At 45.8% G+C, this 144179-nt stretch overlaps 1 protein-coding gene across 2 annotated transcripts; it reads right to left on the bottom strand.

Moving 5' to 3' along the window:
• Positions 1-46179: 46179 nt before the first annotated feature.
• Positions 46180-112482, bottom strand: LOC119164279 (ras-related and estrogen-regulated growth inhibitor-like protein). 2 transcript variants are annotated; one of them, XM_075871314.1, is made up of 6 exons: positions 112078-112482; positions 107436-108781; positions 53152-53208; positions 52238-52314; positions 50590-50823; positions 46180-48951 (listed from the first exon to the last, which is right to left on the bottom strand). In XM_075871314.1, the coding sequence occupies exons 2-6, from the start codon at positions 107497-107499 to the stop codon at positions 48736-48738; spliced, it is 648 nt and encodes a 215-aa protein (XP_075727429.1). In that variant the 5' UTR covers positions 107500-108781; positions 112078-112482; the 3' UTR covers positions 46180-48735. The 2 variants fall into 2 exon arrangements, with proteins under 2 accessions (XP_075727429.1, XP_037272322.1); XM_037416425.2 differs by having other exon boundaries at positions 107436-108778.
• Between the last annotated feature and the right edge of the window lie 31697 nt (positions 112483-144179).

Here is a 144179-nt window from a genome sequence, read left to right as displayed (position 1 = left end):
GTGCATACAGAGGTGTTGCGTTAGTTTACAGGGCCTTTTGAGGGCCCCGTGATTCGAGGTTTTTCTTTTTTGGCGCGCTCTAAGGAGTTGCGCTTATCCTTCGGCGTCTGAGGCGCCGGAGGAGTGGGACTTGTATCCATCACCTCTTGTGAGGTGGTGGATGGTGCCTGCTGGGCAGGCACATTCACTGAACTTTTGGACCTAACTGCGCCTGCAGTGGTCCCAGGTTCGGCAGACACCGGGGTCTGCCGGCCCTGTTTGTCAGGTGGCGGAGCAGTACAGGCTGCTCCAGCCGAGGGCGCTGGCGGCACGACCGCGGCCACACACTGTGTGACATTCGCGGGTGCCGAGGCATGTGGCGCGGCGCCCCGGCGCGTCACATCTGCAAAGGAGGGATAAGATGGGTTGTGTATTGCGAAACGTTGGCGTGCTTCTTGGAATGTGAGATTGAATTTAACCTTGAGTTCTACTATTTGTTTTTCTTTTTTCCATGCGGGGCATGATCGTGAGTAGGCAGCGTGATCTCCTTCACAGTTCGAACAATGAGATGTTTCTGAGGTGCAGTTGTCTGATATGTGTTGAATGGATGCGCACTTTGCGCAAGTGGCACGCCCTCTGCAACTCTGCGATCCATGACCGAAACGTTGGCACTTGAAACATCGACGAGGGTTGGGAATGTATGGTCTTACACGAAGCTTACAATAGCCGGTTTCGATTGATTCTGGTAGGTCACTTGTTCCGAAGGTAATTATTACGTGTTTTGTAGGGGTCAGTTTGTTGTTGCACCTTATTGTTATTCGTTGGACTTTGACCACGTTCTGGTCCTGCCAACCTTCGAGCAGCTCACTTTCAGAAAGCTCAGTAAGGTCATCATCAGAAACTACGCCACGGACAGTGTTCATGGACCTGTGTGGGCCCACCGAAACAGGGGTTTCCCCAAAGGCTACAAGCTTAGACAGCTTTTCATACTGGGCTTTGTCACGTACCTCCAAAAGAAGATCGCCACTTCCCATCTTTGTCACTTTATAACCTGGGCCTATTGCTTCTGTGAGAGTTTTAGAAACGAGGAAAGGTGAAATAGCTCGGACTGTCTTGTTTTCGTTTTGACTGTGGATTACATGGTACTTTGGGAATGTCGGCTTTGGTGTGTTTAGCAGGAAAGTATCATCGGTGCGCCACCTTTTTAGGGAGCGATCAGGAAGGAGGGGAAAAGCTTTTGCCATAAAAATACTATAAAGTTCGGCGGCGATGGTGGCCACCCACCACCGAGCCCAACAAGGGGACGCTACAAGGTTGACTAGTGAACACTTGGAGACGCCAGCCATGCATCGCCGCTATAACCGAATATAACTACCCAAGGTTGGGTAACTACACAGGGTTAACCCTCGCCGCCAGGAAATTCGGAAGTAAACGGAAAAGAGAAGATGACAGGACAGATAAAAAGAGAGAGATAAAGACGAAGATGTAGGAAGAGAGTGATAGGAAAAGGCGACTGCCGATTTCCCCTGGGTGGGTCAGCCCAGGGGTGCCGTCTACGTGAAGCCGGGGCCAAAGGGGTGTGTTACCTCTGCCGGGGGGCCTTAACGGTCCAATCACCCAGCGTCGGCTCAACCCCCAGGATCCCCTTTTCCCCGGACACGGCAAAGCCACGCACGGCTAGGCGTGGGAGGGAGTATAAACTCCCCCGTTAGCTCGGGTCCGTGGTGTCGCTACACACCAAACGCCTACTTGTGCAGGCGCCCCTGCGGGCCAACGAGTAATATGAGTCCAACAACTAGTTGTTGCAGTTTGCTGTGTGTGTTCTTTTTTTTAGCTACATTCAGTTGTGAACAGCTTCAAGTTGTCTGAAGGTTTCTTATGAGAACACATCAGTGAGTGTGTAGGCAAAAATAATGCGTATAAGCGTATATTGCATACGAAAATCCGGAAACAAGTGTAAACTTTAAGGCTCTTTTTCTTTGTCAGAAACAGTTGAGTGGAGTAGTAACCACCACATTGCGCCACCTTCGGATAACACGTCCGATGCTCCACCGATGATCTAACTGGTAGAGCCTCAGATGCGTTATTCCAAGGTCGCAAGTTCGGTTCCAACTAGGGGGCATGCTATCTTTTCGTCCACTTTTGCTACTTCACCTCGAGACTAGAATTACTTCGAATAACACCCCCTATACAATTCTTGGCATCGTTGCCTGGTGACTCTCATTATTATAAAAATCGGAGCATGCTAGAGTTACCTCCCGTTGGTTGCAATCACTGCAGTCGTTGTTATCTGAACAATAAACTTAAGTGGTGCACCACGATACTCGCCTTCTATTTATCACTCAAAGTAATCATTCAACTACATTCAACGACCACACTACAACGCTAAGCTGGGGCCCTTTCTCCGCATTCTAACATGGCACGCTCAATTTTAATAAATACCCTATTAACAAACGACACTTATGTGTAGCTGCATGAATTCTGCTCGTCCCTGTTGAATATTCATTCCTGCTTCTAGTACTATATTACATAAATAAGCATCACAGCCGGAAACCACCGAGACAGAAGCGTATGCACATATCAGCAAAACACTATAATACCAGTAGCAAAACAAAGGTTTGTGCTGTCTAAAGTGACTGAGTACCCAAACCATCACTAACGCAGTGGCTTGTTCAAGGGCGATTAGTGAGACGTTGAAGGACCCGATTAAGGTTCCTACACGACACCAGGATACTGTGGGTCTGGACTTTGTTGCCGTTTGACGTGATCGTGATAAGGTGTCGACGACACAGGTGATACGGTGTACACTTCCTCGTAGCCTGGTAGTCGGCGTGAGTTTTCTCAGTGGTGACCTCAGAGCTGAATCTCTCTATTGGAGTCGTTGTATCGCACAAGGACTGTGACGAAGAATGAGAAATGCAAAAAAACAGCACTTGTGTTTTGGCAGAGAGCCCAATCTAAAAACTGTCGTAAGCTTTACTCTGCTTGCTACATTGCGGTATGCACATACATCTTTCCGACGATATGAGCGACCACAAAGAACACCGACAGAGAACCAAGAGCATATTTAGTGAAAGAAACTTACACTGAAACAAAACTTTGGCGCCCACGAGGAAGAGCTGTTAATAGATATTGCGAAGAAGGTAGACAAAATTCGGAAGTATACCCAAGTACTCTAGGAGCCTCGTCACGGTGGTCTAGTGGCTGAGGTACTCGGCTGCCGACCCGCAGGTCGCAGGATCAAATCCCGGCTGCAGCGGCTGCATTTCCAATGGAGGCGGAAACTGTAGGCCCGTGTGCTCCGATTTGGGTGCACATTAAATAACCCCAGGTGGTCGAAATTTTCGGAGCTCTACACTACGTCTTCCGTAGTGATAGCTTTGTTTTGAAGCAATAAACTTCATTATACTATTATTAATATTAATATTTTAGTAGTAGTAGTAGTAGTAGTAGTAGTAGTAGTAGTAGTAGTAGTAGTAGTAGTAGTAGTAGTAGTAGTAGTAGTAGTTGTTGTTGTTGTTGTTGTTGTTGTTGTTGTTGTTGTTGTTGCTGCTGTCGTTGTAGTAGCAATGTTAGTATTATGAAGGACACCTCACATCGTGGTTAAACCACTACAGCATGACACGTGCGTCTAACAATTTGTGGCTCTAGCTCTTTTGAATTAGTTGGCCGCATTTTCTTTTTATTGTAGATTATACTAAACACTGATCCAATTAAAACACATCTATCAATCGTGCCGTGTCCTTGGCTCATTGATTTATTGCAGTTAGGTGGCAGATAATATTATATATTGAGATACCAGTCCTCTTTTTCCATAGCTTGCTACGCAGTCTCTCCACCAAAATCAGATCTTCCCAGACCAAAATTGGACTTTCATCTCCAGCATTCCTGAAATGTTTAGTGTATGACAGCAATGACTTTGTATGTTTATGTAACATTCTTACAGGAATATGTGACCTCTGTATAAATTCAGTAATCATTCATCTGTGGGGTTTAACGTCCCAAAGCCACCATATGGTTATGAGAGACGCCGTAGAGGAAAGCTCCGGAAATTTTGACCACCTGTGGTTCTTTAACGTGCACCCAAATCTGAGCACACGGGCCTACAACATTTCCGCCTCCATCGGAAATGCAGCCGCCGCAGCCGGGATTCGATCCCGCGACCTGCGGGTCAGCAGCCGAGCGGGGCTATAAATTCAGTAAGGAAACATGAAAATATTGAAATAGCGTATTGGAATGTTACCATATTGGAATTTGAAATATTGGAATGTTTCAGTAAGATGAGAAAAAAAAACACTCGGTTATCTTCCTATAAACGAGACAACGGAAGGGCTATATATATATATTCTGAAATGGTAAGCCTCCAGTCGTTGCCATGACTACAGAAGAATCGGTTGTGGTCTCGCACTTTCGGGAAAGTTTGTTGTCACGCGTCCGTGGAGGCAGTCTCGTGTGTATATACGGCCCACCAAGGGCAAAGCTCAGAAAACGTGCGCACATCTTTCTCTCATGAAAGAACACAGATTACCGACGACGAAGCGTTGCACAAGAGATAGATGGCGGCGGAAATTTCGGTACTGCCGTACCACGCTGAGCAAGGCTACGACGTTTATGGCAGAACCGCGAATGGCAAGTTAATCGGTCTCGCCAAAAGAACGAGCCGGGCCCGGTGAAAGGGCGCTCGATCATAGCGCTTTGATCTGACTTCCGGGTTTTCCAAATAGCATCCCACTGCCAGATGATGAGGTCTCGTTGTAACTGTTCTAGTGTTCCACAGGCCCGGATGGAAGGAGCCAGCCACCAAGTGAAGCACCCTTATGGTGCGTTCATAGCAATGCTCGTTCGCATGCGCTTTTGTTTAGAGTAGTACTATTTTAGTACCTCTTTTGTTCAAGTATAAACCAAGGTGTTCCATTTGGTATGGTTCCCTGCTACTGGCGCTATTTTAACGGGATCGCATCCTCACCGCATTTTGATGGAGGCGAAATGTTAATGGCACGTGTACTTATATATAGATGTGTTCTGGCCAAACAACCCAATGTGGTCGAAATTCCTGAAGCTCTGCTGTGCGGCTACTGTTATAAAAGTATTGTGGTTATTTGATTTAACACCCCAATAGTTCTTAGTACTTCAACCTGTCGCAGAAGCGTGCCAAGGCTCCTCTTCAGAATGGGTAGGACAGGGTGGGACGAAGGCTCATTGGAATGCCCCCCTCTTTATTAAGTCAATTTATGGGGCCGACATGCCCCCCCCCCCCTCTCTTAGAAGGCAAAAGGTGTGCACCACCCAGGCCTTATGCCCCTTTCGGGCGCACCCTAAGCGCTGTCTCTTGGGCTGGAAGGCGCTAGCATTAAAACCTCTTCTATCAGATCTCCGCATAATCATTTTCATTATATAGCACGCAAAGATGGCACATGGAATACTACTATACTACAGCACTTCCTTTGTCCGAATGTGTAGGAACGAGCCAGGAAATACTGTTGTCGCACTTTTATAGCGTTGTTCGTGCGCATGTTTAGGTGACACCAACAGCAATACTACTACAGCACTTCTTTTGTCCTGGTACACGCTCGTACGGGAGTAATCCCCCACCAATCCAACTTCAGCCTTGCTTGGTCGTACTTTTGGTGGCCTCGCAATGTGAACCATAACCTCATCCCTTATTACGTAGTATCAGTTGTCAAGAACCAGCTGCTTATAGCACACACCTCCTCCCCCAGAAAGAAAGTTCATTCGAAGCTTTGAACGCACCCTCAGGTAAAGCTTGTTGTACAGTACTTTCTACGACGCTGTCTGAGGCTTTTATAAAAGAAGTTATGACCTTCCAAAATGAAAATCTAGCCAATTCGCATTCTTTGAAGTGATTCACAATTGCGACGTAATAAGATCGGCCTTGTCTCAATATGGCTAATTCGAAATAGCCCATCTTCTAGAACACCCTCGCGTACTATTCATAAAAGAATGCTCATGGGCTGTTGCGGAAAGCTGGGTAATATATATCTTCATCAACCACATCAGTCTACGTGATCAAGACTCTCATCGATACCGGGCACAAATTAAGTGAACCAGCACCATTATATGCCATCTGTAGTATAACTGCCGTTTCCACAGGTTAGATTTCAATCGACCAGTAGGTATATTGCTGCAAGTCTTACCTTTTATAATAAAACTAAGCAGCCTATTTTAGTGAGGATATAACAGTACAAGCACTACACCAAAAAAACGAAGATATATTACAGTGGCTTAACAATTTGTCCACATGATGAGCTTGCTGTTACGACATGCAGAAGTTGCTTAACATTAAACGTAAAAGAAATAGGGCAGCATTCTCGGGACTCTCACTCTGTATGCCTTCTTCAGCTCTGTTGTCTTCCGAAATAAGATCTGAGGTTAATGACCCCACAGCTTCTAATTACATAGGAAAATAATACTGAATTCCGAGCCACATCTCACTCTGTTCATTACCGTGGCTCGCTTCCTTTAGAGGAGCGTCCACGACGGTGATCACTGCCGGGAGTGTGACAAGTGCGTTTTCCTGAAATCGTGCAGCATCTGGAGCGGCTTGCCATACCACGCTTCATCGCCTGTTCCCATTAGCTTTGGTGTTTTTTTTTTCAATATTAACACTTTCAGTCGCCACTGCTCTTCAGACCAGTATTTCTCGGGATCTTCCGCAAAGTGGAGAGTGAAAGTATGGTAATCACTTCTAGGTAGGACATGGCACTCGGTACTTATATCGATATCTTATAAATATCTCTGCTTTGCAGAGACTGCGTGATCCCTCTTATACTTATACTGTCCCCTCTCTTATACTTTACATGCCAAGGTGGGAGAAGATTTATTGCCCGCTACGTAGAAGGTATGTAAGCAGTGACTTCCGGGTGAGTCATGCTGTTAAGACGCGCTGTTCAATTTTCACATCATTATGGTTCTGCAGCTGCCGGATCAATGTAATGGGGAGGCTGAACGGGGTGAGTTGGAAGTCATTGGCGGAGGCCTTTCCCCATTGTGGAAGTAAGATAGGCAGTTGAAGATGACTGTGATGGTGCTGGTGGTGCTGACGACTATGATTATGATATTGATGATACAACGCAAATGCGCGCACTAGCATCAGGGAAAGCACAGCTTGGATATTTCAGTGTGAGCTGCACATGGAGTACCTGATTGCTTCCTCTGAGCCTTACGCTCAGGTCCAATTCTCTGGATGACTACATCATCGAATAAAGAGCAGAGTGATGCGAATACTGAATTAGGAACAGAATGAAAAGTATTCTTGCAGAAAAAGCTTGGTGTATTTGCGTCTACTCAGTTTCGTATCTTGAAAACGCATCGCACTAATGGTCCGCCGTTTCCCAGTCTTATACGATGATGAAAAGGAAGAACTCATCCTTGATTGGTCACCGACAAAGTCTGTTGTTGCATTTTTCATTGTTGATCTATGCTAACTTCCGCGACGTGGAACGACTGGATACTGGTCTGTTCGTTCCGCCATTGTGGTGATACAGGCGTTACAGTACTCAGCTGCTAACCCGAAAAGCATGTGGCTTCAATCCCGGTTGCACCGGTGAAATTTCGACGAAGCCGAAGTTTTATAGGCTTGGGTTTTAAGTTAAATAACTTCTATTTTCGAGCCCACGTGCACAGGGTTATTGTGCGCAATTAGCTGTTTCGAATTTCAATGAAATCTTTTCTTCTACATTCGGTGTGAATGGCAATAAATGGCCGAACCCGGTAGTTGCTGTTACGTGCGTGACTGTAGTGCATTGCATAAAAATTATAGACTTGTTTATTATATGCGGGCCTGCATGGATGCATGCAGGCATTTTATAGGTACGAAATATTATTGTATGATAAATTTTTGAACTACTCGTCGTTTCCACACGCAGTCTCACCTTCTTCTTGACATTGGCTGCTGTGACCAGCCCTTCCAAGGGTTTCTCATTTCTTGAAAGCCCATACTTTTCTGAACGTCTGAATGGTTAAAATGGCTTGCGATCGCTTTTAGTCTGTCGATGTACATGAACACATTCCTCTTGTGGCGTAACATTAAATGTAACGCCTAACGTGCACTTTCGCTTTCGCGAAGCTGAGGAGGCAACACAGCAAGCAACACAGTAGCTGCGCAACTAAGTCAGATCCACTGCGGCAGGTGGTTTCTTTTGGTTTTTTATCCATGCCATACTAGAACATAGCATAATAAAACAGTGACGGCACGCTTACGTAACAAGGTGTAGTGAGCTGCCGATAACATCGCCTGGTGTCACGACACCCCGCCGTGAAACGTGTCTCACGAGCCAGTAAACAAAGATCGAGTGTTTCTACTGACCCAGTCACGCGAGCGAAGTAGTAAAAACGGTGCATCGAATCGCCAACACTCATCTCACCTACCTCTATCGATTTGTAACGTGATTCGCCCTTTAACGCTGTCGCGTGGATGTGACAAACGTTTCGGTTCGAGAACAGGGGATTAGAACCGCATCATTTGCATATTTCCGCTAAGAAGGCCACCCACGATTCGATCGGATAGCGATTCGAGTTTATCGTCGTCACCTGGGTTTCCCTCTAATACGACATCGGGGAAACTGAAGGTGGCATAACAGGACAGTGAAACCACCGTTTAGGTATGCGATCGCCGAGTACATTGCTCTACAAGTTTTCTCTCCTGCAGCGATCTCGATGATGATTCAGTGAAGTGCGCTGCACTATACGTGACTTGACTTCTATAGATCGGCGTCTTAACAGCAAAGCTGGTTGAAAGGGTCTAGCATCTTGGACTATTTCGTTAGCGACTGGCCGTGTCCCTTCCGCAATGGGCTATTGCCAAAGCCTGTTCACTAAGCTGTTTCTTTCCGTGCCACGCCTTCGTGGGAACCGGTGTGGAGCATAGGAAGTCAGCCGTTATTGAAAAGGCACAGACCTCTTAGGAAGGGGCGGGGGGAGCTCGACAGTGGTGTATGTGCGTACAGAGTGTCTGTCCGGGACAAGTGTAGTAAGAGGAAAGCACTCATTCGTCACTTCCACTGTTGCACACAAAAGAGCTAGCCGCATTTCCACGTAAACGCCCTCCGCCATTGTTGATCTGTGCCGAGACTACCTCCGAGGCCGTGATGTTATGAGTCCGGCTTCACCAGCCCACGCATAGCAGGGGGTCACTACTATGCAAGTGAACGGTGTTTAATTGAAACACTTCTATACTTCTGTGTGTGGAGAGCTCAAGCCTCGAAATATCGCGTCGGGTCTTCGTTAAACCAGTCGCCATTCTCTCATAGGTTTTTACACGTTGTACGCGCTTTCAGCGTAGTAGTTATTTAAATACAGTCATTACCATCCGTGCGCTTATTCAAACTCTTGCTTGGGAACGTGCCTGAAGAATCGAAGGGCCTGGAAGCATTGTCTGAGCATAGTAGTGTCGCAATATGTTAAATTCAGATTACTTATTTCGAGTAAAGACGCTGTTACGGTGAGTACCACTACAACCGAAAGGTTCTTGCATTTTGCATGTTCTATGGAGATAGCCACGGCCAAACCCCGATGTATTAAATTTCCCTAGCTGTCAGAAGGTGCGTAAGTAACGAGCCCAGATTCAACTTTTCGGCAAAGAAACATCGTCTCGCCTAAACATTTCTCCCTCGCTTTTATGTCTCCCTTCAGGTTATTTAAAAGTGTACGGGGGTTATTTCTTCATGAACATGTGCAAGAAAACGAAACTATTACCCAGAAGAGAGAGGAGCGGAAATAGATGAAAAGGAAAATGCAGGGAGGTTAACCTGGTAGAAGCAAGCGGTTTTCTATCATGCGTATGGGTGGGGAAATAAATGTTGTAAAGAAGACGGAGAGATACATCAATAAATAAAAATAATAAAACACACACACACACACACACAGACACACACACACACACATACATACATACATACATACATACATACATACATACATACATACATACATACATACATACATACATACATACATACATACATACATACATACATACATACATACATACATACATACATACATACATACATACATACATACATACATACATACATACATACATACATACATACATACATACATACATACATACATACATACATACATACATACATACATACATACATACATACATACATACATACATACATACATACATACATACATACATACATACATACATATGCGCACCCTGTCGGGACGTTCAAGTCAATGCGAGAGCCTTACCGCGGCAAATTAGAAGTATTGCGCGCTGGTCTACAGGATCATGTGGTGCGAACTACAACATCTTCATGCGAAATACTGCAAAAAAAAACCGAGAGCCTTATTCAGATTGCATGCCGTCATTGAGAGAAAGATTCAAACTGAAAAAAAAATCTACTGATCATTATAATACTGACTAATGTGAATTCTGAGCCAGCCAAATCTTAATTAACCTCCCTGCATTCATCTTCGCTTTTCTCTCTCTCTATCTCTCTCTCTCTCCCATTTGAGCAGCTTCCTATTGGGCTGCGACAACTGCAATAAAATTTTTGGCTATCAGCGGTTCTAGCAACGCCAGATTCATTACATATTACGACATAAACCGCCAGCGCTCGACAACTACGCACACCACTCTGTACGTTGCCGGTGACGCGAACCGTGTGAAAGGACGACAGCCTCGCTACGACAAGCCCCTTCGCGGTGGTCTAGTGGCTAAAGTACTCGACTGCTGACCCCCAGGTCGCGGGATCGAATCCAGGCTGCGGCGGCTGTATTTTTAATGGAGGCGTTAATGTTGTTGTTCCGTGCGCTAAGATTTGGGTGTATGTTAAAGAAGCCCAGGTGGTCGAAAACTCCGGAGCCCTCTACCATGGCGTCTCTCGTAATCATATGCTGATTTTGGCACGTTATACCCCACATATCAACCAATCAATGAATCAATCGTGATCAATCAATCAATCAATCAATCAATGAATCGTGACAAGCGAAGCCAGCAACACCACACGTGCCAACCCTGCGTGCGCAAAAAAAATGAGGTGAGAAGCGAAGAGCTCTAGTGATATCGACAGGCTTCGCGTTCGCCCTCTTTCGTCCTCGTTCTCTCTATCGGTTACACTGATTTCAACTGTGACGCTGCTCAACGCTGGTACGGGGTGCCCATACCACCTGCGATAACAGACACTTCGCCTTCATGTGCACTGAACACGTCGATTTATGTTTCTCGCGCTCCTGTACAAGAACAATCATGGGCCTCCCACTGAAAAACAACCACCTACGAACCTGAACTCTCGTTAAGTGCCGAGGCCGTGGCGGCTGCATTCAGTTGAAGGCGAAATGGAGGAGGTTCCTGTACTGTGCGATTTCAGTGCTTTCCGGATCGATATGGGTCATTAAACCCTCAGAATTATTATTATGTATTGAGCCAAACTAATGGCACTGTCTACTTGCGCCATGGCGAGAGAAACGTGAACCCAATTCTCTTAATATAAACACGCGTAATAGGCAAGCTCCAGCCGGTGATAATTAGAACTTGCCTCCGTTGAAACATGGCAGCTGCCTCCATTATAAGGACACAAATGCAGCGCAGGCGAGCGCACTTGTTCATTAAGAAAAGGATATGTCATATTTTTATAACCATAAATTCAGCTATGATGCAATTCTATCTTTTCATCTATATCAAGCTTCATTAGTCATTAGTTATGCAAAATGGTTTCTTAATAGGCTGTTACACTATTCTACATGTCAAACTCCTGCTATTATTATTAGTTACTTGTTCTTCTCCGGCATCGATAGCACGCTTTATGAACAATTAAGCTCAGAGGCGAACAATGAAGGTGCGGCCGGTAGTACGAAATACGGCATTGTCTCGCTTTTGCCTTGACGGGCAAGTGCTTTTCTGTATAGAAAAATGCGTAACAGATCAGTGAAGTAATTTGCCATAAGGTTTTCTCATCGAGTCTTCTTATGTCGCATAAAACAATGCTCTAGTGGTGCTTTAACAATGTACGTTACCATAGCGTTACCTTGAGCTGAAACAAAACTTCGCGTCGACCCCACACGGGGGCGTTGCTGCATGCATTATTCAGATGAGGAGACACCCCTACGCACAGCTCAACGCTACCGAGGGCGACGGAACAAAGACTTTTCTTTTATTCGAACTGCAGAATTAATCTGGCAACCGCATAGGCGGTTCCGAAAACACCAGCTGTGATCTGCCATTCACGGGGTCTGCAGCTGACACTGCACAGCTGAACGCGGGTGAGCGAGTGCTCGATATTAAATGAGAGGTTGACCATTGTTAAACGTATGCCTTTAAATGCACGTCATTTTGATAAACAGAAAGCCATCACCTGATTTCTTTCGTTGCCGTCTCTAAAGTTCTATGTTTAATACACGTAAGGCGCGCAGGATGACCGTTTAGAACGCCAGCGTGCTTATTCGGAGTACCGTACTGAACTCTGCGCCGTTAACATGCCAAGTTGTTCACAGACACATCTTCACTTTTTAAAATTTGCATGCTCTGAAGTCTATTCCCTTTTTTGCAATCGGTAGCATGACAGTTTTAGTGAGTAATTTCCACATTCTCCAACTTCGTCGTAATCGTGGTCCTGTGTAGAAGAAAAGTCCAGCTGCTGTGCTCTATTTCCATGAAGTTTGCCGTTTATCGTAAATTGTGTGTAAGTGTTTGGACAATTTGCTTTCAACAATAAACCTCACGCAGTATTTTCATTGCGCACCCAAGAAAGTACACAGCCTTACTGAAAATCAAGTTGACAGAAACGTTTTAATTGCAATTTTCGAAATTAACATCGTCCTCAGCCAATTGCACTTTCGCGTACAAATTTCATTTTGTGAAATTAATACCATATCATCAGTAAACTATATATTCGCCTACGAACGTCTCCGTAACAGCGCCACATTCGCAAATATGATTTGAATGCCTGCGTAAGTGAAATACACACAGACACACACAGCTGCAAGACTTGTCTAAGTCAGAAGGTGTTTACAAGAAAGGCAAAATACTGCATTCGATGCCGTATTCTTTCCTTGGCGAGTTATTTTGACCATTATCTGATTTGTAGTCCTTTTTAGCCATTTGTACGTTCAAGCTTCCTTTATTGCCCTAATTAAACGCTCTTTAAGTTATCGTACGCCCTTTAAATAAAATCGCACCGCAAGCACAAACAGCCACGCGTAATTCTTGCACTGATCTATGCATCTAGTGCGTAACACCACAAAATCTGTCGACCTACATATCATAGATACTGATAGCAAAGGCATTAGCGAAACGTGTACCTTTATGGTCTCTGTCGTTTGTCGGCAACACTGGATAGGTATAAAGAATGATATCATTCAATCATCCGGCAAGGAATCCTTTTTATCCTTTACTTCTCCGTGCAGAGCGTGCACCTCGGCCGAGGGAACCACAGCGAATAGTGTCAACGCGCAAATTGCAAGAACGTGATTCCACGAAGTCCGACCTTATCGACGCGTCCGGTCGGCGTTTTACGCCTTCTTTAGATAAGCTAATGAGATAAGAACAGTGGAGATGGGAGGGGGAATGTAGAATAGTCGTATCCGGTAAGGGAAACAACACCGGTCCATCACAGCCACCTTCCTCATAACTTTAAACACCCTACTCGCGGCCGCATTATATTTCCTTTAGTGGCTTCACACTTGACAAATTGTGGCCGCTGCCGCAGCACTTCTTCTTCTTCCCGTTGAAAATGTTGCGCATATGTAGGCTTCCCGGGCCGGAAAATCTAGGTCCCGGTCTATTGCGATTGCCATCTGAAACCGGACCAGTGCTTCAGGAGGAAAGGTCCCTTGTTCTTGTTTCCTTCTTGCCTTTAAACAGATCGAGCACTCAGCGTGTTGGAATCAATTGAAGAAGCGATGAGCTCCGCGCGCTTCTTCGCTCTTGTTCTGTGTTTCAGCTACTACGCGTGTCTGGCATCGATGCATTGGCGTCATTCCTGGAATCCAGTGATGCGTGAAAACGGGTACATCTTAATATCAAAGGAAGGCCTTCTCAAATATCTGGTCGGCTGGCGGCCTGATGAAAACGCTGACGGCGGGTTACCTCAGACAGAAATGGCGTGAAATGTCGCAGTTGGGGTTGCCATCTTCGAATATGCAGTACAAGAGCCTCACTACGTGGAGGCAAATTTGCCAGATCACTAACTCATGTCGTCTTTACGGAATCGTTTGTTAGGCAGGTGGGATGAGTGTCTTCGGTGCGTGATGTCTCGGCAACGGTTTACCTGTTTATTTGCAAAAGCAACCTCCACGGCAGTCTAGGGACTATGGTGCTCGGCTGTAGACCTGAAAGTAACAAGACCGAACAAAAGCCGTGGCTGAAGCACTTCGAAGGAGGCAGAATGTCTGAGGCACACGTGCTTAGATTCAAATGCGTGATAAATAATCCCAGGAGGCCTCTGAGGAACCCCATTAAGGCACCTATCATAGACATATCATGGTTTTGAAATATAAACCCCAAAAATATTTTCATAGGGCTGGTATTGTAGACCTGGCATTACCTGGGACCGTCACTCAATACGTGCAATAGTTTTTCACATATTTTTTCTTTGCCTGGGACTGCCATTTGCTAGAGCAAGAGCGCCCACTGAATGGTGACGCGCCCAGGCTTCAGTATGCGTGTGGCTTGGTTAAGTTACATCGCACTGCGCGCTAAATAATGATCGTACTCACCAACCAGTGTTGAAACATCATTCATTTATTCATTCATTCAATTTTATTTCCTTAAGGACGCCACGGGGGGGGGGGGGGGGGGGGGTATTACATAAGGGGTGGATACACAGTAAAAGAGAACATTAGAACACGTTAATTTTAGCAGCAGAGGTAATTTGTAACATTTGTCGCGAAGGATGATGGGCAGGTGGTTAAAGCAATAGAGCAGGGAAGGTCGTTCCAATCTTTGACGGCGCGGGGAAAAAAAGGAAGCGGAAAATGTGGCAGTTCTGTTACGATAACATTAGTTATGAAAAAGGCACTGCTGCACTTGATCGAGTGCAGGTGGTTTTCATCATCATCCGATTCAAGCCAAGAGCACAGTGCTCTTCCTCGATGACTGTGCAATCGCCCTCCCCCCCCCCCCCCCCAAAAAAAAAAACAAGCTCGCGGGTTTGATACCTTATTTTAGTGACCGCATGCGCCGTCGCATCTTGCATAAGGATTCTTCGTAATCAGTGGCCTGCTTTGGTTTTCTGCGGTCACTAGATACACTAATCAGCGCTGATGAAAGAAGCACATCGCGTAACTATTCTTGTCTATTCTTGTATAGTCTACTCACTGTGGGAAGATTGAAATATAGAGCCGCTTGGCAGCTGTGCTGCTTTTATTTATGCAGCAAAAAAACAGAAAAGCATGTTTCCGCTATCATATAACAACTAGTAGAGAAATGAAAGAGCCTGCAGAAATAAGGAGAGAAACTATCATGTATATGGAGACCACACAATCAAGAGTTCCCTTTCCAGCAGAACATTCTCAGGCACACATCTATTTATAATGATCCTTTCTATCACAACACTACAAAACAGTAAGGGTTCTTTGGGCAAAATAACTGAATATAATGGAAAGTAAAAGAAACTTTGCCCTGTCTTCTATACTAGAGTATTGCAGGCTAGCGAATCAAATAAACAAAATAAGTATATAAGTCAACAAATGAACATATTGAAAAGATAGTTTTACTTTTTTTCGAAAAGGGGGTGGCAATACTCTCACTATAAAAGAAAGAACATCGAAGGAAACAACTCGGCAAATCAGCAGACACAAGCCGTATGCGATAACACATTGTATTTGTTCATCGGTCTCCTTGACTTTCAAATTCCTGACCCTCAAAGTACACTAGCCTTTGATATTTTCTCTTCAATAGACACTGTTTGTTGAGTCACTTTGTTCCTATGGGCTGTTTGATGACTCTGCTAGTGAATCTATTTTCGCCGTCAGCACTGGTGGTCCTTTTTCTGGATATTGTGCAAGGATGCCGAAGGAGGATTGAGGTCGAGGCATGATTTTCTTTGAACGTTTTTTTTTTCTTTTTCTGCCCCTTTTGTTTTTACGCTTGTTCCCGTTATATATTTCGAATGAATGAATTCAGATTTTTTTCTGCTTGAATTTACAGTTCAAGTGATTACGATAGTTATAGTGCGAGAACAAAACGACGACACAGAGACAAAAAGGACACGAAGGACACTTGTCTCTGTGTCGTCGTTTTGTTCTGCCATACCAACTAGCCCAAGCTGCCACACTTCAGTGAATACTTTACAATTTATGATGACTATGGCCGCAAAGCTGTTGTAGCTTACCGTAGTCTTATTGTTGCAAAAAACACCCGCAGGTGCGTATGCACTGCAGGAATCGGACAAACCACACGGCCGAATACAGCAGGTGTGAGCAGTTATTGAAAACTCCTCTTGGGGAAGTGGAACACGTGGAATCAGTGAAAAAGAAAGGAAGGGAAGGTGAAAATGGAGAATAAAAAGAGAGAAAAGAAGATACAAAAATAACCAATGAAAGAGAAACTTGATGAAAATGGGATAAAAAATGAAAAAAACACAAAAAGAGGGCCAACAAAGAAAAAAACAGAAATAAAGAAGGGAAAAGGAAAGAAACCGAAAGTGAGAAAAAGATGGCAAGCAAACGAAAAAAGAGAAAGAGAATAGAGAATAGAGAAGGGAGAGAAAATAATAAGAAACAAGATCAGTAAAGTTAGAAAGAGAGCAAAATAAAAACACAGATGAAATAGAATAATCATGAACTCGAAAGAGAGAAATAGAAACAGATGCAAAAAAATGATATGCAACAAACAGAGAGAAACAAAAAACACGCCAAGCCTGTGCGGAACGCAAAGCAGTCACAGCGAAAGCTGAACGAGCGGCCTTTCAGAGCCTTTTCTAAACACTCTTTGGGTAACTGCCACAAGCACACTGCTGGGTACCTGCTACGTCATAAGAAATCATAAAGTTTGTGTAGTAAGCCTATATTCACTATGCTATCTTTCGTCATTCTTTGGAGAAGCGTGGTATCCACTACACACTTGTTGGAAACTTTGTGCATTTCGTTTATGAAGTGGCCGACAACGATTAAGAAAAATCCGTGAAGTGGGTATGCTCCGCAGTTAATAGTTGACCAAGAAGAAGTTTTCTAATTTGTTGGAGCAATTGGACGACCCAGTCGTTACGCCATTTGCATTGTGTTACGCCTAGCTGTCCCTTTGATATTCTAAGACGTTTTATTAATAATATTAACGCGAATCCTTTCCCGACATCAAACATACCTAAGACGCGTTTAGAAACAAGTTCACAGCTCAGGCGTGGCTCAGTGGTAGAATACTGGGCTGCCACGTAGCGAACCCGGGTTCCGAATCCCATTATGTCATTATATTTTTTTATTTATTTAGTGTTTTTTTCTTTTCGTTCAATACTGGTAACGAACACCAGCTGCGGTGGCGGTGGTGGACAACTACGGCGCGGCGCGTGGCCCATGTTCTGATCTCATATAACACTTTCCACTGTAATAAACAAAAAAAGAAAGCTCGGAAGGCCACCCAGCTTCACTATTTCTTCAGGATTGTTCCCGCTAGTGCGAAGCTGCCATAGCTTGTCTACAGGTTAGCAAAATAACAAAAGCGTATGAGGCGGCTCATTCAGTTGAGACCCGTTCGGCAGCCTCTGTCTCCCGTAAACATCAGCTTGTGCGTGAAAGTAGAGGTCATGGGGTTCATTTGCCGAGCTTAAAGTAGCGGGATTGACTCGAGCGTATGGACAGTCACATCTTTTAAGGAGCTCGTTTTACTTACGCAGCCGTACGTACATTTAAGTGCGTCATAAATATCACTAACAGGTTGAAAGTATATGATATTTCTTTACCATACAGGGCTGTTTACTGAAGTTAAAGTGTAAAGATACAGAAGCTCAAATTTTCGCCACTGCACCTTTGGTTTTAAACCATGCTCTCCTGCTGCATCAGCCGAAGCATGCTTATGTATTCGCCCTTCGTGAATTGACACCTCAATCTGTAATCTCTGGGTGTCTTCAATCACGCTTTTCTTTCGTTGATTCGCAATTACGCAATCCGTTCGTTGCACCGACTGGCCACACATCATCATGCACAAGAAAAAGATCCCTCAGCAGCAAGCACTAGAGGTAAGCGACAAAAACAAAACATTTGCATAGCACCTTTTACCGTGTACAATCATTCTGCATTTTATAGTAATAACACATCACGTGTGTTAAGGTCCGGCAACGCACATGACATACACGATCGTCCACTATTGATGTGAATACCTGATCAATCATGCCATCCGTCTACACAGCTCAATTTCTACATCATTGTAACAAAACTCATCTCTACTCATCGCAGCTGTAAAGCACCTCGTGAACCAGATTTTTCCCATATCGTGTCACAAACGCCATAGTGGTACTATGATTTCTAATATTTCTATGAGCACGCGTTCATGCACACATTGAGCAGTCCTATGCAAGGAGGTATGCGTACCGTCCAATGAACGTCGTGCCGGATCTGCAACTCTGTGTATACGGTAAAGTAAGAAGTCCCAGCAAAACACGCGCATGGCAAAGGTGTTCTGCACATTTACGTGACACGTGCGGTAGCGATGTGCGTCAACAGCGGTCTCAGCGCGACAATCAGTACAATGTACAGGAGACACAACGTGTACAACCCCATCGCGGCCAGAACTAAAGTTACCTTAGATGAACTGCCAATCACTCCTCACGCAAGCAGCTATCGCCACGTCTTCTGGCTTTGCCACTCTTCTCAGATTGATAAGTACTTCTTCTTCTGCACCTTCTTCGTTATGTTTATTTCTGTCGCATCGCCTGTGGCTTGAGCTCTCTTTCGCGGCCACCCAGTGTCTCATCGATGCGCAGCAGCCTTGAGGGGTTCAGAAAGAGGGGAGACGTGACTTTCCGGCTGCCCGCCTGCTCGACTTACGACCGCTGCTCGGCCGCCGCCTTCGCTCGTCCCAGATTCGTTCGTTTACGGCGTCCGATTTTCGTAAGTACGTCGTCTCCCCGTGTGAAACCTTGTGGCATCTTCCAAAGCGGTTCGTTATATTGATTCTCTCCGCTAAAACTCCCCCCCCCCCCCCTTGCTTGGATTCCAATCGCTCGGAGAAGAGTACCACGGACTGTAGGAGCACGTTCTTCTCGTGAAACGCATTGATGGAAAAGGGTCAGAACCTCGGAAGGCCTTGTTCTCCGGCTATGGGAAGAGTTACCGCACGTGCTTGTCCTCACGACGTTTCTTTCGTCTTGCTTCGCTTTCTGGTCCATCGTGGATTTCGTACCGGTGCTTGTCTAATCTTCGTCTCCTTTACGACTTTTCCAAGCCAATCCTCGATTCTGTGGTAGAGGGCTCGAGGTCAAGGCTGAAACGACAGCTAAGAGAGGGTAAAAAGGAGTCAGAACTTCGAAGCCTCGTTCTCGGGCAAAAGGAAGAGGAAGAGTAGCCTCGCGTCCTTTCCTCGCGTTCTTGATTCGTTCCTCCAGTTATCGCTTAGGATCTTGTATTGGCGTTTGTCTAATCTGCAGCTATTTTACGACCTTTTGTAGACCAGCCTTACTGTCAGAGGCCCAGAGCTGAAGGTCGAAAATGAGATGTGCCACATCCGCCGACACCACGGTGTTGTGCGGGGGGAGTGCCGCGTCATAAGAAAAGCGGTCACACGGGACGATTGCAGTGTTAGGGGTTCTAGCAAGAGGTACCCAGAGGGCCAATCCAATGGGCAAGTATATAAGTAAACACTAAAATGGCGCGCTCGGCATCGATCGAACAAAGTAAACAGTGAGCGACAAAGCCGGTGGATGTGGCTTTGGGTGTTGCCGAAGACAGAGGTATCGGAGTCCTGGATCACGCGCACGGCTTTTAAGTGGCGAACCGGCCTATCTTTATACCAACAGGGGGCGTCCGAATATAAGGCTACAAGTAATCACCCCGTACCCGAAATTGAGGCTGCCGTTCCTTCTATGACAGGTATCAATGGTCACCTCGAATGGGGCTCAATTTAGAGCGCTAAGGGGTAGTTAAGATAAGTACAGAGACATGGAAGTGTTTTTGGCAGGATGCTATGAATGACCTGACATTTTCTTCAGTGGCAGTGACGTAGCTTCAACTGTTGCATGTTTGTATACACTATAGAAACGAAATGATTATGTGTTGATGTGTTCGGTCAGTGCAGACTTGTCACGTCCATGACTATCTTTAAATAACTAAATAGACTCGTTCGTCTGTGTTCTCTGTTAGGGTACACGATTGTCCAACACGAGCATGATCTCCAAACAGCTTTCATGTTTGGAGATCTTTCAGAAGAGTCACATGCTTTCCAAGCCAAGACTAGAAAGATTGTCAAAGGGCTCTTTTTTTTTCTTGAAGTGCACCTCTTAGTTAACCGTGCGCTCGTTCTTTGGGCGAAGTGTTGCCACCTGTTTGTCCCATGAAACATGTCTCTACATGCGCCAACGTCACTCAAGTGTCTAGTCGAGCATTTATAAGCTTCCCACATTCGAAAGACCGAAAGGTGAGAAAGCGATCAAATCACCATTATTGTTTCTTTTGCTGATTTCGTAGACACAACCTTAAGAACAATCAGACCTTGAAAAGATATCATTTTCTTTTTCTGTATAGTCTGTTAATGTCAACGAGGTCACTGTGTAATATCTCCAAGTGTTCAAGCAATCTCCGTAAACTTAAGCTGTTCAAGCTAGTGATCCTAAAATATTCACCGCGACTTATCAGTAAAAATATAATGAAATCACATATACATTTTGCTACCCATGCGAGTGGCATCCTTAGCATGAAATGGCACAAAATGAGTGGAACTCTCTGACAATTTTTGTTACATTTTCTGTTGATTTGTATTTGTGATATTTTTGTTGAAACAAGTCGCAGAGAATCTTTTCGAATCTTTCAGCTCACCCGGCTTTTAGAACACTTATGCGCCTTCAAGTAAGTTGGCACACTTCCGCCTCGCTTGAATAACTCGAAAACTCGCGCAACGTTCATATTTCGCTCGTAATCGCTACCCCAATCATCTGTTTGCCTTCTCTAAACATGTAAATCGTAATACCCCAGACTTGACGTCGCCAATGAAAGCACACATGACAAAGAGCGGTAAGCTATTTAACAGCTATTAACGTGTGTCAGCCACTGTCATGCTCAATAACGCCTTGCAATGTTCGTATGTGTTCCTCCTACAGAATCAATATTACGGTAGTGTTTGATCGATTCGGTATTAGTAAACGTTTTCTTTTCTGCAACGAATCAATGGCTTTCACTTAAACCTTTGTTCTCCGTCTTGATCCTATCAAGAAGGGGGAGGGCGCTGTTGTCTCTTTTGTTTCGTGATGCACGGTACATTGCTGGATTACGCACTGAAGGAGGTATCAACGTGGTTTGTGCGATTCCCTCGAGCTTGTTTGTAGAAGGCTAGGTGTCACCATTGGCCTCTCTTGTCAGCAAAGTAACACTAGACGACCGCTCAGCCGTAGACGCCTTTATTCGCTGCAGCATATTTATCAGTCCCCTCCTTTAAACCTATGTTTTCACGCAGTGGTGTTAACCACAAAAGGCCCATGTAATCCTAATGGCACGTGTAAATCATTCTTAGCAGGTCAGTATCCTGGGGGCGGAGGGCATACCACAGAGCCCAGACCTCCCTTCCCTGAAAGTTTTTCGTGGAGAAGGCTTTTTTGCCGGAAAACCAACATGAACATAAAGATAATAGGTGTTTTTTTTTCAATTTTTCAAAGTTTAGGGCAAGTGGGCACACCCCTGAAAGCTTTCAGGGTACGGGCCTGCTTCTCAGTGATTATAGTCATATTCAGCAGCAAGATAATTTGCCCTGAGACCCAACGAGACACAGAACTGCGAACTTGTCGACTTCAGTTCAAGGCAGTCAATTTCGCAAAGCCAGTAGCGCTGATTTTCTTGAGCAAATGACAGCTCGAACCGGCGTACTAAATAAACCACTGAATATAATTTAGCAAGATGCATTTTAAGTGATGCGAAAAAGTTCAAGAGGTAAGCAAGGCACTAGGACAAAAAATCATGAGCCTTCAAAACAGCACCCACGCTGCCCAATTCGATGTGGTTGAAAACAATACGGTGAAAGCCGTGAATGTTTCATCCAACGTGAGAGGGGAGCGTGTGCGTCTACATGAATGACGGAAAATATCACCATTGCGCGATGACGTCATAGTAACGTCGCAGATTACCAGTACTGCTGACATCACATGACGACGTAGCTATATGACGCCATTGCTTGGTCAAAAAGTTAATAAGTGATCCCAGAGGCTCTGGAAAACCACATGAGGTCTAATTAGCTAGCAATGCTTCCGGTCTAGGTGGCAGATCACAACCTCGTTAAGCAAAATCAAGAAATCAGGAGTTCTATGAAAGTTTTTAGAAGGAGGATTCAGTACAATCTACTGAGAGGAAAATCAACAAGAAAAATAAGAGCACGACTTGTGCCTTCGAGTTTGCTTTGAAGAATGCAAAAGAGGCCATGTGGCTTTTCCGCAAGAAGGGACAATGAATTTAGTTTGTAGCGATTGATCTTACTTAAACAAGTGACAGTGGAGAAGCAAGCCAAAGAAGAGTAGGTTATCGAGGTACGTAAATAACTATTTTTTGAGAAGAAAGAACAGCACCAAGAACACAGAACAAACAAAGCATACAAACCATGGCGCCAAAGCTACCACTCATGCACAAGCCCACGTACGTATACACTGTCGTATTGCACGTGCCAGAATGGATACAATATAAAGCCCCTCAATCCTGTACCAAGAGTTTTCCATGTGGCACAAAGGGCTCTAAAGCATGCCTAAAACACTTTTGACAAAAAATAAGAGGCAAATGAATCGTTGGACGTCCCACTGCCATGATATGAGCCTAAGTAGAAGACTTTCGGCTGTTTGAGAAAATACATGCCACTAGTACATATTTTCAGGGCAACACACTTTAGCCGATCAATCTGTATTATTGCATTCAGTACTCGTCTTTCTAATGTACCCTCATTATTTTGGACACATGAGATTTTGTCTGCTTTTACCCGCTTGTTATACTTGCTCGTAAAACGAACAAGTATAACGATGGCAAGAACTTGCTTCAAACAATCTATGCTATACGCTTCCTTCTCCTCACCCTCGTCACCCGTTGATACGATCTACTATAAATGCCTTCGATGGTTCGTGGAGGCCCTGGCGCTCAAACGGTAAAGGTTGAGGTGCACACACAAAAGAGACTTGCATAATAACATGAAAATCGCTACAAATACATCAGTAAACTAATGTACAGAGCGTGATAAACCACTTTAGGTCCTGAAGTATGCGCTACGATATTAGTGGCACCGACGCAGGGTATCCAGTTCACGCACCACTCAACGCTGATCACTCACACGTTGTTGTTGTTGTTGTTGTTGTTGTTGTTGTTGTTGTTGTTGTTGTTGTTGTTGTTGTTGTTGTTGTTGTTGTTGTTGTTGTTGTTGTTGTTGTTGTTGTTGTTGTTGTTGTTGTTGTTGTTGTTGTTGTTGTTGGAAACGTCGATGCGCATGATGATGCAACGATGCTCAGTGGTAGCCGCGACAACCACGGACATTCGATGCGATGGCTGCGTCTCCTCTCGGGCGCATGCCCAGACTGCGTGCAGCGCTTGAAAACGCCAGCAGGCCGTTTTATCTTGTAGCAGCTTCTCAGGGCTCAGCGGACCACACGCACCCACCGGCTCGGAGTCATGGCCAACACAGAAGCCCCGACATCAGGTTTATCAGATTTTCAATAACTAACGGCCCCCGCTTGTCACAATGGCCATGTCTTTAGCAATGTACCTTGATTCTTGCCCCCATCACGCCTAGTCTCACTCTCGAGTCAATTTCGCGCTTCCTTGCAGCAGTGTTCTATTCATGGCTACCCTATTTTTTCCCTCCTTCACACCCTGACTTTACTAATACAGAGAGCTGTTTCCTTTTTTCTTCGATATTGGAGATAAAAAAAAAAAAAACTGGCTATATGTTTCCCTCGTACACCAGATAGCTTTCATTGGAGCTTTGTACCGTTTTTTTATGAAAGGCTTGCCTAAGCTCGCCAGACGTGAAAGTGCTTGAGAAATTGTACGAAAATTATTCTCCTGGAGAGCATGCCAGGAGCGACCAGCTGTTTCGCTCTTTTCATTTTCGTAAGTGACACCCCCCCCCCCGCCCCATCACACACCCCTCTCTAGTAATGAGGTATGTGCCAAGGGCATAGCGTGTCTTTAAATGCTCGTTTCATTTATTCTATCCCGTCATCTCCGCTCGACCGTCTAATTCTGGTGTGCGAAAAACGCTTTCCGTTACCGCCTGGCAATCTACTGTGCCACAGGTGCAAAGAACGTGCGAACCACCCAGGTGCTGAGGGGGGGTCGCTGCAAATGTTGGCGGTGTTAACGATCTCCCGAAGATTCCGCGTGCCACCCTTGACGAAGGGGGTCATTGCCACGCCCCCTGTTTGCCTGGGTGTGCGAGCTGGCGTGGCACTGATGGCCAAGGAGGGAAAGGGGTGAGAGAGGGCAGCGGCATAGTTCGCGTGCCATCGAAGCTCGTGCTCATACCTCCATGCCTTCTTCTTGAGTTGGGATCTAGAGAGAAAGAGAAGGGGCTGAAAGTGAATAGGAATGCATAGAGGTTCGACAGTGCTGGACACGTATTTTAGCGCATGTCAAAGCGCTATCTGGAGTTTTAAAAAGCGTGAAAGAACGACACTTGGGCAGACTGAAGATGAGAAAAAAGTGTTGCCTCAGTGTGGTACTTGGTCTCGAAATTACGGATCTGACTTGGCCGACATTACGTTAAATTCACGTCGCAGAAAGAGTTATGATTATTAGGAAAGCTTTGCTACTTTGAAAGAGTTTAAGATTATGGGCTTCCCGATCCCTGTAAAAAATTCAGATATTATCTGAGAGAGCTACCTGAGAAAGGTCGCCGTTATGCAGAACGATTTAGAGAAATTAGAACATAGAGCAAGAAGTATACACCTGAAATTATTGACGTCGGCCAAACAAAAATTCACTGAGATCGTGCCTTATTTTTTGGTATATTAGACTCCTGGGACAGAAGACACAAAGGTTCAATAACCTCCACAATGGTATTGCATTTCTTTGTGCAGCAAGGAAGGCCTGGCTTGTTTTAGAGTAGCTCAAAGAAAAGTCGCGGTGTGTTGAGAGCAATCCAGCATGTCAGAGTTCTCCCGAAATTTCGCATTTATGAAAGATGCGTGGTGTAGCAGAACATGTTTGCTGAAAGAAGAGGAGGAGAAGGGGCGAAGAGGAAAAAAAACACTAATAGGCTACACGTTGCGGACACTGATGGACCAGCAAAGCTGGCGGCATTCCCTTCACCAGGCTATCACATTTTAATGCTTTACAAGTCTTTCAGGTATGTTGTATCCCTGCTCTTTCTGAAAATTTAATGTGGCAGTATATCAAGCAAATTCATGACCTCAAAGTATAATATACCAGTGGTGTACCTGTGGTGACGTGCATTCCAAATGTTTGGCTAACTCCTGCCTTCTTTTTTTTTTACCGGATGTTTCGTGTAGTATGATTTAGTATCTAATTTTTGCGGCGCATGCCCGCTGATGGTGCCCAGAGTTGTCACGGTTTTGATTGACTGATTGATTGATTTGTGGGGTTTAACGTCCTAAAACCACCATTTGATTATGAAAGACGCCGTAATGGAGGGCTCCGGAAATTTTGACCACCTGGGGTTCTTTAACGTGCACCCAAATCTGAGTACACGGGCCTACAACATTTTCGCCTCCATCGGAAATGCAGCCGCCGCAGCCGGGAATCGAACCCGTGACCTGCGGGTCAGCAGCCGAGTACCTTAGCCACTAGACCACCGCGGCGGGGCCAGAGTTGTCACGGATCCCTCGATTAAGAACGGCTGCGACTCCTAAAACAAAATTACGGGGATCTTAGCCAGTTCTCAGACCGACTTGATGCCTGTGCTGTAGAATTAGCCTAAAAAGCATCAACAATAATATAGGTGAAAAATAAAGAGGAAAATAAAAAATAGAAAGTAAATAAAAAAGCTAACGTAAACGTGGCACTGTTTGACGTGTTTAATAAAGACCAGCTCTTCACGAAGGCGCTTTGAAAGCCTTCCAGGCCGAGGACTGTCTCCGCCAGTGGCTAAGGGGCAGGCTATTTTTGCTGACCCTTATCGCTCTGGCCTCAGACATATCGAAAACGGTTAGCAACAATAGCAGTCGTTCAGTGCCAGTCGTTCTAGTATGTGCGCCCCACGAATCTTCATTGACGTCGCCCTTAACCGCTTTACCCGTGGAACGTCACATGGGGTCTTGGTCTACGTCTAACCAGGTGAACTCAGAAGAGCAGTTGAGCTTACATTAAAACCAAGTTGAAACACTTTAAGGCAGACGTTTTACCACTGATAATCGGTCAGAGGTACCCACATATACCGGACAATCAAAGAACCCAAACAACTCGAGGTTTCAGTTTAGTTGTCAGGGGTTCTTTATAATTTTTTCTTGAGAGCTTCTCGAAGACACATATTCTTCCCATATCATAAGACTTACCAACCATAACAGTCGGCGTTAAATGTTCACAGAATGCACGCTTGTACAGTGTACGAAAAAATACGCGTGTAACGCCTTTTTTGGGGGAAGCGCAGCCGGACTCGTTCATCCCTCTAGTAGTCCCCCTACCGGCGCACGCAAACTGACATAGCTGATTCCGGGCTTTGTAGAGCCCATTCGAACGAGCAAGCGCCGTTAGTTCACACACAAGGGTGCGCCGAACCATTATAGCAATCTCCGTCGACCAGCTGGACGAACCAGCTTGGAAATCGGAATTCCAACATCGTTGTTGTTGCTGGTTTTCTTCTTATAAGGCTTTCGCCTTCAGCTCGTTTCCTGGTCTTCGCGTCGACTGCCCCCTCCCCCTTCCAACTTTATCGTGCAAGGCCACATTCCCGAACGGGGCAATTTCGATTCGGCGAAAGCCGTTGGTGGGCTGACCCGTCTTCCTCTCCTGGAAGCTCGAGCAACAACAACTTCCGGCTAACGGTGCACTCCTCCACGGGATTCTTCGATACCTCAACACTCCAGCAGCGCGCAAGCCGACAATGTGTCTGTGTAGCTTTTTAAAGCGATAGAAAGTCAGAGCTGGTTTTCGCTTTCTCTGAACGTTGCCTCCACCGATGAAAGTTGGGCAATAAGTGTCGATCGTGGAGGCCGGGGAGAGAGGACGCGAGGTACTGAAGCGAGATTAAACGGACATAAAAGCTGGCGGGCAGAATCTCATCCACGTGCCACAGCGCTGCTTCGATCTTCAGTTGGGTTTTGACGGCGCAGCCACCACTGTAAAGAAAAAAAAATCAAATCCGCAGTGGCGAGTATAGTTCAGACTCCATATTTGCCACTTGCTTCCGCATTGAACATGTCGTGAAAATATCATATATTTCCTGGCTCCAGAATCCCTTCGAGCGACTCCGGAGGCAGGATTGTGTGCTGCGGTTCGGTCAGCGATTGTCTTCTCGCTTTGATTGCCCTACGTCTGAAGGGAGGTGGCTTTTTAGAGCTGGCAGTGGCCTCCTGCCCACTGGGTGGTGATGATACTAGTGTAAGGCTTAACGGCGGGGCGCCGATAGCACCGCACCAAGCTCGCCGTCCAGCAGTGTTCAGCCATGAATGCGTGGCCGCGCTTTTACACTCACCCTTTCCCGACGACTCTTTTCCTCTCTTTATTACATGTCTCTCTCAGACTCGTCGCCGCTTGCATGCTACCTAGCGGCTCGTAGTTTTTCTTTCCTTTCTTGGTGTTCTGAGTGGCGCTGCTAACTCCTCGCGCTCCGTCGGTTAACGCCACGAGCCATCGTAAGTTTCAAACGCTCAAACGGGTTTGGCCGATCGAACCCCAAACTCGCCTTGGAAGCGCGCCTTCGCCTTTACACCACCGAAGCGCGTAGGTGCGGAATTGCCCGCACAGTGGTGTTATTGCCCCAGGAAATATAGTTAACTCTTTTCCTTCGCTCAAAAGTAACCGGTTTTTTTTTTTTTCGCCTATTGGTGTTCAAATGTGCGCACCTCTGTCGATAAAATAGAGGGTGGTGACCTTGAGAACTTGTTTTTATAGCCGACATTGGGTGTGACGTGCAGCGATGCTCGAGTTCAGAGGAAATAAATGCGGAATTAGACTTGAGGTGTGGCGCGACTTTTCAGAGTTACTACCATTTCTTCGTGGGTTTGTCCATGACGCATGGTTAGACGCTTTCTTAGACTTGCCTTCAACAGTTAGAGATAGAAAAAAACGGCAGTTCGGTTCCTTACATTGGCAGCGGAGAAACAAATATGGCACTATTATTCTCTGAACGTCGTGTGCTCGAAAGCTATCTATCCTATGTTTCTCGGGAATTCATAGATCATCATTTCGATACAGGCGAAAATGTTCGGGGCTCGTATAGTTAGATTGTATGAAAGGGCCCCAGGAGGTCTAAATATCCGGAGCCCTTTACTACGGTATCTATCATAATTATATTTTGGTTTAAGGAAGTTAAACCGAAGCAACCATGAACAGATTGAACAGACATTACTCTTACTTCTTCTCGCCTATGATCACTCCTCCTGGACAACCATATGGCCATTGACTTGGAGTCTACCTGAAACGGCAAGTCACGTTTCCCAACAAGGCAGAAGTTTAGGTGAATATGGAGGCTAAAAGCGATATACATACGGGAACAAAGCATGTCATTAAATGTCATGTTTCCTCAAGTGAGCTTGTCTTCGTCAAAGCAGCGGCCGACCAGTGTGGTAATGCCATACGCATGCCCGTCAGCGATTCAAAATCTTGAATTCGCAAAACAAAAACTAGAATGAAGAGCACTGGCAAGATAACTGGGAGGTAGCGTCAGGCTCACCAGCGCTTTGTTTCCCTTCATCTGGTTGGCTGGTTCAAATTGCTGGAGTCACCAATGAACCACCCTCAAATCACACCAAAAGCACAGACGCACCACTCTTACCATGTTCAGACCACATCAAATGCCACTGGCTATTCGAGTTAAGAATGAATTACTGCAAACAGTGAAATACTTGCGCCTGCTTTAGAAATAGATCATTCTCTAGTCGCTCAAAACAGGGACAGTTTGATATAGCAACAGTCCTTTTCACGTCCTCTCAGGAAGCATCAATTACTGCCAGATTTACCCATGCCCGTAATGCCACCGTACTCTCCTCTTATTCCGCCATGGAGATGTTCTCAAGAAGCCTATGTTGGGGGGATAGGTGGTGATACATTGAAAATCTAAAACTACGTCTAAATGCACGACAGGAAGAAGGATGTTAATCTGCGCTGGTCCCATCGACATCTTTCTACTTGTGCCCAGTATGTAGGCATAGGTTTATGTTTTCCTTGGACATTTTCTCTAGTTTTCTTGAAGGAACTAAATGTACCATAGAGCAGTATGCTGTGAAAACTGCATTTTCAATATCGATGCTGTTCTAGCAAAAAGTAAGATATGGAGACATTAGGTTATGTATACACTGCAGGGCGAGCATGTTCTCTCTTCGCCCTCTTCTTTGATTTCATGTTCTGCCAGAGTCATAAAAAGTGGAGAGTCACGAATAGATAGGCAAGGAATGCAAAGAAAGACAAAATAATAAAAAGAGAGCGAAGTAAACAGAAGAGTTAAAGACAAAAAAGACATGAAAACAGAGTAGAGTGAAAAAGAAAGAGCGAAAGAAATACAATGCTAATTAGAAGCAAAGAAGGGTGCCCATCTCTGCATAGTAAAAGGCTCCTAAGCCTGTATAGTTTCCCCAGCTGCAGGCGATGGATTCGTGCGTCAATGTGCCAAAAAGCTTCGCGTGACTTGATTTGCCGCTTTCGTTTCTTTTTCTTACGTATGCCTCTCAGTTGCTCCCAAACGAATGCGCCCGCGTCAACATCTACGCAACAGCATTTCAGTTTGCATTTCAGTCTAATTTGCAATTAATCAAGCGTATGAGACGGTTGGGATCGGTTCAGATGAAAACTGAGTCAGATTTCCGTCACTTTGAATTCAAACGCTTGAATACACATGCACACTTCGCCTTTGTAATTTATTACAAATCCTGTCTGATTTCACGTAGTGAACATTGGAACAGTGAAGCGCCCGGAAGAAATCAGTAGTAAGCATATTGTCACGGGGTTATGACGTCGACGAAGGTAGCCAGCCGGCTGGATGCTCAGATAAAAACTGTTTATTGGGCCGAACTCGAACTTGTGGCCGGTAAACTAAAAGTCAGATTAATAGCGGTGAACAGAGCGTCGGCCATCGATCAACTGACCAGTGGTCGTCATCATATATACATGTGCCGTCGCGTCATTATATATACATGTGCCGTCGAATATTCCAGCATTGTCACTAGTGGTCACGTAGGTTTCAGAATAATCTGCATTATTCGTGAAATGGACGTCAGAACAATCCAGTACAGTCCTGAAGCTTCTAGATCACTACAGGGGCGCCTTGCACTGAGAGTTACTGACAGTGTGATAGACCGGCCACACAACTCAGAAAAGAATGTGTCAATATGTACATATGCATCTCATAAGTGACGATTCATAACCGGGCTCAGGCACTGGCTATCATCAACAGAAATCACCTTTTGAGGTTAAGGCCTTTTCCCGTCAAAATAAAGAACCAATCATGAATACCCTCCCAGACCGCAGAAAATCCAGTTTACCACTGTAGCCCTACTCTTCAAAGGGAGGTGTGGGGTACTTTGCAACTATAAAGACATCGCATTATTGTGGGTCATATGCAATGCATTGATAAAATACCCGGAATGGAACTCAGGTTTCTTGGGCCTTCATTCGTTTCCACATCAATTCGACCGATATGAAGGCGATGCTATTGAGCAACGGCTTAAGAGGTGTATGACCTATATTTGAGGAATTCATAACCAGATAGGACCATGGGGTGGTCATCGCATTAGGACGACGTCCGGTTTGCCAGTGCAGTTTTTTTTTTTGTTAATTTGATTACCGACTTGTCTCCTTGCTAACACTAAACGAGGGACTTATAAATACGCTCCGACTGATCTTCAGTGAATGCTGCTTGTATATACGTGGTGTAGAGCATTCCAGTCCTCTCACGTTGGCTCGGAGGTCAGCCTCTTCAAGAAACCTGATGGAACGATGTCGCTCCGCACATCTGTCATCTTTCGGCCGATAACACTCCGTCCTATCGCTAAAGTCGGAGGCACTTAGCACCGCTTTTGGCCGGCAACTCCGGAAATGGTTGCTCCATACAGGCTCCGGCCTACATTCGGATCAACTTCTATTGCTGCTTTATTTTGGAATCCCGCCAAAAATAATCTTGGCATCTAATATTGGAACGACACCTTCAGCACAGCTTTCCGACATTTGTTTAAAGCTAACGTTCTTATGCATAAAACGATTAGCACACTTTGGTTGTTGCAGCGCTCCTGAGACTAGTAAAAAAATAAAGAAGCCATGGGCAAGCATTGTCCTTTGCTTTTCAATTCATTGTTTTGGCCTGGTGAGCGTTGCAACAACCACGAACGAACGCACGTCAACTAGCTCAAGTTTCAATTCTCATGCAGATCATCACACATCATTTTGTGTACATGCTTTGTTTTTGCACTTCGTTTCACATCTCGAGACATTTCATTGTTCACGCTCACGCTATAGTTCTTGAGCATGCCAGCGTATTAGAAGTCCTCTACAACAGCCTTCGTGCCCATTTGGTTATTTCCCATCACACTAGCGATGCTAGTGCTTCATTCCAGAAACATCTCGTCTTAGGCGATGTGAACTCACTTTGAAGTGTCTTTTGAAGACGATAGTCCTTCTTGGGATACTTTGACGCAAAAAGTTATGTCTGTCTGTATGCCGACTTCTGTTTGCCACCCAAAACGGCTTGTGTTTAGAAAGAAATGTTCAACGATTTCGAGTACTTTGTACTCAACTATAGAGCACCAAGCAGTCCCACTTGTCTCTTATTCATGGAGAAAGAAAAAGTTTTAGCCTTGTATTGTTTGCCTTTCATTTTAAAATTTAACGACATTTGCAGCACCCACCAATATTTCTCTGGTTTCTTTATTCATACTTGAGCGTAGTATCGAATAAAAGCAAATGTTGCGCATATCTGAGCCTGATCATCAACACGTCAATATACTGTGGCATGTTTCTTTATACTATAATAGTCATACATCAGTAATTCCGAGGAACGTAGCGTTTATTACGCTAAATTGACAACTCAATGCTATGCACGAAAAGGTGGGTGTTTCCAGCGCTTTGCTAAGACGATACGGTGGTGCACCTACCCGCTGCGTGCATCAAGGCACATTAACGCAGCGCCTCCAGAATACATTCACCTATTTTCTCGCGCAGATCATCAAACAAGTATTCTATTCACTCCTTCCAGATCTACAGATACAAGACTATCGTCATTCAACGACATTTTGAGTGAAACGTGCAGAAATGACACCAATTTTTCATGTGAACTTTAAGAGTGTATGCGTTCGAACTTGTTGGTTTTGTATGAAATCTGCCTTGACGAGCTGCCCCATGGCAAGCTTTTTTCTCCAAAACCGTTCGTGTCGCTTGGGCTAATTGTTTCATCGTTGGCAAGGTTTCCATGCAATGTGCCATCGTATGGAAAGTTTCTTTCATTTATCAGGCCTTCAAGGACTGCAACTATATATCCCCCCACTTACAACTTGCAGCCGTTTAACCATAGATATCTGCTGTAGCGTTGCGGACTTGTGTCCGCGTGCTTGCAAACTCGTTCACTTCAAACACATTCAATAAGTTTCATGCTGTTCGCCTCACTTCAGCCGATGTCCGAGTCCAGGAAACAAAATGACGCCTTGTAAAAATGTTGGCGTGCATAGGCGTCGACAGGAGCTGAAAAAGGGGCACTTGCCCCCCTCAGGCTTCACAGCTCTTGCTTCTTATTGAAGCCAAAGAAGCCTCCCCACTCCCCAACCAACCTGAAAGCTGATATCGCACCCCCCTCCTAAGATTGAACACTGCTGATGGGCATGTTAGTTTGCAGATCGAAGCGAAATATGAAAAAGTACTTCGCCACCACTGGCTACACAAAATCAGTGATAAGCTGTACTGCAACTGAATTTTGATAAAATATGAAGAAAAGATCTCAGTACCAAGCTTATGGGACATTATTATTTCTGCATGATAATTAAGGAGATAAATACTTGTTTTTATCTAGAAGCCGGGCTGTTTCTTGTTCTAAATCATGTGCGGACTAAAAGGCATATTACCACGATTCGTAGAACTTTCGGTGAAAATGTACGTGGCAGCTATTTTATAACTTTTTAGGTATTGATGTGATCTTGCCGGTCCTTTTACGACATTTTGTTAGCAACCCAAGCCACATTAACGAGCTATTCAAAGAAAACACTTTATGTCATGATCGCCCACTGTATTCACATTGACCATGCAACACATATAAGTGGTGCTCTGAGGCCTTATATTGAACTTTGCTTGAAGGATTGATGGGTATGTGAGGTTTAACGTTCCAAAACCACCATATGATAATGGGACACACTGTAGTGGAAGGCTCCGGAAGTATCACCCACCTGGTGTTCTTTAACGTGCACCCCAATCTGAGCACATGAGGGTACAGCACCAACTCCTTCATCGAAAACGCATCCGCCGCAGGCGAGATTCGATCCCACGACCTGCAGTTGAGCAGCCGAGTACCTTAGCCACTAGACTAAGACGACGGGGCCTTGCTAGAACGATTCCTAATTTATTATTACATGTGTAAGAAGTCTCACACAACGAGTTCTTTCGATTAAGTGGGCCAGATGATTACAAGTTCTTCGGAAGCTGCCTCAGATGCAGTTGTCTACTTCCTGCATTTACTTGGTCGGAATGGTAGGAGGTGGATCAATTGGTACCCTAATCTCTTGCAGAAGCAAGAGCCAATAACTTATTTTGGTGGAGATATACTTCAGATAGCGTCAGTGACACCTTCACAATCCATGTGTTTCTCAGAATATTTTGCAAGAGCTGTTATTACCACTTTTCCAAATGGTCAAGTCTTTAGATCTTCATATAAGTGTAGACTCTGCACTGTAGAGCACTCGGGTTGAAAAAAGGAAGAATAATATTGAGCCTCCTTATGCTTTCTCTTGCAAGCATAAGAAGGCTAGGAAACACACACCCACAGGAAGAATGCTTATCCTATATGCCCCTCTTGTTTTAGCCGTCTTGTCAGTCTGGCTACAGGGTCGTGCCCTACATACATAACGAAGTGACTAGAGTGTTTCACTTGGCATGAAGGGCTTACCCACCTCCACAGCCTGTACTCAACAAGCCCCTAGCACTTTCCATGTAGCTACTCCAGGGCACATACTTTAGAAGTATTGCGCTTTTCCACGAGACTTATCCTGACATCTTCCCGAACGACCTGTGCTCCTCATGGGGCGAGACAGGCTTATTAGAGCATTTCTTCTTCACGTGGAAAGCCATGGACTCAAGCTTTACCTTGTAGGAGTGAGAGACGCTTCTACACAGCCCCACTCCCAATGATCAGATAACGGCTGTCCAGCGCACTCGCGAATTGTCCGGCAGGCTCAACTTGCTCATCCCCTCGTGAGACTGAGCCGAGGTCGCAAACTGCAAGACAAAATGAAGTTGTTTCCCTTCTTTCCTTCCTTCCTTCCTTGCTTCCTTCCTTCCTTCCTTCCTTCCTTCCTTCCTTCCTTCCTTCCTTCCTTCCTTCCTTCCTTCCTTTCTCAGTGTCGAACTAGCTTGCCCAAATCGAAGCACTCATCAGTGATATTCCATGTTTTCATTATTATCAAAAGTAGCAGAAGAACCAGGGTATATAATGGTTATTATGCTAGCTATAACTTGATTGCGGCGTCCAAGTGTTTCTCTAACCTTCGCTTGAAACTGGAAAATGTTCACTAAGCAGAACTGAAGTAAATAAACGTGTAAACAAGTTACGCAATGAGCGAGGGGAAGACTCCGTTTTACGTCATTCTGCTGCCGATTTCAACGGGACCCACGCTGACCCCGCAGAACCAGGGCACCGTTATCTCGCGAACGCATTTAGAGGTCACGCTCCTTGGGGCACCGTAAACGATCGGGTGCTAAGTGAGAGGAGACGTCCTGAAGAGGGGCAGCTGCTGGGTAACCAGAAGGGAAAACCGTTGGCTCGGGCAAAGTTTGGCATGCCTGTAAATCATATTGCTCCTTACGAACGTCTTCCTGCACTATTCTTATATTTTCAATACATTGTTGTGCGGATCATGACGATACCCGTAACTAACGTTAATGAGATAGGCATACCGTCACACCAAGATGTACTGTAGAACAAAAGTTCTTACTGAAAGTGCTCAATCCTGGTGCGCATATCAACATATCAGCAAATGTTATACTTCTCTTGTAAGACTGCCTTGACGAGATCAGAGCCGCAGGAGCAGCGTCTACTTACACAGGGGGCACGTGGAGAGGCACAGGCCTGTGGAGTCTTAAGTTCAGGACTTCAGCATAAAGGAATATCTCTCACCGTGTTTCATGTAAAAGTTATTGTTCTCTGTATATCTCTCAACAAACCTGGCGGGGAGATGAAGTCTTAGCGCTTGGATTAACCCACGCTCGTGATCATGTTGCTTCTTGCAAAAAATTAACCTAGTATTTTTAGGCTGGAGCCATGTTGAACAATGCGTAAATGTATTCGACTTCAAGGAAACGATTGTGGCCAGTGCGAAATTAAGAAAATCATAACGCCAGAAATCCTGCACTATTCAAGTAAAGCGCCAATTTATTTCGGCTATTTGTTTGTTGTGTCCTCTTTGGGGCTGATCTTTTTAGGTTCCGTCCGGTGACACTCGCTTGGGAGAATGCACTGACAAGTCCCTCAACATTATCTCATATAATGTTTGGCTTTTTACTCGTACTTTCTATAGGTTTACGCGATGCCGGAATAGTCGACAATGATCTCTAACTGAAGTAATATCCCGTGTTTGCTGCACTCGCTACTGCCAGCTGCTGTTCACCTACTGTGTTGGCCAAGTAAGGGTACAAGTGTTGGATAATGTATGCGTTAACGTCACGTACCGCTTTTATAACCGCGACATTGTCGTTATTCGACCTGGATTCAGTGTCGACCTTCAATAGACGCATTGCCGACATAACACCCTCGCCGTCTATAACGGAAAACGTTGGCCTTCCAATGTCACTTCTCGCGTCGCCCGTCTTGGTGACGCGCGGGCGACACTGGTGTGCAAGGACAGAGAAACGCCTTGATCCTCACGCGCAGCGCCATCACTGCGAAAAAATAGTGCCGCAAGCCATGCCGGATAATGGCACGGCAGTGACGGTTATTAGCGCCCGACTCATCTCTTTCACCTTCTCTCACTTCCATCAGTTTTCACGCCTCAAGAGCCGACGAAACTGCGTACGCAGACCGCGCAAGAAGGGATTGCTGACGCCAGAAAGCGTGTCGACCTTGCCATAGCGGCGGTATCAGACCTGCCTTCTTTCGCCTATGATGATTTATTTCTTTTCTCCGTGCGTAACGGACGAAGGAGCTTCTCTTTTGCGTAACGGCGCGTAACGGTGAATAGGATGCCCTTCTACCGGCTTCTCGCATAGGCGTTTTTCTTGGTTGTCTGCGATCTCGCCAGCCTTCTTTTTTTGTTTTCGTTTTTGTTGATCGCTTCTCCCATTGTGCCACGATTAGGCTCGCTTTTCAAGGATAAGCATCTACGCGGCAGGACAAACACGTAATTTCGCCCTATACGCAGAAGCAGCTCACGCTCGTGAGTCCCCGAAATTTGTCACGCCTTTGACACGGCTTCTCCTGCATCGGGACACCGCGAGAGAGCTGCCAACTGGTACGTGCATTACAAGCCGTTTCCTTTTGTCATGTGCTTCTAAGCGATCACATTGCGAGACACTGCAATGACCAGCCAGTTCTATATGGACGCTTCGCAGAACTTTTCTCGTCATTCTTGCGGTTCCCAGAGGTCCGTTCGTCTAGCTTTGTGTTATTGGTTATGGTGCTAGGGCACTGATCTGGAGGCCGCGGATTTGATCCCTTCTGCACTGGTCGAATGTTGATCGAGGCGAAATAATTTATGCTCGTGTACCATACCATGCCAGTACACCTTGAAGAACACCAGGAGCCCTCTATTAGTCCGGAGCCCTCTATTTTGGCTGCCCCTATATCACCATATCACAATTTTTGTGTGGAATTCCCGGTATATGGTTATGAGTTGTTGGTTCGTTTCGTTTTGGAATTTCCTCACTATCTTAAATCATAAATTCTCATTGAAGATGCAGCCGGTAGGCTAGTGATAAAATGTTCTTCTTCTGGTCTTGGCTTCTAATCTACTTTTTCCACGCATATGTACTAGCGGCGTGTTTTCACTTTGACTCCCATTTTTCTTTCGAATCCGATTTACCCTTGGTGTGTGGTCATGTCTAGCGAAACTTTCTTTCTGAAGCTGTGTGTTATCTGAGCATCTCAGGCACCTCTAATCAAAACAACTTCATGAGAGCTTGTAGATTTAAACAAACGTGGTGAACAATGAACGTCACTGAAACGTCGTTGCAAGAGGGCATTTATTCTAGCGAGATAACGCAAAAACAATCTTCGGGGAAGGCAGGTTCTCCCATTGAAACTTCGAATCCAATGGCGTTTCTTGGTCAACAATTTTTTTTACAAGTTTAGATCTGTCTCTCGACCCCAAAATGACAACATAGTTGCGCCTGGGGTCGCACACTTGACCCGATATTTTTATCTGTTCCAGTATAGAACTGTATAACAAACATCGTGATAGAGACGTGAACCGGGACCAGAGGACATACCACCCCGTGGTTAATCCGACAGCTATCGGCGGGTGTGTTTTACGACCATTCGACGCCAGATAACATCGCAAATCTGCCGCAAGGAAGTGGCAGATCGTAGAATGTTGTTTATCTAGTTCTGTTAAACCACACAGACCGGGGGTAACCTTGTCAACAACGCCGGCAATAAACATGTTTACAGGGTTAAAAGCTGCACGCGGCGAAGAACTGCAGGAAAAAAAGGCAATCGTTTGCCGGCGTGTATTCGGCTGCAATAGGCTACCGTTATTCGCAGCCAAATACACGTCTATTTTGTGACCTCACATGAGCAGGTAGTTGTGTTACGCGCATACAGTCAAAGATGCAGATCTGTAAACAAAATTTACGATCCTAAGCTCTGTGCACAACGCGTCGTTCATGCCAGAAATTTCGGGTCACTGGCAACGTGAATCAGGCGCTTAAAGTGGATCATAGATTTTTTTTTCTCAATGCTATGGTTTTACAATAAAATTCACATGTGCAGTTATCAAAATTACGAAACGTGTAAGTAAAAAAATATGTTCATTTAGAAGGATAAAAGCTCATACGCAACTAAAGAGTGAATTTGGAAGCTGACACTTTGCGCTGGGAGCTCACTCGGGGACAGACTCGCTAAACCTTTCCTCAAGCTGTACCACTCGCACTAAGACTCATTAAAAGTTTTCTGAATAGAACTTATTCAGATTCAGACTCACGGCTTCATTTTAAAAGACCTAACTTTTGTTCTTCTTGGGGCCCTTGGTCTGGTTCCTTAAAGTACGCGTTTTCAGTGGTTCCATACAGTAAGGAAGTTTTATTGAAATAGATTACTCACAAAGGCGATTTCTTACAAAACCTTCCCGTGAAAGGGCATCCAGGCGGGAGGTTTCAAATTCAGGCACTTTCCTTCGTAACTCACGCTGATCAGTGAATGCTAATCTGGCGTATGAACGCTGGCGCGTTGAAGTACAGGTTAGTAGACGTCGGTACAGGTGAGCGTAAGCGCGAGCCAATAGAACGTTGCGTGGTAGGTATGAATAATGATTGATGACTGATACGTCGGGTTTAACGTCCCGAAACCACCGTATGATTCTCAGAGACGCCGAAGTGGAGGGCTACGGGAATTTCGACCACATGTGTTTTTTTTCTTCTAACGTGCACCCAAATCTGAGCACATGGGTCTGCAGCACGAGTGGTAGAAATGCTCGAGTAGGTAGGACTACAGGTTGGTAAAAAATTGTGCCCACTGGCATTCACTTATGAAAACTACTTTGCGTTCAGGGCTCACTCGGGCGTAGACTTACCGAAAGTTTCCTCAACCGGACTCGCTCCGACTCAGACTCACAACCGCCCCGCCACGGTGGTCTAGTGGCTAAGGTACTCGGCTGCTGACCCGCAGGTCGCGGGATCAAATCCCGGCTGTGGCGGCTGCATTTCCGATGGAGGCGGAAATGTTGTAGGCCCATGCACTCAGATTTGGGTGCACGTTAAAGAACCCCAGGAGGTCGAAATTTCCGGAGCCCTCCACTACGGCGTCTCTCATGATCATATGGTGGTTTTGGCACGTTAAACCCCACAAATCAATCAATCAATCAGACTCACAACCAGATCGAAGTCTCGGTGACTCGACTCATGAGTGAGACTGCTGACCATGGGCTTAGCGTCACTGCAGCTCGCTAAACACACGTACGCAGAATACGATCGTAACTAGGTCACTGGTTGCAAAATACGCGCTCGCATTCAAGCCTATTGTCATTAAAATTTGTATGAATTGATTGGTCGCACTCTGCTGCGACAACTGATGTGCTAATCACATTAAGATTGTTCACTCGGGAAACGATATTCAAACACTGCAGAGCTTGCGCAGTCATGGGCCACCTTCTCCCAAGACGGCATGCCGGATAGTCGGGAAAAAAAACGAGTTTCAATGCCCTCTCCTGAAGAGAGATACTTTCAAAAGGTGCCTGTGTCAGTCTGCAGATATCGAGATCGCTCTAACCTTCATTGCGCCAAGGCATCTTGACAAAACGGAAAGGGTCATCACTCATCTCCCAAGGCGGAGTTAGTTTCCATTACACTCAAATTACGTGAAATTATGATGTTTAAAGTAATTGTTGATGCTTTGCAGATCCGCTTATGTCTTGTGTAAGTCAAACCACGAGATTGGTGTGTATGCATTTTTTAATTGTCAAGTAATCTATAACTTGCGTACTTTACACGGCAACCAGTCACTTCGAGCAACTTGTTCTGTAATATACATAGGTACCACACAGCAGGGTCATTTTTACGTACGAGAAGCAGTGGTAAATGCAACTAGTGATTTGGCACAATCACCTAAGCATGTCTACTTAGGGTAATCAAAATCTCCACAATCTTTTGAGAAAACGTAGACTTTTCATGCTAATCTAGGAAGAAAAATCAAACCCTATTGAGATAACTGTATATTTCTGTTTGCATCATTGAAGGAAGTGCTCTTCACCGTCTCAATGAACTGGATCTGTCATGGGCAGTTTGGCACTTTCCCGTTGAATACGCTGGGCTGTCTTTTGGTATGCCCCTCACGACAGCATACTACAGTGACAACGTTTCGCGTAGTAGAGATGCAAGTTAACAAGTACACTCTTGGCTACTTAAGACAAGTTGTTCTGTTCATAAATGCCCAATACTTTTTGCACATGACACATGTACTGTATACATTTAGTCTGAATGACTACGCAAACGTCCCAGTTGAAAAAACCAACAAAATATGTTTGGCGTGTTCTGGTGTGTCTTGGTGTAGCCACCAGAACAGAGTGGTGCGTTCTGGTGTAGACACCAGTTTGGTGGGCTGGGTTGTGGTGAGAACATCACACAGGGATGGTATGTTCTGGTGGGACTTGTTTGCGAAACAGAAGGCCAGTGTACCAAAGAAGTGTCCTAAATGATGGATTCTCCTATATTTTTAGCGATTAATTGGCAGATGGCTTAATCGACGTCAGAGTAAAATATCATTTAGTTCAATGCTTTAGCAGTATATCACTACTTGGGATTCATCAAAAGTCGTTAAAGAATGATCGTACTGACGCACTGGGCCCTATTCAGTCTAGATAAAAAATACCAATTCTTGAATCTTTAACTTCCTGACAGAGAGCTCCACAGCCCTCTCATTCATCGACGTATCAGCGTTTCTCAACCTTGCGGTGAATGTGTCATCATAGGACAAAGGTTGTGGTTCTCTTGCCAACGCAAGCGACTAATTCATTTGCACAATCAGCTTTGGGGATGTCACGAGCATGACGCAAGGTTACGGGGACAGATACTACAAGGGTCACATAGATTCGTCTCGGCGTGACAACGCAATTAACACCGATCGTGCCGATGGACCCGGTACGGCAACCTTCAAAGCAGCTGTCACTGAAGTCACGTTTTCGGCACCTTGCCGCTCGAACCATCGACTGCTGCGGTTGCTCACAAAACAACCCGAGTTTACTATGAAAGCCAAGGGCGGAAAAAATTGCTTCATTAGTTTGTGGGCATAATCGAGGTTTCCGTTCAAGATTATGTTTAGTCTTTTGAAGTGCCCTATTGCTCACTCATCTATAAGAGCCTTTAAATCACTTCGACTTCAATGTCGAGCGAGGGATTTCTTTGTCGCCTTCACTACCCATAGCGCGGGCGCTATATGTTCCACTCACCCTAACTTTTTCCTAAAGTAAGTGTACAATGTTGGCACTCTGCATGTGGCCTATCAAGATCACGTGATGTTCAGCTACAGGCTGTTACTTCTGCTTGCCCAGTCGAAAACTAACACAGAAAGTGGAATCCGTTGATCACGCACGATATGGAGATGTGTTAACGGGCGCACGACTGCATGGTAAAATTTGCACTCCTCGTCCATTGGCCAATGGAACTATTATTTCCACATTACCTAACGCGAACAGGTTGCTCACGTTATGAATTGTGCCGGAAACTTCGTAAACACCAAGAGAGAGAGAGATATAGTGATGGGCTATTTCTTCGTACTTTCAGAGCCAGTTTAGGGGTTATTTAGGCATGCGCAGCTAGGTCCTCTGGAAACGCTTTGTGGTAACCTGTGGGCTTTCGATAGCACCACATCTCTTTTTGCACAGCCTCTGTGATCGGGCCACTGTGGAAAAAGCAATGTTGCAATGTGATGACGTAATAGCAACGTCATGATGACGTCACAATACCAATGCTTTGTGACATCATCCGGTGAAATTTTTTTCATCACTCGAGCGTGCAGGCACTGTAGCAGGCAGTCAATTTTCGCGTTTGATGAGGTATCTAAATATTTTGTCTCAATTAAACTATCCATTATTTGCAGTTCTACCACAGCCGAACAATGGTGTTAAGAAAAGTTAGGACTCACTGAGCGCGATGTGGTTAGTTTCACACTATCTACAGTTTCACACTAACACTAATTAGTCACCACACTAACTCGTAGTTAGTGTGATGGACTACTTCCTTGCAGCGCAAGCTCCCACTTTTCAAAAGACTGCACTATTAGTAAATGGACTAGTAAAGAGATGAGTACATACACATTGCTACAATAGACAAGACTTTATTTACCACTTTAGACTTGTGCGCGCGCCTGCAATTGACTGGTAAGCTCTGTCGCTGAGGTTTAGGAACACACAGATGGCCCAAAAGATTCCAGCAGTAATTAGTTTTAATGTTTCTTTGAAACAATCTGAAAATGCTCCAGAATCCAAAGCAGGTCGATCTTCATTCCATATTGACACTCGAACAAAGTTACCTGTGGAACACTATCAATTGCTACATCCGAAATTCTGCGCGTGATGCATTAAAAATACGCAAATATCCAATTATCTTCTTACCCACCTATGAAAGAAAATAACCACTCTATGTCCGGCATCTGCAATATATGAGCCGCTATTTAAAACACAGCCAGTAGCTCCGTAATTGCACGGCTTTGGTGATATAATCACAATGTGGAGCGAGAATAGCCGTCAACTAATCAATAATAATAATTCACTGCTGTCCCGGACACCTGCACAAAATTGAGATAGCAGTCTTTAGGCGATGGCAAATAATTCTCTCAATTACGCTGATGCAATGAACAAAAGAAACTGACGAAATTGAATTCGAGTAATGGTGGCTTCCGAAAAAAAAGGGAGGGAATGCATGTGGTCATCTGAACTGTCCCACTCCGAACTTTCTAATCAATCAGGTGCACATTCACTCCAGCCTTACAGTGCCAAAAAAGGCAATGCCAGGTGTAACGACGTCAGCGTTTTCCTACCAGTCGAGAAGCCGTGAATACCAAGTGTGACATAGCTCCCACACGTTGCCTAAGAGACATCTGAGCTGGCTTTATGAGTTTCGCTAAGTATAATTACGCGCCTCATCTTGAGACATATCCGGGGGTGGTATTGAGCGTCATTAAAGAGTGTTTCGATTAAGATTGGCGTTAAGCTTCCAGATCTGAAGAAAAAACATTAAAACTGGTATTGCTTGCTACCTGGGCCTTGTAGTTTACGTGTCATACCTCAGTAGCTTGCTGCCTTTAAAACGATATAATCACCTCGGTGAAAAACGTTGGCGAGTTCGCATAACAGCGTACCCATCTCACCATTGCTCTAATACAGCAATTTACTGTGTAACAAAGCACCCTGTTCATACACTCCGTCAGTGTTTTATTGCTGCGAAAGGAGGGTATGTTAAACATCGTGGATGCTTTCCGGTTAGAATATAAGCACGTGCACGTAAACAAACGCATATCAAAACCTTTTATTTTTTTCGAAGCGGCATTCTTTATCTCAAGGGAATAGCAGTGAGATATTATCTGAAAGAATAAAACTGAATCAAGGCATGCAAGATAGATAGGGGATTGATGGGTGAGTTGTTTATCATTGGGCCTTTGTCATGCAGTGTCTGTAAAGTTGGCTGAGGACGACTACGATGACGGCGATTATGATGATGATGATGATGATGATGATAAAACAGGAAATGTTCAGCTGTTTCAGTGTGTATTAACATTGTGCTATGATAGCCAGAAAACCATTTCTGCATCGAGGTGAAGGGTCAAATTAACCGGAAAATGTAACGAAACATGGCTCTACACATCACCTTGACGTTTTCACACCACCCGTCAAGCCAGTGACCTAATTACCATATCCTCAAAATGAAATATTGTATTGACTATCATAATGGACTCTTCAACACAGCAGAGGAATCAGGGCTAATTGAATCAAATTTAACACGTGCGTACTCCTGTACCAGATTATTTACTCTAATCTCCTATTCCTGCACCAGTGCGTCTTATCTTGCATTTTGGCGCGAAAGCCGAGAGTATCTTACCGTTAGTTGTCCATTCGAGTCATTAACTTCTAGTTAATTAACATAGGTTTGAACGAATAAGAACAGATTTCTTTCACAGCCTAGAAAGAGTTGTTTCGTTCTATGGCTGCAACTCCCTAGTCCGAATGCTTTAAGAAAAGCTACTGTGGCATGACAACAAGTAAAATTTTGTATACAACAGCTACATATGGCGCCGTACAAAAACTGCATGAATTTAGACGACTTGGTACGCACCTAAATATCTAGCAGGAAGGATTGGCAGGCAAGCCTTATGGTTTTCTTCTTGCGGTTTTCTAGACATTCCAAATGGTGGCGTCCAAGAAGATGGCCACGGGCAATGACTTCGTATCCTTGGTGCATTTTCCGATTGAAAGTGCTGGGGCTGTTATTAAAGCAACCGCCCTTTCTTTCCCTCAATTTCTTCGCACACAAAGTAAAACCGGACGTTAGGTGACTTCTGCGCAGCGGGAGCACCTGTACTAAATCTAAAGGCGGACATCGCTACATGCCCATACGCTTGCCGCTACGAGTCGCTCCCAAGGCATAAATCAAGCGCCACCCCCGAAGCCGCAAACCACACGTGCGAAGCCAATTGCTCCCGTAGATTAGAAAAAAAGAACTTTGAGCACTGTCATTGCAGGTGCGTGCTCACGGACCCGCAACCTCTTTCAAGAGACATCTTCGCTTTTATTTCAGTTTCAAAGCTTGTGGGACAGCACAAACTTTTCAGTTTTTTTTTTTCTGGGTGAACACTCATAAAGAGGACCTGCGTTTGAATTAAGTTCGTAAACGGAACGCGACGTGGTAGCGATTAAAGCATCTTTGATTATACCGCCCCAGGCTTAACGCCGGTCGCTCCTGGCTGTTGGGACTCGGGTGATAAATGAGCCTCTAATGAGTGCTACAGTCTATACACTGGTCCACCGGTCAGCCCCTTAGGCTCTGCCCCGTATCCTCCCCTGCGACTTTGATGCAGCTGAGGCAATCTGGTCACGCAGTACTGGTTGCTCCGAGTGACCAATTATGAGGGATGTACGATTGGCTAACGTGCTCTTTGGGAACATCTTGGCGCTAGAACCACGACAGGAATGGCGGCTGGTCATGCTGTTTCATTTATAACGTATTCACATGCACTATGCACTGCGTACACTTCCTGTCGTTTTAACGTATTTCCAACGTTCTATGAATATGTTCTGAGAAGACTCAAGCAGTGAATATACTTGTGAAATTCTAATAAAAGAGGTCAGGGTGACTGGTCTCGTTTTAGGCGCACTAAAGTTGCGAAATATCATTTTTCCTGTGTAACACAGCTTGTTATTTCGTTTTTAGGAGATTAACCATGCGGCACAACATCGCCAACACGTCTCCACGTCTCCCTGCTTTTGGTTATAGTTTATTAAATGTTTTCAGTGTAAAGTTTGATCACTAATGCTGTAGCACCGTTCATTGCACGAATTACTTTATCCTTAGTTGCGAGAACAGTGATTTGTAACTGAATGGGCGCATGTTATGTGTCGTTCTGTTACGGAGACAAACCAACACTGGTGAATTCGTCTCAGCAGTTGTTCTGTGTTCTTTCTTTCTTTCTTCCTCTTGCCTTCTCCCAGACAATTGAAGCTCTGTTTTAATGAGATAAGTCTACTGCAATACCGACCTCACTGTGGAAATTTAGTGGATATAGCGTTCAGTCAAAACTTCATGATAGGCAGAAGGTTACGTTTGAAAGCTTTACTCCATTTGAATGATAGTATTGGCAAGACGTGTGTTAGGGCAAATCGGTTCTAACTTGATGCGAAAGAAACCGACACTCAATCTATAGGAGCGCCTGTCCCGTGTTACTCTTGTCCATGCCCGCAATTCAAAGTGCCCGCTCGTTTCGCATGAGATGATCTTAGCATGTGACCACCTATGCTGCTGCAGCATATAGAAAGCCATTCGTGGGACTTGTTCCTGAAACAGCTATGTATTCACCTCAATAAGTGCGCAACCAAACACAGTACGACATCAAAATACTCTCATGACATTTATTTAGCAGTCACTGGAAAGGGCTTCCTCTTTATAAATACGCACAAACATTTGGAATGAAAACAACTTCAAGAACGCACGCGAGATATACACAATAGACAATATATTGTATAGTTTTGACAAGAAAAAATGGCAATCACAGCATGCCTGACGCGTGATGAGACAACCCTGTGAAACATTAAATGGCGTGCGTGTCCTCTGAATTCATTCACGGTGAATAAAACGTGATTTTGGCACTAGCGCTTCGTAATTCTTCTTCACACCGCGATAAAGCACATTCTAGACCTTTCTGTCACATGTGAAAGTATGGTAGTTAGAATCGCAGTGAATCATGTTCAACAAGGGATATAGAATACGTTGCCTGCAGCCGAACATCGAATGTTTTTTATGAGATCACGTGGTTCGATCTAAAGCAATGAATGATCAGACGAAAGTGCAAAACAGCAACACGGGCTCAGTTGAAGGTATTATCAATGCAGTTTAAAACGGCAATCAGTCTCTTTCCCGAATTGAAGCACATTATGAACAACTGGAGGTTGTAACATCAGTTACAGTTTGCAAGAAATCCTCGACTGGAAATGATTGGCAGTCGAGTCTTGCGGTATTGCCATTTATGCCTTGTTAAACAAGCAGACGTAAATGTGCTGACGTTGCAAGGTTTTTAGTTATAGTTAAGCACAAACCAAGCTAGGCAATAATTTCTTCAGCTAGTTGACGATGTGTCGTCGTTTGCACGAGTGTGTAAAGACCATCTTCGTGATTCTCCAACTGGGTTGAATTTTCTTTAATGCAGCAATTTTCGATATGGCCTTTTCACGAAAAAAAAAGCGGAGGCTTACGTAAACTAGCATCAAAAAGTATTGGCTTTAAAATTAGCAAACAGTTATTGATCCCAGCAGTTGCGGGAATAGTAAGTTCTATGTCAACTTTTATTACAGAGCTAAAGTTAGCGGACGCGCCTGTGTTGTCCACCGAAAATGTTTCGCTGCAATCTAGTGATCCGATACTCTGGTGCCCTGTAAATTGTTTTTTATATTTTGAATGTTCCAGCCAACATGCTTTGACATTAATAGCTTAGGAACATCTGTAGCCCGTCTCATTCACTTACAGAGCTTTAGATATTTTGTATTATTCGCATTTGGTATGCAGACACATGCTCCAGTCTCATGTGGCTAATAAACATGGTAAAAAGCATTTGATTATTTCTATTATTCTCTTCTTAAAAATTTTAAAAAATTGTTAACGATACAGGCTCGAGTGATCACCATCACCCCACAATCAATGCCACCGGAGCTAAGGTTTCAAGGACATTACTTTCCTTCGTCGGGGTCACAACATTTGGCTTGATATCGTTCCTCCATCAATCACTTCTCAGCGCCCCCTGTCTCTCAATGCTAAAATGCCCTAACTTACAAATGAGGCATAAGCTACTTCACTATATGGCTCAAATGATATCCCGAGCTGCAGAATCACTATATCATTTCGAAAAAAATGACAGAAAAAGCTCAAAATATCATATCACTTAGAATACTCGGAACGTTCGACTTTGATGAGAATTTGATTTGTTACGCCATCATTTTTTGAAGAAATCGATGGCAAAGTTTCCTTCCTACCAAAGCTTCTTTCAACTACTTTTATGTGTCATCCCATCAATTGACTCCAACCTTTACAGTGTGCACAAAGCTTTTAGAACGATCACCTTTGTACTTGTCAGTTGAGGAACAACTTCATTGCCCGCATTGCATCCCGTGCTTGACATTGCTCTCCGCAAACAAAAAAGGTGCTTAGGGAGCTTCACTGCGTAATCTGTCTATTACACGGCGCTTGTCGAAAGACGAATCAAAAATGACTGCTGTAAGTGAACATGAACATGGTCGTTCCTCCCGCCAATCGGCATAGCCAAAACTTTCACATAAGAACACATAAAATCAAGCACGGCTCACCACAATATTCATCCAACTGCATTCAGAAAGCGTCACCATCTTTCACTACCTTAGTGCTGATCTATCTGAGTCTTTGAACACATTTAGCGACTGCGGGTCTGCACTGGCTATGATGGAGTGCCTGAAAACACAATCATTACGATGCCGGTAGTACAGCTAGGCGCAATACACCAAATGTTTGTCATCGAGGAAACACTCATAACACATACGTGCAGGTCCCCCATTCTTGTTCCAGTGGTATAACAGCAATTGTTACCTCACTACAGTGTCTCTGGTTCAACGAACCCAAACGTTCCACACACTCGCATTCCCCAGATTTATATACACACAGTTAGGCCAAGGAATCTTTCGTCACAGTTTCGAAAATATCACTCCACAAAAGTTACAGTACATGTAGCATTGCTTGTCGCACCAGTCCGAACATCCGAGGCACAGTTCACTGCTCTTCCGTAGGCACAGGAATTGTCACAACATGAATCTGCCTCCAGCCTTATCTACCGTTCACAGCACATCACAAACACCACAGAGGGCATTACGGCATGTCTCCATCGAAAAGAAGAGCATTGGCACGAACGGGTCTTCATCCTCTCTGTCACTCTCAGATGGACAACGAGGGCCTCTTCTTTCCGTTTCGATTGGACTTTTGTGACTTGCCGAAAACAATGCCGATCATCTTGGACACTGTCATGGCGGCACCCGCCTTTCGGCGTATTGGCAGAGTCCTAAGAGCCTGCAACGCTCTCGTTTCGCGTATCAAACTCTGGAAGGCGAGCGACACACCCACGTAGTTCTCGGCCGCTGACACCTCGTAGAACTGCGTACATAAAACAATAAAATATAGATCCTACTCCTACTTGCCATCTTTGTTTACTGTGTTAGGTTTATCATGTTGTAACATGGCACCAGGATTCTTTTGACGAAAGTGCATTAGAGCAATCAACAAGCAACAAAACGCGTAATCTGCTTAAGCGTTAAGAAAACAACAGTCACCACGACGCATCGCCCCTATGTGACAAAGCGCACCGAAAGAAATTTGAGAAATCGTTCAACATATCAACGCACACTTCTAAGAGTTACACCTGATGTGAGTACGGTGGTAAGTGAATTATGCTGGCAAGCAGCCGACTGTCTAAATCAACTGTTGAAAAAAAGAGCTTTCTACTTATGGAATACAGAGCTGAAAACACGGACATAGACACGTATTAGACACAACAGGCACTGGAAATCGGGAACACTTCCCTGAAAGCACAGGCACCAAGGTATATTCCAAATACAGCAGCGCGTATTCTGTCCCATATTCATCATGGTTCCTATGCATTGAATAATACTTTTCTAAAAGTCGACCATTAACCAACTCGCGCAACCAAAGTTCGGCATATCACAGGAGAGTCTGGTTGATACAATACCGAATAATACCTTTTTGGCCTGGTATATACTCCTTCTTTTTATTCCCGGACAACGCCTTTAGAAAAATTCATTTAGCCGCTTTTAATACTATCAAGCTTCGGCCCGAAATTCGACAATATGACGGCAACAGCGGTTTTTGGTAGATATCTTTAAAAAATATATAATTATTCATCAGTAAACCAGCTGAAAGTACATAACAGGTCGTATTCGGGACGTTGTAGGACCGCTAAGGCCACATGCAGCAGCTGGTTATGCAGCGCAGACATCGCTTACAAGTGCGGCTGCTATGCGCAACAAAGAAACAAATAAATTGCTGCACAAATCAACCTGCTACTTCAATGTTGCTCAATAAAAGGAAGTTACCGATGTAGTATCTACATCTACCACTTCTTTTACCATCTTTGGTTATTACGATTCTTGCATAATACACTTTCTTTTCCGGTTCCCGTTTAAAATGCATCTACGAGATTCTACTGCACATAGTTCGCACTGCCCTAGGTTTGACGCTAGATGAAGAATAGCGAGTGGAAAGTGTAGGCTAGCATAAGCAAAGACATGATGACACACTACAATAAACATGACGATGCACTTAGTTGGGCTACTCGGTAGTGACTGTGCTTTCATATATTATGATTTGTGGGGTTTAACGTCCCAAAACCACCATATCATTATAAGAGACGCCGTAGTGGAGGACTCCGGAAATTTTGACCACCTGGGGTTCTTTAACGTGGACCCAAATCTGAGCACACGGGCCTCGACATTTCCGCCTCCATCGGAAATGCGTGCTTTCATGTATTAGCGAACGTTCACGAAGACTACATACAACGACACAAGACAACTTCTGAACTTCAAGCGAATCGAAGCGTAGTGAATTTTCTCTGTCACTCGAGGTAGCTTGGCGTGTTTTTGCTTTGGTATTCTGGATGCTTTCACTGTACAAGAGAGAGAGAGAGATAAAGATACAAGGAAAGGCAGGGAGGTTAACCAGACGCACATCCGGTTTGCTACCCTGCAACTGCACAAGAATGCTGTGCATCAAGGTTACCTGGCAGTGGAAGTGAAGAGATGCTTCGTGGCCATCATCCACTCCGACTTGACGGCAGTGCTCGAGGTCTCGCTTGTTGCCGAGCAGAATCATAGGCGCCGAACGAGCACCACGCACGGCAACGAGCGTCTCGAGTAGGGCCCGCGCGTGGTCAAAGCTGGAGCGCTCGCAGATGCTGTACACCAGCACGAACGCGTCGGCCCACGTGATGTGGTCGTACAGGCAGCCCGTCACCTGCGGCAAGAAAAGACACATCGGGGTCTGTCAGACTGAGCGTGAAGTTCTAGGCTCAATTCAGAAGCTTACACAAGCAGATGTACGGTTCTTTACGGGACAAGTGGTGAGTAAAGCCAGCAAGCCCGCGTCAGCCAACGACATTCTTTTCAGAGGGCCATGCCCAGCTCGCTTCTCCGTTCGACTCTTTGAGCAGTGGCCATTCAGCTTTTGAGGGATAATCATCAACAACATAAAAGTGCAACCAGATGACACGTTGACTTAGCTGGGAGACGTTGATGTTTAAAAAACTTGCTTAAAGCTCACCGAATACGTGGACTTTGGAATAGAACAGGGCAGCGGTCATGCATCTCCTTTACATGGTTTACCAGACTAGTAAGTATTAATTTGTGATTGTAAGTGCTTTCGTGTGCGCGTTCATTGCCTGTGCATTCGGCGCGCTTCGATTATTCAAAAATAAAAAAGGCAATGCTGCAGTCAAGAGCTCTCGCATGATGGAGCTCTCAAAAGCAAATCGCAGTCGATTGCACCGACCTACGTCGACTGCATCCAATGGAGGACTGTCTGTCTGGCGATCCTGCTTTGATGATTTGGTTACTAAACGGTATAGCCGTCATCAGTCTACACAAGGATAGGAGCAACAGCATTCCCACTCAGTCCAAACATGGTACGCTCGAATACACCTCCACATAGAGTGCACACACAGTGAAAAATCAGCAGCACGTTAGCCATATCTCATAAGTTCATCTAATGCAGTGGGTCTGCCAATTGTTGTAAACTATTAACCGAAGTCATACGAATTATCCACGTGATTTTTTCGAGTATAGCAACACATCTCCATGGAGCCTCATTGGAGCTGATTCATTAACCGAGTCACCACTCATCGAGCTCACATACCATGGAACAAAACACTTCGTTGTAAACGCCAGTCTAGAAGGCTGTGAACAAGTTCAATGTAGCCTGAGGCTAGCTTTGCACACTTTTGTTGCACTGCGGCTTGGTCGGCTTGTTGGTGTCCCTTGTTTGTATTATCTGTTCGGGACAGCTCCTGTGCAAGTGGTGTATAAACCCGATACGTTGATATTGTGGATGTGGTGCTCGAATGCTCACCGAAGGTCGCCGGATATAATGCAAGCCACAGCGGTCCCATTTTCGGTAGAGGTGAAACTGCTCAAGGTTCATGTACTTATATTTGGCGCAATTAGAGGAACTGCAGGCTGTCGGAATTGCTGGAGTCCTTCACTGCGGCGTCTCTCATAATCATATCGTAGTTTTGGGGCGTTGAAAATGAACAAGTATCATATTATTATTATTTTCCCGAGCTACTAGAATACCTGTCTTATATCGTAAGTGTAGCTTCATGCAAGATTCAGGAAATGAGGAGCACCGTAGGTGGTCCTTCTTGAATACTCACCATACAACACGACGAGTCGAGTATTTCGACATCTGTCGCCACGTTGTCAAATGTCACGTTGTGCCGGTACAGCATGTCTGTGAGATAATAATGGCACAGAGTTAAACATTGTGCCTTGTGGGCATCAAATGTACATAGGGACACTTTCTTGCAGATGCTAGTGTCAGAGTTCCTTAACTGAACACAAAGCTTTCAGTGATCTAACACAAAGTAGCGTTTCGTCGGGGAGCCTATATGTCGGGCGTTCAGTGTAGCTTCATCAAGAGCCGTATACATTGAACTGGGACATCGCATTGAACTGGTACGTTTTCGCTTAACACAGGCAGCACATCGAGGCTAGACGATCTGGCTGTGCCCGCAGATTTATAGTTTGCAATGTGAGGTCGGCTTCACTTTCTTTACTTGACCTATAGTTACTATGGCTGTAGTTTCACAACTCAAATTTGCCACGCAGGCTTTCGTAACAAATATACACCAAAGCAGTCTCTGAATGAGCTAATGTAAAAGCTGTACGAAGCTTTTTTTTAAAGATACGCCTTGCCTGCTACTTCAGCAGAATTAAAGTAGCACATTAGGCTAGTTAGAACATACTAATCCCGATCAGCACACAAACAGCACAACAAAACACAAGAAAAACACAAAAACACAGCGCTTGTGTCATGAACTTTCTTGTGTTTTGTTCTTTATTGTGTGCTGATCGTGATGACCAGCAATATGGCTTTGTAGTTTACATCGCCTAGTGGTATTTGGTTCAATAAACTAAATTAAAATATTCCTTGAAAATTTTGCTTTTTTTTCTTGGGCGGCCGTAGTTGTCAAGTACAACAAATGTCGTAAGCGGTTTTAATATATTTAGGAATATTTTGACGAAAAATATGAAGGGAAATTCGGTCATTAAAAGCAGTCATTCCTACCTTTGCTTGAGCTGTATTCTCCGATGTACCGCTTCGTGAGGTACCGCACCGTGACGGCTGTCAAAACCAAAAAAAGACGAAAAGGCTCAGTCATGGCTTGAGAGAAGGTTGAGTACTCAATCAAGACTCGGCATTCTGATACATTCACAGGAAAGGTAGCCATCAAACTGAGCACTTCACCTGTACCACCACACACAAAGAGCTAAACATCACAACACAAAAGGGCCTGTGCCAACCTGTTACTCGATAAACCACCCAGGAAGTTAGCTTGTCAACTCGTTCTACGTCTGTAAACTTTAGTGTTCGTTATTAACGAAGAATATATAATAAACAGATCAGAAAATACTGGTGGAAGCACTCTCACAGCCGCACTTTTGGCGCGAGCGAATGGCGGCAGAAGTGTTTCCTCGTCTCTGCTTCCGTGATGCGACCGCACTTCACCACTATGTCACATCTCCCACCTCACGCACACACAAACATACGCACCATCCCCCCAACCGTGAGCTACCATCAGAGCTTAAGCGGAGTGAACGGTGTGCTAAAACAGCAAAAGATCACAACATACAGGATGCCCCAAAAACCTCCCGAGGACAGTGACATCGTTCGGTACCGTGAAGTCTATTCCGAAACCCGACTGGCTAAACTGACAAGCGAGACCGTTTTGTCGTCCACTTGAAGCCATCCATTCAGGACCACCCTCCTGGCAACCAGTTCCTGAAAGCAAAAGCGCTTAAAAGGGGCCTCGCAGAAAGGCTTTCCCGACGTGCTCTGGTGACCGTATGGCGAAGACGTCAGTCGTGCTTGAGCAAAGTAGTCACCTGCCTGTCTATGTGCCTGTCCTGGACTGAACGCAGCCGTTCAAATCGCTCGACTTCCTTTTACTCGCGAGCGAACTTTTCTTTGTAGCCGAACCGTACCACCTCCGCTGCATTTGTATAATGAGGACTAGTCTGGTTCGCTTCATAAATTTGCCCAAAGACGGCGACACATTCGATGTGCTATCTACGCAATCGCTGTGAATAACCGCGGCCAGAAACGGTCCCCTTTATCGCTCTTGCTAAGGCACTGGCTGACAAGCGGAACTCACTTATCTTACTTTATTTTTTTTTTCATTTTTATTCACCGTAGAACGTTGCCGCTGACTACTTTGCCTCGCAATAGTGAGTTACTGCGGCACTGTACCCGAGTGCGACTCGTTCCGGTTGCTGTCTGACTCGGCCTTACTTCACGTTGCTACAAACAAGTCGACGGCGGAGGTTAGGCCAAACTGTCGATTCGAAAATAAGTAGTTAGTTTCCTCGTGTAGCTTTCGCGCTTCGCCCGCGCGTATTCAGCGTTCCAGCAGGAACCTGTATGGCGAAAATACAACATTTACGGTACATCCAGCTGAAAGTGCCGACCCCATGCGTCTTCAAGCGGCGAGCATTTGTATGCGATGCGTGGTACGCTTGCCTTTGCTGCCGTGTCTAATTGCAATAGATCGTTATTCTTCGGGCTTTAAAAAATTACTCGCTTCCGCTTCCTACCCTCAGTATCGGTTTCCCTATTCACCCTGGCAAAGGTGGTCCCTCTAGAAAAAATGCTGATTGCACTGTTCCTTCTTTTTCTACTTCCGTTAGCCACTACTGAGGTAGACTGAGTGTTGTCCGTACGAACTCTGCAGTACTACGAACGATCGATTCTCAAGTGTGCCTCAGCACACGCAATAACAAAGAAAGTGACCGATGCACACCGACATAGTTTCTCAACGGTAATGTTTCTCTCAAAAGCCGTTATTTAGGCGAGATCTTCATCAATCCTCGTTACACATAGGTCGACAAGTGCATTCTTTCGCCACGAGTAATTTCCATTGAATTTTGTTGGTGTTTGAGGGACCGCACCTTTTTTCAAGCCTAGTTAACAAGCTATACCTCAACAATCATTTTACTGCATGCGCGTTACAAGCACGAACAACAATGATTCACGGATAGTTGAACTTTAGAGAGCAGCGCTTAACTCAGTGGAACACAAAACAAAGAATGGATGACAACAGCGCTTCGCTTCTCCTCCTTATGTTACTGTGATGCAACTAACCCAAGCCCCATGAAACTTGCTACAAGACAAAAAAAAAACAGCAGGTGCCTCAACCGACTAAGGAGACGCACACACAAATGACTGTGAATATGAATAAGAGAACAAATATTCAAGCAACAGTTCAAGAAAGAGTAATGAAACGCTTCAAGCAAGAGTTGGGGGCTTATAGGGTGAAAGTGGTCTCTTCGGAGGAACAAGGGGATCCCTTGCATTTTCTGTTATCTGCCACACCCCCTATTTCTCATATTTTTTCCCGTTAGCATTAGCTTTGAATAGTGATATTTTATGAAAAATTTTGTAGTTTGCCTCCTTGAAATCATAAGCACCTCTATTGGCGTGGTGCACCTTATTGGCCATGTGATTCTAATGTCATTGCAAAGCATTGTAGCAACCTTCGTGGCACTGGTGTACTACTCCGACTGGCTTAGTCACTACTGAAGCACTATAATCACAACCAAGGCTAGATCAAAATCGGTGACGTTTCACGATAAGGCAACTGCATTGTCAGAGGTGCAATGCATGTGCAATGTTACACCGACAATCGTAATGAGAAAGTAACCCCAATGAACTGGTCCGCCATCTTTTACCATTATCCAATATTAGAGTGGATTATTTACCACTTTAATTATTGTGAACGTATTTCAGTAGGTTTTTCCCATCGTTATAGTGTATTGGGGGGAACACCAAGGATGCAAGTGGGCGGTGTCATGTACTTCATTTACTGAAACATTTTTCTGGTTCAAGGTTTCTTCTAATCACCCTGAGTGAATGGAAAGGCTACCCATCCGTGTGCAGGACCGTGCAGTAATCCAACAAGAGCGGCAGTTCACAACAAAAGCTCCACTTGGCAACCATTTTTTATAAGCCAGATGAAATGCCTATTATGCATAATATATCCATGCAGTTAACTGTTCTCTTCCAGTACCGGTTCACGATAGTAAGCTGTACGCAGAGGGAAAGGTTTCTCAATTTCGCTGAGGCGAGCACAACATCATCCCACCATATCTCCACCGTACCCACTACAACGTCCACCATTATTGTTCAAGGTATTGCACATTATGATGAATCATGGTAAATAATTTAGAAGAAATTTTTAATTAGATCGTGGTGTAAATAAATTCTATAGGATAAGTAGCCAAACACCATTCTGAGAGTCCGTGAGGCTGTGGGTGTACGTAGATAGTGTCATTGACGACGGTCGAAATAAATTAGTAGGCATCTTTGCTGTATATTAGTGTTGTAAGTGTGCACGCTTAAATATGGGCGTCATAGCAATACATCTAGATGTTATTGCAAGGTCGTTGAGTGCGCATGCCGTCAAGTTATCAGTCATCGCAGCAGCTCTATAGCTTTCATGATCGCGGCAGCTTTCCGTTTCACCAATATGAAGTTCCCGAACTTCGGAATTTTTCCACGTGTTCACCACAATATTGAATCCAGAATGGACGCATGAAGTTTTCATATCCTCCATCTTTCAAACAGTTTAGACCATTTGTTATATATTCCTGCTTCACTTCATTAACTCTGACCAGATAAGAAAGTAATCTTCAGTGCTACTGAATGCGAAAATTCGGAATTAGTGTCAGAATGTGAATTTATTGGTACTGATACGAAGGTATTGTCAGGCCTAATACATGTAAGGAGGTCCCAAATTTAAAGACTGCATCGGGACCACCTACTAAAGGCCTCGGCTGAGTATCGCCGTGCAAATTCACTAGCGTCTTACACATCTCCCCAATAAGAATGCGTCGGCCCCTGCATGGACAGCAGGGCTAAAGGAACCAGCTTCCGCAGCGGTAATTCGTGGCGTTAATGCAACCGTGAACAACCAAGGGGAAAAATGGAGCCATTCCTCTAATCTGACAAAACAATCTGGTCGTCAGTTTTCCAGCCTCTAAGCTCTTTGGGAACAAGTCCCCAGAGTAATCCTTTGTCCTATTGTTCTATCAGCCTGACGACGCCTGAGAAAGGGTTGACGTCTTTAGTAGTCGCTACAAAGCGCTTCCGGCACACAGCAAGTGAAAAATCTGCGAGATGAATGTGAAGCCGTGAATTTTGTATGGAGATGAGCGACTGGGAATATATTTCTTATTGGCTGAATTGTCGTTTGGAATAAGAATTTCTTTCGTGTTTCTCGATTGTAAATTTAGAGCAGGACGTCATCATCTAGTTACATTCTCTCACAACTTTGCAGAACTGTGCTTTTTGGTAGCACTAACACTGAGTGACACTCGTTTTAGGAACGAAGCTCCTTAGGGCGTGGGTCTGTCACTCCTTCGTATGTATGGAGTAGTACGTAGCCACCAATGACACATACCCGCTCTGGAGCGGGTATGTGTCATCTCGCAACCCCTGTGGCACATACCCGCTCTAGAGCGGGTATGTGCCACACGGGATGCGAGTTGGGAGATTGCGCTGCATGGAGTGTTCACTAGACGGACGCACGGATGGACAGACAGATTAGCAGCTGGACGGAGGGATGGACGACCGCACGGATGTATGGATGGGTGGACGCACGAATGGAAGGACGGATGAATGGATGAACTCATGGACGGACGCATGGACAGACGGACAGACACATGGATGGACGCACAGATGGTCACGCAGATGGACGGAAGCAAGAACGAACGGACGAACGGAAGTACGGACAGGCTGATGGACGCTTCGCCCCACTCATCACCATTCACTCCATGGATATGCTGTGATTTTTTTCGTCGTTTTTCTTTTCTAAGCTCTTCTTGTGAGCTTTATGTTCAGCTTTCCGAATATTGAGTCTGAAAAACCAGTACAACATCGATAGTTCTTGTTCATGTTAAGAGTTATGTTGGATGCGTCTGATATCCGAGCATAGGTCTACATAGTCTGACTGGAAATTACCTGCCAATACAGCTGAAGAAAATCAATGAAATTGCTCGTTGAAAAAGCAGATGGCTTCCTTCGTTCGTTGGAGTAGGCGTGGCAGCTGGGACATCATTCATCAGCCATAGACTTTATCCTACGTGTACTTCGAGATCCGCTAAGGCAGTGCGACGACACGCAAATGAAACCAAGCATTACACCCAGGTGGCGATTACGATTGCCTCCCCTACCCCACCCCCCTCAAGCCCCGCTGGCACTTGCTTTCACCCAAGCTACACCACCACCCTCCCTCCATTCAAGCCACGCCGCGACACGACTTTGCACCCCCTCCCCCAATACTTATTCTTAAGACACTCATGGTGCTTCCTATGTTGAGTTTCTGTAACATAAAAGTGCGCCGTACTTCAAGTGTTATCATTTTTGTTTCATTATCTCCTAGTCTTAGGACTTGAGGAGGGATGCTTATTCGTGAAAACTTGTTAGGCCTAACAAAAACAAGCCTCCTGGCAAAAAGTTTCTCTTCATTCAGACGCTTTCCTTACGGCTGCACTACTTATCATGCTCCAAGGAAAGGAAAGGTTCTTCACTGAGCATTATTTCGAATGACAAATGTATATTTCATCTAAGGCTATTAACAGAAATTCTGGAAAATAAAATTATTACACCTTAGTATTTATTCTTTCCGCATGATTTAGAGTATTTTAAGTAAATTTGAACTTCTTTTTTTGCGTACGACCCGCCACGACACCAACCAAACTGGTTTTGTCTTGCGAAATCATGATGGTCAGTAAAGTTCCCATGTCTCCTTTTCTGGCTAGCAATTCGTTTATTCCGCGTGTAGTGTACGCAACAGCCCAGCTGTAAAGCGGGCTCACATCACCGTACAATGTCGACGTGTTTGGCATTTTCTTTACATACCTTCCGCTGTGATGAATCCCACAAGTAATTACAGAACGGTACCTTTACGATAGTCATGACCTCGGGGCAGTATACACCACGCAAGACCTAATCAAGCAGATATACGCGTGCATAATGCGGGGAAGAGTCCTCTGAAGTGCTTAGATCTGCACTATAACAGCAAAAGTGTTGCGGTCATCCGAGATCAAGCCAGGAAGTGCCTCCAGGAGAAATCTGCCAGTGGAAACGAACAAATACTGACATCACTGGTAGATTCTTCGTGAAGGCCAATGAATGCGCAAATAAATGTGACAAATTACGGAGGTGGCGATTTCTGCATAGCAATTCTGTAAGCTATAATGACACTCGCATAACGAAATCTCTTAATGATTTTCAATGAACATGGCCCTGTGTCGTGCGGCATGATATAGTTCGGGCGTCAAAGCTATGAAGCACGCAGCATGTTCCTCCCTGGGGCCTTATATAGTTTAAATGCTGTGAAGTATGCAACATGGAGAGGTATACGCTTTGTCAGGAGCACTGGCAGTGAATAAGACAGTGCTAGTGACAAATTTAAACACAGCAGACTGGTCGCACTCTCACTTATTTTGTTCACCTCAGCTGAGATAAATACTGCGTTTAAAACTTTGTTCTGACCACCTTCCCCCCAAAATAAATAAAATGATACATTTTAATGTGTGCTTGCTGCACAATCGATGTTGCTCATACTTAGCAGCGTCTGAAAGCGTCCGCCAGCCTTAGTAAGCTCGTAACCATGATTCACGCCTTTTACTGTGTCGCTAGTTGAAAATGTACCCGTAAGCACTGTCGATCGCGTCGTCATCACATGGTTGCCATTCAAAGGCAACAGCACAGAACAAATCTTCTGATCACTGTCGATCCCTGCTCCTCGAAATGAACCAATTAAGCAAGTTTTCCTAGCATAACACTGCGCGACATGGTTACACTGCGCAAGTTGGGATAACAACATCTGGGAACGCGAAAATTCCATTTAATTAGCGCAGAAAAAGCCCGTGAGTCCACAAAGAGAATCGGAACATCCCATTTCTTGGTCATAGTTATTCTTTGTCCGTTAACTCGCGTGCTTTCCCACCAGAGACGCGCACTGAAATAGACAAATGTGCATCTTTTTCTTGTCCCTTGGTTGTCAAGACGAAGAAAGAAAGGCAAACGAAGCAGTGACTTTGTTAGTGAGCATAAACTCACCGACCCCAAATAAGGGCAGCCATGTTTGTGTGCCAGTGATGTGCGCTCCTCCCGCCGCCATTCCCGGCATACCAGCGGTTATTGCCTTGTCATAGGGTCTTCCACCTCACCCAACCCTGGCGTAGTCAAGCCGCGAACGCCCTGCTGGTACAAGATTACCCAAGCGGGTGTCATGTTTTGGAAACGCGGTAGGGATCCTCTTTTGCGTTTTCCTCGTTATTCCTTCTTTGTTTTGGCTACCTGCTCCCTTCAACCTACTGGGATTGCTGAAGGCGCCCCGTTGCTTCAAACCTTGTTCCTGTCAAAGTGACTGTACGGGTGGAGAGCCAGATGCCTGGACGTTGGAATGCACGCCAGGAAGTTCGAGAAATCGGCTGGACTTCAGCTGTTTTTATCTTTTGCAAGGCGCTTGTTTTCGTTGTTCTCTTAGTGCGTGGTTACCTTTTTTGCGCTTCAGCTGTTTCAGACATGTTTATCTTTTGCTCCTGAAACACAAGAACAGCGTCCCGTATCTTGACGCGATAATGTTAGTTGCCATTCACGGTGGCCTAGTGGTTATGGGGCTAAACTGCTGGCCTGAAGGGTGCTGGATTGAATTCCAGGTGCAGTGGCCGCTAATCTACGGAGCCGAAATACTATAGAATCCCGTGTGCATACATTAAGATGCCCCTTAGAGAACCCTCGTTTGTCAAAATTCGCAGAGCTCTTGATTAGGGCATCTCTGATAATCACATCGGATGTGAAGTTCTAATGATTCTGATTACCTTGAGTGAACGCGCGCTGGAGAAAATCTGGCGTCAGCGTCATTGTCGCTGTGCGGAAAATGAGCTGATGGATGAAAAAAGAAAGAAAAGTCAGGCTTGAGTCTGAAGTAAACCCCGACTTTCGGCGTTGTAGTCAAGTATTGTTCCACGCAACAACACCATTTCTTAAAAGTACATCTTAAAAATATCTTTAGGAACATCTATTTCTCCTCCTCTGAGTTTCGATCAAGTGTCAGCTGCATAGTTCACCGACACACAACGCTGTTAGATAAAGCCCCCAATTATATTTCCACTCTAGAGACAAAAAAGAAAGACTCAGAAGTATATTCCTCTAACACTGAACGTTCCACAGTTGATGTCATTCCTGGGGGACTCCGTTTTTAAAGTCAGAAAAGTGCCATTCATTTTCAGACTCGTTAACTAGTGCAGCGGTTATTTGCAATCTGATCGAACCTGTTATTACGGCGTGATAACTTTTCCGTGAAGAAAACCGGTCGCCAATGACAGTACTGTGGCCTCGAACCCGGAACAAAACGATTGCCGAACGTTTTTCTCCACTCAGTGCGTCACAATACTCACAACTAATTGCGTTTTCAACGGTAATGAGTTAGTTGGAATGAATCTTAGCAAATTTTATTCTTGATGTGCTCATTAAAGCGAGAACTCATTTGTTGGCTCGCTTTGTACGCATATCCAGACCCACTTGGTCATTTGCGAAGGCGCTAAGAAAGCAATTAGTTTCGCACGTATGAGGAATGCGTCGAACCCGAAATGAAACTCAAATGAGATACTAATGAAAACTCATTTGATATAGCAGCCCACTTTTGCCCTTATCTCCAAATTAAGATTACCAGTGCAAACACAGAACACGCCTTAGAAATAAAAGAAGATGCACACACTTGCGCTGACTATCATCTGATTGGCCCTTTTAACATTTATTCGCCATTATAAATTAAACCATCAAGACTACACAAATGGTATACACAAACTGTTCATATCCATAATGGTTTCACCTATCCGTAACTCAATCTCAGATAGAACCTAACTTAACCTATCCTAACGAATACTGTATTTGTATGCAGTTTTATTACCTTAAGTATAAAAATCTGTCAGTATAAGATATGGGCTGTAGTACTGGACGTGTCTCGGGGGCCTTAAGTAATGAAGTTCTTCTCTATTCATTCATTCATGAAACTGGTTGCCAACTCCCTCGTTTTAATGGACGTACCCCATACTTACGTTTAGAAACTAAGCTATTTCTTTGTTTAGTTTGTCTCAAAAATTTTCTTACCAACTTCAATCTAACCTTTGCAGTATCGGGTAAGCCCGAGGTGGTTATAGCAGTATGCAGCTAAAGGTTACAATTACTAGTTCACATTTAGTATTCGGGCCAATTACTTATACAAATTCAAACTAGAATGTTAGCCTTTGCGATAAGATGTCAAGGAGCATAACTGATGACGTACGTTTGGCAGCATACGCCTTTTCATGACAGTATCAACAAAGCCATCATGCCACCTTTCTTCGGTGCGAAAACAAAAAAGCCTAATAAAGTTGACAAAGACTCTAGACGAAGAGCAAAAAGATATCCACTACGTCTCTTTAATGCATTCTGTCTCGAATATCTACGCTGTAAAGGTCGCAGCTTCGGCCACATCACTAATTCTTCAATAAACCTAGTTTATACAAGCGGAATAAACAAGAAGCAAGTGTCAGCCTCTTTTTTCATATCAAGGACAGGACAAACTCGCAAATTAAGACACAAAGTACTAAAGGAGCCCAATAATACGATACCATTAGTAAAGGCTAGTCGTTAACGTCTTCTTCGTTTATTTGCATGCACGCACTAGTGACTTTTTTGTTATTGTGGACTGCATTGCGCACCTCTTCTTGTTGCCGATACGATCGATTGTAACAGAACCGTTGTTACCTAACCTAACTAGTCCCTGCGGCGACGTGACGGGTGTACTGGTGTGTGCTGTACACAAAAACGTTAAGAGTTGAAGAAAACCAGCGAGGTGACTTCGCGAGCATCAGTCACGTTTACTGCAGTAAATCAAATGCACAGTGTACAACACGCGACTAATTCAATAAAACACGTCTGGCTTTTGATGCTGTAGAAAAAGGGCTAGCCATAATCGCCTACTTCCCTACTTTTATGAGGATCTGGATATTGGTGGTTGCATGTAAGCAAGGTTTCCTTTATAAGTATACCATTCACGGCGAGGAAGCAGCAAATCGAACGTGATTTACGCAAGCATTGACCATTCCACTTTTTTAATCCTCATCCTCATGGATATCTCAGCCTATTTCATTCTAGAGAAAAGAGACAATGAAGTAAGTGCAGTAAGTTTTACTAGGCTTTGCGTAGTTTCCTACCCTACATACGGGAAAAATAAACCTGCATAAGAAAGACATGTAGATAGCAAGCCTGAGTACCGAACTGACAATAAGGCCGGGCCGTACGGCGTAGATTCAGAAGATCAGTTATCGCAGTCGCTTTAAGAACTGCCGAAGGGTTTGTGCGACTGTCTGGGCTGAAGGGCTGTTAAGCCAGAAGGCCAAGGTTTTTGCTTCCGTCAAAGACGAATCAATAAGTATGTGCAAGACACACTGGAAAATTTCATTTCAAGTACCTTCGGCGTGTGTGGCACAGAACTTCCGCGTGATATTGGAAAGGCTAAACATCGTTTTAACGAAATTGCGGACCTGAAATGAGTTTTTGCTGGAGTGGAATGTTCGTTTAAAGAAGAAAATGCTGCAGACACAATGGGCTGCTGATAACTACTTCGCGTAAGCGTTACAGGACGTCACATTTGTTTTTTATTTATTTATTTATTTATTTATTATTTATTTATTTATTTATTTATTTATTTATTTATACACTCATTCATTCATCCTACCTTGCAGAACAAATGTAGTGAATAAGAAGCGCAAATACAAAGTAAATAGAGAAAAATGCACCAATGAATACAAAAAAACTTAAAAAGAGAAAAAATGCACAGTGAGTTAAATTAGAGAAAAAGTTATAATCAGCGAACGCATAAAACCTAAAGAAGAAACGAAAACATGTACGTATACATAAAGTGCATATATTACGATTACATATAGAGTGCACAGCATGTCCGGATTATGATACATGATTCGATGTTGCATGCTTTACCGAGGGAATGCAGAATTCACCGACTTAACTAGGTGGCCGATAGCAGCTTCACAAGTGATTAATGTGTGATCACAATCGACACTAGCCGACGACGCCTATATGTAACCTAGACCTATGCCTGAGAATAAAAATATGAAGATACCGCAGTGGTGTTTAGAAACTATACCGGCTCTGAACTTATATGTTTCCAATGCACGAAGTGTTAGCACGGGAACACTATTCATAGTTGCCTGCAAGGCGTGTGCATTGACTGGTCTCATCTCGAAGTCTCTGTGTAGCGACCAATGCTGCTCACAAATGCCGATCACGATGCTGTTTGCGCAACTCAAGGCCCGACCTTCGAAGGGCTATCCTAAAGTTGAGTGACAAAGTAGAGAGAACCTACTTCGAATATTTCTTACTCCTGCCGAATATCGTTTTTGCCTTCTTGTGTTCAAAAAAGATGAATAAGGTTATTATTATGGAATTATTTGAGTTTCAATAGCCTTTTTGCGTCGGTGGACAAAGCTTGAAATTTCTTTGTCCTATGCCGAAAATTGTGTCAAAAAGGTTAACCCCTCAGCCAAGTCAGTGGTTAGTGCGCCGAGTCTACCGCGCTCAGTGGTATGACAACATGGTAACTGTGACAATGTCATCTGCGTAACAGAAAGTAAATGGACACATGGAGCATCGCAACAAATCCGTTACTTACTAAAGGAATAGTACACACGGTATTGCGATCGAGTGGAGTTTAGAAAGCAAGGCGCCATTAATTTATTTATTATTTTAAAAATTAAGGAATACTGTCAACTCTCTACTGAGGGTCATTACAAGAAAATTACGTCACACTGTACAAACAAAGTAGGCACATAGCTATACATCTCACAATGATAAACCAGGCATAGATATATACAAAATCCATGAAAGCTCTGCATTCCGATCTAAAAACGAAAAACACATACCCTATTTCGCGATTCAACAGGTAACAATCGCAATAATCTTTACAATAAATCACATGACTGTAAATGAAGTAAATGCACAAATTCAATACCATCGCCCACATTGAATACGTTACTCGGTAACTCATTCCAATCTTCGATAACATCAGGGAAGAAAGCATAACGGTACGCCTCCGTTCGCGCAAAATAAGATTGCAGTACTCGTGTGTGGTTTGCCCTTTCGCTTCCTTTTGTAGGTTGCTGTACGTAGTCATTTCTGTTAATTTTGAACGCACCGTCCGTTCATTGAAAAAAAAAACTTTAATCTATTTGTACGTCTGCGCTTCTGCAGCCTCTCCAGATCACACAGTTCATGACTATTAAGCCTGTGGTTATTGATGGAATCTCCTAAGACACGGTTCCCTTCGAAGTAAAAACAACAACCCGAAACACACCTGGCACCAGCCATCCTTCATCTGGTAATGGTCCTGTGAGGCACACAACACGACATCCGCATGAAAAATAATACTCTTCCCAAACCAAACCAGGTTCACGGGCTGTAAAGCCGGCGTTAACTGAGTATCGGACGTGTCAACGTTTACATTTCTTGCGACCTATACACTAACTTGGCAGCTTGCACTAGGAAGGAACGACTGGCGCCTCACAGGCGCGATCTGAGATAGTCAATTGCTGCGGGACCCAAGGGCACAGCACCCTCTGTGTATAATGTATTTCCCTATTCAATAAAGTAACTGTATTGGACAACAGTAATTAGCGATGCCATTAGAGCTGGACGCAGGAGCGCCTTCCTTTCAGCTTGGGACTACAAGGAGGAGTCATATAAGAAAAATGCTGGCCTAATGGGCCCCGCGATGTGGCGCGACATTTTCGAAGGTATTCAAGGTGTCGCGACATGTTGGAGACACGCGGCGACCGTCGAGAACGTTTTTTTTTTTCTCTTTATGTGCAACACACGATCAACTCTCGGCTCTCCTTTACCGGAGAATTACCAGGTAGGTTTGGCAGGGCCTCAGTGAAATGCAGACCTTGAAAGCAGCGTAGATTCAAACGAAATTGCCCAGCGCCCTTGCTGTGTTAAAAGGGACGCTTCTGAGGAGGAGGCAGACAAGAGGTGGAGTCCATGCGCAGTAGGCTGCGCCTGTATATCTATTAGCATTTCTGGCCTGCCGCTACGCTTCGAAACTGCTGTGAAGAGAAAGAAACGGGCCTTGTCTATACTGCGTGCACAGCTGAAAGGTAGGCGCCAGGCGTTCCTACGAGCGATTTAATGACAACGCATGCCATTTAGTTTGAACACACCTTGCTACCATGGTTGTCAGTTTTTAGACTTCGCTTGCTACTAGCAATGAAATGGCAGGACGCGTCATTCGGTTTCTGCGCACCGTGGTGGCATGACAGCAAGGAACCAAGGCTTCAATGAAAAGTATGAGAGGCCCCCACGTCTTACCAGGTGATATGGTTGAAATGGAGCAGAATTTCAGAGTAAGATAGGAAGTTTCGGTTGGATGAGAGGGTAGAAGGCATGCACATACATCAAGGCAGGCTCTATGAGAGGATTATGGCACGTTGTGTAGTGTCAGCGTCACAGGGACGTCATGATGACATCACTGTTAGGCTGACATCGTGCAGAACCTCTCTTCAAGAAGACCAGACCACTGCTCAAAAACTTTGCTCCAGTGACACCACGTGCTCAAAAACTTTTGCACAGCCGGCATGATGCACTACAATTGCACGCTGATGCTCTGACAATGTTTTATGAAGATACACTGAGCGCAAGCGCTTTCAAGCCAGCGGGTTAATGTCTTTACAAATTTTTGCAAGGGTACGTGTACCTTGTGACCACCAGCACTACTGTCGCAGCAGGCACCACTTGATCATATGAAAAAGATGTCGCAGTGAATGTAGCTGCACCTGCTGCGAGATTTCAGTTGGTCGAGCTTTTGCATTAAACGAGTTGACAGCCACAAAGACAGCTGAAATGTGCTAATTACTTTCGTGGTGGCACTGATACCTAGTGTCCACAACATCCCCAGACATTACTTCTTAATTTTATCACACATTACGTTTTTGATTATTCATCTTTACTTTCCCTGGTGATATTGCCTGTTAGTACTTAATAATATTGTATCTCACAAAAAAGATCGCCTAAATGAACACTTTTGTTAAATCATCAAGTATGTAAGGTAAAATTGTCGCTGTGACAGTTTAAGTCATTGTCCTCTAGCTGGCGGTTGGGACAGCTGGGATAGCCAATGACAGTAAATAGGTTAGAGACGTCATTATCACAGCGTTATTATGCCGAAATGCTGCAGAAGCCGTACGCAGAAAGAGAGAAAATGATAGGAAACAAAATGTCACAGCTTTGCCGCAAAGGTGAAGCAATGAACGCGATAGCAACAAATCGGAACGTCACACGCAGAATGGCGAGTAGGTCAAACGTTCCCCGCGTTTCTTACGTGCAAATGACGCCCGAAACGTACTCACAGGTACAGATCAACGCAAATAAGTGTCTCAGTTGTTACTTCACTGTGTCTCACAAGCGCACCCTTTTTGTAAACAGAGAATGTGCAACGATTGCACTGACCCTTGTGCGCCCAGTAATGCCAACATAATAGTTCTTGAAAGCCCAAGGCCAGCCACGACGTAAGATCCTCCGCACCGCAAGATAAGGGCGCGCGAAGGAGCGCCCACTCCCCTCCTCTCCATGGGGCAAAGTACACGTGGGAGAAGGCAGCACGCGCCGCCGCGTTGTGACAATGTGGCGGCGCTCGCTCATTGCGCCATCTTACTGGTAAGGCTCAAAACACAACAGTTCCCACCCGATATGCCAGTCAACAGCGGTAAGTGGTAGATATAAATAGCTTGCTGTTTAAAAGTTGAAGGAGGTGCTCCTCTGTCGTACAGGGGCTGATGCCTCGCATTCATGATGGAGAGGTCCCACGTTCGATACCGTGCGCCTGTGTCTTTTTCTCAATTATTTTTTCTTGTGTTTACATGTATAAAGCTAAGTATACATATTCGCCGAGCGACGCTGACACCGGTGCCAAAATCTAGTGGAGAGTGTCTATATATTTGCTATCACATTAAAAAGTTTGAATGTCTGCCAGATGGCCGTGTCAGAACACCTTCATGATGGCAAAGTAAATGAAATGAATACTAAGACACACATTTGTGTGTGCTTGAGGGAGCAGTTTCTAGACACGCCATGTAAAGTATTCTTCCAAACACGCTGTTTTTGTAGCACTTTACCAGCATAATAGGTACAGTGACAAGCTATTCATTGAACTGTAAGCATTCTAGAACGCTTCATTATTTAACACGGCCCATTAGATTGATTAAAAGACATGAACGTGCACTGAGCACACTCATTCCAGCAAGTAGTTGGTTCTTTTTCAGTGCAGTGAATATGAATGCGTGTTGTTTAATAGGTCTAAGCACTTAAGAGGTGCGGCCCTTCAGGGAACCACATTTACTGGTGACAACCTCTTCAATCCAGACCACAGGCCCTATTGTCTTTGTTTTTCGTATTCTGCAGTATTATTTGCCATTGAGCCGCACGAAGAAGCGTAATTCCTCAATATAGTACTGCCTGGTGCTCTTTGTCTAACAAACAATTAAATCTTATTTATGAGTCCGTACAATTTAAGTAAATACCCAAATTCGAGTCATTATAATTCCAAAATGAATTTCTTGGTATACTGTGCTAATATTTTCTTACTCATTGAGTTAAAGCGTGTTCTATTGGTGTCCTTATTTATTTCAATTGTTTCTTCGTGGCAGCATTGACGTTTCCTTCTGTGGCTGCAATCATTGCTATATGAAACCGATATGTCATGACGTTGTGCGCATGCATTAGTGTGCAAGATTTCTTAGTGAATCAATCACCACCGAAACATCTCTCGTAAACGGCTGCACCACTTCTACTTTTCCCTCTTTATTATCTTTACGCGTAATATTAGGACACTTCTGTAACAACGAGGAATAATCATTGCGACAATCATATTGCTATAACAGTCATAATCCTGATCATTAGAAACAGCGCGGATGCTTCGCCTAATAAGGAAACTAAAAGGCCATGTGACCGTGAACCCCTTTGGAAAGAAGAATCGACGACAGGCACGATGATCACAGCGCCTAGATTCCACGTCGCCCCAAGGCGCCCCAATAACCGAAGGTCCGGCCGGGCCTCCGGCAAGGCCGGTTGCCAGGCCGGTTACCTTGAGAAGGTCGCCGCACCATAATCACACTCCCATCGCCAACACAGCGCGATTCGACCTACTCACTTTCTTCACTGAGTGTACAAGACCCACGCACGGCCATTTCCCTTTCCCACACCCCTCTTCCCTACTCGAGCGTCTCAACCTTCCTGGAATATATATTCGGCCGCGCGTGCAGAAGCGAAAAGAAGCAACAACACGAAACCGCACAGCCTGGCTGCGGTAGCAGTATCAACAACCAACCCCGCCACTGTGGAGCCGCAATCATACATGGCGCGCCAGTTGGGCGCGCGGCCACACCGTCTCTATTTCCGGGCCATTAGCAAGTCGATAGTGCTACACACATCGGCGACGTCAGTCCCACCAAGTGCTGAGAGAACGGCTCTCCCCAGAGCACCCCGGCCATGCTCAGGGATCTTCATCTCGTACTTCGCACGTCTCGAAGCGTGAGAAGAAGAGAAAAGCGAAGCCTCTCGAGAATCCACCCTCCGGTGTCGATGTAACGTCGCAGCAGCTCAGTGCAGTGATAAGTCGAGGCCGCCGCGGGCGCTGCGAGCTTCTTCGTTGCTCGACACGAGCCTCGTCGCCACCATTGGCATTCCAGATAAGCAGAGGGGAGAAAGAACTACACAAGGGGGGCATCAACCAGTTGCGCCCTAAGTCAGGCGAGCTCCTGGTAATCGTCCAAGCACCCGTCGACGATCTTCAAGATGAAGAAGTGAAGAAAAAAACAAAAGGCCGAGCCATCGGTTCACATCTCTTGTCATGCCAGAGTCGTATTCTGCATCATTCTCTTTCTCGACAGCGCCTCGCGTCGAAGACGATTCCCTTTTCCCCTGTTTGTGCGCTGGGCCCTTGTGATTTCTTTCTTTCGTCGCACATTCACGTAGTCGTCTAATGCACCCCGGACCCTGACGTCCCCGTAAAGTATTCTTTAAGGTGCCAGCTCGTGACGGTCTTTAGTAGCAGCCGCGTCCGGCGTCACCACATAAATGGCCCAAAGCCACTCCGAGTGACTAAAAGAGTGACTTTTTATTTACTTCACAACCCTTTCAGCGGGCACTATCTAGTACTCGTCAAATATTTCTTCATGAAATATAAAGAATGTTAGCTCCAAGCGTTCGTCTTCACCGCATTTCGCGCTTTTCAGCTGCACGCCGATGGCTCCAGTTGCAGAGTTGCAAAAGCACACTGCAAAATGAAGTCAGCGGACCCCACGTGACAGCCACGCGGGACATAGAAAAACGAGCGTTCCAATAAGTTACAAAGCACGGTAGCAGACACTATTGATGCACCTCGTATATGCACAATCAAGAGCGTATGTCCTCGTGCCGGCATGGGAACACATTGCTTGAGTCACAGTCTGTGCCTAAAAGAGTGAAAACGCCAGGAAAGGATAACGTGCTAGTGCAGTGAATTTTCGGGGTTGTTGGGGCTCCTGTAGGGACAGCGTTTCTCCACTGTCAATCCAACGAATGACGCTCCTGGAACAGTGGTTGATGTGTTCATAGTCCCAAGTGCCCCAATTTTTGAGCTCCGGAATGGATACCACGTTCAAGTGGTGGTCGCTCATGATGTGAGGCGTTAGACGCGCTGGGTGATGCGCGGAACATGTTGTGCCTACATGGACGTGCAAGGATGCGGCACAAACGATTTGATACGAAACGTGACCTCAGGCATGAAACGTAAGCACAATCTAGACAGGCTGTTCTGTATAGGGTGGTAATGGAATAATCTCAGTGGCTCGGAACTGCATCTATAGGTCCAAACACTGAGAAAGTTCGCGTTCGGCAATTGTCATTCGTGACTCAACTCACCGTCAAACCTCCCTGAACATTTTCCCTTTTTCATGTGTACATATGCAAAATATGTTACGCATGTTTATAGAGGCACACATGCAAACACACGCGCGATCGTACGTAAATTCAGAGCCCCCCTTCCGTCCCCGCTAAAAATTCTTGTTACGCCCGTGTAAGAGCAAGCGCATAGAACGCCGACACAAGAGCTCCTTCGGAACTTTAAAACATTCAAGAGTAGAGTTACCCAACCTATTTACAAGCACATGAACATCACAAATGTAGCTACAGGCAGCTACATAACATCGGAACAAAACACGTACGTACGGACGCAGAGAATACAAGAGCACAACAAAAACATGCACCGAGAAACAAGCACGTGCAAGCACACGCAGACGATCGCCACTGGCGGTATCACGGAGCCGCGCAGACAGCAAACCGACATGCCGCGTCGGCATACTGTTTATCAGCTGAATTCGATTGGGCTAATGGTATTTCAATGAGGTCCCCGCGCGTGAAGCCATCTGATCCAGGAGCCAGCCCTGCAAAGCAACAACAAATCTCCAGTATCGGCAACTCCTCAATCCACTCAGCCCCCGGAGTGCACTTGTTTTCCCCGCTCCCTCCTTTCCTGTACAACTTGGGCGGCGTCTTTCATCCTCCATGACTTCGAAATAGAAGACACTGGATCGACATGAAATTAAGCGACCATCCTCCCCGCAGAACGATAAATGCCAAAGAATGCTACCGCTAATATGGCGCCGCAGGTTAAGTAGTAGATCAGGCACAGGAGTTCTTGGCACTGAAACACCCTTGATGTATGTATCCATAGGCGTAGGCAGGGTTGTCCATGTAGAGAAGGGGAAGGGGGGAGCGTCAAATGAACACATTACGGCCCAGCACACCCCTTAGCTCCCCCACTGTGGCCAGAATTATCAGAACATAGTGTAATGACGAGGCAGTAGTGCGGAGTAAAGATGCAGTCTTTCCCCAAGCCCACCCCCTGTGCCCACACATATGCATGCATCAGAACTACCGCATTTCTCAAAAAAAAAAAAAAAAGCCGGCGTACTGCGCCGGCATCGTTCTCTGCATTTATTGTGTATTCGTGGCACGAGGTTGAATTGGTGATGCATTTTAGTTTAGTTTTTTGCTTGTTTCCTGACTTGTGTGCGCCTATCCCAAAATGCCACCTGCGTCGTTGCCTTAGGTGTATCAGCAACGCTAAATACGACTGTGTCCTTCCAAATTGATGATGATAGGGTAGGGTGGTGGCGCCTTGACCTTTCCCCTCTCGTATGTTGCTCTCCTGTCGCCGCCAACTGGGACCTCCCCGGTCCAGCTGACTGAATTAGCTATGCGCGGTCACGCGCGCAACCGCAGAATGCTGTGTACATTGCAGCGGGATGTCTATCAAGGGGTCCACTGCACTGCATACGCGGTGGCGTCCCGCTGAAAAGTACAAGCCAGCAAAGCACTGTCGAGATGCGGGAGGAGGTGGGGTCTTTCCTCGCGGGTGATCTGACCGGTTTATTTGCCTTTCAAGCTTTTTCCTCTTTCTTGTTCATGTTTCTGATTAAAATTCCACGAAATTGGAAAGACATGGCCTATGTGTTTGTGTAGCGGTTGAATGAAATATGGCGGTCTCTTCTTTTGACCGGATACTCACAAATCAACATCACCGAAAAAAAAATAAGCCTGATTCAGCCTGAAACGACGGTGTACCGTGGACAAGAGAATCAGCCATGTTGCTCGGTATTTCACTAATATCGACCAGTCGGCCAAATCATTAGCTAACGTGCATGAGTGTCGGTTTTTTCTCTTTATCTTTGTCATAAGACTAAATTAAGTTTCAAAAGCAATGTGGACAAATGTGTGCCCCCAAAGCACATGTCCACGAAGCAATTCTTTGTAATTTCCGTCCATAATATGTCGCTGAGGGACCGAAAAAGTGGCCGTTGCGCAGAAGAGTTGAAGTACTGGCCGACTGGGCTCTGTGTTCGCCGGAGCAATTTCGCCATCTTCGCTCAGGGCAACACCGCCTGCTGTGACCCTGACAACCAGCTCTGAAACGCTTGGACAACAGCTCAGATGGTATTTATTAAGCATGTCTAAGCAATCGGCCACGCTTTGATTTGAAAAACTGCATATCAGCTTTGAGAAACTCGTTCATTTGTTGAACCGAAATACGAGATCACCTTTCGCAAAGCTACATCTCTAACAGGAATCGACACACCTGAAACTGTTTTGTGATAATAGCATGAAAAACAACGGTGTACACTCTAGCATTTTTTTATTTCCTCGCTTTTCTTTTAGCTTTGTGTGCTACAATTTGTATATAGGCACTGTTCACTTTTTGTCAAACTGTACCTTACATATTTATAAAGGTCTCTGAGTTCGCAGATGTTTCAGAGGAAGGTGGTGCACTGTAGTGTGCAAAATGTTAATAAGAATAACAAGAACTAGAAGATTAAACACAGGAGTGTTAAGGAGGCGTAGAATCAATCTTAATTACATACAATTTAGACCAGAGTAAACCGAAAATAAAAAACTTTTGCGAACGTTTCGTTCAAAAGGCATAACTTCATACAAAAAGAACCATGTTATTCTTTCGGAGTGTTTGTAACTGCAGGTTCAGAAACAATAATTTATCCAGAATTTTTTTCCATTGTCATCTCAAGCAGTGTCGGCCCGTCATCAATTCTGAACATTTGTCCAACGCAATTTCTGCTGTAAAGAGCTTCTTTACATAGAATCATGTAACTAGAGCATAATCCTACTATAAGAACTTTTGACCATGAACATCGCAAAAAAAAAAAGACTTCACATAGACAGGTCACCCCCATATTCATAGGGAGGTTGCGTTACAAAGGCTCCATGTCGGGGTTACCGCGCCTGTAGGCCCGCGTGCTCAAATTTGGGTGCACGATAAAGAATGCCAGGTGGTCCAAATTTCCGGAGCCCTCCACTACGGCGCCTTTCATAATTATAAGGTGGTTGTGGGACGTTAAACTCTACATATCATCATCATCGGGATTAAAGCTTTCTGTATTCAACCCCTCAATGAACGCAACAGCACCGCGGCTCCTATGTTCCATCGTGTCCATTCTATGACGCGAGAATGCGAGATGGAATGGTTACACATTCCCTGCTCACTGGGCCAGGTTTACAAGTAAGCCGTCTTTGCCACTTCCGTGCCAGGTGCATCAGGAGTTGCGACCATCCGACCATGACCCCTGAGACCAAGGACCGCATCATTGTCGAATGTTAGACTTGCTGCATGAATGAAATCTGTCCGGATGTCTTTTACACCACATTTCGTTATTTCGATGGGAACTTATCGATATAAATTCTATAAGTCGCAGTCGAGCATACACGTGACGTGGCGCCCACAAATGCAAACACAGCCACATGGCTCCTCTCTACTCAGGTACGTAGCAGTTGCCATCACGTCCTGCACTTATTCTTTGTGTCCCAAATACGCAGGAATTTCGCTAGGTGCCCTCTCGAGGTGTACATTTTATGCAACCACTCACACATCTTTGTATCCGCACGCCGTGAGAAGAAGAGGCAGGCGCTCAAGTGGCCCAAATAAACAAGACGAACAGATAACGCATTAAGCCACTTTCACCGCGAAACGAAACACGCCACCGCTGTAAAGCAGGAAGACTCGATTGACACAGTTGCGTGGTATTCGAGCGATGCGATAACTGTTCGGCAAGCGAACGGCCACGAGAACGTGGAATCCCGACCCGATTCAGCTGTGCCAAGTAATCAGCCATTTCTGTGCGTCACACTTTCTCCTTGCAGACGCGCCGCTAGACGTTTCACTCTTTCCCTTTTATGTGTACATGCACGCACCCCTGGAAAGGAAGAAAACGAAAAACTGGAGGGGCGCGCAACGAATTCCAGGCCGCAGCCACGGTGAACAGTAGCACCGCGAACTCGTGCACTGACCCCATCTGAGCTTCACTTCCAGGATTCCTCAACTCACACACCCTCTCCGCGACGCTTCACAAGGAGACTTATTCGATGGTACCTTCTCTCTACGGTTCACGCTTCAAAGAAGCTGCGTTTCGGTGGTTGCAGATGGCGCGCGTGATTCGATCTATTGTGACCGGCCACTTCTCACAAAGCAAGACTACTCAAAGCCACGATCAGTCCCATCCTACTGAAGAACGCAGACCCCCTACGCTCTCTTTCTGCCAAAGAGAGAGCTGTTACAGATGTGCATGATCTGCTTGATACACAGTGCCATACTTTCTCGCCTCATGTGTCTTCTTACACCTCATCTTTTATTTTTCCTTGCTCCAAATCTGCGCGGCGTTCGTGCACGTAACAGTTGCACCAGGCGCACGTAACAGTGCGCCAGGCCGCATTCCAAGGCAACAGAGGCATTGTCCAGAGCCGTAAAACTGTGACGCTGACAACGACCTAGTACCATATGGCACCATGTAATACCTCCGAAATTCCTGACATTTTCGCACGTATCTGTCTGTTCTCCAAACTTCATGCTCCAAGATTCCATTCTCTGTCCTTTCCAGGCAGCTACAATATCTCGAGCACAAGCGCATATCCCTCCCATATCGAAACAGTGGCGATGCCACGAGCGTCGCAACCACGTTGAGGTCTGCGCACAGACAAAATGTCCCGTAACCCTCTTACGTTGCGTGTATCGCCGAAAACGATGGCGTGCACTCTGTTTCGGGGAATGAAATAAAGCATCGAGAAAGAAGAAAAGTACTAGCAGGTTCCCGAGTACGCGAGATAATCCGGCGTTCAGTGCGTACACCAGCCGACCGCCAGTAGATTTCGGTCGCACAATCGCCGCACGGATTTTAAGACAAACATGGCGGCCGCTGCGCGCCTTCCCTCTCCGCTGCGCTGGCGCCGCTATCACTCGCGATGCGCTGGAATTCCGCACTGAGCTCCTCTTTCAGGCCACGTGAACCATGTGGCGCATCTTCGTCGCATCTTCGCGGCGTAGTAGCGCACAGATGTTCGAGCCCGTGTGTGGCGATCCATATCTGCGCTAAGGCTTTTGTTTGTAATCTCTATTGGCTGTACTCTCCCTCCACGTCGCCGATATTCATTTTCATCCGTGTGCGTCCTGGAAGCACAGGGCGAGGAAGGCGCTGCATCAGATGCGAGGTGATTTAATAGAGCGAGGCGCCCACTGGATTTCGTAAGTCGAGAGAAGACGGCGAAGGCATTGTGTTTGGGAATGGGGTCTTACGTAACTCGCAGCTTGCTCTTTCAGTGATCGAAAGGAAAGTTGGAAAGTGAAGAACACAAAAAAGAACGAAACCGTGAGGCCAGCAGGCCACTTTTGATAGAGCGGTAAATAGTTCAATTGCGATAGCATTCACGGGATTCTAAAGGACTATGGTGGTGGCGTGCTTCGAAAGTTCTATGGCGGTCTTTCGGAGGAGAGGCGCTCGTTCATGTCTTTTGTGGATACGTGTGGCGATGGGCCTCGAAGTCAACGCTCGCTAGCACAAGCGTGCAGCGAGGAGTAAATGTTGAACGGCAGCTGGGATTATGTGTTACCGGAGCGTCAAAAGGATATTATTCAAACCGTAATTTGGGACTTGTTCGAATCCGATATAGGAAAAACTTACAGCACCACCCCGCGTTAGCCTACCAATACGTTCTGCATACCGTTCCAACGATTGCTTACATGTCCGTAAATTCATACGTAAATGTTGGCAACTATATGTAAAACATATGGTAACTAATTCCGTAAGGAAACACATGAAGTTATTAGATTGACATACAAAACGCTTTGAAAACATAGGGACTGCAAGCGTAGACCTTACTATGGTTCACATCGACAATATCAGGCAGTCTAGTTGCGGTAATCAAAGTTTAAACTCGGATGCCGCTAGTCTGCCTTGGCGTGGCACTCGATCACGCAACCTAAACTATAAAACCGGCCAACTTCTACGCAATTGTGCGGGAACAACGCGCAAAGACGAAGAGGAACATATGACGATACTGGAATTTACTATCCTAGGAAATCACGTACATCAGGAACCGGAAATACACACCTCCAGATAGGTAATTGTTCCTCATAGGGAAAACACAGCGCACAATTCATGACCACCGGCGGATTGGTGTTCATTCTGTCCGTTTTCATTCATGTGCGCTGTTTCTCGTTTATGAAGTACGTAATCCCAAGGAATTAGTTTATCACACACGGCTCACGGGACGACCTAAAACCCCATATTTATGCGAGTGTGCTGTGCTGCTGAGCATATCATTTAAATAACGCGAAAAACACCTGAAACTGGGATGTCACTTCAGTTCTGCGCTACTCATTCCAGGTGACGTGGCAGATATCCAGTGCTCTCTGTATAGACTGCAGGATTTTCGATCCAAAAAGAAAGGATAACGCCGCAATATTTGAAAGTATGTGAAGAGCCTGTAAACTTGGAAAATATTAGAAGCTAGAAGCGCACAAAATATGTTGCGACTTTTCTTTACCTATGACGTAACACTGATTCCGTAACGATGATCCGAAGGGTGTGAAGCTCAACAAGGAACGTTGTTGGTTCGTACAAAGCGCAGTGCTTTTTTTTTCTAATATCGATAAAAAGGTGTGAATTTTCACGAGTTTTTTTGCTGCACAGCAAATGAGTCACAATTTTCTCGCTGTATGGGAACCCGTCATGCCCTCCCCAGGCGCAGACTCTGCTGGAGCGGGGCCGTGCTATTCCAGAAAACGTCGAATTCCCGCCTGTCATATTCCGCCATTTTCCAACCCGTGCGAGGAAGGGGGCGTTTTATTTCTGCCACGTTAGCCAACAAGAACTGACGTACGACGGTAATCTCGACAACATCGCGTCGTGGCCCTTGACAAGTGTCCAATATTAGACCAAACAGCGATGCGCCCATATTTTCCTTCGATGTGACCCTTTAAACTCATCACCGCCAACTCGACACGCTCTGCACGACCACCCCTGTCACGCTGACGGAAGCGGCCGGCTGGTTGCACCGGGAAGTCCGATCCGCGACCTCGCGGTCAGCCCTTCCGGTCGAAGGCGGGTCCAGGAGCGACGTGCACAGGGTGGCTTACCGTTCCGCCACTGGCCAGCCAGTTCAAACCACATGTCAAAGTAAAGCAAGAACGTTTCTGGCGATCCATGGGCGAACCAAGGGCAGCAGCGATTTATACGCCACGCGTGAGATGGGTTGCCGTCTCCCTCTCTCTCACTAACGAACGCCCAGATCGTTGCGGGACGTCTTCGGTCTGTCGGTCGTTGCGTCGGGCCAGCGTGGCGTCGGGGTTGCGGGCGGGCCGGCCACTGTGGCGCCGTCTAGGGAAAACCTTCTCGCATGCCGGCCAAGGTCAGGCGGCAAGGATTCCTGCGCGTCCCAGCGAAACGCAAGCTGACGCACGCTGGGGCTCGGCCCGTTCGGCTATGGCTACCTTTTACTCGCCACCGGAGGTCGCCCCCTCACCCTTTCTTCCGCGTGCGGCACGCCGCCGACGCCTTCCTGGTCTCAGCGGGCTGTCAATAATTACGCAGCAGACGCCGGAGTCGCCCGCTGCGATTGGCGTTGGCGTGCAAACACTGTGCGGTGTCGTGAAGGTTATAACGACGCCCTCTGGCGCGTCGACGCGTCGCAAAAAATCTCGAAATATGCGCGAACCAGCGCCGACAGCGTTCACGAGAACGTCCACTGAAGGAGAAAGTTCCACATCTCTCCAGTTGCGGTTCGTCTCACCAATGTTGTGCTGTGGGATATAACCGAAATGAACGTGGTGTTATACCATATTCCCACCATCCTAATCTGGACTTTTTTTTTTCGCCAAAGACTAATTTGTGTGCCACCAGATCGGGCTGTAGCCTTGCCGTATTGTTCACTGGACAACTGAACTGACAGAGTTCTACATTATTTACGCTTAATAGACATAGTTTTCAAATACTAACGCAAAAAAGTGAAGACACCAGAAACGGCGCTTGTCGTGTGTCAGCTTTCTCCTATACCAATTTTCCATGATAGACGCATACGCAGGAAAGTGGGGAGGTTCGTGCATTGCACACTTCGTGACTCCATTGATTACAGCCACGATATGCTGAATGAGAAGACATTCGTTGAACAGTCCATGATGGCAGCCCCTGCCTGTCTTATGCAAAGTGGTCTATATGCATCCCTCAATTTTGTGTGCGTCTTACAATAGGGCTTGATATCGAAATCGCCATTAGGTAATTTCTTTTTATTATTTTCCTAACCTAAAGTTACTCGCACTTCACTACCTGCGGTGCCCCGAAGTTGTGCAAATGCGGAACCGTGAAACATTCTTTCAGGTTCAAACGTAGACCAAGAACCTATTAACAGGAAAACGCCTAATAATACACCAAAAGCACATTGTTTATTACCATCTTCACCAAAGGCGTGAGCCGCGTTTCCCATCAGCGAATGGGTGGGAGGGAGGCGTGGGTTTATTGCAGCGCCTCGCCCATTACTAAGTTACTGTGTTGGGCAGACTTGAGGCGCGTCCCACCCCATGCCCCGCTTCCCCTGCGCACGCCTTTGGTCAGCATCACAACATACTACCAAACATTCAACGAATTTGTCTACCGATTTCACAGCCTCGTATTGCACGACGTTCGCGATCTACGCACAGACCTTGTGAAGCTGGAAACGAGAGGAAGACACGTTGAAGACTATTGCGGACTACCAGCAACGACAAGTCATATAGGACGCCACTTCTGAAAAAAAATTACGCCAAACCAGCAACACCCATTACATTTAGGCTTTTCTTCAAGGCACACCAGGGTGTACTTCATTTCACGGCAATCATCGTAATCATCATCATCATCATCAGCCTGACTACGCCCACTGCAGGACAAAAGCCAATCCCGTGTTTCGCCAGTGTACTCTGTCCTGTGCTTGCTGCTGCCACTTTATACATACAAACTTCTTAATCTCATCTGCCCACCTAACTCTCTGTTTTTCCTTCACCCGCTTGCCTTAACTTCGAATTCAGTCAGTGATCCCTAATGATCAGTGTTTACCTTGCCTTCGCACTCCGTGCCCTTCCCATGACAATTTCTTCTTGATTTCCACTATGATGTTCTCAGCAACCGTTTGTTCCTTGGCACATTCTGCTCTTTTCTTGTCCACAAGGGTTACACGTCTAATTTTCATTCCTATTGCTCGCTGCGTAATACTCAACTTAACCTAAACCCTTCTCGTAATCCTCCATGTTTTTGCTCCGTAGGTAAGTACCGGTAAGGTGCAGCTGTTATATACCTTCCTCTTTAAGGATAGTGCCATTCTAATATTCATTCGCGGCCATATCTGCGCGCAGTAACACGGTAAGTTGGGCCAGTTGGTTAGGATCCATCGTGAACTTAATTACAGCGCAACAACAGAAAAAACATAGGACAGGGAAGGAGCATAAGAGAAGTGCCGTCTTTTCTTTTTCTTATGCTCCTGCCCTGTCGTGTGTTTTTTCTGGTGTTGCGCTGTAAATAAGTTCACGATGGATCTGCGCGCAGTTTTGCATTTACGTTTACGCAGGGTCGGTTCGCGTTTACGTGAAACAGATTGAAATATGGCCGACCTACATTAGGTGGCGCCTTCAGAGATAGAACTTGCGCCTGTTCTTAGCTCTATGGCACATGCACAGCTGCTGTTACAGCGACAGCCCTCTGAATGGTATGTCACTGCGTAGATGGTTTCGTTGAATGACGTTGCAAAAAACTACGCTTGTGCGTAATTGCCAATGGTGGAGTGACAGCTACTGACTCGAGCCTTTTTCTAAAACCACCCTCATACATTCCAACGCAACCATCTTTTCTATACCCCAGACCATCAGACGTGCTATTAGGCGAGTTAGTTCCGCTGCGGAAAAAAGTTAGAACGCAACCCCAGGTGAAGAAACAAAAGGACAGGAAAAGGCTCTTTCCAGTCCACTTTTTTTTTGCCTAAACTTGGGTTGAGTATTTTACCTCTTACACAGCTGGCGTGGAACTTCACTCACTTTCCCCCTCCCCCCTCCCCCTTTTCATGTTGAACGCTGCGCACGTCTGTATAGCGAATAACCATCTTCGAATTCGGGTCCAGTTTCTTCAATGATGCACCGTTTTATCGAGCCCATCCAAGAGCATCCATGTTCGTGCCGTGCGCTCGTATCTTTTCACTGGTCCGCCACGGCTCGGTTGCCAGACTGCCAGCCACGCACGGGAGATTTGCCGACTGGCCAAGCACACGTGCACGCCTGTGGTCAGCGCGGGCCCGGCGAATTCCGCCACGTTGTCGTTGCACCCACCTCGTTGGCCCGGTGCCGTCGATGGGCACGAAAAAAGAAACGTCGGGGAACGCAGGCGCCGCATTTATCGTGCTCCTGGACAGCTACAATCACGCACGCCACGCACCGAAAGGTGAAGTAAGCAAGAAATGGTAGGCGGGAAAGGAACTAGCCAAAAGAAAAATCACCGTGATTTGGAGGAGGAGGATGAAATAGTCGAGCTTAAGGAACGTCCATTCTGGCTCACTAAGGACAACACGCTGGGCGTAATATTAGCACGATGGCATTATGTTTCTCCGAGAGGTGGCTAGACGGCGCCGCCTCGCCAGTGTTCCCAGTCAAGCCTGCACGAAGTTACCCGGTAGGTATAGATCGTATACGCTATCATGGACACTCGGCCGTGACTGAAAAAATGATATGAAAAGTGGTGTTAAGTGTGCACGAACGGCATTCAGGGTAGTCCTAATGATGATGAAGCCAGCTATGTATCTATATAGAAGCAAACAATGTGTTCAGAAGAAAGTGCTTGTAGTGATTCAGGGACCGTAGCAATAATTCCCAAGCAAGATAAGCTAGAGTGTTTGAAAGCGCCAAGTTAGACAAGGTTGAGTAAAGAGATGTGCTTATCTGCAGATGAGTGAAACCGGTTTGTGTAGATATCTTCCTGTATCAATAATATCCCGAGTTTCCGGTGCCCATACCACGATGTCATTATGAGGCGTGCTGTAGTGGAGGGCTCAAGATATTTCTGCTGTCTAGTGTTCTTATCGAGCAAGTTCGAGGACAGGCTCATTCAATGACGGTCTGGGCTCGGTATTTTTCGTGAATCGTAGACTCGTTTGTATCACAGTATAAAATTGGCATGGTTCTACACATTCACTGTACGTAACAAGTATAAATTTCTTCTCTCGTAAATACTCCAGCAAAGTGTACGATGCATACGAATTCAGCACTACAGGAGAATCGTACGCCTTGGGCTTTCACCGGAACGATTCCGTTGTAGCGATTGGGTGCACAAAGATCACTGCACTCGCTGCACAGCCTCTCATCGCGAAATGGGCGCGCTTTTCAGACACAGCAATGTAACAACTGAGACACTTATTCGTGTTCATCTGTACCTGTGAGTACGTTTTGTGAGTCGTTTGTGTGTGAGCAACGTGGGGCGTATCGGTCTTCTGCTTTCTATTCTTCGCGTGACATTCCAACTTGATCAGTTCCTTCACGCAACCGGGGCAGCGAGTACGATTGATAATAGCTATTGACAGTCATCTTCACCACCCGTTTTTGACTCTGTAGGCCCGTGTGCTCAGATTTGGGTGCACGTTAAAGAACCCCAGGTGGTCAAAATTTCCGGAGCCCTTTACTACGACGTCTCTTATAATCATATCGCGGTTTTGGGACTTTAAACCTCACATAACAACCCGTTTTTAACTCGTCAACTGCCGGTAGGTTACACGGCAAGCATTCCTCTTGCAAGGACGGAAGGCGGCTTCAACGCAAAGCAGTGCTTGTTTGCCAAACATGTGGTCTGCTGCTGAAAGATAGCTATACAGCAACTCTACGGAACCAAAACACTGCAACATTTTCAGCCTTACTGCCTATAATCACTCGTGACGCCAGGTCGGTCTTGACTCCAACAGCCGTCCTGCACGAAACGCACGGCAGGTGGCGGCACCGAACACGCCGAAGTGATCGTACTGGAAGGCTTGCTGCTCGGTTCATCTCTTTGCGTGTGTCACCTGTGGTCACGCGCCTGCATTTTCAACGGCTCGCCATCTCCGACTCCCACTTGCTGTCGGGTTGAACCGTAATCGGACACCCACGTGCTGGATTAACCGACCGAGCTCACGTACCATGCATTAGCAAAAAGCAAAAGATAAAGGGCACCCGCATTAAGAAAACCAGCTTATCTGTAGATCAAAGTACGCCGCGACGTTTTTCGGCATAGATAACGTACGTAGAGCGCGTGTCGGGGGCCTCTATTGCGAGGGGATTTCCAGTCTCTGCAGAGCGTCGCATTCGGTTCGCTAGGGAACGTACTCGCCGCGCTAAACGCTTGGCGTATCGCGTAGCCGTCCCACATAAATCGTTCTCCTTCAATTATTTCTTTTGCTCTTTTATTTTCACCAATCGTATCAGATGCACGTTTATATTAAAGCTACTACAAAGTTCGAACAGCTGCAAGTGATTGCACTTGCGTTTTTTGTGACCTCCCTAACTAAGAAAATAGAAGCTTTTTCCGTTTCAAGATGTTTGTTCACTTTTATTTTTACCTTATCAGTTCTCTACTTCGAGTAAACACGTAGAGTGAACTTAACTTGACCTCATCAACCTACAGAAAGCTTAAGCATTCGTGTTTTACGGCACTTGTCAGCTTATCTTGTCCCTTCCGCGCGTCAAATAAATGTACCGGTAGGGTAAACTAGACCTACTGCATGTAACTTCCCTTGTAGTCTTCCTGGCCCGACAAACATGTACGATGCGTGTTTATTTTAAACTATCTTATAATTACTGCACTTTGATTAAAGCTGCAGATTTCTTGCAGTAAAACTACTGCAAGTAATCTCCCTTATGATTTTCTCGACCCGACCAACTATTCGGCAACTGCCTCTTGTCGTTAACGATGCTTCTCCGCTTTCATTTCACCAATATTATCATTTCTGAACCTCGATAAAACAACAAGAAGGGTTAACAAAAAATATTACGAGTGACTTCTCCTAGGACTTCTGTAAACATAAGCATTAGATTTTTACGACGCTTGCCTACGTTTATTTGCACCCATCTTATCTGTTCTGCTCCCAGAATAAGGCTACATATACAGAACCAGAAAGCTTTTGTGTTTTAGGACGCTTGCCCACATTTAATCAAGCCTATCTTATGAGTTATGTACCTAGATAAAAGCTAAACATAAGGTGAATAACTACTGCTAGTACCTTCCGTTGCGGTTATCTCAACTTCATCAACTATTAAGAAACAAAACACTATTGTATTTCACGATGCTTATCCACTTTTATTTCCACGTATCTTATCATTTTTGTACTTGAAGCAATAAAAAGACCATGAACTAACGCAGACTAGAATTACCGCAAGTAACTGCGCTTCCGACTTGTTTTACCTCATCCCCTGTTTAACCAATACAAGCTCTGGTTGGTTGCAACACAAAAAACAACGACATTTTGCGAGTCAAATTTAGTTTATGAGCCAAGATCATTTTTATCATCTGTTGTTCAATAACCAAATCGAACGACTCCACCACTTTTGCATGTCAGGCTCAAATCGGATACCTGCGGCCGTAGCAGAAAATCGAGCATGCGCCCTCGATCTGCAGGACCATGACGCTTTCCAATAACTGTTAAATTGATATTTTATATTAAAAAAATAATGCTTGTAGCAGATTTCTGTGGCTTACGAAATTCGGACGATGTCTAGATAAAATAATTTATTTTTTGGTTATCCTACGTAGGATTACGACGAAATTAAGCGTGAACGCGAATTTTTCGCGTATCAGTTTCTCACGGAGTCTTTTTCTTTTTTTTTTTACTCAGAGCTCTGATTCCCTGGTTATCAAAAGTATGACCTCAGCCACGTCACGCTATGATGCAACGCGTCACAACGTTGCTGCTTTACAAGTTTAATAAAAACCCCTTTCATTCATTGGAATAATAAAACTTAACGGCATAATCTTTCTGGTGCACCCATTTTAGGATCACGTACAAACTGACAATTAGCGTGACCCGCTGCACCGGAAATGGCTTGTGATGCTGAATAATTGTAGCTCAGCGTTTAGTAATCTTCCAAGTAACATTGCAACTATTATTATTACTCTTTTCCCGACATATCGACTGCATACAGTGTTTTTCCAAAGTGTTTTCAAGCACTAACACGGCTCTAGGGTAGAATACCCGACTGTACTACGTGTGTTCGATTATGGTTTGGGCACTAATTTTATGTATCTCATTGTTATAACGGTCATGACAGTTCTACCGCAAGCTGCTTTTTTTCAAGGCCCGCGTGTGATGAGCCGTTTAATAATAACTTCGCCTTGACAACCCGGAACGTTGTTTCAAGTTTTCTACAGCAGTACCCGTGAAAAATGCTTAAACGCTGGGTGTCGCTAGAGCCCTCGCTTCGAAGTCTTTTTCAAGCGAGACTGAGCTGCCTTGAAAAAGACAACACAAATTTCGCCTTCATTTGTACTTTTTCCGACCGTAAAATGTATGCAGTTACAGAGTTTCAGTGATTGGTGGAGGTTGACTTCCTGGGCTCCTCAAGAAGTTCTCACATAGGACCAAAACATGGCCTGCAAAGTTCCTGGAACGGGATTTTTGTGGAATTTCTTCGTTTCCTGCCCCCGCCGTGGTGGTCTAGTGGCTAAGGTACTCGGCTGCTGACCCGCAGGTCACGGTATCGAATCCCGGCTGCGGCGGCTGTATTTTCGATTGTGGTGGAAATGTTGTAGGCCCGTGTGCTTAGGCTTTGATGCACGTTAAAGAACCTCAGGTGGTCGAAATATCCGGAGCTCTCCACTACGGCGTCTCTCATAACCATATGGTGATTTTGGGACGTTAAACCCCACAAATCAACCAATCAATTTGTTTCCTGAGCAAGATGCTGGTGCGAGGTCGCCGGATAATGGCACACTTCGTCATACTTCAGTAATATATATTAATATTAATAATATTAATAATAATAATTTATTGTACACATTCATAAGAAATACAAAGAAACGGGCCTGTCTAAGTGCCAAGGACTTGTGCAACTAGGCCTGGCAGAGCCGGTTACAGGGATGAGGATACAAGTAAAACAAAAGCTATTGGTGCTTCTTTGCCAACAAACATACTAATGATTGACACTATTGCTTTTTACAGGCAGTAAATTAAAAAGAAGAACAAAGGAAGGACCCGGAGCATACTTGACATACAAGTAGACCATGTGATTTTACAACACAGCGAGTAATTGCTTCAATTGCTTTTTTGAACTTGCTGAAAAAAGTTCTTCAGGTAGTGCATTGAAACTTTTTGGAATGTGTACACTTCTACATGCTTCCCCATGTCTTTTAGAAAACCGGGGTACATTAAAACGCTTTTTTTTTCTTTCAGGCATCGACGCGTTACATATGGCACTTTAAAGTCATCACACCAATTGTATCTCAGCACAACTGTTTTAATAAACAAACTCTGGAATGCCCAAAAGGCCAAATCCTGAAAATAGTACTGGCATCTACCTTACGACCGTAAGCTACACTTTTTAAAATGTCCCGAAGTAAACTATCAATGCGTGTCTTCCAGCGTTCTGAGAAAAATGCGGAAACTGTAATCGCATATCTTACCACACTGTATGCTATCCACTATATAATAATACTAACACTAATATTATTAATAATAATAATAATAATAATAATAATAATAATAATAATAATAACGGGAGTTGATCGTGCCCCAACCAAGAAAACATCATGAGGCACGACGGAGTGGAGGGCCTCAGAAATTTTGAACACTTGATATTTTTAGCATGCTCGGGCATCACCCAGTACACGGGCCTCTATAGCATTACCTCGCTATCGCAAACTGACTGCCGGTGCCAGAGTTGAGCTCAGGAATCTATAGCATTTCCCCGCTATCGCAATCTGACTGCCGGTGCAAGAGTTGAGCTCAGGAATCTATAGCATTTCCCCGCTATCGCAATCTGACTGCCGGTGCCAGAGTTGAGCTCAAGAATTTCATCTCAGCCGATTACTACCATGACCACTACAGCACGTTAGCAGACCAGCGCGTTACAATTCATCGTCATTTTGTCACAATATTTATTTATTGTGTGGAAGTTCTTCCAGACAAATTAAATCGGGGCTACCGTTTCAAGTTGTTACGCGTAAAAACCACATTTTCCGTGGAACGAATTGTGCAATGCTATCATAACAGCAGTCGACCCATATATATTTTTTTGCAATGATCACCTGGATGTTTCTATACTTCGGCAATCCTGAGGTTAGGCTGTACAGACTAATTAAGTTATTGTACACTTATGTTTAAAATTACGCGTTTAAAAACATGCCAGTTTATTATATAATTTATATATTACCAAAGGCCTAATAAACACGCACATGACCTTCAAAGCGTACCGTCAAACGCTTTACAGGCTTCCTAAAACGAAAGTCTATCTTCTTTCTTGCGTTTGGACATTCGCTTTCATTTCCAGTTGTAATATATAACTTGTGAATAACTTTTAAAACAACCTTTGCAATCTAGCTACTGCCCAAATTCTACGAATATTAGAAAACGTTCAATTCATCAAACTTACTAAGTTACTGTTTTTTTTTCATAGGCCAGGAAGAGACTCCATGCGAGGGGTATATGCCCCATTCGAGTAAGCTTCTGGGACATCCACGTCACACGAAACCCATCCCGTCCTTACGCTCATCGCGATTGCACAAAATCCTCTTTTTTTCTCTCTCTTTAGAAAAAAAAATCAAGACTTCATTGAACGTGACTGCCGACATTTCGTTACACGATGAAACAAGTTTGCATGGAAAAGCCCTATCCTCGCATTCTTGCGAAATGACGATGTGATCACACAGTGTCCAAGGTGCAACACTTCAATCTGAATACTTCTGTTTCCTCAGACTGCGCGCAGTCCCACACCGCGTGCAATGCATCGCTTTCGTCCTAATGCGTTACTGAATGTTACGTGGATCAAGCTTCGCGAACCCTTTCTTTTATTTTTTCAAAGGTTGTCTTGCGATAAAATATGCACGTCGTCGCACGAGACTCGCCTTGCTCGCGAGCTCTCAGATACCCCATTTTCAAATGTTTCTACGAGCAACGGTGCTTACGCACACGAAATAAAGAAAAAGGGGGGATCTGAACGGCTTCGCATTATCGCCGCCTACTTGTTATTCCGCACTTGTTCTGGCGAGTCACGCAACAAGTGGGCTTGTGACTAAGCACACGCACTTTAATTCTTAGTCTCTGCGTCGACTGCGGTAATGAATAACCAACGTTTGGTGCGTTTCGACGAAACGGCGTCGTTATATTACAATGCCGATGTATATACTGCGCCAAGGCGATGTCGGGAAGCGTACACAACGAAAGGGGGGGGGGGGTGCAGGTAACAGGAACGTGAAATTCAGCGCACGTGTCAACGTGTTTGAACGAGTCATGTTGTGAAACCTGTCTCCAGCTGAGAAAATTGAATGCGAAATGCGAGCAATCGCTTTTTCGGGGAAGCACTCCAGTGAAGCGCACTTGGTGTAGGACGAACCTTGCTCCCCTAAAAGATTAGATTGATTTGACTGTTTGAAAAATTCTATCGGAGCCTGCGAGTTTTTAATCAAAAAATGGGTCATCAATCTTTAGACACTTTAGATGGGTCTGAATAAACAAGCCGAGTTGCTGATCTTTTCGGTTTTTCAATTGACATAAAGCACCTATACTACTCTCTGCACCCCTCAGTTCCATTCCTTTTTTACGCTCAATATAGTTCGTAAGCTGTGAGGACGGTACGTGCAAAAAGAAAATCTGCAATGATAGGCAGTGAGAAGTATATCGCAACGAAAATCCATGACACCAATTTCACAGGCACGACAGCTTGATTGTCATCAAATATTGTTTCATGTTTGTTGTTGTTGTTGTTGTTGTTGTTGTTGTTGTTGTTGTTGTTGTTGTTGTTGTTCTTGTTGTTGTTGTTGTTGTTGTTGTTGTTGTTGTTGTTGTTGTTGGCATGTTTCGCAGAAATCCCTGCTTAAGAGAAAACCTTTCCAGAGCGTGTGTTACCAGAGGCCACACCAAGCGATTGATTTCTTATGTGGGGTTCAGCCTCCCAAAACCACCATACGTTTATGAGAGACGCCGTCGTGGAGGGCTCCGGAAATTTCGACCACTTTGGGTTCATCAACGTGCACCCAAATCTGAGCAGACGGGCCTGCAGCATTTCCGCCTCCATGAAAAATGCAGCCGCCATGGTCGGGATTTTATTTCGTGACCTGCGGGTCAGCAGCCGAGTACCTAAGCCACAGACAACCGCCGCGCAGTGTCAGACATTGCGAAATCCTCGCTCTCGCAACACGTTTCCCGTGTTGAACAAAAGATAATACTTCTCAAAAGGACTACAGGTCGTGACCGGAGAAAAGGTCATGCGCTATTCTAGCATTTGGGCCACTGAATTTCTGTCTAGTGACGTGTTCTTTTTTTCGTAGAAAAACAAGCTGAAATCGATCAGCTACTGCCCGAATTTCTAGCTAGCTTGCCTTAGCTGCACCACGAGTATCACACTGTAGTTTCAAACCACAACTGGACAAAAGTTGAACAAGTCTGCCACTCCTTGACGCCTGATATGATTGATTGATATGTGGGGTTTAACGTCTCAAAACCACTATATGATTATGAGAGACGCCGTAGTGGAGGGCTCCGGAAATTTAGACCACCTGGGGTTCTTTAACCTGCACCCAAATCTGAGCACACGTGCCTACAGCATTTCCGCCTCCATCAGAAATGCAGCCGCCGCAGCCGGGATTTGAACCCGCGCCCTGCGGGTCAGCAGCCGAGTACCTTAGCCACTAGACCACCACGGCGGGGCTTGACGCCTGATATTCATTATTTCATTCACTCATTGATTTTCGACAGTGTATCTAAAGATGTCGACGCATTAGCAATGGTGCCCTTTCTCCCACAAATAAGATGAAGAAAAAAACTAAACATAATTTCCTACCACCCATAGAAAACAAATAGTGACGCAGGAGTACAAAAAAAACAGCCATAGCTTCACCTTTACGTTTCAATGTCTTGTACAATTCGTTGTCCTTGACACAAGACTCCTTGGTCTCCCCACAAACAGCCTTCGTACAATGTACCGATGTTACATGTCATACCTCTTTGTGATGCATTGGCTATCCGCCTTCAACAGCTAGCCGAGTAACGTTGTGCCAAGTCTCGGCTTTAAGATGAATGAGTGCCTCGCTCTCCACTGCCAACAGCTCGTCATAATTTCTATGTACGGTAATCCATTAGTACAACCAGCGAGGGGAATTCTCCAGCGAGAGATGCGAGATGTTTCACGTGCCTTCTTTGTCTTAGCAGTACGTACGAATGTCTCTGGGATTGTCGGCGCCTTGTTAAACGAAATCTCCCTGCGCGCAAGTACATCTTGGCTTAATATTATAAATATATGATGATTGGGGGCCATATTACAAAAAAAAAGTCAAGCAAAAGCCACCAGCGAAGAATCAAAAACACGTGGCTGAGCACAGTGAGGCTCTTTATGTTTGTGTGGGAAGGGCAGAGTGGTATATATAAATGTGTTGAATTTACGGCTGTACTAATTGAAGAAAAAACCATACAGAGAGGGCAGACCGAGGACTGCTTGCGGCGGTATCAAAAGCCACCAGCGAAGAATGAAATTCACGTGGCTGAGCACAGTGAGGCTCTTTATGTTTGTGTGGGAAGGGCAGAGTGTGATACATAAATGTGTTGAATTCGTCGCTGCACTAATTGAAGAAAAAACCGTACAGAGAGTGCAGACCGAGAACTTCTTGTGGCGCTATTCTATCCAAGTCAAAAGATGATCAATCCTGATCGCCTTTTCGAAGCAAGGACGGTGAAACTAAAGCTTTCTTATTTTTAGAACGTCTAAGAGGTCACTGTATCAATGTGCCCTATGTCGTCTTTAACCAACGTGAAATAAATATATTTTTCGCTCGTTTTAGATGCTTACATAACTTTATGCCCCATAACGTTTCAGTGAACTTAAACACAGCATTTTTTTACTTGTATAGCGCATTGCGGTAAAGCTCAAGTACTACGAACGAACACGCCCAACCTTGAACTTTCGCGGACATCAATATGACTTTCATAAATATCCTGCGATGGGTCACATCTGGCATGCGACTCCCTTTGTAATGACAACGCCTGCCCAGCGACGCAAGTTGTGTACTTGGCTATATCGTTAACAAATACCGGTCGCTCAATTTAAGAAAGTGCTAATTAGCCGTTATCATAATCATGCACTGACGTATTTTCTGAAAATCCGTCTTCAAAAAATGTGACAGGTTTCCAAAATAACAAAGACGAATCACAAAACCGCGAGCTTGAAACACGCTCCCGACGAAGTGACTCTTAAGTGACTCTTAAAGAAGGGAAAAGAAGAGAAAAGTGAGCCCCGTTATTGTCTGCTTCAGTGAGCGACACCGCCACAGTAGCTCACGAGGGATGGGGGTGAGGAGGGATAAAAAGGATAGGAGTAAAGATGTAGGAAAGCCGAAGAAGGAGAAGAGAAGAAGAGACGAGAGGTGGTGAGCCAGCTGGAGCGAGCGACGACAAGATGAGGGGATAGAAGAGATAGGAAAGATGACACGCTCCCCAAACTGAACACGCACATACTGCCCACTTCTTTCCTTCACCCTCACGTATACATCTGCGTATATGCTGTTTCCGATACAGTTCACGCAAGCGCTAGTACTACACACAGACCCATGTCTATCTATAGACGTGTCGACTTCCCGAGACCATGATTTCGGAAGCGTATCGGTCAAAAAAACGATGACACCACCCACATGCCCTTTCGTGTCACGTCGAGGAAACTAAGACACATGTGGACAGGAGAAAGAAAAAAAGAACACGCCTTGAAATCGTCGAAGAGTCGTCACCACAGTTTCCTTGGGCGTTGTAGCCTTTACCTGCTTCCCGAACGTCGTTCGCACCACGCAGGAAGAGAGAGATATTGCCGATTTGAAGCTGAGGGTCTGATCAACATGCAGCTCCCGTTGTCCGCGCGTCCTTGCACGCACACAGGGTCTGGCTGGGACTACCGGCCGCAAGTAGATAGCGACGCCGATCGGTGGATTGCCGCTATGATTCATTCGTACCGTCACCGCGCTGCACTGTTGGCCCCGAACGCGCGTTCGCTGGTCGTTACGCTTGACAAGTATCCAGCTGATACGCGGAAATTGCTGTTGAGTGTCCACGAACAGGAAGAAACTAGAAGTTCAGCAACAGTCTAGGCAAGAACCCCTCCTCCTTAGCAAACCTCTCCCTCAGACGAGAATGCTCAACTAGAACAGCTACTTAACCAGCTCCATGCCCAGTGAGAAAAGCGCGCACTTGATCTCCTAGCATTTAGGTAAAGGTCATGAATGCCGGAGTAAACCGAACACGGTTGAGGAAAAGGGAGCATGACACACGGGCTATCTAACGACTGATAGTTTATGTTGTTTTTTATACACGAGGTATATATGTTAAATTGAGGACGACACTGCGAGCAATGGAAAAAAATGGTAGGTGTAACCTTAAGGGACAAGAAGAGAACAGAGTAGATTAGGGAACAAACGGGGGTTAAGGATAAATTTGAAATCAAGAAGAGAAAATGGACATGGACCGGGCATGTAGCACGTAGACAGGATAACCGCTGGTCATTAAGGGTAACTAACTGAATTCTCAGAGAAGGCAAGCGAGTTAGGGAGAGACAGAAGGTTAGGTGGGCAGATGAGATTAAGAAGTTTGCGGGTATAAATTGGCAGCAGCAAGCAGGACCGGGTTAACTGGCGGAACATGGGAGAGGCCTTTGTCCTGCAGTGGACGTAGTCAGGATGATGATGATGATTATTATTATTATTATTATTATTATTATTATGATGATGATGATGATGATGATGACCATGATGATGATATACGTGAACATATATCTTATGGTACGGTGTCAACTTCTGGCCTTGTTTGTCGGACATTTTCTCAGTGCTTTGCGCAGAAACTAGTGAAGGATAGAACAAGGCGGACTCGTGTGTCCCTTGGCCACGGCGAACGCATACGGGTGGAGCTGAAAGGCCGAGAACCTGTGCACAGATGTATTGTCATAATAAGGCACCTCCCTTTCACCCTCAACCCCCCTACAAACGAAACCTTCATATGTTCTTGCCTATGAGCTGCTGCCATCCTAAAAAAACGCACCCCATCAGGACGAAAGCATGCAATAATATTTCTTCTACTCACTCCTCACAGCTCCCAAAGTACTCATACGCTAAGGCCGGTCGAGATAGCAAATCTGCAGCCTCCGAAGCGAGAGGACACAGGGCGAGCAGGCGGTGCCACTTTCCGCGGCTTCCTCGATACCAAGTCCTAACTTCGGCGCCACTGCAACGACATCGAACAGTCTCGTTCACCCCAGCTATTCCAAGAGAGGCTTCCGTACCACGCCGCGTTGAATAGAAAACCAACCGGCTTTCGGTAGGTTCACCCGTGCTGGAACAACCACAAGGGAGAACTTGGAATGCCTTCCGTGCAGTGAAACGTGGCCTTGCATACGTGTACACCATAATAGCAGTGAAGTGTGGGACGAAAATTTCCTTTTTTAACGCCGTTTCTTCAACGGCGTGTCGTGCACTATAGGCTTGCGTAGGAGAGCGTTGTGCTGCGACTCTGTTACAACTGTCCTACCGCCACGGACGCGGAAGCGATAAGCAGTGCTCGTGGACGGGATATCTGTAGCACGGCGCTGCCACCACTCCCCTACTGGCACACTGCCGAACCCTTTATGGCCTCGCCTCTGCTTGGAGCTTGGCGCCCATGAAGAAGGCGCAATGCCACTTTTTTTTATTTGTCCCAGGCAATCCACCAATAGGGTGTACACGTTGGAGAAATGCTCCTGGTTCGCATGTTTCGGTCGTCTCGTCGCCACACTGCGATCGTTGGCTGTACGGAGAGCCACCTTGATAAGGAAAGCGCCGTAGAACCTTTATTGCGGAACTGCGTGTGCCGGGAAAGGTACGCGATGCCTTGTGTCTTCCGGGGCTGGAATACCTCGGTACTAGCGTGTGCTTGTCACACAGATAAGTCTGAATTCGTGCATTGCCTAACAGTCGCAGCGTAGTCCAGGAGCTCACCCGCGAAGGTATGTCAACATTGTAAAGTCGGGCTGTCTTCGAACGAACCTCGAGGACGTACTTAGATTACTGTCTACATTTTATAAATTACATATCGCGACTGTAAAGCGAGATTCCAAGTATAGTTATGCCCGAGGCCAAATGTTACGATAACCAAAACGCAGGGGCGTAGCAACGAGGGAGTGGTTAGAGTTCAATCTTTTCCTTTTTTTTCAATTTTGCTTGCGCATATGTACACGCACACACACAAACGTACGCACGAACATAAGCTATGGTTGAACTTCTTACACCAGAATATATCCCACGCTTTTACAGTACGTCAGCAACACCTTGCGAAGTAAAGCACCAAAGACAAAATATAGAATCATTGTTACGTCACCATGTGATGGGCGTCAAAGCAGACGCTAGCGTCCACTTTCGGGGTAGCAGACACGTCTCACGAGAGGTCGTTCGCCTGAAACACGACGGGATGCTTGGCCACTCTTTTCTGTGCTCTGACAACGAAAACAGGCTCCCCTTTATAACGGAAGCGCGTTGATGCCACAGCAGAGAAGAAGACTCCCTCTCAGTTCCGGGACTCCGTGCATGGCGTCCTGACAGGCGTTTGTCTAAACTTGCCCCGTAAAAGGGCAAGATCCGCCCGCCCAGCCACCAGCGTCGCCTGACCGGCGTCATTTACGAGACAGCTTCGACAGCGGCGTGAGGTTACGGCATCCGAGGCTGGATTACGGCAACGGCTATTGTGGATCGCGTGCTCCGCTAGCGATTCACCGCGAAGGCTTCCGACCCTTCTCCTCGCTACAGCCTCGAGGCGCGATGCCTATTGTCCGCAGTGACGGTTTGAACGAGTGACTCCGGGGCAGCTTGCTGTGAGGCCGTCGCGGCGCGTCTCATTGTGTGCGCTAGACGTCATAGCATAGTGACAGTCTTTTTAGCGACTCCGTCGACCGGTTAGGGTCGGCCGGTCACCGTTTGCCAAGCTGTCTACGCAAACTGCGCGACGTTCGCGTGCGAAGCGATTGTACTGTCGGTCTGGCCCTGGTATTCGTTCGGACTTTTCTGCGTTGGAGACATGAATGCAAGCCCACCATTTTGTTCAAAGAGCCGATTGGGATTGGAATGCATTGCCGAACGGCGTCGTGAAGGCCTTGTAACCGCTGTGACAATAAGTGCTTTCATCATACTTTTCTTACGCTTCCTGTTCTGCGTTCCTTAAGGTGAGAGCGCGGAATGAAGAATTCCTGGACATCCCACCTCTTTTCTTGTCTCGAATAGGAGCCTTTGTCTCAACTTGATATACCTGAAGTGAAAGACCTTTAACTTTAGCTGCTTCGCAGGCATTTTAATCCGTTAACGGCAAGGTCAGTTCGCTGTCTTCATTCAAGGACTACAGAACGGTTCAGTGTACACATTGCACAGATTTGTTTTCACGTCCACAACAGCCGTACGGATCCAGCCTGCTAGCCATTTTCAATGACAGGCTGCGTCCATACGAGTTGTGCGGAGGCACAACTAAATCTCTCTAATATAACGGCTTCCTATGCCACTTTAGTTTCGTTGGCAAAATAAACAGCGTGCTTCAAGCAGAGTTGGCCACGTTGCTTCAACTGAAATTCAGTGCCAGCTCTATTCATTAGGCTTACTCATTTGCCAATGGGTAATAGACGGGTAACGGCTGCCTCGGATATAGACGGCGTTCACTCTTCTGTTGGGGCGAAATGCCAGTATTGTCAATTTCTTGAATTAAGTTTCACGTTGTAAAAGCCCCTTGGGTCAAAATAAGTCCGGAATTCCTGACTGCAGCGTGCCTTGCAATGACATTGCGGTATCGATACGCATTACCCCTGAAACTGCCATCAGGCAGGATCTTCATTGATATCCATTTCTTTTTGAGTTGGGCTGTGCCATGACGGAAAAATACGAGCGCACGCAGCTTCGCTTGCAAAATTCTAGAGGGTTGAAACATTTATGCTGCGTACGCTTCTGTAAAGAAACTTAGTGGATCGAACATAATCTTTCGAGCGCGTCAGTTTCTGTACAAACGAAAATCGTACCTTTGGCAAGTCGGTTCTTTCTATCTTATAGGGAGTTCATTGGTGGTACGTTAAAAGGATGTATGCTCCGTATAAGTAGACAAAGGTGGATATCCAGTCAGTCTTTCAACAATCATTTCTAAACAGCGGTGTATGGCCGCTCATGGCTTCGTCTCTTATGGAGGCTGGAAACTGTGCGATGAGTCAGGCCATAAGGGACATTAACGCTCATGTTTTGTTTTTGTTTTCTTTTTACAGCAATTCAAGCATTTCGCTTTTTTCTCAGAGAGGGAAGAGAGGGTTACAAAGAAAAGTGTACAGAAAGTAAGTACAAATCTTCTTACAGAACCGTCACTCGTAGTCCTCGGGTTTATTTGTTTTGTGTGCCGATGTATACAGACTCCCGCATGTGTACAAATCGTATCTAACGACGCGTGTGCAAAGCCATCGCTAGAGCGGCAATGCACCCCTGACAACCGGCTAGGCACTCCATTATGGGAAACATAATGTTCGACCTGCTTAAGCCCATCCGAGCGGCACGTAACACATTTGAATGCCCATCAGTCTTTGAAATACATTTCTTTAAACACACTACTGGCGCCAAGACACATTTCTACTGCTACGGAATCAGAACGCCTGTTGCGTACTTTCATGTAGCTCAAGTGCAAGGACGGCAAAATGAAGTATGAATCAACGAAAGGCCGAAAAGCGCGCGCGAAGCACGACCACCCCGAATACACCTGATTGTCGATGCATCTTCAAAACAAACTCTTCTTGCCAGAAAAAAAAGTGAACGAAACCTGCTCGCATGCCAGCACGCTCCATTCTCCAGCTGGGAAGAGGACAGTGAAGGCACGAGGCGTTAAATCTCAGCACCCGCACAAGCGAGGTCTCGCCCGCTAATCTCGTCAGACCCTGTTACGTCACACCACACAGCACGCCACCACTCGGTCATCCTCGCCGTGTGCCAATTTGAAGTACAACCTTTTTTTTTTTTTGCACTCGGACTCCGAGACAGGGACACAACTGCAGACACCGTGGACATGCAGGAAAAACTGAGGGAGGGGTGGGCACTCTTCTTGTACGAACGGGAATCCTTTATTTTAAGGTCACCGCGGTCTCGATCGACTGCGCACTGGCGAGCGACAAGGCGTCAAGCTGGGCGCAAGCAGAAAACGAACGCCCTGTTCAAATCGGACAACACACGCCCCCTCTTTCCCCTCCTCCTGCCGTCTCTTTCACGCCTTCGATAAAGGATTCCAGACATCTGCTTTCAAACGCGTTCGTCTCGTACAGCCAGTGCAAAAGCGGGCGACGCGAACAGCTTCAAGCGGCATCCACAGCGCGCGCAGTTCTTCACGTGTAAGATGTGAGGACCCTTTGGAGTTCACTAACCCGGCAGCTGTGGAGTTGGTTGTTGTAGAACGCAACCTACATTTTGCCTTCGCCGGGTAAGGTACGCCAGTGTCTCGTTCATACAACTCAAGGAGCGCGCGCACACAGCCAGACCAGGCAAAATCGGTTTCTAAAAGAGACATAATAAAGAAGAAACACCGGCGAGACACTGCTCGAACAAAATAAAAACGAAAAAGCCGGCAGCTAGCCGTTTAATATCGCGCCGACGGCGTTGCGGCTGCCACCGGGGCGCTAAAGAACAGATGACCACTATCCCATTGACCGCGTTTCCTTCTTAGCTGTTAACCCTCCCCCCCCCCCCTCCTTACCTCATCCACTACCCAACACGGCAGTCCGGTTCTATTGGCAGTGATTGGCTCCCCTCTGCTATCTTTAATAAATGTCACCGCAGCAAACACTCACGTGTGGACAGGGACACCGAGATTGAAGCAAACAAACAAAGATACGCGATCGCCCTTCAAGTTCACCGAACTTCAGGACCGACTAGAGTCGGTCACGATCGGCGCTTTCTTGTTCGAGCGGGCCCTCGACGCGGCCGAGTCGTCCGTCTTGGCTTGTCTATGTATGTCTTAGCATTAGCGTTTGCTCCTGTTGACTCTCTCGGCGGCCCGCTTCTGTTTGATGCGTCTGCTTCGGCTCCTCGCGAGTCATCTGCAGTACATCTGGCCTCGTAGAAGGGCTTGAGAGTTGCGGCAGACGATGAACTTGCCTGATCGCTTTCTGGAATCCTTGAGGGGCAAATGCTGTTCGAACAGTTGACTACGCGAATTAATAAAGACTACCTAAATGACTGTCGCCAAGAAGCAACCTTGACAAACATTGAAAACCACGAACATTGGCTTGAGAAAGGTTGGAATAGAACGGGTCGATTTAAACGAAATTACAATCGGTGGCTCTGTAATGTGGGTGGTCACCAAGATGACATCAATTGCAGAGAACTCGTGAAAATAATGGTGTTCCTATTAAGTGGCATGTAACTGATTAATACGCTTCTGATGTCTCATCGTAGCATCAGCGGCAAATTGAAATTCGTAAGGCCTTTGTGAGTAAATCAATTGCCGTTGACGAGTCGTCAACGATGGCCTACAGCTGTATCTAATACTTACAATCTCGCGGAGCTGCACCGCCATGGTGGTCTAGTGGCTAAGGTACACGGCTGCTAACCCGCGGGTCGTGGGATTGAATCCCGGCTATGGTGGCTGCATTTTTGACGCAGGCGAAAATGATGTAGGCCTGTGTGCTTAGAATTCGGTACAGAACCCCAGTTAGTCGAAATTTCCGGAGCCGTCCACTTGGGCGTCTCTCATATTTAAAAGGCTGTTTCGGAACGTCAAACCACCCAGATCAATTCAACCGTCTCAAGAACCTAACGTGGTTTAAGGTTCTTGTTAATATACCTGCAGAGATCCCTGAGAAACACGCTGTGACGTAACAAAGCAATGTGACGTCACAGCGGAAGCTGGATGATCTGACGCACTGACGTGGTGGGGAAAAAACGCGAACAGTGCAGAATTTACGTGCTTTTTTTGTTTCGCATTTCTTTCCAAGCGATTATAGCCAGGATAGGTATAAACGTGATTGATTGATTTATATGCGGTGCTTAACGTCTCAAAACCACCATATGATTATGAGAGACGCCGTAGTGGAGGGCTCCGGAACTTTCGACCATCTGGGGTTCTTTAACGTGCTCCTAAATCCCAGCAAACGGGCCTACAACATTTCCGCCTCCACCGGATATGCAGCCGCCGCAGCCGGTATTTGATCCCGCGACCTGCGGGTCAGCAGCCGAGTACCTTAGTCACAAAATCACCATGGTGGTTCCGGTAATAATTTAATGAACGTCCCATAGAGCCATGCATGACATAATCAAGGACTACTATGGTTTATTTTATTGTCATCAAGGTCACAGCGCAATCAAAACAGCTTGCTAGGCTGTTCAAGTTTCTTTCAAACCCAACGTTCGCTATGTGTTCCGTAATAAACACGTACATTGTACTAGGAAGTACTGAGTATTCTTTGTAGGATGCAAAATTTTACATTACGAACAGCTTGTACCTTGTCGTTTTCGTTCTCAGTGTGTAGTTTCGCGATTTCTTCAAAAATGCGTAAGTGTTTAGGGGGAACAGTCCAGTCTTATGTGAGTCCTGTGAACTCAATGCACAAATAAGACGTCGAAAACAAGATCAACCGCATTTATAAGCTACCGGATGAATCCGAAAGATAACTAACCAGGCAGTCTCGATACAGGCGAAAAAAAAACGTTCCCGCGACTGAAAGGTCGAGTGCAAGGACTCGCTCTTGTGATGAATACATCACTAGTGCTGGCAACTATGACAAGTAAGGAATCACTCGAAGAAAATGCGATGAAGCTTCGAATGAAGACATGTGCCTAGTTGTGATGGCTTTACTTAACTATGGCCTCTTACATGGAGGCATGGCAAACTGGCTAGCTCTGGCTAGCAGTACCAGGATTACGAAAAAGAAAACATGAATGCCTAGTAATGTAAATGGGAACACAAACACCGCTGAAGCTCAATGGAAAGATCATCGGGCATGTTATTCGATGTTTGTGGGCTTGGTTTCTACCTGGTCAAGTAGATTTTTCAAATGCTTTAGCTTTTTCTATTTGTCATATAACTAATTTAGCGAAGCTGAAGTATGAACGTAATGTCTCCTATACTATCCTTCGCTTCATTGTCTCTTTGTTGGCTAGGATGTACCCAACGGAAAAAGACACAATTCATGCATCACCCACCGTCATCGTTCTAGTTGTTCGATGGTGTAAAGCTCATTTTCAGTATTCAATGTATCACGGCGATGAGCAGATTACGTTTTCCAATTACGTGGCAGGGCCCATGATGCTGATTCATTCATCTTCACGTAACCCCTCGTAGCACCTTCAAGTAACCCCTTCTTCCTTATCCGATATCACTGCAACGCCTCTATGACGCAAAGGTAAGTAATCGTGCATACACATTTCCAAGGTATGAGTAATCGCTTGAAACAGCGTGATGACAAACATCTTAGTGTCTGTAACCTTGACAAATACAAAAATTAAGAGTCTCGCTTGAGTGCAAGGTCACGTCCGCGTTTTTCACTCTCGAAAGAGCATATTGTTACGGGAGAATAACTTTACTTTATAAAACGAGGAATAAACTCGGTGGTGGACAAGATGGCGCCCAGTTGGCTCACAGATCTGACAACATCGTCCTCCTCTTTGTCTTCTTCGTCGTTCTCATCCTACCGTTACATGATTTCCCCGGCGGCTGGAGCACCGACCCGGTGCTAATCAGGAGGCACTGGAGTAATACGGTTTGAGTCGCGTAACATGCACTACGTCAGTGTGAGGGTGAAGGATGGCGGGGTCCGTAGGGGTGATTTCGTATGTGACGTCAGTTACTTGGCGTAAGATACGGTAGGGACCTGAATAGCGTGGGAGTAACTTCTCCGAAAGTCCAACGCGGCGCGAGGGGAACCATAACAGAACGAGATCTCCGGGTGTGAAGTGGACGTCACGATGGCGGGCGTCGTATACGCTCTTCTGATTGTCCTGGGAGTCCAGTAAGCGTCGTCGAGCAACTTGGCGTGCCGCTTGGGCCTTCATTATTGCATCACGAGCGTACTGAGACTTGTCATTTAGTCCGGCCGGCAGGAGGGTGTCGAAAGGTAGCGCAGGGTCACGGCCGAACAACAGAAAAAAAGGAGAGAACCCAGCGGTGTCGTGTCTGGAAGAATTGTACGCGAATGTTACAAACGGTAACGTAGTGTCCCAGTCGCGGTGATCGGCGGAGACATACATGGAGAGCATGTCCGTGAGAGTGCGATTGAGGCGCTCCGTTAGACCATTTGTTTGTGGATGGTAAGCAGTCGAGAGCTTGTGTTTAGTGGCGCAGGAGCGGAGGAGGTCATCAACCACTTTGGAAAGGAAGTAGCTGCCTCGGTCGGTAAGGAGTTGTCGAGGGGCGCCATGATGTAAGATGACGTCCTCCAGAAGGAAATCGGCCACGTCAGTTGCACAGCTGGTTGGAAGGGCCCGTGTGATCGCGTATCGGGTAGCATAATCGGTTGCTACTGCAATCCACCGATTACCCGCAGCTGACGTAGGAAAAGGGCCAAGCAGGTCCACGCCAACACGGTAGAATGGGTCTTGTGGGATGTGCAGTGGCTGAAGACGTCCGGCCGGAGGGGCATTTGGTTTTTTCCGTCGTTGACAAGGGTCGCAGGCTGCAATATAACGGCAGACGTCGCGGTACATGCCAGGCCAGAAGAAGCGCCGGCGAACTCTGTCGTAGGTCCGTGACACGCCGAGGTGACCCGCTGTAGGTGCATCATGAAGCTGGGCGAGAACAGTGTGACGCAATTGAATGGGAACGACGAGTAGTCTTTCGGGGCCGTCAGGACGCATATTGCAACGGTACAATACACCATCATGTATTTCAAACATTCGAAGGGAAGGGTCGGGCCTCGCCGATGTGAGCCTTCGGATAATACCGTCCAAGAAAGTATCTCGTCGCTGCTCGATTCCAATGTCATGAAACGCGGATAGAGAGAAAACGTCGATAGGAAGGGTTGTTTTAGAGGAGTCGCCGTCTGGAGGGTCGACAGGATACCGGGACAAGCAGTCCGCATCTTGATGCAGGCGGCCGGTTTTATACAGGACTGAGTAATCAAATTCTTGAAGGCGCAGCGCCCAACGGCCAAGACGGCCTGAAGGGTCTTTAAGGGACGAAAGCCAGCACAAGGCGTGGTGATCTGTGATTACTGTGAATGGCCGGCCGTACAAATAGGGACGAAATTTACCGACTGCCCAAACAAGTGCCAAACATTCCCGTTCGGTTATTGAATATTTTCTTTCAGCAGGCGAAAGAAGGCGGCTGGCATAAGCAACAACACGGTCTCGTCCTTGTTGTTTCTGGGCGAGGACTGCACCGATGCCATAGCCACTTGCGTCTGTACGAACTTCTGTTGGAGATGAAATATCAAAGTGGGCGAGGATAGGCGGAGACGTAAGCAGACACACTAGATTTTGAAACGCATCTGCTTGCTCAGGGCCCCAGATGAAGCCAGCGTCTTTTTTGAGAAGTTGAGTGAGAGGGCGTGCTACGTCGGCGAAGTTTTTAACAAAGCGGCGGAAGTAAGAACAGAGGCCAACGAAACTGCGAACGTCTTTGGTACAGGTTGGTACAGGGAAATCTCTTACTGCGCGTATTTTATCTTGATCAGGGCGAACCCCCACGGAATCAACGAGGTGTCCGAGGACAGAAATTTCACGACGGCCGAAGTGGCACTTTGCCGAATTGAGTTGCAGGCCCGCCTTACGAAAGACAGATAAGATTTTCGATAGCCTTTCAAGGTGCGTCGCAAAAGAAGGCGAAAAAACGATAACGTCGTCCAGGTAGCACAGGCAGATGGACCACTTGAAGCCGTGCAACAGAGCGTCCATCATACGTTCGAATGTGGCGGGCGCATTACATAAACCGAATGGCATCACTTTAAACTCGTAAAGGCCGTCGGGAGTGATAAACGCCGTCTTCTCACGGTCCATGTCATCAACGGCAATCTGCCAGTACCCAGAGCGGAGGTCAATGGAGGAAAAATATTTTGCGCCGTGAAGGCAATCCAGGGCATCGTCTATGCGTGGTAAAGGGTAGACGTCCTTCTTCGTTATTTTGTTTAAATGGCGATAATCGACGCAAAATCTCCAGCTGTTGTCCTTCTTCTTTACAAGTACAACAGGGGACGCCCAGGGACTGCATGAAGGCTCGATGATATTCCGAGAAAGCATTTTGTCGACCTCCTGTTGGATGATGCGCCGCTCTGCATGGGAAACACGGTAGGGTCTCCGATGGATTGGACTCGTATCGCCTGTATCAATCCGGTGCTTAACAACGGACGTCTGGCCGAGTGGGCGGTCGCCAAGGTCGAAGATGTCCCAAAAAGATGCAAGCAGGGAACGCAGGTCGTTAGCTTGTTCTTTCGGCAAGTCGGGGGCAATCATCTTGGTTAACACACTTTGGTCTGATGGAGGAGTAGACGAAGTTTTTTCGGCACTCGGGATGCTGTCATAACTTAGAGTGCAAATATGGCACTCTGCCGCCGGCACGATCTCGGCTAGAGATATACCACGAGGGAGGACTTGTGTACATAGTGAAAAATTCACTAAGGGTAGGCAGGATGCATTGGCCGTAATAGTGATGACGGTGTGAGGAAACGCAACGTTGTGCGAAAGCAGGACGTCAACATTGGGGGACACAATATAAACACCGTCTGGGACAGGTGGAACAGGGGAGACGCCTATGTAAGCTACTGTTCGTTGAGGGAGACGCAGGTGTTCTGTAGAACAAAGCCGACTTGGAGGGCAACTTGGAGGATCAACAACATTAGGTAGAGCGAGTTGCACTATACCGGCAGAGCAGTCTATCAAGGCCGAATGTTCAGACAAAAAGTCTTGGCCCAAAATTATGTCATTAGGGCAGTGTTCTAAAACATAAAACAGAACTGATGTGTGGTGTCCGGCGACGCTGACGCGAGCTGAGCACACACCAATTACGGCGACTTTTCCACCATCGGCCGTTCGGACCACAGGAGTTGGGCCAGGAGTAAGGACTTTCTTCAGCCGTGCTCTAAGGTCAGCGTTCATGATAGACACGTGTGCGCCAGTGTCAATGAGGGCTGTAGTAGGTACACCGTCGACGTCAACATTGATAAGGTTCTGATGTGCGGGCAAGGTCAGTAGAGGATTTTGGGATCGGGTCGGTATTGCAGCATCACCTCCAAGAGCTGCTCCCGTCAGTTTTCCGGAGGTGAACGCCGGAACGAGCTTGGGGACGGCGATCGGCGAGATGGGGGCGAGCGGGAGAAACGGCGTTGTGGCGAAGGGGAGCGGCTGGATCGGGGCGCGAGGAATTCTCAGGCGTTAGCGGCTCTGTTTTCGGTGATGAGCGTGAATTCCAGACAGGTGGGCGATGGGGCGGAGGGTGAGGCCACGGAGCAGAGCTGGACCAAGCACGGCAGTGACGCGAAATGTGGCCTATACGACCGCAATTGAAGCATATCGGCCGGTCGTCTGGGGTGCGCCATACCGCCGGGTCGCGATAATGTGGGCTGGCAGAAAAACGTCGGTTGGGCGGGACAGTCACGGGTGGATTTGGTGTGGCGTAGTCTGGACGATGAATGGAGCAGACGTTTAAGCCGGCGTTGGCCAGTTCTTGCCTCACGACGGTCTGTATGAGAGAGACGGTGGCGTGATAGCTTTCGGAGTTGGGGGAGGCTGACACGAGTGGAGCTGCGGCTTCTATTTCCCGACGGACAATACGGACAACGTCACCGGGACTTTCCGTAGAAGGCAGGCGAGGGTCTTCGCATGTGGACGTTGCAGCCGTGTTTGGAAGCCGGGCAAACTGGTGGAGAACACGGCGGCTCTTCGCTTCTTCAAAGCGCCGGCATTCAGAAATAATGTCGTGGACCGTAGATGAATTCTTGAACACAAGAAGGTGAAAGGCGTCATCTGCTATGCCCTTAATAATATGGCCAACCTTATCGGCTTCGGACATCTGCGAGTCTACCTTGCGGCACAAAGCGAGCACGTCCTGAATGTACGTGAGGTATGATTCGGTGCACGTCTGAACTCGACGTGCGAGCTCGTTTTGGGCGGCGCGTTGACTTTCCACAGGCCTGCCAAATAGCTCCCGGAGCTTTTGCTTGCATAACTCCCAGCTAGTCAGTTCTTCCTCGTGCGTCTCGTACCAGACCTTTGCGGTACCTCTGAGATAAAAAATCACGTTGGCCAGCATGAGCGTTGGATCCCATCGCATACGTACACCCACTCGTTCGTATGACTTCAGCCAGGCTTCTACGTCAATGCCATCAGTGCCAGAAAAGGTACCTGGATCTCTCGGGGGCTCCAAGATGAGGGTTGACGGTCCAGTTGGAGAAAGCACGGACGTAGTTGGAGAAGGCACGGTAGACGGGGAAGGGTCGGCATTGTTGACTGCAGTCGCCATGGGGGAGACCACTAGGCGCCCGCTACGAAGCTCCGTTTTGCGTGAAGTGAGTACCCCGCACCTCCCACCAATGATGTTACGGGAGAATAACTTTACTTTATAAAACGAGGAATAAACTCGGTGGTGGACAAGATGGCGCCCAGTTGGCTCACAGATCTGACAACATCGTCCTCCTCTTTGTCTTCTTCGTCGTTCTCATCCTACCGTTACAATATTCATGTGTGTTTGCAGGGAATAACTCACGTTGGGCCGTTTTTACATTAGCCAGCAAAACCAAGCGAGCAATTCGCATTGTTAAAGAGAAAGGGTGTACAAGCATGGACGCAAAAGAGTTCAAGGCACTACAAATGCTCCCGTTGCGACTTCTCTCTTGTCTAGTTTACGTTCGCAGGTCTTGTGTTTTTAACATGACTACCAATTAGCTAGTAAAGTTATCTGCTATTATAATTGGACATTGTTTACTCAGCCCAGGTTACTTGTAGTAAAGGCGCCAGCAAGATTATAGGCACACATTCAAGCACTCCATCTAGAAGATGATTTACCTGTAAAGGACAAGTAATGCGGTTTATTATCAGTATTTTACCACGGCCTTAAGTGTTCCCTGTTAGCGCACAGGTTCTGCACTGACACGAACGTTTAAATGTGGAAACTGTTAATCAAAAAAAAAAGTCAGGCCTTCACTAAACGTGCAATACTATCACAGCGAAAGCTATAAGGCCTTGAAGAGCTTTTTTTATTACATTATTTGGGTAGCTGTTGCAAGCACACTTGCAGGGTACCCATAACGCCAATAACAATTGTGGAGTAGGCAGGCATTTACTATGCCATTCTTCGTCATTTTTCAGAGAAGCGTGGTACCTGCTCTACACTTGCTAGAAACTTTGAGCAAATTTTGTGTGCTGTGGCTGACGACGATGAAGAATTATGCCAGACGCTTTTGTAATCCCCACAATCTCTCACAGTGGTTATGCTCCAGAGTTGATAGGTGAACAATATCAAGATTCTGTAATGTGGCTGGAGCATTTGACGACCCACTCAATAGTTTTTTTTCCTCTTCCATAACGCTTTATTACTCAAACAGATTCCTATCCCGGAATCAAGCCTGCCTAGGAACAATATGCAAGGACGTTCCAAGCACCGTCGTGACTGAGTGGTAGAATATTGGTCTGCGACTTAAGGCACCCAGGCTCGAATCTCATTATGTTCTTGGTGTGCTTATAGCGGTTACGGATACCGGCGGAGGCGGTGGACAACTACGGGACGCACTTTATCTGTGTTGTTATCACATAACAGCTTTCGCTGTAAAAGTGCACGCTCGAATGTGTCTCGGTATTGTGGCTACATTCTTATTCTACTATATTTTTTTAAACAAAGAACACACGGCTTTCATCTCCTTATATATCATATCAATAAAAAAAACACACGGCTTATCAAGGAAACCTTATTCACTGATCCCTCACTGGCAGAAGCAATCAACAAAATAAGTGTTTATCCACAAAGACTACAAGGCTCTTCTGTCGGAGCAAACAACCTCTGAAAAAAAAAACACACTTTTTCTACCACATTGGCACAAGTATAGCTTTGGAAAGCGATCTCTCTTGACAGGCAGGAATATAGGACCGCAAAGGTCACAGCAAATCGTCTATCATGCGGAGGTGCCAACAAGACAGAGCGACACAGTAGGGGGACAGCGGCATCGGAACGCCAAAGGGAGGGGTCAAGAGGTCAAAGTGAGAAAGCAACAAGATTTCATGTACCGATCCACTCACCAGACTTTCCGGACCTTGGCCCACCAAGGACGGCAACCTTGATACGATTCGCTCGGTTGGTCATCCTCGATGTAATCTTCGAGGTCGGCTTTCACTTGCCACGACTCTTACTTCGAACTTCGAAGAACTATTCTTCAGCAGTTCGCGCAACCCCAGACGAAGTCTTGAGCGGCCATTCTACTTCCAAAGTATAACCGAAGCGATGGCCGTCCCGGCAGGCAGTGAATAACAATTCGGCGACACTCTCGCCGACAGATGTGCTTTTAGAAGACGGCCGATGAACCGGCGTACTGAGAGACACTAACACACCCACACACAGCACGCACAAATGTGTCAAGCTTGTCCGGGCGGACCCAGTCAAAACAGAGATCCTGGTCTTTCGGAACGACAAACTCCAAGCGAAAAAGGCGTGAGTCGAACGGAGCCACGCCGGAGAGAAAATAATCAAAGAAACCGAGAAGGTGCTACGGTGGCCCTCACAACGAACCGCTTTCGCGCTTACGTTTTCGCGCCGGTCGGCACACTCTTCTTCTTCGGCCAGGTGGTTCTCTTGACCTTCTCCCGGAGGCCGGAGCGAGCGAGCGGGGATGAGGAGGAAGAAGCCACTCGTGATAGAGGCGGAGCAATAAAGGAAAAGAAGCGCGTCGGAGAAGAGATGTTCCCGATGCAGTGAGCCGTTCGCTGGGGCCTGGAAGAGAGCGCCCTTTTCGCTCGCTGCTAGGCAGTCAGGGTACGTAGGCAGGCGAGCCCCTCCGGGGGAACGTCCGCGCTACGAACTCCTCGAGCAAGAAGTGGTATAAGTTTCTTGTCGAACCGTGGACGGGGCCGCACTCGGTCGTAAGAAACGGCAAGCAGAACACGAGGCACACACGTCGAAAGCGTCACGTTTGTCTTCGGTCCGCTCTTGCGTGTGATTGCTGCCGCCGCAGAGGCCTTCTAGTTTCGAAGCTGGCAGCAAGCACCTGCCCGTCTCTTCTGGTCTTTCGCCGAGAGCGTTGTGTGTGCGTTCACGTTTTGCTGGGTGCCTTTTTCTCTCTTTCTCTCTCTCGCCAATCTCCCGTGTGTCCTCCGCGGAATTTCTCGGTGCTGGAGACGACGGAGTGGCGGTTCACGATCGGGGTTACGGGCCTGCCGAGCTTTCCAGCTTCCCTGTTCGATATGCCGACTTCTTTAGCGGCTAACCCGATGGCTTCGGTAGGGCTGAAGATATGCGCTCCGTCTTCGGGGCCCAAAGAAACTTGTACACGACGTCCTGATGTCGAACGAATATCCCCGCAAACAGTCGGTCTCCTTGTGCCCTCTGGCGCCAAAGGCTTTCTTCGAAGGGGTCCCGAGTGGTGGTCCTTCTGAAAAGAATGTGCCACCGGTTATGAGTTACGCAATGGGCGAGAGAGACGCACAGTCACACACCTGGCTTGAGGAATGAATGCCGCGCGTTGGTAGACAGAGATATTTATACGATGGCTGCCGTTCTTAAGAGGCCGTGTAGCTTTCGTGCAGTAAATTGCAGTTTGAGCAGCGGGTGTATCACGGCCGTTTGCTGGCACAGCAACGGATTCTCGAAGCCTTCCAACGAAGCATACGTGTACCTTGCTGGCGGCTCGATGTGTGTTTCTCTCGGTGATATAATTTAGCTTCGATAGCATCGCAACATTGACGTCACTGATGAATAAAAATACTATTGGGAGTATTACGTCCTAAAACCTCGATTTGATTGTGAGCCACGTCGTAGAGAAAAGTTCCGGAATTGCGGGCCATCCGATGTTCTTTATTGTGCAACGACATGGCAACGTGCCCTGCCATCTTGTAAGAAGCCCTATGCGTTAATGTACGATGCCCAAAAGACGATGCGGTGGGCGGAATAACATCGTTCGTCTGACTATAAAAGAGCCCGACATTTAGCACATATTGGAAGGTGTACAATAAGGGAAATGTAGGTTAGTTGGGTGATAGTTTATTTTCGATAACTCACAGCGCAAGAAAAACGCAGACGAAGTGTAGGACAACACGAGCGCTGTATCTATTCCACCGAGATGTACCTATTCCACCGTAAGTATTTCACACCGGTAACACCGGTAACAGTTGTTACGCATGGCACATTTTCCCGTAACGCATTTACTATTTCAGAAGTATGAGCTTCGAACTAGTGAAAGCTACATGTTGCAAGGCGTTCTGCGTTCGCAGGACCGCATACAACTTATCTTGCGTTGTCTGCAGCACCAGTAAATGTATTGGTAGTTTCCCACCATCCATAAATACCACTCTCACAGTACTACTGCTGAATGCTCCGGAGCTTATAGTTCTACTTTATGCGAACATGCCCACACCCAGAAAAGCCAAACTTTAACAAGACACTAGCACGCTTTAATGTTCAAGTATACTCATTTTCAGTAACTATGGGCTTTGAGAACCATGTCTACTAACAAGCACCTTATGTGTAAGGCTAATGGACACTCACTGAAAATCACACAAAATGTATACAACATTTAAGTTAGATGCTATAATTTGTACAGTAAGTCCATTTCATAAATGGAACGCTCGTAGACTCGAGAGATCGTCACGTTTCAACAGCTCTAAAGCCAGCTGCCCTCCCCCCCAAAAAAAAATGTCGTCACCATGCACAAAACACATGTGGCAGATATGCGGCCATCAATATTCAGGATAACGGTATATGCTCAGCCACATCTGATTCTGAAATACCACGGCCTAGATACTTCGATGAAAAATGTGAGAATCAACTTCGACCCGTGCCCGCACACAATACGTCTGACCGTACATGTGACAGAACAATTTGAGTAGAGCTTAAAAGAACTCAATCTCATTGTCATCGCCAAAAGTTGCACACCTCACACACACACAGAAACAAAAAATAGTGTTCCAGACTGCACTCAGCATCAAGAACGGTTTCACCGCTTATATAAGCACTACACGGCCTATAAACACCTCCATTTGAATAAACCTTTCAGGCTCGAAATATTATTCGCTGACTACGATTGAGTTATCTTCATACAGGACAATTCTAGGGGACCCAATATTCAATTCCAAGACAGAAAATAATGCAATCTGTTGTTTCATTGAACTTCAGTAAATATTTGTAACTTTCATGCACTTCAATGTTTCATTCTTCTGCAGTCAGTTCTACGCGGACATAAAAAGAACGAAGTCATACGCACGATATGTATGCACATGTATTTTTCGTTTGCACCCATTTCAAAAAGAAGAAAAGCAGTGCCTTGACCTTCGTCCGGGAACGTGACACATGAAAAGAACCGTCTAACGGCGTAGTATTTTTACCAAAGTGATCGGCGACAATCATATTGAGCACGTCGATGTTAAGTCCCAAACTGTAAACTATGTAGAAGGTTCAACTCATCCAATGAACAAGGTTTCTAGCTCTCTCTCGGTCCCAAGTTTTCAGAACTATAGCATACGCAAGCTGCCAAGACAAGCGCAGCCACCATGGATAAGGGGCATAACTAAAGGGGCACGAAGTAGCGCTAAATGATGTCGGCTTTCGAGATAACAATGATAAACTGCAGATTATAACTCATATATGTTGACAGAATTTAGCCACCATCGTTAGAGTCCCACTGCTACACATCTACAAGTGTCCGTGAAGATGACAGAAAAAATTTGTATCTGCGCCCACCACCGGCCAGGTGACGAAACGCAATTCGAGTATAGAGTTTTCGCGTGCCAAACCAAGATGCGATTACGAGTTTCGCTGTATCGAAGGGCTCCGGAAATTTTGATCGTCTGTGGTTCACTAGAGCACTCTGATATCGCACAGCACGAGTGCATCTGCCAATTTGCTTCCATCTAAATACGACCGCCGCTGCCGTAATCGAACCCACGACCTTTGCTTCGGCAGTCGAGCTCCATAACCGCTACACTACCGTGACGTACCGTTGGCACAATGTCGACGAATGCACATTCAAAATCCTTCGCACACGAACCGAACCGGACCGAACGCATGGAACAGGTGGCAACCTCAAGGTTGTACACTTACATCTTGAACAAGTATCCGTCCAATTCCACAAGTGCAATCAAGTTTACAACACCCCGAAGGAGATACTTTTTTTACGTAAGATAATATACTCCGTTTCACATTTCCGATGCACGTGTTGCCAGAGTAAGCGGCGAAACACGTGGCTGCCAAAACAAATACCCAGACCACACACGTTCGATTTTCGGTACTGCGACAAAGCTTAGCTAGCATCTGTTGGTTGACACATCACGCACACTGTCCGGTCGGTATCCTATATCACTACCAACCGCTGTGATGGTGTGGTTACGGTGCATGACTTCTGACCTGCAGGTCGCAAGGTTGAATCCCGACCACGGCAATCACGTTTCAATGAAGTCAAAATAAAAGTACCCCTGTGCCAAGATTTAGGTGCACGCTAAGAATCACAGATGATTTACGTCATCGAATCCCTTGCCTGTGACGTGCGACAAATTGCATCGTGATTATCGCATCAAAAACCGCTGATATCACTATTGACATTACGTGCCTCATCCCGTTTTCTAGCAATCTCAGCAGCCATCGTTTTCTTTCCCGACTGTATTGTACCGACCTTCTGACGTGCACGTGTTTGTAAAAGTGTGGATAAGACAACAACAAAATAACACGAGAGCTTACCTTAGATCTATTACTCCCTATAAAAAGTGAGTGTGGCCGTCGGTCGCAGGTTCTTGAAAAGACAGTCCCACGTCCACTACCAGTCTACGAAACGAAAGCTTCACTCGACCTCGCACAGACCAAAAGAAGAAACAGAGCCAGTGACCCGACGGATCGTCGATGTCCTCTGGACACGACAAAAGAAGCAAAGGCGAGGCCCTTCAAAACCGATCCATGGGTGAGACTCGGTCCGGGTTCACAAACGTGCCGGTCCAGCTGAGCCGACGTGTGTCTTCGACGCGTCGACGTCGAACTCCTACCGACGAGAGCTCTTACAGCTCCCCTCGTGGTCGGGAGAGGCTTGCTCTTGGCGCCTTGCTAGATCAACGGTCGTTCGCCGACTGACTGACCCGCGTCGTGAGGACCTTGCTCGTGGGCCACGCGCGTTTCTTCCTCACCAGTTCCTCTCTCCGGCGCAACGCCGGCTGTGTACAGAGCGAGTGCGGCAAACCGGCTTCTTCCTCCTGCGTTCTCCCCGCTGCTTGCGGCGTGGCGTGCTGTGATGCTGCTGAAACTGCTCCGGCGTTCCTTGCCGCTGGGGCGTTCTGACGCCTGCTCCTGTACCTCTTCTCTCGACCCTGCCCACTGTCCTCTCCCTGACTCTCCTTTCTTTCTTTGCTTTGCGCGCATAACCATCTCACCATCGTTGTCGTTGCTCTTACTGCCGCTATGCTGCTGTTGTTGCTGCTGCGGCAGCTGTTATTGTTTTTCGCATCATCGATTCCATCGAGCTTTGCCGTCGCCTTATCTTCGCTTCTTCCTTCATCCTCAGGTTCCTTTCTTAGCGTAACGATTCGGTTGTTGTTGTTGTTGTTGTTGTTGTTGTTGTTGTTGTTGTTGTTGTTGTTGTTGTTGTTGTTGTTGTTGTTGTTGTTGTTGTTGTTGTTGTTGTTGATTTTGCTGCTGATGTGTTCTTTTTTTACCTCCATCTCCTCATTTCGGCTGAGTTGTGCGTTATCGGCGCTTTGTTTTCTCTATCTATTGGTTGCTTTTCATTCGTGACAGTTTGATTGTCGTCGCCACCGTAGCTTTTGTTGTTATCATCATTATTGCTGTTTCTTTTTCCGTCGTCCTTCTTGTTTGTTTTCGCTTGTTTTCCGCATCAGGATGGGCCAGTTTCAGAGGACAGATCGCCCACTTGGCCAGTAAAACACCGCCGGCGTTCAGTTGATCGTGACTTGTGCCGAATCTGCCATTTCACTTGGTAGGCTGCATTCCAAAGTTTGCGAGAATTCACTACCCATGATTGATAGCTCTTCTCCACAAAGACTAACAGTTTTCCGCTTAATAGCTGCCTCGCATCCGCTATCACCAGGAAACCTCTGTCTCTATGAACATCACCTTCGTTTATTCCTGTTTCAGTTGCAGAGTTGTTCAGAGTAGTCAACAATCCACGTCGCATACGCCGGAAACTATCACCGCCGTGAAAGACCTCTACGTTACTTGCATCTCGAGTCACCTCAATGCGTTGGAGGAAGGCAAAGAGAGAGACAAGAGGTGGGGAGTGGTTGAAAACAAAACTAATAAAACGAGATAGCGTTTTTTGGTGAGGCGGTATTTGCACCGCCGTAGTGAATGGTTCCGTCAATTTTGACCACTTGGGGTTTCTTTAAGGTGCACCTAAATTTAAGCGCACGGGCCACAAGCTTTTTCACCTCCGGTAACCATTCGGCCTTCCGGGAACTTAAGCAGAGCAAGCATGTATGACGACCGTACGACTTCGCTGCTATGGGCAAGATTACAAAAATGAGATTGAGGAAAAAAGAAAGAAAGCGACACATGAGGAGGGAAAGAAACGCAGGGGGAAAGCAACAGCGAATTATAGAAATTGAAAGCATAGCAAAGCTCATTATAGTATATTTCAACAAGAAGGGGAAAAGGGAAGTCTCGGTGAGGAGGAGTAAGGTACGTTTTAAAAAGAAGGAAAAGAATGGGGAGGGTAAAACATTGCACAGTTTCGTATAGCGTTGCGTAGAAAAAGCAAAGGAGGTTTATCAGGAGGGTAATGAAGGGAGAGGGTAGAACATAGCACAGGAAGAAGGGTAGGAAAAGAATGCCAGAGAGGTTAGCCAGTTCCCAGAAAAAACATTGCACAGTTTTGTATATCATAGCATAGCAAGATTTGGGAGAAGGAAGTGAGAGCGAGAAGGATGGAAGGTCACCACTTGTTCCTTGAGTCTTTGGACCACAGACTCAAAGTGCCCCAATTTTTTTTAACGTCTGAGGTGTTAAAGCCAAGTGTCATTCCTTGAATTGTGAAGATAACTTTCTATCACCACAAAGCTGCAAGCGATTTCTTTATCCTCTTTTCGGTCCTCTTCGGCTAGCTCACAGCGAAGCGTACACCCATTTGCACAGAGCACGCTTCTGCTGTGATAGGTGAGATAAGACAGAGAGATAATGAAAGAAAAAAAACAGAAAGAAATTTTCTGCGAAAAAAAATTTTTCATGTATTCGAACACGCGTACCCGCGATCTGAAGGCGATTATCATAACCACACGGCTATCTATAGACAAATTAGCTGAGTAGAACACATCGTTATGTAGTTAAGTATAGTATAGCTGGAGTTGGGAAAGAGAAGTATGTGAGGAGGAGGGAAAGACGGAACAGACGGAGCAAAGCTTATCAAAAAAGAAAACAGAGAAAAGGAATGCTAGAAAAGAATGCGCGAGGAAAACGAATCTAGAAAAGTCGAAAATTCAGAGAGAGAGATAAACAAAGACAGAGAGGAACGAAGATGAAGAAAATAAAAAGAAGAATAAAAAGAAGAAATCTTCAGGCTTAGCACTCCTAGCCAGTGTGGAGTGGTAATGTTTCTTTTCAATCTTGCTACACGTTGAAATGAAGTTCTTCATAGGAACCTGGAAAAAAATTTGATACGTGCATACTCTCGATCGACTGATTTGTTTTCTAAAGTGTCATCTCTTTGTCTCATTATCCTGCGATGCAAAAGCCATACTGGTCTTTGTGCATTTTACTAAGACCACTCGAAGGCGGAAGCCACCCTTTTTTCTCTCCCCCTCCTCCACGACAGCTTCCTGCACATTGCGTGGTTCTCCGGTGCTTCCCTCATCGGTTGACCTTTGACCAAACAACGATACGACTAGATGACGCGTCGTTCGATATTACATTTACAGTGACGTTACAATGACGTCCCAAGCATGGTGATCTGTGTCTTCATGAAGATGTCATATGAAGACGCAGTCGGATGATGATCATTCGGCGCATCATATCGTATTCGGAAAGGGAGCGCAGCCGTTTAGCATAGCTTCAGCTGTCCTGGTGCGCGTTTTCTCTTCTTTAGGGTGAGGACATCTACGGCATCCAGTGCAGTGCAACTGCCATATTTGAGCCCGCGGCGTCTTGCCGGTGTCTCTCTCATCTACGGCGGCTCCACCAAGAAGGCGCTGGACGTGGGGCAGAACATGGCATCGCGGTGGCATCACTCCTTTCGAAGAAGGACAACACTCCGAAGGGAGTGGTGGGTGGGATAGCATCGAGGTTTGCTAGCTTAGCTAACGGTGCGGGGCTTTCGAGATCACTTACATCAGACCCACGTTTCAAGTTTCGGGGGCCACGTACACTGAAGTGCGCAGCGCCTCTAGCATCGCCGTTCAACGCATATCTCATTTTTACATGTCGCGTCGCCCTGCGATCTAGCCGTGCAATCTCGACCACATACACCTTGCATCGCACGACCGTCCTTGTACGGACGCCGCGTAGATTTGCCTTTTACCGGCCTTAATACGCTAGTATACTGGTATCACACGACAACAGATTTCCCGGAGCCTCCTTTCTACACACACCTTTTTCTTTTTTTCCTGCGATGACACGATTGTTCCTCTTCTACATCCCATGCAGGAGAACGTAAGAGACTAAAGACGGACTAAAACCGCAAAAATAAACGGTAGTCCCTCTAGCGGGGGAAGACCGCGCGACGCCCATATTTACACGGCGATCTGCATCTCTGGCGTTTTCATGCTCTTAGAGCACTGCCGTACCTGCCTACGCTTAATCTGTAATGCACGCACCGTGCGATCCAGCAACCACAAAAACCGGGACGAAAGGAAGGTGTTTTCTTTTTCCATGTGGCGACGCGACGCGCGCGGTACACGAAAATGAAGTTAAAGAGGGAAAAAAAGCAAGGCGACCTTGTTCCGCTCGGCTGGTTGTATTTTCTACTTTTGTTCCCTTTAACGAAACCCCTCGCTTCTTTCTTCGGTCTCGGCTGCAAGAAGAAGAAACTTCGTGTTTCCAAATTGGCTGCTACCGCATGTATCTGGTAATAAGCCACAACTGCAATACTTCCTGCGGTTAAAGAACTAGTGACTGCGAATTTTTTGGCGTTCACAGTGGTATTTGTTTGAAGTAAGGATGCAAAATTAACATGTGGTTAGCAGCGTACCTGACTTTCAATACGCACGTTTTCGGCCACTTGCAAGAAGATGACTCGTTAGAGAGGAACAACCAGCATTACATTACCCTTGTTGGTTTATTAACGCGATAGCGTTATCCAGCTCGTGTCGCAGAAATTCCGCCGTAGGCGTCAGCACCGTTGGCTGTGAGCGAAAAATCATCCGTGAGCGAAACATTGAGAAAGAAGCAAATAAAACAAATCACGAAATTCTCGGTCTTATTCAGGATAGAACCCGTTCGCGTGGCAAGCAGGCGTCCTACCACAGAGCCACGATGTTACTCGCAGCTGCTCCAGGAAAAACGCTACATAAATGCTATATAGTGGTAGGAGTCCCCTTAACGCATTTTATTCGATAGGTGTCTAGTAGCGAATTTGGCTAGTAGACACCTATCGCATTTGGGAGGCTACTAGCGCATTTGAGAGGCCATCAACTACGTCGAAAAAGACCGAGATAGTGCAGCCATCGCCGCTAAAAACACACAAGAAACCTTCAAACAGCTCTAAAAATGAACAACTATGTCCATCTAGCGGAAAATATATCATGCCTTTCCAGAGGCGTTGATCAAGCAGGCACCAAACGCTATAAACTGTGCTGCCATCTGTGAGGTATTGTGAGACTCCTTATGGCATCCGAGATGGCAAGCGTGCTGCATGTATCTTGGAGGCCATGCGACTCTTGCTTTAGATCAAAAACCTGTACGTACCACTCGCGCGCGCGTGCTGGTACCATCTAGTGTGTGCGCGTGTGTGTGTTACAAAACTATATATATATATATATATATATATATATATATATATATATATATATATATATATATATATATATATATATATATATATATATATATATATTCTCATTCATAAATAAAGTAAATGCACAAGAAGTCACGCGCCCCAGTAGGACATTCTAAAAATGATAGACCGCCTACCATTAATCACTAGTAATTTATCTAGCAGCACTAAATAAAGAACCTTCTGTTCATCAAGAGACGCAGTAAAATGCTGCTTCTTCGTTTCTGTTTCATTCATGTAATAAGGAACCGCTGCACGTTACTGTGAGGAATCGCACGATTTGTTCAAAACTTTAATTTTTGCGTAGTTACACTGGACAAGTGGTGTTGCCTAGCGGGGCGTAGTTGAACCGAAAACCTCTGCAATCTCGGAGTCAATGGCGGGAAATTGATCCATGGCCGTTGTTGCGGTTGTGGCTCCCGCTGCTTTCGTTCTGCGGCTACTAGCGCAGTAAAACCGGGCAACGTTGGGCACGGCAACAGTGACCTCAGTCGGTCTGGTCGGTCCACTTCTTGAGGCGGGTGATTTGAAATGCGCTAACGTGATACGGACCACTGAGACATGATTTTATTTCAAAATAGGCCCTTCCTTAAAAGAAAAGTAACGCTACGAGGTTTTTGGACTGCTATTTCAACAATTAACGTCGACTTAGTAATTGCCTTTAGTGTCTCTTTAAGGGTCTCCCAATTTTTCTTTCTGTGGTACAGTTTTTAGCATAATTACAGACACTTTACATCCCTCTCATAGTTGGTATTGCTTATGTACTATACTTTGCGCACTTTCAATGCACTGTATGTAAGGCTCGCCCCTTTACCACCACTTTCCATTTACCCACTGTCATTGTACTTGTCATCGCTTACAGAATTCACTTTGTCTTGGCATATATTGACCTCAAGTGGTTCTAGCGCCATTAGACAATGCATATTGTCAAGGTGTAAAGGAGTAGCCGGCGCCATAATGGCGCGCCAACATCTCCTTATATATCATATCAATAAAAAAAATGCATATTGTCATCAAATGAGAAATTAAATAGTCTGCATTTATGGACGAAGATACCACTGATCTGCCTTAAAGGTTGCCTTTTGGCACACTGTAAATACTTTTCAAGAAAACACTGTGCTATCAAGCTCATTCATTGGCTGTTTTTTTTTTCCTCTGTAATTCAATAAGCTTCATTATTCCTGACGGCTGTGGATACAATGCCAGTTAGTCAAGTTCTAATAAGCCTTCCACGCACCTCCATAGCAGCTCAGACGGAAAACCGTCGGACAAGTTCGATGTATTAAAATTACACGAAAATAGTGGCGATTGCCGGTCATAAATGAAATTAGTGGCGAATAACAGGTAAGCCATAGGGGACGGTTCGGCACTAAATATTTCCAACAAATGTTTGCCACAACGCATACGATGCTGGGCGCACAAGCGTTTTTGAATTTTGTCTCTATTTCACAGTCACAGCCAACAGGATTCGAACCCGTGGCTATTCACTACACAGCCAATGGCGTAGCTTGGGGCATGGCACAACAGGCCCATGCCTGCGCCCCCCCCCCCCTCTTTGCGATCTTTTTTTGCCATGATATATAAGCACAATATGACACTCGACAACATAATCCGGTTGGTCCTAACTACGCATGAAAAAGGTGCAACACCCCAACACCCCCCTCCCCCCCGAAAAATCGTTTCTGCATTCGCTTCTGCACATAACTGTTAAGCCAGTGCGTGAGAAAAAAAACTATCCAAAATTTTGCATCCAAAAACTATCGAAAACTATTCAAAATCCAACACATTTCCTATAAACTGCGTATGCATTCTTTCTTATGGGGCCATATTTAGACAATTGATATGTTATACAAAATCTTCAGCAAAATGTTGTAAAATATAAATGATAAACGTAAGCAGCCAACTCTTAATTATTCGCATACCATTACCCTCCTCGTTCATATCTCTTTGTCCTGAATGCTTTCAGCTATACAGCTATAGATGCGGTATTACGGTGTGCGATTGTGTTCGCACTAGATTCAGACATCCGTAACTGCAGACGAAAAACGAGTACCTATTTTCAATGGAGCTCTTATCTCACAGTCTATAAGAAATGCGGACTTATTTGTGATACAATGCGTTGTTCACATCGCGTCCTTATAGATGACGAGAATCAGATATCAGTGACCAATGCGCAAGGAGCGTTACGCACAACTTCGATGCGACCTTCCGCCTATAAGGTATTGCGTTTTCGTTCCCGTTGCGTGTGCAAGTTCCTCATTTGAATAATCTGCCAGCGTTCTTTCAGCTATTCGCACGCAACCTCTAAACTGAAAGAAGCTATTGATGTGGTCGCAAGCGACAGGCATCAACGTTTCCCTCGTTAATACTTTGAGACGCTTTGTACGCAATTGTGTAGGTCACTTGCTTTGGCTATATATGTCGACTAGTGGCCAAGAAAGACAATTTTCCATTGAGGATATAGATTAAATTAGCCTCGTACGTATTAATTTTTTTTCATTTAACTACGTTTTGCCGTCTACAGCTATGTATACTTTACTGAAGGCCCTATGATGTTCTACGAGTCGTTCAGCGTACGTTACCGTTTCACTTCACTTCAAAATTTTCTTCAAAGTTATAGTTTTTTTTTTAATGAGCATAACCAAAAACTATTGAGCATTACTTTTCCAGCCTGAGATTTTATTTTATTCGTGCAGAAACAGAACGTGACTGACTTAAGAATCAATAAGAACGAAGGAAGAAAAGTGTATGAAGGGCTCCTTTAACTGTATTACACACAACCAGTAAAACTGACAGACCATTGCACCAAGGGAAGCATGAAGGACAGTATTCGTTGTTTCTTGACTACATATAGTGTGATTATTGTCGCTTAAGTTCAAAGAAAATAAATGGGTCGAAAAATCCCACAATCCTATGGCGAGGTCCGAACCCACAATTGACAAATGAGTAGTGTCCGGTGATGGACTTTTAGAGCCAGGAGTTGGTTCCAGCATACACGATGGCTTGGGCAGCATGCGAGGTGTTTAATGGTCAGTCACCACGTCGGGCGAAGATCAAGTGACAAAACTCAATAGAGCACAGGGCGTCTCGTTGCGCTTACTTCAAACCCATTCGTATTCGTTGTTAGCATACCTAAATGCAATTTATCCTCACAAATTCCCCGATGCCGCTGGCGCCGCTTGCGGGCAGACCGCTACATTAGCACACATGCTCTGGGAGTGCGGGCTGCTTTGACCGACTTATAGCAAACCCGAGTGGGATGCGCTTCTGCGCAGCCCAGAATTTCAGGACCAAATCCTGGCCGTCCAGTGTGCCCGCGACAAGGCCGTCAGGCTAGACCTGCCGGTCCCCACGTGGGAGTAGCCGGATGACGCGTGGCAACCTAAGCGTCTGCACTGGACCATAATAAAGTTGTTCTCACTCACTCATCCATCACGTGACCCGTGACGCCACTCTGGCCAAGAGAGTGTTCCGCATGCCGCCAGGCCTACGATTGGCACTGACTAACACACCGAGGTACTCCGAAGTATTGAGAACCAACACACAACACTCCCAAGCAAAGTGCTGGGCATGTTATCGGTAGTAAAATGAATGTCCATGTGAAGAAAGAAAAGTGGACGAAAAGATAAATAGCCGTGCGCGGGGATCAAATTTGCGATCCCGGAATAACGCATCCGATGCTCTGACGCTTATTCGCGTCCCCCCCCCCCCTCTTAGCAGTGAAATCTTCGCCATGTAAGCGTTAGGCAGCAAAAAGACAACCCACTTTTAAACGCGCAATAGGTACAATTGCTAGACGGGTGCTGACACCTAGCGGTGAATCTGGAAGCTACGTTATGCAAGTTCGATTACTGAGAACTAGCTCAAGCCTTTTATTTATTTTATTTATTTACATAGTTCCTGCAACGCCGTAGTGGCATTACTGCAGGGGGGTATACATAAGAAGTCATAGGAAACATTTCTGCGATAAGACGCCAAACATAGTGAAAAAATTCAATTATAACAACATATAAAAATAAAAAAAATAAAAAAAAATAAAAAAATATTTTAGTACAATATTGCACATGACAACAGGTACCAAAAGAGAAGTACATATGTCACAATTTCACAACGATGAGAAAAAAGCGCTGTTGTCACTCAAGTTCACTATACCTTCGGGAAGTTCATTCCAGTCTCTAATTGTTTTTAAAAAGAAGGAGTTGGCAAAAGTAGTGGTTTTGTACGCGTATTCTTGTATTTTATGTGAGTGTTGGCATCTTGTGGAACGATATGTTGGTGCTAGTAGGTATTCAGACTTATTAATTCCTGTTAGGTTATAATATATGCTATGCAGAAGTTTTAATCGAAGTTTCCGTCTTCTAGATTTTAGAGTTTCCCAGCCTAATATGGCCTTTATTTCTGACATACTAGCGAATGGGTCGTAGTTGTTGCTGACGAAACGGGCTGCCTGGTTTTGGACTTTTTCTATTGTTTTTGCAAGATACTTTTGAGCCGGGTCCCAGATAACACAAGCATATTCAAGTATAGACCTGACAAGAAGGAAGTAAAGAGTTTCTTTCACTTCTTTTGTTGCACAGTGAAAGTTTCTACGAATAAAAAAACAACGTTCTACTAGCCTTTGAGATCATTTGGTCTATGTGTCTGTTCCAATGGAACGATTCTGTCAAGTAAATTCCTAAATATTTACACTCGGGCACCTTTTTGACTGCCTCGCCATTAATACTGTATGTGCACTGGATTTTTGAAATGTTCTTTGCAAAGCTGATGTGGTTGCACTTCGAGATATTTAAGCACATATTCCACGTGGAGCACCAATGTGTTACCGTGTTTAAGTCATCTTGCAATAGTTCAGTGTCTGTGATTGAAGTAATGTGACGGTAGATGATGCAATCGTCTGCGAATAATTTTATGCAAGATTTTATGTTATATGCTATATCATTTATATAAACCAAAAATAACAGCGGACCTAGAACGCTACCTTGTGGCACGCCTGAAGTCACGTTTACATATGAAGACGTTTTAGAATTTAAAACAACACACTGTTTACGACCACTTAAGTAATTCCGTAGCCAGGTTTGCAGCTTAGCATTAATATTCAGTGAAGCCAGTTTAATGTCTAACAGATTATGTGGGACCGTATCAAATGCCTTGCGAAAATCGAGAAATAATGCATCAACAATGTTGTTACGGTCAAGCGCAGTCAGTACGTCATGCTGAAATTCAGTTAGTTGCGTGACGCATGAACGACCCTGCCGAAATCCATGCTGGGAGCGGGCAAAAAAATGAGTAGATTCGAGATATTTGAACAATGCGCTATAAATAACATGTTCTAATAATTTGCAACAGGTTGAAATTAAGGATATGGGACGATAATTTTGTACATGTTTTTTGCTTCCTGCCTTATGTACAGGAACCACATTGGCTGTTTTCCAATCCCTTGGAATAACGCCGGTGTCTAGAGACAACTTGTACATTATGCATAAATATTGTGCAATAATAACGTGACACTTTTTAAGTACATGAGATGATATACCGTCAGGCCCTGTAGCCTTAGAGGTGTCCAGAGTACGCAGCAGACTATCCAAACCAGCGTAATCGACTTCAATTTCCGCCATTTCATTACCAATATTTTTTGAAGGTAGCATTGGAGAGTGTTCAGTTCTTTTTGAAAACACTGACTGAAAATAGGCGTTAAATGCTTCAGCTTTCTCCAAGTCATCCGTTATAGTTTTTTCCTGGGTTAAAAGGTCAGGGATAGCTGTGTCGTCTTTTCTGTTGCTCTTGACATACTTCCAAAAGAATTTTGGATTACACTTCAAGTCTGTGTTTAGCTTGTCAAAGAAGACACGCTTTGCCTGTTTTAGTTTTAACTTAAGCTCTTTGTTTACACTTTTGAGCTTTGTTTTATTTAGTGCTGTTCTCTTTTTAAGAAACCTTTTATGGGCATTCGCTGCTTTTCTAACAAGTTTGCGTATCTCAGAGTTGAACCAGGGTTTGTGCCTCTTTCTGCATCTTAGACACCTCTGAGGTACGTACATATTCACCAGCTCTGTAACCTTGTCACGGAAAATTTGCCACAATTCATCCATGCCGCATGACTCCGATATGCATAAAAAAGTGGGATAATACAAGACCAGCTCTTCGGAAATGGCATTAAAGTCCCCTCTGTCGTACATGAAAACATTTCGAGGGGTTTGCTTACACGCAGGTATTCTAGAAACGTTTAACTCTGCAACAACGCAACTATGATCACTAATTCCTGGACATACGTTTGTGTGAACAATAACATTTTCGTCATTGCTTAGTAAAAGATCTAGTAAAGCGTTAATCCGAGTTGGTTCGTTCACATATTGTTGTAGCCCATAGACACTCATTAGTTCTGAAAAGGCAGAACAATTTCGATTTTTTTGTGGGGCTACACAGTCGGAATCCCATTTCATATCGGGCAGATTGAAATCCCCTCCCAGTATTACGCAGTGAGAACACTTTTGGGAATGACGATCATGAGAAAAATTTATTTATGCAAGTTTTGTACAGGGAGGTTGTGGAGCGGTTCTTAAGGGGCCGCCCCGTACAAACACTAGGTGATCGCCCCTTATGAGAGCCCATCGGTGTCGGTTCCGACCCGGGCACACTGAACCAAGGCTTACGCATACGTTTCTTGAAGGGCCCGACAGCTGCCCAGAACATGAAATGAGATGACTGCACAGACGCACAGATTACCCTCATAGTAACTCATAGCCACCCTGTTTTTTTTGTGAGCAGGGAAGCTATATTTTCATTTATTCATTCAACATTGTGAAAGATGGTCTGTGGTGCCACCCGGTGGCAGAAATTCGAATTATTCGATATGCCCTGTCACGTAATTATACACTAGTGTACATGGTCAGCACAATTATTGTCAGTATTCAAATATTGTTTGCTTTTTCAAAGTAAAATAAATTGCTCCATAAAATGTCGAATTCGCGGGAGCTAATCGTGGTCGTGGCTGCATTTTCGATGTAGGCAAAAATGCTGTAGGCCCGTGGGCTGAGATTCGGGTGCACGTTAAAGAACCCCAGGTGGTCGAAATTTTTGTAGTCTTCCACTACGGCGTCTTTCATGATCATATGGTGGTTTTTGGACGTTAAACTCCACATAACATTAACCATAAAATTGTACATAAGGGCTCGTATTAGTAGTATGCATAAAGTGGCGCTGCATTCGCATGACGTAATGATCTCGGGCTCGTCAGCGCGGCTCCAGCAACTTTTCTGCGTCCTCATGAAACCACGCATGTAGTTTCCATGTCGCGAATGGCATCCCACCGCTCTCAAAGAGACTGGTGGGATGCCATCAGCAACTTCCTCCTTCGAACCTTAACAACTGGTGGCAGCGATGGGATGCCATCAGCAACGAACTTCCTCCATCAACCTTAACAGATTTTGGAGCGACATGGTTTTTATACCTACACTATGTCTCAGTAAAGGCGTGTACTGCTACTCGGCACGGCTGCGTATATGCGCAATGACGGTTTCAGTGAATTGGCTCGGTACGTGTGTTGAGAGAGTAACAATGACGGTAGAAGCCATCCAAGACACAGGCGCATTAACCTTGGGCGTTGGCACGCGCAACGCGGTACAAATACCGGGAAGTTGTATGAAGGCACATCGTCTCCTTTTAAGGGCTTCCTATTTTCAAAAATAGTTTAAAGCTCATAATAAACGTGGTCAAACATAGTTACAGGAACTTCTGCGAAAGCAGAACAACAACAGCATGCACAAGTTGCTAGAAGTGCTACCGCCATCGCTATCAATTCTCAGCGTTGCTTGACAAAAAGGGACATCCGTTTTGAGAGCCTTTCAGATGAAAAAAAAAAAACACAGCATATCCATGGGATGACTGATGATGAGTGAGGCGAAGCGTCCATCAATCTGTCCGTGCATTCGTTCGTGCATCCATTCGTGCGTACGTGCGCCCGTTCGTGCATCCGTTCGTGCGTTCATTCTTGCGTCCATTCGTACGTTCATCCGTGCGTCCATCCGTGCGTCCATCCGTGCGTCTATCCGTCCGTGCGTGCGCCTGTTCGTGCATCCGCCCGTCCGTGTGTCTGCCCGTCTGCTTGTCTCTCTCTCCGTTCATGCGTCCATCTGTCCATCTAGTGAACACTTCAAGTACCGCCATCTCACTTTTTTTTTATATATTCATCATATACAAGTACCGCCATCCAGCGGACAATCGAAGGACTAAGCGAGAGTATGTACCACATTTCTGCTGTAAGCGCTTTGTTAACACTGAGAGCGTGACGACGCCGTGCTTCGTTTTTCACAACATGCACAAAAGCCTGCTCCAATAGAATTCGAGTACTCTAAAAAGACGTCATGAGGCAGACAGCCAATTAACGGTGAACATTCGGTGAACACCGCTCAAGAAAATAGTTTCTATTGAGCGGAATAATCTTTTCCCGTCGTGGTGGCCATCAGTTGCCATTTTTCGGTGGTATGGGCAGGGCCTCTTCAGCCTTCTTAAGTTGTACGCACTGGAACATCGCGGCATCTAATTCCGGCTGCGGGGGCGGCGCTTTACAAGCTAGATAAATGCTGGAAGCTCGTGCAACTAGGTTTCGGTGCCAATCAAAGAACCCTATAGGTGGTCGAAAATCTCAAAACGCTTCAGTACTGCGTCCCTTATTATCATATCGTAGTTTTGAGACTTAAATTCCTAATAATTATTATAATTGAATTATGTGCGACTATAACATATACCGAGAGATCTATGTAAGGAACAATTTTAAGGGGCTGTAAAGTGACTTAAGAACATGTAGGAAGGGTTCTGGCATAATTGGAAAGTGAGTGAGAGGATCAAGTGGTAGGATTGTGAGTGCCGTGACAGGAAAATTCAATGCACCTTCATTGAGACCTGGCGAGAGCAAGGATCTCCTGAAGACGTGCACGCCGGGACGACGCTGATTGCGCAACGACGTATCTGCCGAGTACGCGCGGAAAGAGAAGATTCGTCTTGCGTGGATCACAGTCGCAGTTGTCCCACGCCAGGTAGACCTCGTGGGGTGGACGAGGCCGTTCGAAAAAGTTTCAACAATCGAGGTAGGCGTGTTCCGCATCCTATGGTAACATGGCTTCTTTCTTTTTTTCAGAAGGACCTTTAGAATAGAACACGAATAACCATTCGTTTAGTTGTGCTCGATGTGCTTTTTACGGCTGCGTTTGGAACACACAGCTACCGTGTTGGCTATGCTTGTATATTGGTGCTGGATAACTGAGCTCAATGTCAAAGGTTCGATTGCGGCCGCGCTGGCCATAATTGGACAGGAGCGAGAGGCTAGAAGTCAGGACACTTATATTTATGTGCATGTTGAAGCAGCCCAGGTCCTTCAGAATTTCTGGAGCCCTTTACTACGGCGTCCCCAATAATTATATCGTAGTTTCAGGGCATTAAGCGTCAACAATTAGTATTAGGCCAGGCTCATACTTGAAATAAGCGCGAAAAAAAAGACGATGACATACAGCTATGAAGTGCACAGGAAGACGTGCCAACAACAAGCGAAGTTTACCTTGCACTACCTCTCCAAAATGCCCTGCTATATACACACAAAGTTTCGCTTATCCCCTGCTTCCCTAACAGGGAAATAACTTCTAATTATCTTACCGAAGTAAGCCCCATGTTTTCAGGCGCCATTCACACAGACGATAATGTGAATTTTCGCGCTCAACCTGTTACGTAGGTTTTGTCAGTTTTTTTTTTTTTGTAGCGCTCGTCGAAGACAGGGCAAACATATTCTGTGTGTCCATTGAAGCTACATATTTTTCTCCGGTATCTGTTGAGCGCTACTAAAGAAACTTGCTGAAAATGCGCTATTAACAAGCCTGCACAGCATTGTCGCCAAATTCAGCGCGACCTAGCAACGTCTATTCAATTTCTCCTCAGGCCGCCAGCCATACATACAAGCGTTCACATGGTTTCTATCCTCCGGGAAATGAAAAGGGGACGCCCTAATGACAGTCACTGCACAACTTCACCTCAGGCCTTCCTTCTATTTTTACCGCTGTGCCACTAGAGGTACCTGTGTGGTGCCCTCATAAGAGAGTGGGAAAGGGCTGAGAAAAGGGTTCCTAGTAGTACATCTACAGGCCCAGATGGCATTCCAATTATGCTGATAAAGACATTAGGTCCAAAGTCTAAGCAGGCTTTGAGAGAGGCAGTGAGCAAAATAATAATCGGTGGTGGAGTCCTCGAAAGATGGAAACTTAGTAGGATGAGCATGATCTATAAATGAAAGGGAGACAAACTGACATAAACAACTACCGTCCTATAACGGTGACATCAGGGGTCTACAGGCTGGTGATGCAGGTTATAAAAGAAAGACTGCAGGCATGGATAGAGGGTTAGGGGGTGCTGGGGGAACTGCAGAATGGGTTTCGGAAACACGGGAGGCTGGAAGACAATCTGTTCTCACTGACGCAGTGCATCGAAATAGCAGAAAAGGAACACAGGCCCCTGTGGCTAGCATTTTTGGATATCAAGGAAGCGTACGATGGTGTGGTTCAAGAGGAATTGTGGGGAATATTGGACATACAAGGCGTAGAAGATGTAGTCACTAATATTTTAAAGTATATCTATTAAAGTAACAAGGTAGTTATAAAGTGGGAAAAACAGGTATCCAAGCCTGCAGAGGTAAAACGGGGGCTTAGGCAGGGGTGCCCCCTGTCACCCTTATTATTCATGATGTACCTACAAGGATTAGAGGCCAAATTAGAGGGAAGTGGACTGGGCTTCAACCTCTCTTTCGTCAAACAAAGAAAACTCATTGAACAGGCACTACCAGCATTGATGTACGCAGATGATATAGTGCTAATAGTCGACAACAAGGAAGATTTGCAGAGATTGGTAGACATCGGCGATAATGAGGGAGATAGGTTAGATTTCAGATTCAGTAAAGAAAAATCAGCAGTCACGATTTTTAAGGACAATGAAGAAAGTGAGTTTAGATTACAGGAGGTCACGCTAGAGATAACAGATAAATACAAATATATGGACGTATGGATAATACGTGACGACTAAAGGTAACAGGAATGCAGCGGTAATGAAAAACAGGGAACTGTGAAATTGCAATAGGTATGATGTTGTGAGATGAATATGGAAAGGGGTCATGGTTTCTGGCCTGACATTCGGCAATGCGGTCGTGTGCGTGAGATCAGAAGTTCAAGCAATATTAGAAATTAGGCAACGTTGAATAGGTAGGCTTGCCTTAGGAGCTCACGGGAATACACCAAATCAGGGAGTGCAAGGTGATATGGGATGGACATCATTTGAGGGCAGGGAAGCTAGCAGCAAGATAGAATTCGAGAAGCGATTGAGATAAATGGGGGAGGAGCGTTGGGCTAGGAAGGTATTCAGCTACTTGTACATGAAGAATGTCAATACAAAATGGAGGAAGGGAACCAGAAAATTGACTGGTAAATACTTAGAAAACAGCAGGGGGCCAAACCAAAAAGAATTATCGGTTAGGAAGAAGGTGAAGGAAGCTGAGACCGATATGTGGAGAATTGGCATGATCAGGAAGTTCGCACTAGAGATCTATCGAACATTTAAGCAGGAAATTGCCAAGGAAAGAATCTATGATAATACTCGGGGTAGTTCTTTACTGTTTGAGGCCAGGACGGGAGTATTGCGAACCAAGACATATCGGGCCAAATACGAAGGGGTAGACACGGTATGCAGTGCGTGTGAAGAGGAAGAAGAAACTGCCAAACACTTGATAATGTTCTCTAAAGTGCTTCACCCCATAGTTCAGGATGATGGCGCAGAGTTTTTCAAAGCACTGGGGTTTAGGGAAAGGAAGGGCAAAATAGACTTTAAGCGGGTATAATTAACTAGAAGGAGATTATCTGATTGGTGGCTAAAGTCAAGGCACGAGTGAAAATTAAATTCTTCACTGCAAAGTACGAATCCGCAATTTCACTATTTAAAGGAAAAAAATAAATCTAGTTTTTGGTTCATTAGGTATTACGGCTTGGCGGCGCTAGCCACCGCCCGATCTAAAGGCTACAGCCATATCCATCCATCCATCCATCCATCCATCCGACCGACCTCTTTTTCTGTTTAACTCAAGTGCACGCACACGACATGAGCTTGAACCTGGAGACCACTAACGTTATGACCCACTTCCTCTCTGATAGGTGTTTTTCGTCACAGATCCCCTCATTACGAATTTTTCCTGCGGCCCATTTGCTTTATCGTTTGCTTTCGTTAGTGGCCCGAGACACACCCCGCTCCGTTGGGGGCTTATCGGTGAGCGACAGCGCCAAAAAAAATTGAGGGGGGGGGGGTAGCACGAAGCAGGAATTTCATGCTCATTTTATATCAGCAGTTCTCTGGAACCCAGAGCTGGGGCAGCACTCGATAAGCCGCGTTTAGAGGAGATACGTCTTGATTTTGTTTTACTACTATAGCAATTATATGGACAGTCTCGGCTGGTGTTTGCCATCAGTGCAACCACTGCCTTTATTCACGTATATGTATATGTATGTTTATATACACGGGGAAGTTTGCGTTAGCCTCCTTTTTCTGTGTAGTCAACATCGCTTTTCTGGCCGGGCTCGTCTGTGCGTGCGCTTATCTCGCCAGCGAACAAGGGGCGGGGGGGGGGGCAAAGATCAGCACGCGCATTGTGCTCACACGGCAAGTGGGAGCTTCTACGGGCTGTGCTCTTAACAAGAAACAACGGTGTCAAAAGTCCACCTGGAGCGGCTGTGTTTTCTTACACCCAAGCTTTGTAGAGTTACATGAAATCAGATCTAAATGAGTTGACTGCCAGCCTCACTTTGTATATATGTCAACGTCATCACTACGCACGAGCCTTGTGTGGTCATCTACTGTGGCCGCGCCCTAGGAAACTTGGTTACTTAGCAAGTACATGCTTACTACAAATAATATCGCTCCTAAAATGCTAGCCTTGCTTCGTAAGCCATTCGAATTTGTTGCTATCGCATTCATTGCTTCATCCATTTGGCGAAACTGTGACTTGTCTGTTCATAAAAGCATCTGTAGGTGCATGACACAAAATGTAGTTTGTGAGATTTTCTTCGGCCTATCGATTTCCGTAAACACCTTTGTGTCGTGCGCCAAGTTTCAAGTGCGAATATATCTTGCAAAGTGATGAATATCTGGGTCCTATCGAAAGTTTGTCCAACAGGCCCTAACATAACCCACCCTAGTTGTAGATGATCTTTCATAACAGTGGTGCACATTGTATACGGGCACTGGGGAAATATGTTAGGAGGTAATGTGCTACCACCGACAACGTGAAAAACTTGCTGCGGACTGCACTGACCCAGGACTGAACGAGAGCTGTTAGTAGACGGTTTCAGGGCCAAGGCCTTCAGGAGTTTTGCGTATACGTAAGCCCTTGCGCTATTCTGTACTCTCTTTGGGTTCAGCTGGGAGTACAAAAAAACTCAAGACCGTGTGTACGCAAGCGGCTTGGGGGTCGCCGGCGAGTGCTTTTGACAGCTTACGCCAGATCAGTTCTGCATTCAGTCGGGCACGCAAATACACCCACATTGTATCCGCCCAGTCCAAGAAAATATCGACAATTACCATAGTCGATATTTACACATATGGTGCATAGTAATAGGCGATACACAAGGTTCCAGTTAAGTATCGGTGCTCACGGACGCAATGCAATGATTTAGGCTGCCTCTTGCAACGTTGACGAAGCATGAAGAGAACGCCGACTTTCGCGACTTCACCACTGCAGCTGTTTCTTTGCGTAGTCACGTAGGTTCTCTGGGCGTGTCTCGCGAAATATCGCAAAGGCATACTCTGATTTCTCGTAAAAGGAAGCGCCAAAAAGATACTTAAGGCTTTCGCCTTATCAAGGCTTTAACCTGAAAATGGCGTTCGCGTTAGTTAAAGTGCGCTGTAAAAAAGCCACACACTGCATGTATTTCGTATGTAAGTCGTCTTGGGTGAATGGATAATGCAGCCTGTGTGGTTTTGTTTGTTTGTTTGTTTGTTTGTTTGTTTGTTTGTTTGTTTGTTTGTTTGTTTGTTTGTTTGTTTGTTTGTTTGTTTGTTTCCGTCGTTCATCAACCCAAAATTTTTGGTAATGACAGCTTCCGTTTATACAAAGCCTGCAGTTTTTATAACTTTTTAGGGGAGCTGTCATTGTAACCGAGTGTAAGAAGGTGTTGCTGTCTTCTTAGCCTGTTTACAAGAGAACGTGGCCGGGTCGGCAGTTACGGTGGGGAAAACGCCAGCAGTCGAAGCACTATCATGAAGCGAGGCTTCGTTTCACACACTGTCGAAGTCATTCTTGTCTTTGTCCGCCGCGGGTACATAGTGATTATGGTACTCGGTAGCTGAGATGAAAGTCACGGGTGATTGCATTTCGATGCAGGCAAGAGAGAGAGAAAGAAATAGAGCAAAGAAAAGTGAGGGAGGTTAATGAGATTGAGCATGGTTTGCTACCCTACATGTGCGAAGGGGCGAATGGGAGGAAACGAATAGAGATGGTTAGAAGGAACGAGAGAACAAGTGATACGCGCACACACATGCCAGCGTTCACCCAACACACTTCGACAGTGACAACTGGGAACAGTTTGGGACCAGTCCCTCTGCGGTTGTACAAAAATAGACTGGAATCCAAGATGTTCATGAAAGCTCCAAGAAATTCAGAACTTGCCATGCGCGTTGAGCTGATGAGGATGTCAGTCCATTGTAGAGAGTGCGCATCATTGTCGTAAGAGAGCTCAACAAAGCGAGGAGATTGGGGCAAAGTGCTGATTGGGGCAAAGTACTCTGCGATATCAGTGCACGTTACACTTTCGGAACCCTCCACTTAGGCGAGCTTATACCACAATATGGTTTTGGCACGCGAAACGCCACACATTTATGGCGCGGTGCTTGATTTGGTGAAACGGCAGTGTGGATTTTCTGGCTTGGGTGGGATTTTTGTGCTTTGTTGTCACCGCCTGCGTTAACAGGTGCTGGTATAGTTGTGTTTTAGGGTGGCTTCCACTAATATGACCGGGTTTCAATGGCGGAATAATTTGTGAAATATCAACTGTTGTGGTCAGCGACAACATGGACACCTCGACAAGGGTTATTGTTCTTTCCACGTTGTTGGCAATCGTCTCACTTCAGGACATATATTAAGGTCTTGTTAAACTTTGAGTGGCAGTAGCCTATTACACAAGCTTGTACCCCTGCTCTTCTTCATTCATTTTTGTTCGCTTTATTTTTGCGCCACTGCCGTTTTCACTGCAAAGTTTCTTTCTTTTCCATTACTCCTCCACCTAATATCAGGGGTAGCAAACCAATTGTTTGAATTCTGGTTCACTTCCTTACCTTTCTTCCGGAGGTGCACTGACTCACGCACCTCGGGATTTAATCAGTTTGTAGTCGGGGCTTTCATGTCTGGGAGCCGCCGTAGGTCTCAAACGGGCAGGTGCTGCTACTCACGACTCGCAGCAATCAGCACTACGCCCACTACTACTCCCACCAATCTTCTCAGTTCGTTCAACCCACTTATTTTTCCTTCATTCATCGCACTGCATTAAACCCCACTTCATTAAGATTCCGCTCTATTCCACGAGATAAAATAATTGGAGAACCGGGGACTTCTTCGCAAGTCATCGGCTTCACTGTCTCATCAGAGTCCACTGCGCGTGGCTGGTTCGACTTTTCAATAAACGTTTGCATCAATCCAAACATCCATTCATACAACCCTTTAGAGCATCGGTATTACCTTACGTGATGTACATAAGCAGTTATCACACGTTCTTCGATTCACACGTGTTTCGTTGTACGGGGAACGCTGGGAGGAACACCGCGTTGCAGGTAAGAGACTCAGCAACACCTTGTTCGATTTGATAGCCTTCGCTTCCGGAAGGGAATACCCAGCAGCAGTATAAGCGACGCAGGGCTCAACTGTCATTATACGTGCAAAAAGTGAGTTGGGCCTGCTTTTCCGCAAGGACAGCGCAACTGGAGAGTTCTGCGGACGTCATTCCACGTTCCATAGCTGTGCACGGAAACCAACAGCGCTACATACAAGCAAACAGGATGCACAGATGGAGATGGAAGTAATGACTCACCTTCCTCTGTTCCTGTCTGTGTTTTCTGTTCTTTTTTGTTTTTTTTTTGGGGGGGTGGGGTGCAAATGTACTAATGTTTTGTTGCCTTTATAGTGCTTGGTTTTTTATTTTTCTCAAGTTGTTGGTTGAGCGTGTGCTTTTCGTTCTCAATTTTCGCACAACTCGAACTGCATACCCTCGAGGTCGAATGCCTCACGAGCGCCTCCATTCCACTTCCTTGGCGCCCCGCTACCGCCAAGGACTTTACTTTGCGTTTCTTTTTCATCGATTCGTTACGCATACGCGCGTTAACTCCGTGAAACCTTCCCGCGGCAATCGGACGCGAAGGACCATTGTCCGGAGCATTGACACCCACTGTCACGGAATCTTCCACGAGTCAATGCGACAGCGTGCGTAACTCCAAGAATAAAATAAAACTATCCCGTTCGTACCACAATGCATCCGTTACTTTTGTCGTGCCATTCTCTGAATGTCACGCATGGCTTTCTGCGTGTCGTACCACAACCCGAACGACGCCTGTAAAATGGATTGCGCTTGTGCCGAGGCCGAACGCTGTGATGAAAGAACATGACGTAGTCGAAGGCCCGCTTTTGCGTCGGCAGCGTTCTAGAAATGGGACAGTAGTTCTAGAAATGGGAAATGGATAAGCATAGTAGGTAATCTGTTGTCCTAAGACGCCAAAATAGAACATCACTTTGCTGTGGGAATCGGTATAACACGAATGTGAAACGGGTATACTCACAGAAACAGTTGAACGTTTTTTTTTTTTACGTTGATAAAGAGAGAGTGCACGTCTCTTGGTGTTTGGCAATTACATTCCAGTTTAACGTGGACGCATCCACGTTCAACCTTGTTGGTACATCTGTATCCTGGCCAATTAACAGTTCATGGTCTAAAGATAAACAAATCGTTGTCGTCGTAGATGTTTGTGGTCGCTGTATAGCTTAACCGTGTGAGCGGAACCCCAGAAAGCGCTGTGACAGCCAGAAGAGCATGACTGATTGGGCGCCAAACTTGAGCTTATGTCGCCTGCTCGCGGCGTGTTAAAGTCCTTGATTAAACACCACTGCCAGACCCGGGGGAACCACACGGGGGAGAAAGGAAATCTGCAGGCATTTTCTGAATGGCTCCCGATTCAAAAGAAGATGGTAATTCCGGTTTTTGTGAGAACACGAAGAATATCTAAGCCTGTTCCACTTAAAGCGAAAGTTGTGTGAGCTGCGAAGCATTGATTCACTTGCGTTTTTCTTCTATTTATCGGGGTTTTTTTTTCGGTATTCTCTATTCTTTTGTGTGATCATGTCACTTATTTCATTTTTTTTGTTCTATCTTTTTTTGTTTATCAGAATCGTTAGGGCACTGCGTTTAACTGTCGTCACTGGCGTTTCACTGTCGCTTCGCTGGCGATCACGGGCAAGCAAGCGTTGCCATTCCAGATGTGCAGCTTACTCACAGACATGAAACATGCGTTATGCCAACGCGGGACACTTATATCGTAATGTAGTAGGATGGAGCTTGTTAAGCAAGAAAATACGCACTATAGAAGGCTTCATAGTGCAACTACGTTGCATTCAAGTTCGAGCCAGATCTGATGCTTTTAAGTTCCACGGCGTCTTGTATGTCTAGGTTAGCTATATTTATCGCTAAGCATTCGCTAAACTATATTTCATAAGAAACCACATTCTAAACTTTGGTCCAACAGACTCTTTTAAGGTTATTGGGACGTCGCAACGGCGTTATCATGATAGAGAGGTTACACCCCATAAATATTAGGTGGTTGAACGACCCTTTATATGATGGTTAGGTCCCCATATATAGGAGATGGTTCCCGACCTCTCATGCATTATGTACAGAAAGCATTCTCCTCTGAGGCGACTGAGCGTAGCACTTACTCATACAAGAAATGGACTCAGAACAACAGAGCCGAGATAGCTGGTAAGTATTCAGGCTGAAACATTGGGAAATACTGTAGGGCGTTTTCTTTATTCTTTATTATATGATTACCCCGCTTAGCCCAAAGGCGCTGCAGCAGGGGGGTTACAATGTCGAGAAAAACACATCTTTATTGATACAGCACACTTGTTCATTTGATAGGTGATTCCATTCTCTAATGAAACGAACAAAAAATGAATTAGCATACAAATTAGATCTGGTACGGTACTCTAAAATCTTAAAACAATGATCATTTCGCGAAGACATATCATGAGGACTGTGAAGGTACTTTTCTTTTCGAATGCCGGTTTTACCATGAAATATTTGGTACAGGAGCTTTAGCCGCAGTTTCTTTCGACGCGATGAGAGTAATTCCCACCCTAGTTCATTTTTCATATTGGTGCAACTGTCATTTCTTGAGTACCAGCTTAGGACAAACCTTGCAGCTCTATTTTGTATTTCTTCAAGTTTGTAACTGAAAGTACTTTGCCAGGGGTCCCACACGGCACAGGCGTATTCAAGCATTGGGCGAATGCATGTTGAATACGCCATTGATTTCAAACATGCCGGCGCTTGTGTCAAGCTGCGCTGTATAAAATTTAGTGACTTGGCGGCCTTCGCAACAACTGAATCAACGTGTGCATTCCATGAACATTCGGCTGAAAAAGTTACGCCTAAATATTTATAATGCAGTTTTTGTGTTACTATACTATTACAGATTACATACTCTGAAGCTAACTTGGTTTTTTTACGTATGAAAGTAACATGAATGCATTTATTGGCAGTTAATGTCATTTTCCACCTTGAACACCATTCTTGCATGCGCGATAAATCGCTTTTGAGCAGGGCGACATCACTCTCATTTCTCATTTTTCTGTACAAGACACAGTCATCTGCAAACAACCGTATATTAGAATCAATTCCTGAGCAAATGTCATTTATATATGTTAAAAATAAAGGTGGCCCTTGGACTGAGCCCTGTGGCACCCCTGAAGTGATGTTTACAAAACTTGATTTTTTGCCATTTAATACTACACACTATTGGCGGCCTCAAAGGTAATTTTCTATCCACACCAGAACTTTGCGGTCAATGTTTAGCGCTGCAAGCTTACTTAAAAGAAAAGAGTGCGACACAGTGTCGAAAGCGTTTTGGAAGTCCAGGAAAAGACAATCGATTTGTCCGCTATTGTCTATTTCAGATACTAAATCATGGTTAAATTCAATTAATTGTGTAGTACAAGATAAGCCCTAACTAAACCATGTTGTTGAGACGCCAGCAAGTTGTTTGTTGATAAATATGCCATTATTTCTTTATACAGAATATGCTCCAATAACTTGCTGGGTATGGACGTAAGTGAAATAGGTCTATAGTTGGTTACGTCTTTCTTGGACCCACTTTTATGAATAGGAACTGTATGTGCAATTTTCCAGTCGTCTGGGAGGGCACCGGAGGACAAAGACTTTGTGTAGATTACGTGCAGGTAAAGAGAAATTGACTCAGCACACTGCTTTAAGACTCGAGGTGAAGTTCCGTCCGGTCCAATCGCCTTATTATCGGTAAGTGTGTTTAGTAATGCCCTAATTCCATTCACACTTAACTGTACTGATTGCATTTTCGGCACGGAACTTGTGCATTGCGAAGCACTAGAGCTATATTTCGGCAAATATACGGAAAGTAAGTAGTTGTTTAAACAGGTAGCTTTCTCAGTGGCGTCTAATAACTCCTCATTATTGAAGACAATTTTGGTGATTCCCGAGGGGTCTGCTCCATAGCCTTTCATGTATTGCCAGAACGCCTTTGAATTAGTTTTGATTTTGTTTGACTTTTTGCGTTGACTTTTCTTTTGTGTTCTTGTTCGCTCTTTCTGTCTTTTAGCAAGAAATCAGCTACATGTGTGCTGGCAATAAACAAGAGACGGTTTCCTAATCTAGTCACCACCAAGGCGTGCGCAGGGATCTCTGTGGTGGATAGAGGGTGAATGCTTCGCTGTAGCGCCCCTTATCTCCTCCCCCCAAGGCATAAAATTTGCTGGGCCATGGATGCGAAACTGAAGGGAAGTGAAAAATGACGTGCTGCTCACAATGGCCTGCCCTTGGTCACTTTTTTCTGTGAATGAAAGTGGGAAGTGAAGTGATATCGGGACCCAGCCACCACTATCGCCGAAACCTCGATGTCCATAACCTCACACCTTGAACAAAGACTGGAGAGGCCTGACTATGTAAAAGTATTGTGCACACTTGGCGACTCCTAGAGATGATCAGACCAGGGGAGGGGGCTGTCTTCTTTGCCTCAGACGCTTTTCTTGTCAGCAACTGAGAACCTTGGGGAACCTGGCGTAGCAGATCTATTCCATGCGCATCTCTCGACATGGTCTCTGGGATCCGCTTCAGCTCTGCAGCAACACACAAGGTTAACTCATGTAACACACCAGGCAAATCGAAGCCCGATGTGCGATTGCCAGTACCAGAAGCCTTAGCGAACAATTAGAGTCGCTTGCATATTTAACGTTCAAGTGGTATAGAAAATCATTCCTTGTATCTCGTACGCCAAAACTGTCATAACCAATGGGTATGGGCCACAAAAATCAGGTGAATCACACTACTCACCAATTGTTCAATAAATACGAAAGATGACCATGCGCAACAAATGCTGCGAGCCGATGGCAGCGAGCCCGGTACCCCGAGTCAGTACAACGAAAAAAAAATACTGCAGGGGACGGGAAAGGTAACGATGGCTGCGGCGAGGAAACTCTGAAGCGGTGGAAGACGTTCGCCATTGACGACATGCTCGTAGAGAGATGAGAAGCCCAAACATTTCGCTTCAGTGGGAGGTCCTGTCTCTGAACTTTGGACATCCCTGTCATGCCTGAGATTGTCTACCTAACTCGAACCTCATTGTGCTGAGAATGAACGTGTAATCAACCTAGCATCACTGAGTTAGAATCTTGAAACAACTAAAAAGCATCCTAAACCCAATCCTGATCGCCTACCTAAGACCTAGGAACAGACTATATAGAAGCAGTCAGATGAACATCAGAATCGCTCACTTCGCTGTGTCAAGCCTTGCGCGTCTTAGTGCAAGCACTTACAATGTTTTACACTCATCATTTTTACAGATTTTTTAGTTTATTCTGTAAACTAGTGATGATGGAAACCGAGGATTTACACTTTCTAGCTTTTAGCCACTGCCGCATGTCCGTGTGGGTGCCGGTCTGCCGTACAAGAAACATTGCGACTTTCGTTCAATCAACAGCAGGCGAGACAGTCGAGATACACCGAGCTCAATTAGCGTTCGCACAAGGGTGAAAGAAATGCAGACGGTGGTGCCGCCTGGAACGACGTCTGCACGAAATGGTTCTCGCAGTTAAACCGCTTTCTCATTACCGAAACACGAAAAGACAACCCAAAAATGCTTGAACTCAAGTCTCGAAAGTGCATGGTCAAGGAGCCAGCCACCATCCTGTTCTTTTTTTTTTTTGTGCTCTCCTCTGTGCCGTCCTTAGGACATGGTCCACTTCCGTATATAGTATATACCCGACCGCCACAGTGATCTAGTGAAACGGACAACGGCTAGGAGAGCACTCATCCTTCTTAACTGGCTCCTGCCATTATGAATCACACAGAACGTTCCAGCCACGGAACGGCACTCGTTATATGCAGAATGCGTGCCGGTGCAGGTTTCAGGAAACGGACTTCTGCGCCGCATTGAGACTCACTCATATGTGCACAGACGCACTCACATAGCGCGAGTCGACGTTGAAACCTGTTCAATGTCTCGACCGGTTGGAGCCGGTTCACACACACACATACTCAGACGGTGGCTTAGTTGGCTCGCGGAGAATCTATACGGCCTGACTCTGTGTGTGTGTGTGTATACATTTGAAAGAAAAGAATTGAAAACAAAAGCTAAGGGAGGAGGAAGGCGCACGTGTGATTACCAAAGCTAGGATGGGCCAGAAAGGCCGGAAGAAAGGCGAACGCAGGTCGCTTTCGGAACTCAGCGGGTACCTGACCGACACAGACATCAATCTAACCGCCACCGACGCTGGAATGTGTGGTCCAGCGTCTAACGGGGCATCGCGTTTTTAAACGGTCTCACATTCTCCCGGCGCGCCCCAAGTAAGGGTACCGGAGTGCTACGTACGGCTCGCAATCGCGCGCTATATGTCAGGTGCTACGTTACGCTTCCCGCCGCATGCACTACCGGCTTCCAACGGGAACAGTTAATTTCCGTCTGACTCTGATCCCCCTCTTCCCCCACCTCGGCTTCTCTGTGCCCCTCATGCGTATATCGACTCTTCCTTGACCACCGAAACAGCATACGAGCTCCTAAACAACGCTCTCGCCGGATGAACGTCTGGGTAAGGCTGTTGAAGGCAAGAGTGCTTGTCCCTCCAATATACCACCCCCTTCCCCTTTCTCACAGAACATCAACTTTCCGTTCCCCCCTCAATGAACGCAAGATACAAGCTAATAAAAACATTCTAGCCGACATTCCAGGAATCCAGGAACTTCTGCAGGCAAGAGTTGTGATGGTAATAGTGGTGTACCGCTCTGCCTCTCAAGCAAGGCCCTGCCCCTCCCCTAACATATTGACTGACCCTCTTTCACTCAATAAACGAGCAGACAAGCTCTTAAACTGCACTCAGACCAGGGGGCACAGTTTTTTGTGCAGAGCGAATCTGAGGGAAAACAACTGGAGAGAGTACAGCTGTATATGGTGCATCTGGGGAGTAACGCTCATACTCTCTCTCTCTCACTCTCTCACTCTTCCTCTTTAGGAGTTTCTTTCGCGAAGCATGCGTTCTTTATGTGGCTCACGTCTGTATACGTTAACCTGTCGTCTGCCTTTGGGCAATTTCCAAAAAGAGAAGAAAAACGGGAAAGAAAAGTTGAGCTGGCACTTCCGGAAATGGCTTGCCAAGACTCATGGACCGACAAATATTGTAGATCGCCTCTCACCGACGGTGCCGGAGAATGCAGTGCTCACTGTGTACTCGAGAAATGGAGACCGCTGTTGTTGGGTCATTCTCGTTTCCGCTGGCGCAGCCAATCGTTCGTTTTGTTTGTTTTCCTTGTAGTCGGCTTTCAATTAATGACTCCGTCCCTTTGCGGTGACGTGTTGGGACCTGTGGAACAGGAAAGAGAAATGTGTGTGGTGATAGCCCGTGCGCGGTATAGGCTCACATTTGCAGCGAAGTTATTACGGTATCTGTTCGAGATGTTGCTGATATGAGGACATTTCAAAGTGGGGCATTTGGCGTTTTTGCCTTCTCGGTGTTGCCAAAGACCCGAGGGAAGCATCAGAGATACTTAAACTTGAAACTGGTACCCGGTTTTACTAGATATACAGTTTTCAAAGTGATACACAGTCGAGGGCAAGTAAATGTAAAGCTCTGATGCTGGCCAAGGAAAGCCTAATCGTGACTTTATTGCGGGTAGGAATGTTGTCACTACTTGTTCAGTGCTAGAGAGGTTAGGTGAGCCCACAGGTAGTCCGTACACATATTTATGGTTTGATTTATTGAGGCCGATGCCTTAGATGCCTCAAAAAGAGCGAAACCTGATCACTGGCGCATTCAGCGTCAACACAATCATGCAAAGAGTCGCATGGTCTGGTATGACGTCACCTATACGTAATTGTAGGGTCCAGATCGCTGAATTATGTGCCATCATGTCTTCGCTAAAACGTCCCCTGTGATGTAAACAAAGGACGTCGCTTGGGGAAGGATAAGCCTCACCAGGAAGCAGCGCGCTACCCCCTCAGATGCGGAAAGCTTTGGGGAGAAGGACAAGTAATAATGCATTGAACTAACAAGAGCAAAAGCTTTCCTTCCAGTCGTCTTGTGCAAATGCATAATGGTACATTACGACCTTTAATTACCTTAATTACCCAAATTAGAAGTTTAGGCAGCCCTTGTACATTGCATTTCGCTATGATTTACATCTCCACAGTACTCGCTGTGACCTGCGTCCTTGAAATCTGTGGTCAGGCATTCTCTCGAGCTCTAGGTCTCGGAGAGCGTGCAGTAATACATTCTCTTGAACCGAAATGTCCGTATTCGTCTGTGCCACGTCCATGCCGTTTTTTGTACTATGGCGACTGAAAGAAACGTGAACAGTGCGGAATCTACATTCTGTGCTGTTTCGCACTTCTTTTCAGGCGGCTTCAACCTTGATGGTATTAAAAGGCCACTAGAGTCATGCATATTACACACGAAAACCATTCTAGTACATTTTTACTGCCATCAAAGTCGCGCTGACAACATCCCACCACGTCGTTAACATTTTTTACCCCCCCCCCCCTCCTGCACCTGACTGACACGTCATACAACGTCCATGCTTCACAGTAGATAAGCATTCGATGCACAGAAAGTGTACTTTTGTGTCACCACAATGTGAAGAAGCTGACAATAGCTGCCTTAGTGTTTTCAGCGCTTAACAAAATTAACTGTAGATGTATAAATTCCCTGCGGATCGTATACCTCTGTATACGGCAGTGCTATTGAAGTCGCACAGCACATGATAAAATTTACACCGATACCAGAGCACGATACCTTTCAATAGATAGTGCAACCCTGAATATACATGACAAAGTACAGCCACAACCTTCACAGGCACAGTGCAAAGGTTAGAGGTTCGATTTCTAACTGGGGCTAGCTGTTTTTTTCCACATAAACCGCATTACCTTGGTCTCATAATTATTATACTTCAATTAACACTGCAAGTAGTGCTGACTATGCTTTTTTTTTATTTCATTACCGCTTGAGGTCATATCGTTGTGTCAACGAACAATGGTATCTGCATTCATTTTATTTTTAGCGTCCAATAAAGATCATATATTTCAATGGCACTCCCTCTAAAATATCGAACATTGTCGCAGATAGCAACGCGATGCGATGGCAGAATTACCTGATATAACGACTTGCTTCCGAGTCGGGTTCATTTGTAAACATTCGTCGCGCATTCTTTGTGTGAAGTGCAATGAACATTCGGGCATGGAGTGTACGTTTAATGTCGGTGCACACACACACACACACACACACACACACACTGCTGCCCCTGGAGTAAAGAAGCTGATGCCGCAGCCTCCACATTGCGTTTCATGTTGGTGCTCATGAAGCTGCTGCGAAAACTTTTCTATTAAAGACCCCTACCCTACACGCCCTAACTCTGCAATTGGGTGAGTGATTTCACCAGCTCCAAGCTTAACGATCAGCTGAAGGTAGTCTCGAGGACGAAAGACGTTGCCCCAGTTCATGTTGTCCTGGACTCAGGATGCCTCTTCAGAGCTAAAATTGCAATAAAGATGCTTGTTCTCTTTCCTCGTCACTTTTGTTGCCAGCGTCTTCGGTGTGCTTGAAGCTACTCACTTCAGATTGTATCGTCGCCGAGTGAGATATCGCACTCAACAAATCGTCACAGAGGGTCTGAAACTGACCCTCGGTGACGCCTCGAGTACGTCGAAAAAACCGACGCGTTCCACGTCGTACGCGTCACGCGGGAGCCCTGTAAAGCATCGCGAAACGCAAGGAAAACAGCAACAAGTCGCGAGCATCGTTTTTATCGAGGTGCGAACGAAAACACTTCCCATGCCTGTGCTGGTGGGCGGAAATTACTGCCTCTCACGTGCCCTCTTTTTTTTTGCGTCATGGACGGCTGAGGAGGCAGCTCCCGGCACGAGACAAGAGTGGTCGGTCATTATTCACGATGATGCTGCCAGTAGGCGTCGTGAGGAATGCGCCTGCGCTGACGGCCTGGGCGGTTCCCGATCACGCTTACCACCAGGATCCTTTGCTCTGTTTGTTTCTTTGTTTTCTCGTTAACTTCAGTTCGCAATCTCAGAATCCCAGGTCTACTCACGTTCTTCGTCCCCCCCAACTGTCTCCTTCTACGCGGACGCCAGCTGCCGTCGCCTAACGGTGGTGGCCGTTGAAGTATATGACCGGCGAGAGCGCCTTAAATACCTCTGCCGCGTCTATAACGGTACTTGGGAGGCTGTAACATGCATATACATAATAGAGGAACGGGAAGGTATTGAAGGGGGAGGGTGTAGTAGAGGGGAGGGCTTGGTTCGACAAAACCGGTAGTGGCTTCGTCTGACGGACGGTGCACATCTCATTTCCCCCTCTCTTTCAATCCTCTCTATTTCCCTCGTTATTTCATCAACCTGTACGCTTTCTCACCAGTGAGATCGCACTCTCCCCGGATGCAAGAACCAACGGAAGAGTGGTGGGAAAGGGAAGAGCCGGAAGCAGCGTCTCTCCAGAGAACAAGGCCACGAACTCCACCCTCCTCGACTTCTTCACCGAGTATCCATATGAGAGAAGTGCATTGCTTGCGAGGCATAAGCTGCGCGAGTAATTTATCAGGGAATTGAATGGTAATCGCGATGCTCGTTCGGAGGTAATAATGAGTATCTGCTGATGTCTACGCTTTGAACACGGTAGTAGCCAACTCCTTGAGAATTGCTTTTAGGCGGTGAATTGGCATTCATTGCACATTGGTGTTTCATGCGTCCTTACAGGATTTTTCCGATTGCTGGAGGTAATGTGTACTAAGCCGACATTCGTACATTTCCTTACTACATTTTTTTTTGTTGCGACTGCTTCCACTAATGTAGGGTAGCAAACCAGGTACAACATCCTTAAACTTCCCGGGGGCACGAGTTTGATTCCAGACATTTGCGGGCACTTTCCTGTGAGAACAAAATGTAAAGCAGTTACCAGTACCTTTATATTTGGGCCATACAGAAAGACGGCAAAATTTGAACATAAACCGTATCTCACCCCTGCCTCTTACGGCGTGCCTCTAAATCATGTTGC

The sequence above is a fragment of the Rhipicephalus microplus genome, chromosome 8 (genome assembly GCF_043290135.1).
Source record: "Rhipicephalus microplus isolate Deutch F79 chromosome 8, USDA_Rmic, whole genome shotgun sequence".
In the NCBI taxonomy this organism is placed as follows: Eukaryota; Metazoa; Arthropoda; class Arachnida; order Ixodida; family Ixodidae; genus Rhipicephalus; species Rhipicephalus microplus.
This window is presented reverse-complemented; position numbering and strand designations above follow the sequence as displayed.

Coding starts and splice junctions, on each gene's coding strand:
- LOC119164279 (XM_075871314.1), bottom strand. CDS start 107,499: ATGACCAACCGAGCGAATCGTATCAAGGTTGCCGTCCTTGGTGGGCCA. Junction 52,315..53,151: donor AGAATACAGCTCAAGCAAAG/GTAGGAATGACT, acceptor ATTATCTCACAG/ACATGCTGTACCGGCACAAC. Junction 48,952..50,589: donor CTCTTCACTTCCACTGCCAG/GTAACCTTGATG, acceptor TTATGTACGCAG/TTCTACGAGGTGTCAGCGGC.